The sequence below is a fragment of the Alosa alosa genome, chromosome 10 (assembly GCF_017589495.1).
Source record: "Alosa alosa isolate M-15738 ecotype Scorff River chromosome 10, AALO_Geno_1.1, whole genome shotgun sequence".
Taxonomy (NCBI): Eukaryota; Metazoa; Chordata; class Actinopteri; order Clupeiformes; family Clupeidae; genus Alosa; species Alosa alosa.
This window is the reverse complement of record NC_063198.1, coordinates 3,900,120-4,034,914: the sequence shown is the minus strand read 5'-3', so window position 1 is coordinate 4,034,914 and position 134,795 is coordinate 3,900,120. Positions and strand designations below refer to the sequence as shown.

The 134,795-nt window shown below is 40.9% G+C and overlaps 4 protein-coding genes across 8 annotated transcripts in view; 1 reads left to right on the top strand and 3 right to left on the bottom strand.

The window, feature by feature from the left end:
* The window catches only part of atp2b2 (ATPase plasma membrane Ca2+ transporting 2), a 102,324-nt gene extending 83,008 nt beyond the window's left edge, over positions 1-19,316 (bottom strand). For both annotated transcript variants that reach the window (XM_048254022.1, XM_048254023.1), the window contains exon 1: positions 19,042-19,316. The gene's annotated coding sequence lies outside the window, so the exon portion shown is untranslated. The remainder of the gene's footprint in view (positions 1-19,041) is intronic.
* Positions 19,317-21,738: 2,422 nt separating this feature from the next.
* Positions 21,739-82,456, bottom strand: iars1 (isoleucyl-tRNA synthetase 1). 3 transcript variants are annotated; one of them, XM_048254331.1, is made up of 34 exons: positions 82,380-82,455; positions 81,643-81,766; positions 81,232-81,388; positions 80,620-80,739; positions 80,201-80,283; positions 75,536-75,653; positions 74,260-74,407; positions 67,977-68,064; positions 66,940-67,000; positions 66,608-66,703; positions 64,922-65,044; positions 62,081-62,172; positions 61,049-61,147; positions 53,793-53,919; positions 50,582-50,655; positions 49,420-49,614; positions 49,055-49,141; positions 48,707-48,790; positions 46,909-47,053; positions 46,497-46,617; positions 46,022-46,113; positions 44,654-44,731; positions 43,405-43,526; positions 39,875-39,977; positions 39,352-39,435; positions 33,329-33,503; positions 32,210-32,322; positions 31,394-31,489; positions 29,824-30,000; positions 29,338-29,458; positions 28,905-29,030; positions 25,638-25,781; positions 25,302-25,454; positions 21,739-22,329 (listed from the first exon to the last, which is right to left on the bottom strand). In XM_048254331.1, the coding sequence occupies exons 2-34, from the start codon at positions 81,759-81,761 to the stop codon at positions 22,247-22,249; spliced, it is 3,804 nt and encodes a 1,267-aa protein (XP_048110288.1). In that variant the 5' UTR covers positions 81,762-81,766; positions 82,380-82,455; the 3' UTR covers positions 21,739-22,246. The 3 variants fall into 3 exon arrangements, with proteins under 3 accessions (XP_048110288.1, XP_048110289.1, XP_048110290.1); XM_048254332.1 differs by lacking the exon at positions 82,380-82,455 and adding an exon at positions 82,268-82,359; XM_048254333.1 differs by lacking the exons at positions 21,739-22,329; positions 25,302-25,454; positions 25,638-25,781; ... (1 more) ...; positions 29,338-29,458; positions 29,824-30,000 and adding an exon at positions 30,503-30,923 and having other exon boundaries at positions 82,380-82,456.
* A 1,282-nt stretch (positions 82,457-83,738) lies between these two features.
* LOC125301669 (troponin C, slow skeletal and cardiac muscles-like) lies at positions 83,739-86,644 on the top strand. Of its 2 annotated transcripts, XM_048254335.1 has the most exons (7): positions 83,763-83,838; positions 84,550-84,580; positions 85,261-85,407; positions 85,713-85,827; positions 85,931-86,067; positions 86,244-86,295; positions 86,437-86,644. In XM_048254335.1, exons 1-6 carry the CDS (start codon positions 83,815-83,817, stop codon positions 86,273-86,275), a joined length of 486 nt encoding a protein of 161 aa, XP_048110292.1. In that variant the 5' UTR covers positions 83,763-83,814; the 3' UTR covers positions 86,276-86,295; positions 86,437-86,644. The 2 variants fall into 2 exon arrangements, with proteins under 2 accessions (XP_048110291.1, XP_048110292.1); XM_048254334.1 differs by having other exon boundaries at positions 83,739-83,838; positions 86,244-86,644.
* A 2,041-nt stretch (positions 86,645-88,685) lies between these two features.
* rpl29 (ribosomal protein L29) lies at positions 88,686-90,678 on the bottom strand. Its single transcript, XM_048254874.1, has 4 exons — positions 90,597-90,678; positions 90,128-90,178; positions 89,863-89,927; positions 88,686-88,858 (listed from the first exon to the last, which is right to left on the bottom strand). The coding sequence occupies exons 2-4, from the start codon at positions 90,162-90,164 to the stop codon at positions 88,778-88,780; spliced, it is 183 nt and encodes a 60-aa protein (XP_048110831.1). The 5' UTR covers positions 90,165-90,178; positions 90,597-90,678; the 3' UTR covers positions 88,686-88,777.
* Positions 90,679-134,795: the final 44,117 nt, after the last annotated feature.

Here is a 134,795-nt window from a genome sequence, read left to right as displayed (position 1 = left end):
ATTCATTGTAGAAAAGGTTATTAAATGACACTAAATGTCAGAATGCAACATATTTCCCTACTTGATAACTGCCCACTAATACAGTTTTTTATATATATTTTTTTTAGAGAAGACAATATTGTAATTTGTAACCCATAATGAGATGATATGGAGGCGAAGGATTGGGTGGGAGGTACTTTTGGAGGGGGGTCAGCATATGAGGGTCTGATACTCTTTTCCTGTAACTAACACAATCGGTGGTTTTCAGTGAAGATTTTCTTTTTTCTTTTTTCTCTGTTACAGTCAGAGCTACACAGTGGTCAGGAGAGGATATGAGAAGCCAATTGTTGAATCGGACTTCCCATGCCCTTTGGATAGGAGTTGGACATCTCTCACAGGAAAACCACTCTTTAAATAGCCTGCACCCCCTCTCCCCAAAACACAGCTATTAATAGCAGCCTACATGGGCTTTTCAGTTTTTCAGTGGGCACTCAGAACCTCTTGATTTTCTCATAGCGGTAGCTTTTGGTACATTTTTAGTAAAAAAAAAAAAAAAATAGTCTACAAACTACTCCTTTAGGAGCCCTAAGGCCCTTTTCTGGTTTGTTTTGGATGAACTAGACTGGTGGACACCGAAATTTTGACGATTGGTCCGGTCTCGACTTTTCTGACTCGCTTTGAATCGCCTTTGACTGCTCAGGGTGGCTGCCAACAGGCATACTGTAGGCTACTCAAACATGCCCTAAAACAACCCTTAACATTCGTTTTCAAAACTGTGCAACTCACCAAGTGGTTAGTGGAGTTTGTTGACTATTAAAAGCAAATATATCGGCGCAATGTATGATTTCCAGCCGTCTTACTTGCTAGGCCTATTGTGGAACTATTTATTCAGACACCTCACAACCGTGTATAAACTTCCGCTCAATATTTGAACCTAAAGCATAGACGGTGGCACAGTAATATCAACGTGCAATGAGTCTTCCAACAGAAATCAATGGGATTTTACAAAATGCCAAATAAAACACAACAGAAACTGTACTTCGCTACACTACTTGTTTTGGAACATCAACGAACACCACTAACCACTCGGTGAGTTGCACAGTTTTGAAAACGAATGTTAAGGGTTGTTTTAGGACATGTTTGAGTAGCCTACTACAGTATGTAGTAGGTCCTCATGTTCAAAGGTCCTCGTAGTGGCAGTCAGTCTCAGTTCATCCTTCTCAAAGCATCTGAGATTTGTTGCCTTATTTTACAGTAAGTAGAAACTGGATGGCTTAACATGGTAAACACTTAGCACCAGGAACAGCCACTGTTTTATCAATAGAGATACAACACAGAAGGTTTAGCTGAAAAAGATGCATTTGGCTTTCAAATGCTGCCATCTACATATATCTGTGTGTCCTGTTTCAGTTTGCTTGTTTGCATATTTATTGAGGACCGCAATTTCCATCTGAAATGATGACAGGCCGAGTGAATACAAAACAGGGCCTGCAATATTGAGAAGAGTACTGCAAAGGCAAATGAAGGAAAGACAAAAAGACACAGCATGACGATTCAGACTCACTAGAGTGTGCAGACATCATCCAACTAAAATGACACATTTCAGAAAGAACAGTTACAACAAAGTTACAGACGAATTGCACAAACCATAGGCTGCTCATGTACCTAAGGTGATGTCAAAAGACATCAGAGGCCAGAGGCTCCATGCATGGTGGGCTACACAGTCCTCTTGACAGGGTAAAGCACACACCAGTGCCCCCCCAATAAATCATGAGGAGGGCCTCCATTAAAATTCCACACCATTGCTGAGAGCACTTCAAAACTGTAATGCTTTTAATGTCATGTAATCACTGCTAATAATGCTGTCAGCTGTTCATATGCAGAGAGAAAATGGAGACCTTCCCTGGAACCATTCCGAGAAGTTACAGATGCACTTTTCAAACCTCATGATCAGGCTTATCAGACAATATATTCTAGTGTAGTAGTTCTGCATTCCCTCCCGCTGCGTTGTGTTCCTGAAATCAGCCTTGTGATTTTAATGTAATAAATGAGATGCTTTACTTGAATTACTTAACGAAAACAAGACTTGAGCAACTACAAAACACCCATTAGTGACGATATAAACACTAATGAACTACCTCCATCCCTAAAGGTGACAATAAAGCAACAATACACTCACACTTGACCCAAGATCTACTTCAGCTGGTAATTCTTGATTTGCCCAACAAGCTGAACAAGCAAGTTATCAAAGATACTGAGTGTGCAGACACATACCACCGTTTTTGATGTGATAGGCCTACGTCAAACCTTGGTTGTATACAGGATCAACTATAGAAGCCATGTTTCACTCAGCGATTAGTCATGCAGCATGCCTCTTAAGAGAGCAGCATGCTTAGCTGTGTTTTAAGATATTGTTCTATAGTCATGTAATTGCTGCCCATGGCACTTTGAGATGGTACATCACAAGACAGGCACTGATTCGGAATGGCATTATGTGAACCTAATAGCAAATGGATTGTCTGTCACTTCAATTGGTTCCCCTGGAGCCAGCAAGAAGCAACTTTTTTTCTTTTTTTCCTCTATTCTCCCCCTCTCATTAATCCCCCTCTCAAAAAGATGAAATTGTACACTACAAGACAAAAATCAGGCCAACAGATAGAGGGCATTAATTTGTAATTTAATGGCAATTCTGGGTGCAACACAAATAAAGACTTGTTTTATTCAAAACAGATTCCTGATGAGCAAAGCTAGAATGCCTCAGAAAAATGTGCGTTCATGCATATGATAAGGTCTGCACTAGCCAAGTCTGATGGTTGATGGTGAGTAGAGCATGCAAGCATGCTAGATACAAGCACGCTAGCCCTGCAAGCATTGAGATTCCAATGCAAAGCTGAATTCTCGTTGTAAGAGAAATTTCACATGTGGCTTCGTACAGTGGTTAGCGTGGTGGCTTTACCAAGCATCACCAGCTCCATAAAAATCAAGCTCAGCCATGACCCGCTCCTCCCTCGGTCCTCGGTGGAGCTAGAGCTAGATGGAGTGAGGGGCCGGATGTGTATGGGCATTCATATCAACCCAAGGAATTATGTGCTTTCTGCAGCTAATGAAAGTCAGGGACTGAAGCATGTTCAATGGTCACTATTTTTAGCACTAAAATTGATTCAGTGTGTACATGACATTCTCACACTGTACATTAAAAAAACACACACACACTCATGCCTCGGAGGGCTCTAAGCACCAGAAGACCAACTGTAAAAAAATAACAATAAGACCAGTCACAATGACCCATCCTTTTGATTATTAATGGTCAAGCACATTTGACTCTAAGTGCATTTGATATTTAACAGAGCAGTTGTACTCAAAGCCCATTGAAACAACCCCCTATATACTCCTATATATTCACTGCTTGTGCACACACACTTGGACTTTTGAATGGGAAAAAGGCAATATATTCATTCTTTGCTGGTTAAACCTATTTGTGTCATGTGTACAGAAACAGCAAGCATAGCTGCATGTCAACTCCTTGGACACAGGGGCAGCCATAGAGACCTGGGCACTTGGGACGGAGCCAACAGAGCTTTGGTCTGGCTTAGCTGACATGCTCAAGGGATTCATAGTTAAAGGCAAACACTGCCCTCTACTGAAAAGCATCCGAGCAGTCTGCCCTTAAACCTTGACTTACCCATCCCTCAAGGTTAGCCCTTTCTGCAATGAGCACCAGTAGCCTGATTAATCGTGTGCTTTCTGTCCAAACAGTTGCAATACTCCTGTGACCTACATACTAGACCCCTGGCCTCAATTAACAGAAGTCACTTGAGAGTCATGACATGATTAATGTGTGCAATCAAACTGAATAACAGTGTACAAGCAGCAAGACCATTCAAAGTATCTCAGATGTTAAGTAATGCATCTGCGAAAATCATGCAAAATTCATGTGCTGTCGTGTCAGTTTCTCTGCTGTCTTGGAGAGGGATTACAATGTCTGATTGTGGCTAAAAAACAAATCCATGCGCCTGAAACGACATTATTCAAGTGAGAAATTTTTAAAGTTGAGAATGGGCTGATTGCAGACAGCGACACGACAAGCCTGCTTACCACCCACTGCTTAGCAGTACGGAGTTTGAGAGCAACCATCAGTCACTCTTCTTCTTGTGACAGCTCCGATGCCAAAGATGGTCATCATATGATGCAAGGGGACACAATGGCATAGAATGGTACCAACCGTTATCCAGGGTTAATGGGTGTTGAGGTCTACAACTGTTTAAAGGTGTGGAAGAAAATTTCAATTCATGTAGCAAACTCGCGGGTAGACCATAAAAGCCTTGCAATACCTCAGCATAACTGAACAGAATCGCTGATTTTTTTTTTCGGTGCCTTTAATCTTCCCATACTCTCAGCCCCCCTCTCTCCCCCACCAAAAAGAACAAAGTCAGAATTACATCAGGCTGTAATCTCTCATTTTCGCATTTTCGAAGGCTTGTAATGAAGCAAGTGTTCGCTCAATGCACTCTGTGTGCTGACCTCCTCCTGATACGGATGTGTGCCGAACGTGAGGGAAGGGCTGTGGTTACAGCCTCCTGCTTCTGACACAGGCAGCGCACGACAGCCACTTTCCCAGAGAGCCCACAGCACAGTGACCTTCAATGACACCGCGACAGGACAGGGAGGCCAGCCTGTACTGGACAAGAGGCGCGTGGGAGCCTCAGCATTGGGAGTGAGACTCCAGCCCTGCATGAGTGTCCTCTGTTCGATTGGCGTAATCTCCTTTTATTTTACACTTCAGTCAGCGTGAAATAAATGCTTCAGCCCCACCCCCACCACCAAGCCATCACTGTTGTTTTCTCACACCTGCTGAGGATCCCAGTGAGATTCCTGTCCACCTAATTTGTATCATGTCATTCATTCGACATTGAGATGCTAAGAATAGAATGTGGACGCAGGGAACAATCATTGCTCAAGTAGGATGAATTTAATTAAGTGATAGAAAGATTGGTTTCACTTGCTCTATTAAAAGATGTCAAATAGAGCATAACTCTGACGCTGCGTACGGATTTTATGCTTAGTAAACAACATTTTATTACATTCAATAGGACAGTTCAAACAGTGCAAAATAAGTTATTGGATGCAGAAGTTTGGAGCTGAAGAAGACAGACTTATGATTTAAAACACAGACACACACACTCACTCAAAGACACACACACACGCATGCACACACACACACACACACACACACATGCACACACACGCACACAGTAAAAGTAAGCAATTAATCTTTGTTCTTCTGTTTGTTTCCAGGGAGCTAATATGAAGAACAAAGAGACCAAATCCTATATGGCTACAGGCTAACCTTTGATGGATGCTGACAAAGAAAGGAAGGTTTCCTTTCCTGCTTTTCTACTTAGACTAAATTTACTTGTGCAGAGAGACCCTGCATATCTTTGGAAGCCTCGTCAACCTCTTGGCTATATATGAGAGCACCCCCAAAAATCTCTTTTTAGTATGAGCTTGTAAGAATCCAACCCCCATAAAAGGCCTGGGACCTAAAGAAGATGTTTTTAATTCTCACACCCATCATACTCAGTTGTTTTGGTTGGCAAGTGACCCAGCCTTCCATCACGAGAAAACACAAGCTGGTGTTCTATTCTAAAAGGTCTATATACAGAACAGAACTGGACCTGTCTTCAGAGAATGAAAGCCACCAAATGCTGAAGCTCAAGCTGAAGCACAGAGTAAACGTTTCTGCACTGACTCCAGTGGCTTCATAGCTTTACATGATGTACATTTACATGAAATGTACATGAGCATTTGTGTGAATTTAGAACATTTGGATTTCAGTCCAGTGGGCTCATAAATGTCAAATAACCGTATACATTCAAGCTATGTCTGCTAAATACCCTACAGTTATTGTATGTTGTTATATATGTATATGTACTGTATATATTTATATGTATATGTATATATTTCCTTTTTCTTGTATGAATGTATAGTCCTGTGTTAATTCTTAGTATTCTTAATTCTTAGTCTCCTTTGCATTTTAGCTGGAATGTCATTCCCCATTGGATCAAATTGTCTGCTAATTGAATAATGTAAATGTAATGAAATATTATTGGTGGTGTTTGTTAGAGCACTTGAGAGTAGTCTAAGATAAGTACGGTGGCCTGAAAGTGCAAAAAAAATAACAATGGTAAATTAATTTTTTACAAGATTAAAGTTTTTAAACAAATGTACAATGTTTTAAGCAAATTTACATTTTTTTAAACAAATTTACAAGTTTTAAACAAATTTACAATGAGTGAACAGATTTACAAGTTTTTAAACAAATGTATGTTTTTTACGGAAGTTTAGTTTAGATTCAACTTTGTCATTGAACATAAGTGCAAAGACGATGAAATACAGCATGTAACCAGAAGTTCAGAACGTAGCAATATTTACAAACAAAGTACAGGAATGATTGAATACTTCTGCCATAAGATGCTATCCTATCATCTGTCCAAAGAATTTATGCTATCCTATCATCTATCCAAGGAATGTTTATACTTGTCTAACTGAAGGGGTATCATACACGTTATTGTCATCTCATAAACACAAAGTGAAACACACTGTCTTACAATATTTGGCCTTCGCGCTCTTAACACACATCACACTCTCATGATCCTACTGCCATAAAACAAACCCATACAGAGGCTCATCTGTTTACATTGCATAAGCATTAAGTTCCACGAAAGCAAGAGAGTTAAATTATTGATCTGACCCAAGTAGCAATTGTTAATTAATGAAGTTGGGTAGACCTAATATAATACCTGAACATGATCGCTTGAAGGCACCTTGTTGAATAATGTTTCGGAGGAATTCCCTTTCTAAGAATCTTGATACACTGAATAATTAAGTATGCTTGCAAAGCAGCACACTTATTGGGGGCCAAGCAGCGAAGGCACCCATTGTGTTTCTACGTTTTCCTATTATTATTATTCCGTCATGGAAGTCTATGGCAGCCCATAGAACCGTCTGGTAAAAAGTTGTAAAATTTGGCACACAAATTAGGCACAGTCCCATGATTAATTTCACCAAGTCGGCACCTTGAGCACTCTAACGCCACCAACAGGCCAAAGTAACCAAAGTAACGTAACTTTTGACCTGTTGACCCGATTGTCAAAAATGCCAGGCCCATGCCAACACACCCTATGACGTCATTTTCCGCCATGATGGATTTTCCGCCATTTTGGATTTTATCGAAAGTGAAACTAAAGTTTCACGCCTCACATGTCCGATTTTCACGAAACTTAGTATATATGATCTTCAGACCAAGCCGCACAAAAGTTATCCCTTTTCGTCTTCGGAACTAAAACCGCTCTCCCGTAACAGCCAATCGAAATTTGTGGTGAAGCCGCCAAACAGGAAGTGAGCTCATATCTCTGCAACCATTTCATGTATCATAACCAAACCTTTGACCTCTAGGGGGCGCTGCAATTAGGAACAATGTGTTTTGGCCTGTAGCTGCTGTTGTGTTTGGAATTAAAATGTACTAGTGGGGTCTGTTAATACAGTCGGAGCAAAACTGTGATGTCATCCTAATTGATTCGGCCGCCATATTGGATTTAATAAAAAAACACCTAAAAGTTTTCACAGGTCACAAAGTTTGTCCGACCCTAACCCTAACCCTTGACACCAAACTTGACACACATAATCTTCAGTCCAAGCCTCAAAAAAGTTATCCCTTTTTGTCTTAAAACCTAAAACCGTTCGCCCGTAACAGCCATACAAAATTGGCGGCGAAGCCACCAAACAGGAAGTGAAGGGATATCTCAGTAATGCTTTCACATATCAACACCAAACTTGTTACCTGGGCTCAGTGATTTGGTAAATTTTGACCACTGTGTGGCGCTATAATCACAGGAAGTAGGCTCATATCTCAGCAATGCTTACACATATTGAAACCAAACTTGGTATATGGACTTGAGACCCCATTCTGAAGATACACAATACATTTGGCGACCTTCGACCACTAGGGGGGCGCTAGAGATACAGGAAATTAGCTCATATCTCAGCAACGCCTTTATCTATCAAAACCAAACTTGGTACATGGACTCGGGACCTAATCCGAGTCCTTGGTTGTGGGCAGCCGTGGCCCACTGGTTAGCACTCTCGACTTGTAACCGGAGGGTTGCCGGTTCGAGCCCCGACCAGTGGGCCGCGGCTGAAGTGCCCTTGAGCAAGGCACCTAACCCCTCACTGCTCCCCAAGCGCCGCCGTTGAAGCAGGCAGCTCACTGCGCCGGGATTAGTGTGTGCTTCACCTCACTGTGTTCACTGTGTGCTTCACTAATTCACCGATTGGGTTAAATGCAGAGACCAAATTTCCCGCACGGGATCAAAAAAGTATATATACTTATACTTATACTATCCTGAGGACACACAATACATTTGGTATACTTTGACCACTAGGGGCGCTATAATTAGGAAGACTTTTACGTATCGACACCAAACTTGATCCGTTGATTCGTAAACACATCCTAAGGACCCACAATACATTTGGTGACATTTGACCACTAGTGGCTCTATGATTAGCAACACTTTCACCTATCGCAACCAAACTTGGTGTGTGGACTTTGGACTACATCCTGAGGATGCACAATTCATTTGGTGTGCTTTCACCACTAGGGGTGCTATAATTATCAACACTTTCACGGATTTAAACCAAACTTGGTATGTGGACTTAGGAGTACATCTTGAGGACACACAATAAATTTGGTGACCTTCAAAACCAGTCCAGTCCAATCCAATCAAGTCCAATCCAATCTAACACAACACAGTCAAGTCCAGTCCAATCCAATTCAATCCAATCCCAACTCCTGCTTAACTGCTTGGCCCCTCATTGCTGCTTGCAGCTATATTTGTTCTTCTTAAGTTTTTTTATTATTATTAAGTGTGCTTGCAAAGCAGCACACTTATTGTTCTTCTTAAGTTTTATTATTATTCCCGTCTCCCTAATTTTTTTGTCAGCTCTAGCGCCTAGGCCCTTTGAGACAGAGACACCGTTCCAACTTTAAAACGTCCGGGCAGTACCGATGTAAGTTGCTCGCGAAGATGATGTCAGGTGGGCGTGTCGTTCGTCCGCCATATTGGATTGAACAGAAAGCGAAACAAAGGTCACAAATTTGGTCCGAACGCCACAAAACTTGACGTACATTATCCTTGGACCAAGCCTTACAAAAGTTACCAGAAGGATTTTTGATTTTCGAAAGCGTTTGCCCGTCACAGCCAAACGAAAACGGCGACGAAGCTCCGAAACAGGAAGTCGTCCATATCTCAGGAACACTGTCACATATCGATACCAAATTTTGTATTTAAACTCGGGACTCCAATGTAAGGGTGCATAAGCTAAAAAAAAAGAGAAAACATTCGAAAAGATTCCAGCATTTGGCAAACCACCCACCCGTATTTGGTAACTATCACCTTTCACATTCACAGTTGTACTTCTATCACAATGCCTTCCAAGTATACACAGTGTCTCTGGGCAGCCACAATGTGTCTAGGCAGCCTTGCCCAATCATGAAATCCTTGCTCAGCCATGGGATAGTATGGACTTACGAACTGAAATGGTAAGGAGAACACTAGCTATTTATTGCTGATGTAGTACAGTTATTTTCACATTGACGGTATTCAAAATAAATTTTTCATTATTGTTAAATATCATGATGGGAGAGTATTATTAAAAAAAGTATGCAAATTCATATGTTTACGGGCATTTAGGTTTTACTGTGTTGTTTTGTTGTAAAGACATGCAAGGCATTCTGGGCCATGTGATATATGAACAGTGGTTGGCAGCACTCCATACGTATTAATATGAATAGGTGTTTCTGTAAACCTAGGGACAATGAACAGCTATCTCTGTTAAACAAGCTGGTAATCGCTCATTGAAGAGGGAACTATGATAAAAAGATTGTTTTCCTAAAAGCATGGAGTTGACGAAAGAATAAGCAGGAAATGTCACGTTAATGTTAAATACATCTGAACACTAGGTGGCAACGTTGTATTACATTTCACTAAATACGGTGTGAGCTTCACAAGTAAGGAAGGTGCAAATATTATGTAATTTACCATGGGAAATTATTGGAAATGTTATTTTCTTGTTTATTCTAATTGCAAACCACACACATCCATTCGTAATCACACGTACACTTGTAATACCTTGAAAAGACTATCGTTTATTTGATGTTGCCTAGCAACGCAGCCTTCAGAGCAAAGATTCTAGAACAGGGCTTCAGAGAAACACTTCTGTTATTAGAATGCTAAGCGGAGAAGCATGCTAAGCAGAGATTTAGTATCATTAATTTCTTGTGTGGCTAGCTATAGGGAGGAGATGCATGTTGCTAATTGGGATTTATGTTGTTTAGCGTAATGCCATATGGTCATTTGATATGAGATGCTTGCACTCGTAACTTCGTCACTTGTAACATTAGGACTGCTATTTTTTTTACTAACAGTAATTTACGAAGCACTTTAGCCCTAAAAGTAGCACCTAAGTCTGTGACAGCTTAAAAGAAGTGGCGAGGACTCCTAACGGTCTACAGCAGCTTCCAATCGCGAGGGAACTTGCATTGTAGGCATAACTAAGGAATGCAATAACACCACCAACAACCAAAACCAGCCTACTCATTGTCAACATGTACATTAAATGTGACGTTTCATGTGAATCAAATTAAAATGTTTTTTTTTTTTTTTGCCAACGTAGGCATAGGCATATGGTGACAGATTAATTTAATAATGCTGCTGTGTGAATCACGGTAAGCGTGAATGAAGTGGCCACTTCTTAATGGGACCCACAGTATGGAAGTGGGCTAAGTAAAATAGAGATAAGATTAATCAGAATTCTATGATATGCCCGCTTGACAACAGCAGAGATAGAACTGGCCTTTGGCCATAGCAACCATCCATTTAGAACGATTGGCCTTCATAGCAACCAAAGATCTGAGCTGTGTTGCAATGTGAGGCAAAGTATAGAAAGGTGATGAAATATACAGAGACAGGTCAAGAAATATAGTGCAATGTAGACAGTAGTATACAGTTGATTTACAGACGGTGGTTTAGAGTAATATGAAGTAGGCTATTCCTTTATTCTGAGATACATCTGAGATGGGCTACATCAAAAGGCTCTCAAAACAACCCAAGGCTCACAAAACAACATACATAAGGTCTTTATAGAGCAAATCCATATAGATTATTTGTCAAATAAACAAGTAAAACATAATTTGTGGGATGGAATATATAACATTCACACTCATAGCTCATATTTTTTTAAATAAATCAGTGAAAAAGTATCCTGACAAACAAGCAGCTTTTTAATGCCTTGGTCATATTTCATCATTTCAATTCCTCTGTAGGTTACCTGATAGCCCAGTTTGAGAGGCGCAAGACGCCAAGACATTATTTATTTTTGCAGCCAATCACTGCTGTCATTTTATTTTATTGATTTGATCTCAGTCATAGAAGCTAAATTCGAAGGCAGGCCCAAAGGTAAAATCCAACTAACCGCATTCAACCCGCAAGCCAATAGTTGAATAGCCCTCTCCTAGAGCTTTTGAGATATTGCCACTGCTCCAACACTGAAAGGCACTGTTACAATGCCTGGATCAAGCCAGGTTCAGCATAGCGTATGCCACTGTCTGCTCACGTTGGTGACCGGACCAGGGCAAGCACACTTTCGCAGTTCCCGCCGGAAATGCAGTCTAGTTCTTAAGTATTATTTGACTTGCCGTACAGTAGGCTTTTGTCAAACATATTGGCTCATCAGTTTAATATCTACTGGCTTTCCCTTCCATGGTAAGAAAGATTGTACAAATAAATGCAGCAAAGAATAACAAGGTGATATTCTTCAAAATAATTATGTCAAAAAACAGACATGGGATCTTTCAGATCATTCCATCCCAGTTATATTCTGACAATTACAGCAGTAATTGCGGATACACTGTAATATAAATGTGTGGTTTAATAATTAAGTTAAACCCCATAACAACCTAATATGACCTGAGATAACACCCATGTCTTATGCATAAACAAACATAGGAAATGTAGTTACTGTATTGGTGAAATGTATCACTTTCGAAAGTCAAGGTCAAAAAACAAATACCTCTACATCAATGCCATTTTCAAATGATACCCATCCATATTAGAATATTACGTTAGAGAAGTCAAACCTGTCTGATCTGGTGACTGTAGGGTAAAACGGTAGCATCAGTTCGATCTCCAAGCTAGCTCTGGCTTGAATAATAGAGGTTGAGATGTCAGCACCAGATGGCACTGAATCTTTATTGTACAGGACTCAAGGTCAAAGGCAAAGATTAAATTACCAGTTGTATAACATCTATGGCGATGAGTGGAAGCATGTGGCCCTGTGCCACCTAACATGCATGCAGTTAATTCTCCTGGCTGTGTCAGCTGCACATTCGGCACGGTAACCAGAACCTGCTGCATCTACTGAGGAAAAGGCGGTGCACACTTCCCTCCCAATCTGCATCTCTGATCATATGTGTACTTATATTTCAAAATTGATGCCACAATTTATGTAGACCTCATTTCTATAGTGGCAGTAGCCTGGAAATCCAGACCCGGAAATCTAGAAAGATTAAGGGTCTGGCCACGAGTAATGAAAATGGCCGAACTCGAGGGGCGGCACCAAGCATGCATTTGAAAATATCACTGCATGCAATTGGATAACACTACAACCAATGTTTACTGACTGATTCCGTACTTCGACGCAATTGGATAACACTTGAATTTAGGGAAAGACAGTGACAAACTGGTATGTCACAGCATTTAAATTAAACAACTGATTGAACACCGTTTTTGCAACTGTGATAAACACACATCATTACGTAGATGCCAGAACAGTATGAGCTACCATCAACTATATTTCTGAGGTGGATGCACACTTTGATCAGATAAATCAGGGAAAGGTAATATATAAGAGAACAAGTCCTCTTTTGTGGCCGATTAAATCCATGCTGCTAATTGGTGTCTCGGTTTGCAAAAGCTCAAACATGAGCTCTTAACTACCATTCTGCAGTCAGACAAGCTACATTAACATTTTATGAGGATTATCATTTTTTAATGATCGTCTGCTCCTACCAAGGACCCAAGCGCAGTGCAACAGCAGACTTGTACATCTTTGCCATAACAACAAACTCCCACAGACTTGTACAGCTGCAGGCTCTACAGGAGTCTATATCCCTCCCAGGGGAACAGAATCCAACAAGAGGCCTTGCTTTAAGGTGACAGGCCCCTTTGTGTGGTCAAAACTACTGCAACACAACCATGTTTCACACACAACACCTACACTATGCTGTACGCAAAAGACTGCACTGTACAACATGTCAAGTATACACTCATGTGTACATCTAATAGATTATAGAAGATAGAATACATTACAAATAGTCACAAAGGGTGACAATGTCTCTTTTATCACCTGTGACAAAAGGAAAAGACTAACTGATTGTCTTAAATTACTATCCATGCTTTAGGTCCAACTAACCAGCAAACAGCAGATAATCATTCAAAGCAACTCTCCTGAAGTGATTAAGTCACTCTGGCCAAGCAGCATTTGTGTTTCACTCTGTGGTAAAAATAAACCTGTTTTTGTTTCTTCAGCTGTGAGGGGATTTTTTCCATGTCCATTATGCCATCCTAGCAACTATCCTAGCTGTGGCGGACAAGACGAGAAGATTACTCCTCAGAAAGAATTGGTTGTCAGCTTTCAAGCTTAGACACTCCACACAGATGAAAGTAAGAAGAGTGTGTGATTCAAAGACCAGTATACATCAAACTTAATTCAATACTACAATAATTTGAATGTCTCATGAAACATTGCTATCCTGCTAATCGCTCAGTTGTCTCGGGGTCTTGATTTCCAACAGAGGACCAAGGGTTACATACGTGTGACTTATCCACGGTCTATACAAATCCAATCCCTTTTGTTACATAACCATAATACACACCAAGTAAAAAAAAATATTCTTAATCCCTCTACAAAAGGAAAAGAAAAAAACATGTCACAACTAGGGCAAATTTATACTTTCCAAGAAGTCGTTCTAGAACAAAACCTCTTAACTAAAACTATTACTGAGCCAATACATCCAGCTTTTTTGTATAAGTCCTTATTAGTCAACCCATACTCAACCATACTAACACTATCACTAGACTAGACTAGACTGTTCAATAGTTCACTTGATAAAGGTTCATATATATTTATACAAAAGGATAATAATGCTATGGTTAGGACAATTTTCACAAACTTCAACTTAACAATTTTTTTTCTTAACAAGTTTCAACGTGGCATGTTTTTAAGGTCTGTTCAAATAAACAGTGACAGGGACAGTTTCATGAAGGCCAACACAGAGGACTGGAGCAAGAAGGGGTTCTTTGATAAAATAGCTCTACTCCCATGGGGAAGTACAGCAGCAAAGGGACAAACATAAAACTCTTAAGGCTACAATCAGTGGCTCAGCAGTCACAGCAGGAAGCACAAATTATGTTCTCCGTTAAGAGCAAAGCAGCAAAGGTTCAGCAAAGGCTATTGCTATACTCTTTTCATATCTGTTGTTAAATATAAATTAAGCACTCCCTGAAAACTGTATATTTTCTATTTATCACTTCATTGTCATGGGTTAAAATGTTAATTTTTTGTGTGATTTATTACTTCATTCTTTCCCTAACTGAGTCTGTGCAGCAAACAAGTTTTGTTGATATGAACTACAGAAATGAACGTGACTTCAGATATGTTATCAGTTAGTTCATGTGATGTTTGTGAGGTATTCCTATGGTCTAAAATGTTTAACTCCATCAAGTTAGCTGAGGTTACAATCAATTAATGTAAATGTAAATAATTTAAACTTTTTCTGGCATTTGGAAAGTATTCGGAATTACAGTTAATACCTGTCATTTACAGTTTGTTGTTAGCCATGTTGAGTTTCTGTAAGTGATTAGCATGGCTGAATTCTTGGCTGCCAGCCAGCTCATAAATGTTCTCATGTGTGTGGAGCTAATTTATTGTGTTTACATTTAGTAAGCATTTGGAAAAACCCATGCGTGTGGAGCCAATTTATTGAATTTACATATAAGCATTTGGGAAAAACTTAACAAGCTACTGATGTTTACTGCTACTATTAATAAAACATTTGTTATTTCCTAATAAAAATGCATTTATCATTATTACTATTATTATTGTGTATTAATGTTATTGTTCTAACTATATTCATGAACTGTTTTAACAGTGATAAGAGAGGTTCTGTGAAAGAATAATCCAATCAAAATTTGAAATTGAAATGTACACCACATTCAGTATGTGTTCAAGAGGGACACTGCATGCATTCCTGACTAGTTCTAGTCCTCCAGCTAGTCAACGTATGCTGTGACCATATGCTGACTCAGTTGGCCACAAGTTTGGCTAGCTGAGTCAGCATAATCCAACATTTTATCCACTATTTTTCCACTGGATACACTGCAAAAAATAAGATATTTATATTAAGATCAAAAAATCTATTTGGTATTGTTTTTAGTATGAAGAGACTTCATACAGCACTCTCTCGAAAGATCATTTTGACTTAATTTAAGAACACTTTGACTTATTTTAAGGAGTCTTATCACGCACTGGCAGACAAATTTGCTTAACACACCGGCAGACAAATTTGCTTGTTTTCAGGATGAGACGTCTTAAAAGAAATCAAACTCTTCTTAAATTAAGTCAAATGATTTTACGAGAAAGCGCTAGGTAAGACTCTATATACTGAAAACAATACCAACTAGATTTTTTGATCAATAAGACTTGGTTAGATTTTATTAGATAAGCAGTTTTTGCAGTGTATCACCGGATTTACGTTGTCCAAGGAGTAAACTAGGATTAGAATGTACAGCAGGTGGAAAAACAATACCTTCAAAGGTTGTTACAACACTGTATGATTAAAGTATAAGGTCATTCTGAATAAACCAACTTAAACCAGGTCTTTCATGAAATACCACACTTCTACCTTATTCATTCATCCGTATGATGTGAAACTAACATGAAACTCTTTCACTTTGTCAGTGAGTATACAGCAACATAGTGATTGACTAATGGCTTCATGCCTTATACAGTGCAAGACTGCAGTACATTTAGGGGCTTGACCTACATGTCAACAGTAAGAAAAAAAACTGCTTCTGTTCTAATATGCTTCAGAATTTTGTCATTTCCTTTGGATTAAATGGCCAGCCAAGGAGCCAACTAATGAAACAGTCAAAGCCGATTCCAAACCTATTCTGAGACCTAAATCTCAGTCATACTGTGTCCCCAAAAGGGCATTCGATATTACACACTCTATAACTGAACATATTAATGGCAGAAGTCACTTGTATTATAGCTTTCCAAGCCTACATTGTATTTGCAGTAGTATGTACAACTTCTCAGTGTATTTCACTTTCGGCTGCCATTGTAATTTTTCAAAGACTTGGAACTGGAGAAAGGTTGAGAAACTTCATTTTGAATCTACATGTATGCATTGATCAGAACCCCTGAGGAGGGAAATGGTCAGGAAACCCAGGAAGCAGTATAGGACGATAGTCAGATATCATTGGTGATGGTGGTGTGTGTGTGTTGGGGGGGGCACAATTAAAACAAAATAGCATCTCACTTCGTTAGTGAAGACAGATCTAGATCTTTTTAAATGAGGGGCTGCACACCACAGCTGTGCTGAAGAAGCAAATGTACAAAATGTGCAAATGTACAAAAGTGGCATCAGACAACATTTTTTATTCAATCTATTTAATCAATTAGTCCCTTCTTCGGACAGTCTAAACATGCCCCTTACCATGAATACCACATGGGTCCAACTGAAGAAATGTTCAGACAAACATATGCTTGTGAACAGTGCAAGCCAAGGCTGCTCTACTAATGTAGATCTCAAAACCATACATAATCAAAGCAAGCGCACATTTCTGGCCAGCAGGTACGAGTTCTTACTAAGTTGTTGTAATAAGTGCATTCACATTGCTCACGCCTCTATACTAGCCAACAAGGTTCTGGTCAACAGCACTGCATATACACTCATTAAATATTTCAGCCACTGTATGCCAATTCATCAATGGTGGCATCAAGTGGCATCACATTGAACAAAAATGTGCCTTCCTCAACCTATGGCCAAATCTTTCATATTTTATTTGCCACTTTTTCACAGAAGACAGTAAGTGAATCCTGAATTTCCCCTTGGGGATCAATAAAGTATCTATCTATCTATCTATCTATCTATCTATCTATCTATATCTATCTATCTATCTATTTATCTATCTAAGTAAACACAATTCAGATGTTTCGTGTCCTGAAAGTGAGAAAAAGTAATGCTAGTCAAGGGCAGGAGACATTCTGTGGCTTTTTCCAAACCAACATTGAAGATAATGAAATGTATCAGTTAAGAGGGAAAACATGTCAAACCCTTCAGAAGAGGGGATGAACAGAAAAGGAGAGGGAATAGGAGGGAGTGGTCAGAGATGGACACAAATAGAAAATCCTCATGGAGGTCTCTAGACCCCAATTAGATTATTCTTTGCTACTAGGGCACGTCCTTTGTAAAAAAAGATAACACAATTCTCCCTTGTTCTGTTGAACTCCTCTAAAGCTCCCAAACACCAAACTTGATACACAATTCATCCTAACATTGTTCAGTAACTGTTCAATTGGCAATGCAACATTACTGAACACATGGCATTACAATGAAATTGTTTTGCTGGTCTAAAACTTTGTTTCAGTATCAGCCTTCTAGTAGCTCTCTCTGTGACTGATTGAGTCTGAAAATACCCACACATACTGTTCTGAAAGTTTTAGCTGGACATTTTGACCTGAATGTCTTCATCAGACATCACTCCTGTAAGATGACACAAATAGACTTTTTATCACAATATGTTGTAGCACATACTTGTGCACAGTACAGCTGGTGTGCATGCACTCATATCCCATATTCTACCATATGACGATGAATCAATGTCCACAGCATCGACAATATATTGTTGTAGGCCACCAACAGAAAAGAGAAACATAATGGTGGGCAACAATAAAAACAAAAAAGACACATAAATCAATGACTTTGTCATCATTAAACCCAGGGGTACTAACCAGCTCACAGTTCTGCAGACTGTAGATTCCAAAGTGTTTCACAGAACATAATTTCTCTAAATAGCCTACTTAATCTGTAAAGCTGTCTGCAATATAGACTTGTAGTCTGGTCATAAACCAGTCTTTGTTTTGCCGGGGAATGTAAGGTTGTGAGGGCATGCATGCTCAGTGGCCTATTATTTACAGGAAAGATTGACATAGACTACTGCATTAAATCAATTTAAAGCAGCAGATGTTGGCTGACATTTTCCTGTCAGTAGGCCTTCAGTCAGAGCATATTCGACTACTTGTCAATTTCATCTATCCATGTTAAATATTTGTCACTTACAGAAAAGGAAAAGTCAGGTGTCTCAATTTTAGGGGCACTGACCGAGGGGGCACCAATGATAGGCTACAGCAGTTGCGTAGACTAAACTACTAGAAAGAAAATGCCTCATGCATGACCTATTCACGTCTGGATATCTAAGATATATTAGGCAGTAGCCTAGCCTATCACATCTCGGTACAATAAAATAAATTTCAATGTAGACTGGTCTGCATAGGCTACGAATAATTGTACAAATTGTAAAAATAACCACATTTAGTCTTGTGCCGTTCTGCATTGTTTAAAAAAAAATATCACAAGACTAGACTTCTGTTCGTTAGCCTATTAATTAGGACATTTGCATTAGCTTTAACCTTTTAACGACGCATCCTATCGGAGCAAAGCGATGCGTATGAGGTGAGCGACACATATCACGCCTTCAGACGTCGACATTAAGTCAAGACAGGACACGCTGCAGGCAATGAATGAGTCCCACCCTTAATCTCTCATTTTCGGACAACATGTGGGACAAAAACTGTTGCTGTTAAGCACATTTGGCTATAGAATTACACCAGTATACAGACGCTTATACAAGTGGTAAAAAGATAGATATAGCCTAAGCTTACCTCTGTTACAGTTACCTCTGTCGGAGACGCACTGACGAAGGGATGCTGTTGCTATGTGGCGCGTGCACACCTTCGCTGAGCCGCACACAGACAAGGAACATCCTTTTCTGGCGGGTTGGAGTTTAGGTTATTTCATCAAATATTAGCAGGCTTTAGTTTATGACCTACGTTCGACGCATTGTCTAAAGTTAGTAGGCTAGTCTACGGTGACAATAACCAAGAGAGTTTGTAAAATACCATTCACCTCCAGACCACCTCTAGCCACACAAGTTGGTATCTAACTCTACATAGGAAGGCAGTTGCTTGAAACAGAACATGAGAGACCGAAGGGCGGGTAGGGTCAGAAATCCAAGTTGCACATGATGCCGATTTTTTCAGTTCCCAACCCCTCCCCACTCCACCCCCAAATTCTACACTGAATAGCCTAGGAAATAGCAATAGTGTGAGTTTACGAGTAGGCCTACATATGGTAGGCTTCTCACAAACCAGACATTTGTCCAGCAGGATGTTTCTGTGATAGTGATGCATCCTAACGTGTAGCCTAACATGTTCGTGCGTGCATAATGTATGTTAACGGAAACTCTGTCAAACAAACAGCAACACAAGTGAATCAAGCTCCGTAAATCGCGGCAATGCCTGTGCCAAGTTGCATTCTTACCTATTTTTCTTTTCCTATTTGCATGTGGTGGTCCTAAGAGCAACGTCCAGTGGGTAAAGGATTCTGTCAGAAAGGGCAAGGGGGCCTGAAAGTAGATTTAAGTAACTTAGATTTTTCCATTACGTACCACACATGCAGGGCCTGGGGGAAGCTGAAAAGGGAGCGCACACTGTGAGGTTTTCATTGACAAAGGCATAATGGTGTATTTAAACGTTTAAAGATGCAGCGTCTCATTTTCAATGATAAATGTTTATTTTTCTGTTGCTCCAATCATCAAGAATTGTACAGTCCTTGTTGAACTTATCTTAGAATGAAAACTAATAGAAACCAGTATTCATTCAGTGTAGGCTACATGTTAAACAGGATTCCTAAAGCATAATGGCACAAAACCCTATGGGAATACTATGACAGGTCTACTAAACCAGTAATAGCCTACATCATGCACCAGAGGAAACCATTTGGACTGTTTTACTTAGCAATGACTGTGTTTTAGTTTTAGGAACACTGACAGTAGCCTACAGATTAAGAATTCTGTAGTAGATAACCTAACAGTATCAACTTGAAAACAAGAGGTTTCATTACACAGCTCTATGCTGAACATTAATTGAGGTAGGAACCTGAGCTATGTTCTGATGTTCCCATTGCACTCACCCTCAGTAGCCCCACTTGCTAGTCTTACTCACTGAAGACCTTCTTGTTAGACAGTTAATTAAATCTGTTGGAGTCCAGAGGTAGAATCTCATCCTCAGTGGAAGCTCTCTGTGAACTTTCACCCTAAAATACTCCATGAATTAAAATCATACTGATCTGCAGCAAACACTCAAAAATATTATTCAAAACTGCTTATTGCACCAGTTATGAATTTCAGGTTATGTTGGAGGTAACCCTGTGGACTAGTAAAGGTCTTAACTAGACTTTCAGTGATGACATTTGATCGATATCCAACATTCTTACAGAGACCAGGTGTGGCATTAGACTGAAACCACTTATTGGTCCACTCCACTTCACCCTTAATTACATGGACCTTATGTCTGTGAATGTGTGGAAGGCAACCCCTGAGTAGCCTATATAGCATGTTGGGACAACAGAGCTCAGGTTGCAGTTTGAATAATCGTACAGTATGTATCTGCATAGTGAAATTGTTTGAGTGCAATATGCTGACATTTAACTTTGAAAAGGGACTAGGATTTAACAGCAGCTCTAATATTCCTCCGAAAAATTGCTAAAGAACAGACATGGACATCATAAGCTGGGCACGTGTGTGTGTGTGTGTGTGAATCAGCAGATGGTTGGCTGGCTTAGGTTTTTCCCCGGCTGAGAATCTTCAGATGGAGAGGAGACACAGCGATAGTGTGAATGTATGAGTGTGTGTGTGTGTGCTAGTGCGGCACGAGCAGATGGAGTAAGGTGTGTTTAATATGCACAAGATGCAGTACAGGCCATCGTGGCATGGAAAGGCCAAGTCATTGCTATTCAAGGATGTTCCCTTCAAACAACGGACAGGCATCTTTGTTCAGTGTGACTGCAATGGCAGCAGGGAACAGAGCCTGACCTTTAGCAAGACTTTGGAGGTGAGGCAAAGCCAGACAGGCAGACAGCGAGCACCTTGAGTCTCAGCTGCAGGTATTAAATCATGTTTCTGGGACTATGATGAGGGACTGTCTGATATAGTGTGAGCTGATGGGTTTTTATTTATCTGCTAGACACCAAGGATGCACAAGTGCAAATATAGCAAGACTGGTGTCACCTCAGCAACAGCACCACCAACTGTAGAGTGGCACAAACTGCTGGGCAGAGCTTTCATGGAAACAGCAACTTACCAAAACAAAAACACAAGGGAATGGCAACAGATGCCCACTTACTAACTGGCTCACAGCAGGAGTAGATATTTTTCTTTCCAGGGGTTCTGGAGAGTCACTAGTCACATATAGGCTTCTTTATGCAAGCATGCTTGGCTGGTGCTTTCTTAACCAGAAACACAGGAAATGTATGCTATTTACAGAAACTAGTAAGGCAAATGCTGGTAAAAAAAGCAATAATGATGGTTCAAAGTACTTTATTTGTTTGTCTCTAAAGTTAAATTCATCATGTTTTTAGGTTCATAGAGAAAGACCAATTTGAGAGTGTGCTTTGAAAGCAAAGAGTTCAATGAGGAAGCCTTTTAAAGGGGAATACTTCTAGTCAATTCCTTTAAGTGGATCATGTACAGTAGACAACCTTCAACATTAGGCAACAAATAACACACATTATGTTGTAAAAGAGTATGTATGTTAATTTTTTACTTTTTCTGTTCTTAATTTTCCCCATGATTGACATTTCCCTTAAGTATATGGCACCTAAAAACAAAAAGTTCCACACCCACTAAGTATATTCTCCATAGTCCTTCTGATTATTCCCTAAAGAAAGCCCAGAGTGGTGAACAGAATGGTGAACAGCCCTTTCTGACCTGATAAGAAAAGTAGAGACTTTCCACAACAAGAGAAGTTGTACAGTATTCTTAATATTGAAGGTGGACATGTCACTTCTTTGATGTAGGTTCCCTGATATTCAGGCTTCAGCAGTTGTGGGTCGCACCCAAACGAACAAAGTTTTCGTGTTCAGGGTCTTCAGAGGACATTGATCTGTGAACTCTGAAAGAAAAGATAATATTGAAGTCAATTAACCACAGAAATGTGTTAAGGAATGAAACATTTTGGTTTACAAAGACAAGAGATGACAAGATGCTAAATGTCACATGAATCGAACTTTGGACAGACAGCAGCAATATCTGTAGGGTGTCAGGTTGCTGGGTAAAAAAAAAAAAAAGAGGGAAGTTGCACATCATTAGCTTTTTCTAGACAGGCGGGAAACGAAATAGGAGCGGATTTTATCAGTGAAAGTGTCCTTCACAGGTCTGACAGGATAAAGCGACACTGTGCCTTCACAGCCTACTTTTACTCCCACTCTGACCAGCCACAAACAAACATACATAATGTGCAGCCAGACAACCCCTTTGTCAATGCTTTTACAAGACCTAGGATACAATGGCTGGGACTCAGGTGACAGGATCTTAGCCATGTTTTTTTTTTTTTTTTTTTTTTTAAATGTACTCTAAAATGGTCTGAGGGTGTCATGAGTGACACTAAGCTGGATCAACCCTCACATGGAACAGACAGGAATATAATAAAATACAGCTCTGGAAAATGATATAATAAACATCTAAACAAGTTTTGCTAACTAGCAAACTGTGGATCTTTCGTATAACATAGCCAATTATTTGGCCTTAGTTGTAGAAAAACGTTCATATTTCAAGCGACAGAATTAAGCAGAGACTTAAGTTTAGTTGATGTTATGACATGTCAAGCTTGCCAAACTTAGCTATACTGTCACAGGCAGTTCGGCCATGACTTTGTTTGATACTCCTGTTAGTAAATTGGAAAGAGCAAAAAATAGGAATGTAATGGTCTCCTAAATCCCTAATATGTAATGGTCTCCTAAATTCCTAATATGTAAGCACTTTTCACCTCACCACGTCAATGCAGCACCATTGGTTTCCATTCAATCAAAGCGGTCTACTTTCCCCTAAAAGGGAGCGATTCCCGATTGTGTTGGTGCCTGATTGTGTCGGTCTAACATGGATGTTTAACATTCAACATCATTAAGGATGTTTATAGTCTTGTTTATGTCTTTTAATTTTATTCAACTTAATTCAAGATAACATCAAATTTGCAACAATAATGAAGGGTTAATGCCTTTGTTCGTATTTCTTCTTGACGAGATAAGGTAAACAAATTTCACTTTTAAACTAGAAAAGGTAATTCTGAGGAATTACCAGTGCATGAAAATGCAAAACATATGATGTAAAATATACAGTGTTAAAACAGATAATGTAGAGATAGTTACAATGATTTTGCTTAGGTAGACAAGGTTGTTGCGGTGTTAAATAAAGCTGTTTCTATGATGGTTGCTAGGGTAATCATGTTGGTTGCTATGGAAACTGACATAGATGCTTTATTTCAATGGTTGCTATGTTGGTTGTTGAGTAGGCGGTGGTTTAATATAGTTGGCTGGAGGCATAGTTGATGATAACTGCCAGTTGGAATGGCTGAATAGTTAAATAGTTGGATAGTTTAAATAGTTAAATTATTTAATAGTGATTTATTGTAGTGAGTACTTTATTTTGAAACAGTTGGAAGAAGAAGAAGAAGAAGAAGAAGAAGAAGAAGAAGAAGACGACTTCGGATAACAGAATTTCCATGCACTGTAATTATTAGGGGTGTGAATCTCTCATGTAAAAGACGATCCGATTCACATCTAGATACATGGGCACGATTCGATACAAGAAAAGATGCATGTTCATAAAAAACGATTCAGAAAGATTTGATGCGATGCGATTCGATGCAGTTCATGAGAGAATGGAAAGAATTAAGATTGGAAAGCGTTCTTAAAGATTTTTTATCATTTGCTCAAGGTGCACATTAATTTTATATTATCAGTTATCATGGTCATGGTTGTCAATTAGGCAAAAAATGAATATGATTATCTAAACTGACAGCAAACACAGCAGCCAAATACAACATATTTTTTTATAGACTTTATAGATTTTATAGAGTTATATCTGATTGTTTTCATGGAGCTGTAGCCTTGTTGAGGTAAGACAATACCGAAATAAAATAAAACAGTGCTTAAGACACTCTTGGCCTTTTCTCATATAGCCTGCAAGAATAAAATAGGCCTACATATCAATGAACTCTCTGGGTTTATTTTGTTCCAACGGTAGACCTAATGCAGAAACCTATAATGCCACAAGTCTGAGTGAATATGAACAAAATAATTGGCTAATAATTTGTGCATCGTTTTAGCAAAGGCCAAATTATTATTTAACATTAAGGAAATCCCTTCATCAAACGTAGGGCTATACGCTACAGACTATCGTTGCTGTTTAGTGTTTAATTTCGCGCTGGATTTTGAAAAACAAAAGAGTAAAAACTGTAAAACAAACGGCCGAGTGTGAGTTGTCACGTGCTTAAGTTGCAGTAGATGTATGGGTAATGAGGTCATTTGACTACTTTGGGCAATGAATGTAGCCAAAAACGAACTGCATTACCCACAATTCCGTGCCACGTATAGTTTCAAAACCGGACGTGGTTTGAACGCGTTGCTTGGAACGTAAATGAGAGTCTGAGCGAGCAGAAAAGGTTGTGAACCGATTCGTAACAAGTAAATCGATATAACGACCGGTTCATTTCAGTTTTATTCCGATACGGGGCTTCACGTATCGATGTAGCCGTATCTTACACGTTAAAAACGGATACCGATACATATCGGTTAATCTTTACACCCCTAGTAATTATACTTCAGAATAAGGTCATCAGTAGGTGTAGAAGCACCTGCTAGTTTGGGTTGTTGAGGAGGATTACAATCTTGGGCTACTTCTCATTGGTGAGCATGTCTAGTGTACGAGAAGTCACATAAAGAGGATAAAATGACCACAAAAATCATAGATGTGCCAAGATTAACGACTGGGGCAAAGATGCCTGCTGCATGATTAACTGTGATTAGCTAATTGCATTTGCAAATTGCAATTTCGGTTATAAATTAATTAATTGTGCAGCCTTAATACCTTGTGAGAGGTCTTCATCCAGGTAGAGCTTGAGTCTTCGACTGCGGAGGCCAAATACCTTGCCAGTCTCTGTGAGGAGGCTGTTATACGTCAGGCCATTCTGGCCCACTGGGTTGGACAGCAGTAGAGTTCCCATATTCCCACTTTGGCATTCTACAGCACAGGGAGGCGAGGGAAGTCAGACAACTAACCAAAACGGCACCTTCTTCTACATGGGTCACGCACTTCAATAAGCTCATGTTTATTGCTCATTACACACATACACACTCTCTAAACCAGGAAGTGAACGCTTAGTTAAATTGAGTGAAAGGTGAGAGAATGACCAGGAGGACTTACCTGCAGGCTGAGCATTGACAAGTTGGAGGTTGACATAGGGACAGAGTAGGGTGTTAGAGCTGGGAGCTTCACTGGAGACTCCATTTGTAGATATATACAGAGTCTTCCCACTCAGTGCAAATAGATCACTTTTTCCAGTTAACTCTGGAAAAGAACACAAAAATACATCAGAAAAGGAACATATGGGCCCCAGCTGTGGCGCAACTGGCTGGGGCACCTGCACTGTACGCCGGCAAGCCAGGTTCGATTCCCGTCCCGTGGTCCTTTCCGGATCCCACCCCTGCTCTTTCTCCCATTCGCTTCTTGTCACTCTCCACTGTCCTATCAATAAAGGCATAAAAAAAAGGCCAGAAAAGGAACATATGGTCACATATAAGACAATGATAGATAACGATGGTTCTGTTTAGATGATTTACAACATTTACTGAGCAATACATTGACAAATGTACACACATATCGCAGTGGTGAGTCTAGGGTGAAGTAAGGTGGGCCATTACCAGTGATGGGCAGTAACGCGTTAAAAGTAGCGCGTTACTGTAATCCCATTACTTTTTTCAAATAACTAGTAAAGTAAGGGATTACAATTGCAAAAACAGTAATGAGATTACTTTTACTTTCCTGCAAGCAGCCTGCGTTACTAAACCGTGATTTGGCCATAGACAGTAAAGGAATTTGGGATTTTGCTGTATGGATTTTGCTTTGTGAGACTAACTCGTGACAATGACGTAACCCCAAAGCTGCGCGACATAGATGTAAACAACAGACACACGTGTGCAAGACATGGAGTGCGGGAGAGAGCGCGAACATGGAGCATTTAATTCATTGCAGTTCAGACATTACGAAAAGCCCTTAGCAAGCCGGCACAGGAATGTGAAACTCATTGAGACACCCCCAGATCCCGACATGACTGCTGCAGCAACAGGTGAAAATAGATTTACGTCGCCGGTTCCCTGTAGCCTACTGGGCCGCCCCGTTATAAAAGGAGCCAGGGCATTATAATATTTTGGCTGCATTCACTGTGATTTGGAAAAAGGGCACACATATATTGGGGTCTTTGCCTTTTTGTAATGGGTCTGGTGAGTGTTGATGTCTTCAATAATTAGTTTCCCTTAAACTAAGCATTTACATGAAGCACAGTAGCCTATGCCGATTGAAACACATTCCACTCAGATAACGATCACTTTTAATTGAAATCAGAAAATGTCTAGCTAGCTGTTTATACCAACTTAATATCATCATCACTATTGCTAATATTGTGCTAAATGTGGAGTTTGTGGACTAGCCATAGGCTTATATTTGAATGGAGCTGATCATTATGAGAGTTGTGTAGACACTCTTAAAGTGACAGCGCACCATTTATAAATGAGTTAAAATGCATCAAATTAGTAGTATTTCTTAAGAAATATTTTAAACTAAAATGACTGTCATTATTATCATTTAAATAATATATATTACAATATAATTTTATTTGTGCTTTGGGCACCAAAACAGCCAGCAGCGGCACTGCACACACACAGTTCAAAAAAGCCTAAATGTGGCATGCAACAGCATTTTCTGTTTTGGTACATTACTCCTCTCTGCACTGCAACTGTTAAAAGATGTAAATGTTAATAGAGACTTTGGTTTTAATTATTTTATTGCTGTATTTTATTTACATCTATTCGAATGAAGGAGTATACACACCAAAAAGTTAAGATTGAAACTAATAAAACCAAGTTTTAAAAAAGCGTATTCAGGTTGTGTATAGCTAGTGTGTTTTTGAAAACTAACTACATGTAAGTAAAGTAATTAGTAAAGTAACTAATTACTTTTGAAAATAAGTAATCAGTAAAGTAACTGGATTACTTTCTTGGATAAGTAATCAGTAACTAATTACTTTTTCCAAGTAACTTGACCAACACTGGCCATTACATTAATGTGTCAAACAACCATAGCCTACGTGACAAGACTCCCCTTTTAAATTGCACAGTTACATCTAATACAAAACAAATGCTTCATACGTTAATTCAGAGGACCTACACCACTGCACATTTCTCAGATGTCATCCTACGGTTGAGTGACATTCGAATGAGTTGTCGTCGAATGGTCATATTCAAATTGGCAGTGGTCTCTCAATTTTGAATATGACCGTCCATTCATTCAAATGCCACTCAGCAACTGTAGAAGGACATCAGAAAATGTGCAGTGGTATCTTATTTTTTTCCAGAGCTGTTCATTTGCTTCCTACCACACGGAACTTGAGAAATTGGCACTGTATCACGAGTCGTCTTTACTGTGTATGCCTAGGCTATGTGTAGGAGGGAAGGAGAGAGCAAAAGCTAGGCCTGTCACCAGCAGCCTGCACATTTGAAATGTCTTGGGGCTATACAACCTCAACACTGACTGTATCTTTTATTGAAATAGGCTATTTTGAAGAGTAGTTTATAAAACATAATAATAATCTCTAGACCTACCTGTTGTTGTTTCATAACTCGTTCCCTGTCCTTCCTAAGCAACTGGGGTTATGACGCATCAATTTTTAGACACAAGAAGATGAACTGACTCGAGATGGGGAATCATTTGAGAGAAGCCGCTCTTCCACACTCGCTCTCTTCATTCACTCCCCCCCCCCTCCTCTCTCTTGGCAGGTCCAGAAGACCCACTGAAAAACTGACTGTTGGGGCCAAAGAGGCAGGGGGATGGAGGTGAAGGGAGGGAATTGTACAACACCTGCACCAACACACCTACGCTTTCACATGCACATGGCAAGGCCTAGGCAAGGGCATTTTGATTACACATATTCAACTCGGTAAATTCCTCAATTGACCTGTCCTGCAAAAAATATATCCTTCAAGCTACAAAACTGGACAGGCCAAATAGACAAAGTCGATTTACCCCAAATTCTACTGAACCTCTTTCAAGCTTCTCCCCTCACAAATACGAACACTCACGTTTTTCTAAAAGTGGCATGAACATCAAACAGATACCATCCTTTGGGCAAGTGAATAATTTCAGTGAAGCTAAAAATAACCTATCAAATGGTTCCACCGGGAATGCTACAAATACAAGCAGACTGTATTTCAGATCAGACCAGACTGTAACTGTAAACGGAGAGTGTGACTGAGTTCAAATACACACTATGATATGTTCAGTACACAACGTATACACACAACAAACTCAGGAAAGGATTCACCCAAGCTGACAGCCTAAATTTTCTGTTAGTCAGTGTTCGTGGCACTTTGTCAATATATAGTTCATGATTTTACATATTAAAACTGTCTGGCTTACCATTTTTCCCATTGAAAACTGCAAGTGAGGAGTTCTGCTGCCCAAAAATGCTCTGGCACACCACTTTAAGTTTTTCCACATTAAGCTTGTTGTCTCCTTTGGGATTCTCCAAAAGTGCAACACCCTCTAGATATGATAAGATCAAAGAAGTCTATTGGACTGGGATTTGTGTTTTGATGTTAAAAAAAACAGTTAAAAAATAGTTATTATGCCTATATGATAATGTTCACAGTAAAGATGGATTTTTTTAAATCAAATTCTGTACATCAGCAATACATTGTATGTTTAACAGACAATTTCTCCTGCCATTAACCTTATAGATAGCTGAAGCATCGGAAAGACATATTACTACAATAGCAACTCCAGACATAACCAATTAAACCAGTTGTTTGAGGTTAAACGTTTTGTTTCCAGCCTTAAGTATACACAGTACCCTGCTCCTTGTTGCCAAGATGAAGTCTGAGGTTGACATAGGCGCAGGCTGGGCCATTTAGAGGGGCTTTTGAAGCTGCAGCTCCCTTCACAATGGTCAGATCCAGGTCTGCACCCTTCAGCTAATATGATACAAACAAAACAATACAGTGAGCAAAGAAGTCATGTTTGTTTCCATATTAGTGAATTAGGTAGACTGTCCTGTTGACAATTCTGTATATTCATTGACTTATGTCATTCTTCCATTATATTTAACCAACACAAAGAGTTGACACCTAAAGGTTTGTTTATAAAATCACTCAAGCATAACAACATAATGTTATTTCTACTTCTTCTGCTTAGATGCATGGCATACCAAAACAAGAAACAGAAATTGAAGTGCATTGCCTTAGACAGTGTAATGTTACCCATTCTTAAAATGATTACTGATTACTATTAACATGTTATCCTCAATAAGAACATCTGTGCAGGTAGGACTGAGCATTACTTGAGTTTTCTCCTGAATGATGACACTGGCCGTGTTGGGCACAGGGTAGGGTTTGAGTGGAGCCTTAGTCGTGGCCAGGATGAAGTCTGTGTGTGCCTGGATAACTTTGTCCAGGTACTCCCCTGCAGGCTGGCAGCTGTAGTACACTGTGATTTCATCAGAGGGAACCAGGTGGCCCTAGGAAATTAATTACTCAAAATCAATATATTACATTACAACAAACTTGTGCATGAGTGTTACACATTCAATGGGGTTTAAAAAAAAATGGTACTGCACTGTCCCCAGATATTTTCTTGACATACCACTGTGCTGTGCTCTCATTCATAAAGCAAGCAGTGCTGCAGAGACTAACTGTTACAGAAACAGCATGTGGTGTAGCTGGCTCTGGACTGAGAGCAGATTAGACATTCAAGGCAGGTTGACAGGATGGCACTCATCTGATCATCAAGTTCTAATTTTCTCCTCCTGGCTCCTTCAACATTCTCAACCCCCAACTTCCCATCTCCCATATTTGAGGTGGATATAGCTCTGTCTCGATGTCCTTAATCCACCAAACCAGCAATTACGGTCCAGTTCAACGCAGAGACAGAGAATGTAGTCTCACTCATTTCACTCTCACTCTCTCTCTCACACACACACACACACACACACAAACACACGGACACGCAGAAGCATCCATACACACATCCACACATTTGTGCGCACATACATTCACAGACACAACACAACGCACAAACACACATATATAACTTGGCTTAATTAGTGTAGGACTCCTTGTATTGCTTTTCTGCACATTCCATGTAGCAACCCCCCACCCCAAGGCCAATCCTCATCCTCCAAGGGTTAACCTCATTCCTCACCTTTCCATATTTATCTGAGGCCCCTCAGGAGTCAATGCCCCCTGGTTACCTGTCCTGTACTCATCACAGGACATGTCTGAAAAAAATAAATAAACCTAATTCCCTGCTATGGAAAAATTCCGGCAGATTTTAGATTTTTCAATAACAACAGGAATTCAACCCTGGCAGGCAGCCAATGCTGCCGTATTCACTCCCTTATTCCCGAGCCCCTTTCTTCAGCAACACAGTCCCCAGCAACAGCTACGGGACAGAAAAATGTTTGTTTATTAAGAGGACGAAAGGAAGGAAATCTGTCATGCTTCACATTACTAAAACAACACTTCAAAGCTGTGTTCGTTCTTCAAGTGAGCTCTCAGTGGTAAGCCCAGAGCTGTTTACTCAAAGACCAAGATTTTGAAACTGTCCACACCAGCTAAATAGTACAGAAACTTTTTGCTTGGAACCATGGATCGGGAATTAGCTCTACACACCCATATTTATGATGACTCCATATACAAACCCCGAGTGAAACAATTTCAATCTATGGCAGAGATGGGACAATTGGAAGAAGGTGTATTTTAAACTATGTAAAGCTTGTGTGTTGTGCCAAATATTGCTCCAATGAAGATGTTGATCAATCTTTGTTTGAATTACAGCATTTAACCAATAGAGGTGTAACAGTCAACAACCGCTATTGATATTCTGTAGCACAGGCCAAAGCAGCTGCTCACCTTTTTGCGTAATTTTTGAATGCGGTTGATGACCTCACGGGCAACACCTTCATCCACCATGGACTGGTCTGGTGTAACATCGAGCAGAACCAGCACCTGAAGTGACACATATTCACACAAACACACAATCAGAAGAATACGCAACAAAAAAAACATGAAAAAGAATTTGATCTGACATATTTGTCAGTGGTAAGCATGTTTTACTATACAGTTAGTGTTACCATTCATTAGGATACTTATGCACTTTAACATTTGCCTCAATGGCACATTGAAGCTTATCATTAGATTCTGCCATCATGTAGTGGCTAGGCAGGATACCTTAATCAAGAGGTACTAGAATGTTATGAGAAATGCTGATTAGAGGAGATATGTAGAGATTTCAGACGTCTGTTTCAGTAAAGATTATTAAAACATCCTATCAACGTTCAAGTAGGGTAAATCTACAGAGTGATTGAGCTAGAGACACTTTCTGTGTGACTTATGAATTCCTAACTGGGCTCCATTATAGCTTTTCATTAAAGGCAGGCTCTGCTCCTGACAATATGGTTTCTTCTATGGAGCACGGACTAGGGCAAGGCAAGAGCAAGACGAGAGCAAGACAACATGATGAATCTCTCTACCATACCTGTAAACTGCAAAGAGGATTTTACAAGAGCTTTGTCCGACTTTAAGTACTGACTTGAGGACTTTAAACTTATCCTTTTTAGGAGTAAGAGCAATGGCTGGCTAGAGACTAGATACTGTATATCCAAAAGAAAGCGTCAAGTTCAGCCAACCGGCCCTTGTTGATATCGGAGTGGTTGTCAAGGCCAGTACCTGAGCATCGGAGTGGGCCTCATACTGAGTTGATGAACCAGACGTCTGATCAAAAGTGTACATCAAACGCAGATCCTCCTCATGGAGTTCATGTCCATCCACCACGATGGAACCTGACAAGGCACAAGCACTAAATATGAGCTGTTGAAAGCTACTACCATTAGAGATACTTGGATACAAAGTGTTATGATGCTGTTTATGTAGTTTGTTTCTTATCAAACAAAGCCGTATCTGATGTTCCAGATTTCCATGCTGATTGTGTGTAAAAAGCATGAAATACATCTAAAATGGCCATGTTGGGTGGAACATTGTTATCAGACTGATTGCGCCTTATGTGCCTGATTTCCACACTCCATTCCTCCTCTTCTTTCCTCTAGGGCAGGCAGTTTGTTCTCACGTGTAAAGCTACCACTCATTAAAACCTACCACCCACCTCATAAGACGGATTGGTTGCAGCTAACTGGCAAGACAGCCACCTACACACACTTGCTGAAGGAGGGGGGTGAATTGGGGGGGGGTCAAAAGTCAGGAAGCGGAGTTTCCAACATGTTTCAACCCTGTAGCTCTACCCTTTGGTCCACTAGGATTAAATATGAAGACAGAACTGAATTCAATACCAGCACCTCCAGCTATGTTGAAAAGGAACCAAATGTAAGCTCCATCAAAGGGTTGTGGCTGTCGGACATTCTTTAGATGTTTTTTTTTTTATCTACTCCAGACGCTGATGTGTCACACATGAAGCAGAATAATTTATGAATATGAGACGTCATGATGACTGACAGGCCCAATGCAGCAACCCTTATGTATTCAAGCATGAATCGCTGCGTTTTCCTGATTTATTCAAGAGATAATGAAAGGGCTCTTTCCTTTCTTGCCAAATGCCTACAATGTTATACATAATGAGTGCAGGAACACAGCCATTTACACTACATATTAGCAGACTAAAAGTATACAAAGACTGCTACTGTAGGATTGTAGTGGGTATCTGTATGTGTGCAGCTTTGTATGGAAGGATGCCTAGGTGTCTAATAAAGATCACAATTTCACCACAAGGCCTTGCTCTGCAGTCATGCTTGGCATAAAGTGCATAAGTGGCTTGTAGGTGTGCAGAATGCTCACCAGACTTCTGGAACGCCTCCAGCTGCTCACTCTTCAGCTCCTTGATGGAGGCAGTGACAGCCTTGAAGGCTCCCTTTAGACGCTTGCCCAGCACCATGTGATCAGGTTCCGCCCTCAGTCGGATGCCATATTTGTCTTTGTCAGTGGACAGAGTAAGCTGGCGCACATTCAGCTCCTGGAGAGGGTGAGGGAGAGACCGGTAAGGGATGAATATGGAAACAAAGACACAAGACAGTTGAGAGGAAAAGAGAGAAATAGTTGTGTTTAAATGAAAGTGTCCGTATACAAACTAACTGAAATGACAGCACGTGTATATTCTAACAGTACGTCTGCCTCATTAAGACCATGGCAGCACCCTGCTTTACCAGGGTGAACGTCTGGGACGCTAGAGAAGACCAGAGAGCTACAGAAATATGAAAGTCAGGGAGATAGGTCATTCACTAAGGAGCAGTAGCGCTCATAGGCAACCCTAAAAGCTCTTTCCATAACACAGCAAAATGAAAAAAAAAAAAGGCTGAAGGCAACCACAGCCGTGCCATGCCGTGGCCTACTGGTTAGCGCTTCGGACTTGTAACCGGAGGGTTGCCGGTTCGAACCCTGACCAGTAGGCACGGCTAAAGTGCCCTTGAGCAAGGCACCTAACCCCTCACTGCTCCCTGAGCGCCGCTGTTATTGAAGGCGCCAGGATTAGTGTGTGCTTCACCTCACTGTGTGTTCACTGTGTGCTGAGTGTGTTTCACTAATTCACGGATTGGGATAAATGCAGAGACCAAATTTCCCTCACGGGATCAAAAGAGTATATATACTTATACTTATGCTGCTAAATGGGAAAACGAGAAAACAACTGGAACAACACGCAAATATATAGATGTTAAGGTATAAAATAAGTAATGCAAAGAATACAAGATATGCTGATCTCAATATCTGATATATCAATGGAAGAGACAGCAGGTCCTACATATCTAGAGAAGTAAAAACTGCAGCCGGATACTATTGCTGCCGTCTGGTCAGGTCAAACGGAAATTAATCTCTCTGACAAGACCAGTGTCCACAGCTGTAACTCCATCTACTTTAGTTTTTTAATCTAGAACAAGTGTCAGGTGGCAATTTAATAACCCTTTACCATCCACTTCTCTGGCCTCCGTAAGAGAAATAAAAAATATAATAACACATGTCTAAGCGCACATTAAGGCTGGAGGAATCTCTGACAGTTGTCCTCAGGTTAACCTAGTTCTGCTATGATTGGCTGGCTACAGGTAACAGAATGTCTGTGCAGTGTGAAAAGCTATTCCTTTCTGTAACAGGATAGGTGCTTCTGGGTCTAAACTGCAAAGATAAGGTGATTTATTTTTCTTTTTTTAAATAATGCAAAACGGGGCTAGGTTAGAAATGTACAGGGTAAAGTCTGTGACTCAAACAAGTATGTGCAATACAATATTTAACTGTTTAAAATATGTTATATAAATGTAAATGTGGCTTAGATAATTAGTGAATATTACACTATAAAATATCATAGTATTGTCCAGCATTTGTGACATACTGTGTGAAAATGTATGTGCACTTGCATGGAGTTGTGTGCTTTTGTGCTTTTAAGGCTGAGCGGAATACATGTTTTGTGGTCGATCAATCCCTGGTGCAGCAGCATGATGTTGCAGACCTCTCTCACACAGCATTGCCACAAAATTGCCCGTGTCAGGCACAGCAAAGGGGGCGCTAAATTTAGGTCTGCACCACGGCCTTCCCATCAATCAGGCTACCCTGACAGAGAGGTGGGGGGTGAAGGACAGGCTGAATGACCAGATGCAGTGGTGCCTTCTACAAGTGGAATGTACATTTAAACACTTCCATGGCATCTTCCATGTGCCGTTTTAGCAGGTTCAGTCCTACAACAGAACTAAAATGTAACTTATTTAATTACTAGAATATTGTGTAAAATGGCATTCAAATACAACTGAGAAGGCTGACCTACACTGAACAATGTTTTTAATTATATTCTTCTTAAAAGTATGACGCAGACTATACCTGAAGACTACTTTCTACATACCATATGTACAACCCCAAATCAGAAAAAGTTGGGACGTTGTGTAAAATGCAAATAAAAACAGAATGTAATAATCTGCTGTAAAATAAAAACAGAATGTAATAATAAACTCCTAGTTGCAAAAAGGACACAGACAACATACTGTATCAAATGATGAAAATGACAAATTTGACTATTTCATGGAAAATATGTCAATTTTGAATTTGAATTGAGAAAAACCTATGATAAGAATTGTCTATGAGCACAGTTTGATACTCAATTCAGAAATACTAGTCTAAACTTTACCATGTAACAGCCAAAATTGTATTTAGACACGATACAGAAATAACGCCATCTTAAGTTTGAGCTAAGCTTGTTTAAAATGGACTGAGGTAATGAGGAAAAAGGTCCTGTGGTTAGATCAATCAAAGTTTGCAATTCATTTTGGAAATCATGGACTCATTTGGGCTAAAGAGGAGAGGGGCTATCGAACCTAACTTGTTTTAGTGCTCAGTTTGAAACCCAATATCTATGACAGTGTGGGGGTTGCATTAGTGCCTACAGCATAGGCATCTTGCACATCTGGCAAGGCACAATCAATTCCGAATGATGTATACACTGTACAGGTTTTTTGAGAAACATATACTGCCACACAGGCAATGTGTTTTCCAGGGAAGACCCTGGAATATTTCAAGAAAACAATGTCAAATTATGCTGGAATGAAAAACATGACTAAGAATACCCCATACTGTTGAGCAACTAAAATTCTATATCGGGCAGGAATGGGACGACATTTCAATCTAAAAACTCTTGCAACTGGTCTCCTTAGTTCCTAAACATTTACAAAATTTTGTTAAATGAAGAGGTGAAGCAGCACAGTGGTAAAAAAATCCCTGTCCCAACTTATTTTGAAACATGTTGCTGACATAAAATTCAAAGTCATCATATATTTTCCATGACATAGTCAAAATATTCATTTTCAACAATTAATATGTTGTCTATGTCCTTTTTGCTGCTTAATATGGGTTTACGAGATCACCACATTTTGGTTTTATTTGCATTTTACACAACAAGATCTGCACCTCTACAGTTCTCATGTACACATGGAACTGCCATGTTAAGATATTGATTTACAAAAACATATTGGCATTTTGTGGTAGGTTGTCTTTAACCTTATGAATTAAATATTCTGCCAAGATGAGGATTAGGCAAAGCAACATTATAGTTACCAAAGAAGAACCTAGAATGGTGTTGTTGCATTAAAGGCTTAAGACCACTCTCAAGTGTGGTGGCAAGTGCAGACATTTTGTCATTCGCAAAAGCATGTTAATGAACTCCATAAATCTAGTGAGATTCTGTCATCAACAATAAAGACAAGGAAAAATGTCTCCAGGTATCAAGAATCTAGCACGCAACCTGAGCTAACGTTACTTCCTTGCTGAAAACTTTTCAATGTTCTAGCTGGTCATACCAGCTAAAACCAAAGATTTTAGAGCAGAGTGTTCTCTGGCTAAAACTAACATTAAGCGGTTTTCTAGTTTTTCAGCAGCAGTTTTTAAGCAGAACATACAATGATGCTTGACACTGCAATGATGCTGCAAAACAGCAATACACATGCATTGTCACAGCAATGTTATGAGGTTATGTAGTTTGCATTAAAACTCTTTTGTATTGTAGTATTGTAGTTTGCTTTAATAAAAAAAAAAAAAAGACATTTGGGGGCACTGTGGCGCAGTAGGCTACAGCGCCCGTACCATATACAGGTCCGTACCATTATACAGGTCCGAGTGCCCACGGGAACCCAGGTTCGAATCTGACCTGCGGTCATTTCCCGATCCCACCCCATCTCTCTCTCTCCCACTTGCTTCCTGTCTCACTCTCCACTGTCCTGTCCAAATAAAAGCAAAAAAGCCCCCAAAAATATACTTTAAAAAAAACAAACAAAAAAAAGACATTTAGTGTTAAGGACCTACTGCAGTTTACGTTAACTATGGATGATGCACAAAAACTCCATTATCAATCAATATTTCAGCAATTTCCAAGCCAGTTGGGGAGAGAGATGGGGTGGGATCGGGAAATGATGGGAAATAGGTTGGACCCGAACCCCAGTCCTCGGTCCCCATGGGCACTTGGACCCGAAAATGGTATGGACACTCTAGCCACATATATCACATGTCCCCCTAAATCATCATTTCTAACTTAGAAGTGACCAAAATACAGATGAACAGGGGCACTGTGGCGCAACTGGCTACAGAGCCCGCACCACAGGGACCTGGGTTCTAGTCCAACCCTAGTCATCCCAATCCCACCCCATCTCTCTCTTCCACTCACTTCCTGTTAGTCTCTCTCTATCAAAATAAAAGGCAAAAAGCCCCAAAATATATATTTAAAAGAAAAATGCAGATGGACAACCTGAGAGCCTGAACTGAAATGAGATGGATAAGAAATAAGACTGTTTTGAAATTAATAGTCAAGAGGTCATATTGTTATAGTCTTCGAACTTGAGGACAGATTTTGCATTTGTACTCCTCTACCTACAAGTCCAGTTGATGGACTTGTGAACTGCACTAAATTATTTCAATACCCTGTAGAGATGAAAAAACAAAAACATTAGAGGATAAAAAATGTTTACGTATGGGAGGCATGGCCAAGGTTGAAAGTCGAGCTTGCAATTTCTCATGCAATAAAGAGGGGCTGATAAGGCTGAGTTACATTGACAGAGATAAAGTTGTTTATGTCCCAAGGTGTTTACTACAGCCAGATATATAATGGGGTGGAATTACTGTAATTTAAAATCATCAAGGCTGTCCTTGCTTTACTTTAACACAGTGGCTCAAAAGTCTCTAAAAGATCATCTTCCTGAATATAGTTATAGCTGTAACACAGCAACATTGGATCAGGCCAGATGTGTTCTGAAAAAAAACATGTAGATGATACATGGGCACACAATGATGTCAGATCCAAATGCAAGCCATCACTGTCCATCATCTCTTAAATCATGAAGTCTTAAGACCTTTTAAAATGTGGTTCTCCCTTTACAAATGAAGACCGTAGCATTTATACGAAGGCTGTCGTCTTAACTCATTGAATGCCAAGCTGTTTTCGTTTCGTTGTTGATGATTTTTGTACAGCCACAGCATATTCTGTGTTATAGCTATGAACACATACAATGGCTCGTTTAAAAGGTGAGACTTTAACCTCTCAGTGGGTGCAAACCGTGTATTTCTACACGCCTCTGTTCCTGAGAAATCCCACGCTAAACAGTGGCTAGTTTTCATCAAAATCCCTGTTTTTTTTCTAGAAATGGAGATATTGCATCTTTTATGAGTCACTATCACCGACATATTCAGCACTCTGGCAAGAGCGTGCCCTCTTGCAAGCGCGACTTGGCCTACTACCCACTCCGCTAGGACCGGCTCGTGGTGGAGATGGAACTCCCTCCTCAGCACGGTGTTCAGTCACTCCTTGTAATGTTTTTGACCTGTCGTGGTCAGAGTCATCTTGTCTTAGTAGAAAGGTGGACTCATCCAGCGTTGTCTGGCGAAAACAAGCCTGCTGCAATATCTTTTTCTTCGACTTTTTCATTTCTCCCTTCAGCACCTGAGAAGTGTTGCCTGCAAAGTTTCTGTGAAGAGATCTAAACGAGACCTGCCACCTAGTGATAAACCCTGATTTTGACCTGGCGTGCATGTCACTGATAGGCTAATCAGTGACTGATTCGAAACAAAGCGGCAACCATCAAAAGCCGAGTTAAGATCAAACGTCCAGATAAAATGTCCAGATCTTGCGTTTTCATGAGTTTTCGATCGTCATATATTTCATTTCCATTCATCACAGAGTTCCCAAAATCACATATAAGGTGTTTTAGAGTGTCTAGTTTCGTAGTTAAAAAAAAAAAGCTAAAAACGTAATATTACGTTTTTGGCACTCAATGAGTTAGTAGAGAGTCGAGTAAGACAGTAACTGGGAAGTTCCACACAGATGGGCAGAGCAGCAGGCTCACCTCTAGAATGTACTTCTGTAGGGACTGGATATCCTGCAGAGCTTCAGAGTCCTGGTGGATCACCACCACCTCCTTCAGGGGATACTAAAAATACAACCCAAAACATCAAGTCTCCTCACAAAACACAAACTCACACACACACCAACATTCAGAAGAGAGAGATGTATATGGGTAGTGTGTGCGTGTATGTGTGTGTGTGTGTGTGTGTGTGTTCATCTCTATTTGTATGCCACCTTATATAAATACCCTCTACCAAGAAGCTGGTTACAAAAGCAGTGAGACGCAACATGGCACTGTGACTCAGACCAATGTGGGATAAAAATGAAAGATTCATGGCCAAATAGAAGAAGCATAAATAAATAACTGAGTGCCAGATGTTTGGGAGAAATAAGAAGACATGGTGGGGCTGCCGCCTCCCTCTCTTGACAGCTCCGAGAAAGGATGCCATCTTCCTGCACATTTTTCAAAACAGGGATTTTTATGAAACTCCTCAAAGCAAAGACGACGGCGGCAGCAGCCGAACCTTCACAGGCATGGTCTTCCTGTCCCGGATGACTCGGCCCAGCTCAATGACAGACTGCATCTGGGACACGGCGCTCTCAATGCGCTTGTCAATCAATGACTCCCTGCATTAGAGGACAGTCAGAGAGAGAGGCGCAGAAAGTGGGCAAAGGGAGAATGTTAGTCAGACAGTGGAGGGAGAGTGCTTCACATATTAGGCAGTTAGACACTGAAGAGTTGAGTCGGTGGGTCCTCTTTGAACTTCCCACTGCAAAAAAGCTGCTGTTAACTCATGGCAACCAAGGGAACAGCACATGATATTTTTACATGACCCATTTACTATTAAGCAGAGTGTCTCCCCTCCCCTCTCTTTACATTTCATTTGTCCTCTATGACCAAATGTACAATGCATGAGCTCTTTCAACCTCCACAGTTGGATCATTTTAAAATAGTTAATGTATCAAAAATGTAGCAAAAATACATGTTATTTTAAATGAGCTGCATCTTTTTTAGAGACTTGACAGATGCATTACTGTTAATGAGACTCGATTGTCACTAAAGGTCATCAAGGTCGGCACCACACACACGACTGGCTACTCAATGTCCCGTGAGATGTAAGGTACTGCTGTCAGAATGCCCAGACAGGAGGGCACAGGATACATGAGGACATTTAGGGGCAATTGAGAGAATGTGCCTCTAGAACAGCATACTAACTAGGTGGTATTCACTTTAAACCATTTATTACACGACTCTTCAGAAGGCTGCAAAAAGTTCCATAGACTTAAATGGGCCTTCCCAACATTCAGAGGTCCGATTTAAAGTCCGATTTAAAAAGTCAGGCATCAAGTAATGCGTTGCTACGCTACTCCTGAACATTCAAGAACATCATTTGCGTGAAGAACTTTTTTTTTTCTCAGCGGAAACCACGAATGGTAACAACATCAAAAGGCATTGAGTTAAGTTCCTTGTTGCATTTTCATTCATATTTATTCATTTTCATTCAAAAAGAATGGCAAATAATTCAAAATTGCATCACATTATTTTCATGTTCAGCAAAGTTTAATCTTGAATTGTCATGCCTAAGTACCCTGGAAATCCAGAGTTTTCGCGCGAGCACAATTTAATATGCTCAGAGAGTCACTCTGGTGATGAGTAAAGATGCTCATTAACTATGCCCATGGAGCAGGGCTGCACCAATCACATCAGTGTATCTGATATAAGCGGGCCAGAGGTGAGCTAAACAGATGACGACTGCACTGCAACGTCGAAGTCCAGAATCAGTCAGTAAACATTGGTCTTAGTGTTATCCAATTGCATGCCATGATATTTTCAAATGCATGCTTGGTGCCGCCCCTCGAGTTGGGCCATCTTTCGGATTTGGGTCTGGATTTCCAAGCTAATGCCTAAGGGCTGTTCTGCACAAATGGGGTCCAGAGTGTTTGGTGTGAATCTGGTCAGGACTACCACAGTGAATGCACTAGTACCAACAGCGAAGCACGTACAGTGCCTATAAAAGGTATTCACGCCCCTTGCATATTTCCCCTTTTATTGCTTTAATATATGGATGTCAATTTAATTTGACCTTTTTTTACAATAATTTACAAAAATCCCATCTTTAATCTCATCTTAAATAAAAAAAATATATAATGCAAAATAAGTGATTGCAGATGAAAACTATTCCATCTCAGCATATTTCAGTAAGTAATGAAGACATAGAGTATGTCAACACCATTTTATGCTAAGCCAAAACTCGATAGCTGAAATGCCATTCTTTGCATGCACATTAGACTGCATCGTATTGCATGAACTCTCTCTGAGGTTAACCATACCCTATTACCTCAAATTTATTTTCTTAATAATCCTTCACTCTCCCTCAAGCTGCATTTCTTCAGTGAGACCCAGTCACATTTTTTTTTTTTTTTTTCCTACAGCTAGAAAGTGAGAGAGCTGTTTGACATGGGCTCTCATCGCCTGATTGACAGCTTCAGCACTGCCGCTTTCTGGCAGCTCACTGCTCTCTAATGAACTCTGTTCTAGATCGCCTGTTTTGCAGTTCCAGGTTCCAGGGGTGTCGCACAGAAATCCATCACAATACAATTATCAGCAGCGCTTCTCATTAGGCAGCCCAGCCGGACGGAGATGCGTCACTCACGCTAATGGCTGAGTCTGTTTACCTGGAGCTCAGCGAGCAAAACAATCAAATTCAAATGCCAGAGATAGGTGAGAAGGGGAAGGAACTCAGTGCATCCAGCCTGATTTGCCGGGCGAGCTCAGATTCATCTCTGCTTGGCTCTGGAATTGTACTGAGGGAGTTGATCTAAAGGGGGCCTTTTGGTAAACAGACAATGGTTAATTTAATTTGACAGGAAGCCATTGTGATTTCCTCACAACCATTGCTGGAGTGGAGAACAGGTGTAGAGACTGACAAAAGAGACAGCAGCATAGACTTTCCCTCAAATTATAATAACCACCACTGCTAAAGGTAAAACAAAATTGAAAAGGTAACAAAGTTGAGGATATGAAAGTTGCCATGACTACATTTATTCAGTGAAAGAGGCAATGCGTACATGATTATTTTTTTTTAGTTCAGACAGGTTAAAGGCAACCCATTACCATGACCTCAATGAGGATCTAGATTTTAGTAATTTCCTGTAAGATGTTTCAGCTGTTGTAGGGATTGATTCATTGTGCATTGCATATTTGTAGCTATATTTGAAATTTGACTGTCTTCACATTTGAAAGGTGTATTGCTAAGAACACAAGTGAAAGCAGTGTCAAGATTGACTTTGCTTGGATGAAAATAACAAAATCAACATCATCTCAACATTATGGCGGACACGGTGTGCCTACTGGCAGGCAAACATTTAGCGGATCTTGGCTTTAACAATATGCCACTCCAAGCACTGTTGGCATTCCGGAATTTAGTTTGAAATATAAATTCGTAATACTTTTGGAATTGTTGTTCGTTTATTCACTCTCTGAGCACTACTTTGGGCTCTCCAGTTAAAGCGATAGAGCATGACGTCAGTGTAGCTGCATAAAATGATAAGACGAGTTTCCGGAAAGTTATGCAGTTGCATATGAAAATTAATCACTCAATAAAAATGTACCCCAAAATGACAATTTAGTTGCATACAAGATAGTTATGAGGAGCAAAATTTACAACCCTTAGCTCTTTTGATGACTGCACTCAGGATTTACCAGACACTTGGAAATGTTTTGATTAAAATACTTCAACCTGACTAACTAGCTAACAACCAAGCTAATGGTAGATGGATGACATATTGGCATAATAGAAAGAAATGTGTTATGTTGTGACCACAGTTATCCTTCATGGTGTGCCAAAAGGAAGATAAAATACATAATTCTAACATAATTTCTTATCAAAACATATATCGATCACCATAAAATGATTGCAATTTCAACCTAAAATGCCCAAACTTAGCCAATAATGAGCTGTAGGGGAAGATGAACACAAATTGCCACACAGAGCTTTACAGCAGAGGACAGAGACGAATCAGAAGGTGGATGTCAGGGGATGACTTGACGTACCTGGCTTGAGGCAGCATAAGGTAGTGGATGCTGCTGGCGTCCTTCTCCTCCACGCTGGATGGGTCAATCAGATGCCGGAGGTTCTGGTACATTATCTCGGTGATGAAGGGAGTGAAGGGAGCCTGCGAGAGAGAAAAACACACACCTGGTCAACACACTTAAATCCAATACAAAGAAATGTGAAATGACTCCTTGTTAATGATAAGCAGTTTGTCCCATAACTGTGTGGGCTTCAGTTTGGCTAATTAGAGTTGATATTAGGAAAACAATCAGAGAGGAAACTGGGCTTTACTGAGGTAACTGCTTGAGGTGCCTGAACAAATTTGTCTATACTTAATTGAAATAATCTATATCTAACCTGAATAAATGTAGAATAAATAATTCTCCATTGGCTAAGCTGTAAGAGGCTCAAGCTGAAATTGTATATTGCTCGTGATGGTGCATTCTTCAGAAATCAAATGAACAATCTAAAACACTTTCCAACAGTCTCCTAACCAGATCTTAGTTCCCAAGAGTTACCCAAATTAATGTTCACAGCATCATCCACTACTCTGGCCTCTTCTGCACTGCAATCTGATTAATCAACACTTAGCGTGGCACTAGCGAATCATTCAGGTGGAAAATTAGATAGTTTGATGAATCTGAAAATGTATTTAATGTCATGAATTAGCGCTGAGATACTCAAGAGAGTGCTTCTACATCAGCTTTGCATTAGGTTAGGTTTGCTCTCATTCCGCTGGAAGATTTATTACTGAGAAATGATCACTTGTCAGAAAACTTTCATCCATATCCTAATAGACTCCTGATGACTCCTATAGTATGCGGTTCACCAGTCTGATTTACTCTCAATCATATATTCAATGAGATGCTGACATACTGTATATCTGAATATATATTTAAAACACTCACAAAAAAAGAAAAAATACTGACAGAGAAATCCCCACATAAGCATTACACAAACTGCTCTGATGTAACCAGGTCAAATACATAAATGCACACACATCCACACACTGTCACGCTCAGGAGTTTACAGGCAAACACGCAAACACACACACACAAAAACTCAGTAGAAGCCATACTCAGATAGACACACACGCAATCTCCCCTGCACTTCACCACACACACACACACACACACACCGTAGGTAGTCATGCATAAAATCACAGACATGCTCACACATAGGCCTAATCCCACACAAAGCACAAGCACATTCACACATGCGGAAACCCACACACATAGAATGACTCACCATCAGCCGGCACATGGAGAACAGCACACTGAAGAGGGTCTCCAGCGCCCACAGGCAATCCTCCGTTCCACTCTCACCCTACAGGGTCACACACACACACACACAGTCATGACATGACTGCAGGTCCTGGGTTTGCTACCCACAGATGAACCCACTGCAGTCACCACACTGTCAAAACATTGAATCTCTGTAAAACGCTGAGCCTTCAGGGACAGCTGTAGTACTGCAGCTATTCACAACACACACACACAGGCTACCACAACAGACACATACTTCTGTAAGTGACCATCCTGATGAACACATTACTCCCCACATATTTGAATAGCTGCAGTCTGTAGGCCCTTAATCTCCCATTAAGCCTGTTTAGATGTTCAAGATCATTCTTCAGGACAAAATTGTCACTTTCATGTGGTCAGACCCTATCTTTTTGACAATGTTGGATATCAAAGAGAGCAAAAAATACAGGAGACTTTATTAAACATTCAAATGAATTCATCCACTGCTTCATGGAGACATGTTTTCAGTTTTTTTCTCTCTATATAAATTGAAAGGAATATTTGGACATGTGAACACATATGAAGTAGAAGTGCAATGGATCACAAAACTCACAGCAGGATCATACCACAGTTCTGAATAACAGATTGGATAATTTGGTAAAACCTCTAGTACATCAAAGTAAATATCCTAATGTTATTTGAACTGTGGTAAAGTTTTAGTTCAGGGCTTGATTATGTTCAAGCCCTGAACGTTGAGGTGGCCCTTGAGGTGGTCTAGCCCTAGAACGCTGAGGTGGTGTAAAGGTGATTTTATTAATTAATAAAACATTCAAATGAATTAAATGTGTCATTTACAGATGATGCCTTGAGCAGAACGTAGTAGCTTAAGTCGTGAAACTGTTTTTGGATTAAAATAAATAACAAGTGTTGCCGTTTTCCTTTACATTACAGTGTACATTCCATGAACATTACGTAATTAAGTTGGGGTGCTTTGGCATGTCCGAACGTAGCCTACAAAAACAAAATTGAATAGCCTAGGGCTGCACTGAATATCAAACATGAATCCGATTTCACTGCAGTTCTTCCTTTTCTCTATATTTATGACAGTCACGGTCAACTGCTCTTCACACATGAACTGCTTCCTCTTTCTCTCCTCGTGGCAACTCTGTATGGAGATGTGGGGAATTATAACTCAGTACTCAGCAACAGTAACTGTGGCAGCAATGCTTGATCTGCTGTATTGTACTGATGTATTAGAATTTACTCTATTTAAACTTTCCAACCAATCTGCAGTTCACCTGCATGCCGAACCGCTGGGGGTGATCCATTGCACCCCTAGTCAATTTTGAGGTGAAACATGACCACACCATACCTTTAGACGCCTGCGGTTAGTCCTCACATACCAGTTGGTGAGCATATCCACAAACTTGACCAGTCTGGGAACCACAGTGTAGAGCCTGTACGCTGGACAGAGCAGAACACAGAGCATGTTGGAAGTAGAAGTAGCCTTTGAATTGGCAGCAATCTAGGAGTCCCTTTCCAACCTCTTTGTTGATAATGACAACCCTTTTAGTAGTGAGACGTGGAGCCATACATTTGATGAAAAGTGGACCCATATATTTTTGTCTGAACAGAACAGGACATGGCAAGATATGAATAGGATAACCAATAACTCATACTCCAGGCCAGAAGTCCTCATGTATGAGTTAATCTGGCATATATGAGTGAGCATATACATCTCCCTCATCACAGAGTGTATGCTCTAGAAACACTCTCCATAGCTGTCCCTGTGTGCTCACTAACGTTCATTTCATCAAACTGGAGGGAATGTGTGATGTGAGGCCCACCATCCATCTCAGCCTTGAAGAACTGGATGAGTGACTGAGTGAAAGACTGGATCCACTTGTCCATGATGTTGTTGCTAGGCTTGGCAGTGCCCTCATGGTACAGGAATGGGATACTTTCCTCCTGTAGGCACAAGTGAAAATGATTGAGGATTACTTAATGTTTTTATTTCTGTGAGTATCCCACTGTCTTTGACCGTGTAGGTGGTAAAGAGTCTACAACAGATACTTCAGATCCTCATTTAAGGGGTGTACGTGGGCATACTCTAAAACTGTATAGGAATGATCTAGGATCTTTCCATACTGGAATTTTCAGACACATGTTCATTTGAAGTGATGGATAATGCACAATGTTGTACTAGTGCCTACCACTGTCTAGTAGTGTCTTAGTACTAGTGTCTGAGGAATCAGTTACCTTTTGCAACCTGTGTATATTTTGCACCAGGAAGCGATAGGCATTGTACCAGGGCAGAAAGACATCCTTCAGCACATCTCTCACACCATCCTCCTTGAAGCGCAGGTTCTCGGCTCGCACCACTGGGGAGTTGATTAGGTAGAGCCTAGGAAACCGCACATCACCAGATTAGAACTGGTTCTCATCATGCATTTTAATTCTCCCTTCCAGCATCCTGCCTTAAGAGTCTCTCTCTCTCTCTCTCTCTCTCTCTCTCTCTCTCTCTCTCTCTCTCTCTCTCTCTCTCTCTCTCTCTCTCTCTCTCTCTCTCTCTCTCTCTCTCTCTCTCTCTCTCTCTCTCTCTCTCTCTCTCTCTCTCTCTCTCTCTCTCTCTCTCTCTCTCTCTCTCTATATCTCTCTCTCTCTCTCTCTCTCTCTCTCACCTCCCTAACTCTTGCCACTCCCAATCCCCCTTTTCTCGTCTCATCAACAGGCCATTCAATTGCACTCTTCCTAGAATGCAGATGATTTGCGAGAGCGGTTGGTCATTGCCGGCCATCAATTTGCAAGTCAGCGGGACGCAAATGTGTGGAGGGACGAGAGGTTCCTGGCTGTGGGGATCATGAATCACCCTGATGTAATGGTCATCAGGCCACACTGCCCAGAAATGAGCTCAAGCACTAAGCAGAAAGGGAAAGGGAAAGGGGGAGAGCGAGACACCAGTCAGGCAGATGCTGAGAAGAGAGAATAAGCAAGATGAGTTTTTCTTTTTCCTGGAATGCATTTGCTGAGTTTTCATGGGATTGTCTGGAAGACACATGAAGTCATTTCTCTGAGCATTGATCACAGGGTTCCCAACGAGGAGAGAGAGAGATATAATACACTGAGCCCAGCCAGTCTCGGTCATGTCTGATGATTGGGGAGAGGAGAGAGTAAATCAGGCCAGCCACGTGCCCATTGCAGCCCTAGCGCGGTCCAAGCTGACATATGGTGGTCTGAACAAATGGCAGTCCAACAGCAGATGAAAAAGACAGCCTCGCTAAAAACAAATGCTTTCAGAGGCCACATTAAAACATGGTGACAGTGTTCTGGCTAACAATGACACCACTCTCACATGTTCTTGCATGAGACATGTCACTGCAAAACGGCAAGTAAACACGGAGGAAAGTTCTGTAGTAATGCTGCTCCCTGACAGATTAGGAGCTTCACCTCTGTGGTGGAACACCTGCAGTCAACTATCCAAATGCTTTGTGATTTCCTGTGGGAATTTACAGGTCACAGGAGAGTCAAATAACTCAAGAGGTGCAACCACTGACTCAGCTACAAGGATCAGCATCCATGCAGATAATTGCCCCAAGTCTCATTAGAGAGAAAATATTTGGATAGTTTAGATGCCAATTTAGCTGGAGGGTCAATAATGGCTGCGTTTGTTCTTTTGTGGATACAGATCAATGTGAGACAAATGCAATTAACTCAAAAAAGCAAAAACAGACAGGAGAGCAAACTAAACAGCATTTGGAATTATAAGCTTCAGGGCAAACAATGGCTACTGTGGAACTGTCTTGAACATATGGATGTATTCAATAATGCTTCATTCACTAGCCATATGGCAATGTCACTTGATCGCCTAAAACCATTTGATTAAAATAGAGCAAAGAGGGGAAAAAAGAAAATAGAGAATTTAAACACATCAATTGCATGCTTCACTTCATATTAGCTAGCTCTGTCTGAGGCAAAACATGCACATGCATTTCAGGATTATTCCACAAAATAATGGCTTTTTGATTCGCTATTTGTCTAAATGATCGTAGTTCCTTACCTCAAGGCATCAGCACCATAGTTCTGCACAATAACATGTGGGTCAGGGTAGTTCTTCTTCCTTTTGCTCATCTTCTGGCCATCACTGCATACAGAAAAGCACATCAGCCAAGTGAATGCTGCTAGTAACTCGACAAAGCTTTCCAGGTCACTTAGTTATTAGCATGTATTGTAAGCATGGATGTCCTTGCATGAGTTTGTGTGTGTGTGTGTGTGTGTGTGTGTGTGTGTGTGTGTGTGTGTATTTATGCCTAAAGACCTGAAACCTGTCGGCAGCATATGATAAGCCCACTGGCTGAATGTCATACAGCATCACTGCATATGGTCGGAGACTAAAGAGAGCACAAACCTGGCCAGCACCAGTCCATTGACAATCACATTTTTGAAGGGAGGTCTACCAAAGAGGGCCGTAGACAGCACCAGCAGTGTGTAAAACCTATACAAGTGAACACAATTACACATCACAATGCATCTCTTGAGCAACAGAACATAACATATTTCCTCTTACTACTACAAACTGATAGAGTTGCTCCTACTAATGCCACATGCTGAATATGTATGCTGTTAATGTTAAATATGTATACTTAACAGCAACACAATAACAAAAAAATCAACAATGAAAGGCTACACAACAGGTCTAAATGACACGACACCTTGTGGTTTCTTCGTAGTCTGTAAATGAGGCATTAAGAGATGTCGGTCACGGCTTCTTACCATCCTCTGGTCTGGTCAATGCCCTCTGCAATAAAGTCAGCAGGGAAGGTGTCTTCAAACTCCCTGCGGTTCTCAAAGGGGTAGTGCGCCTGAGCGTAGGGCATACTGCCACTCTCAAACCAGCAGTCAAACACTTCGGAAATACGCTTCAGTTGGCCCTTGCCACAGCGAGAAGGAATGGTCAGGCCATCAATGCTGCAAACACACACACACACACACATGCAAGCATGTAAGGGTATATGTTATAGGTGAGATGAAATCAAAGGGCTTTTTGTTCAAATCAAATTAAATGTAATACTAAACACTGTTGCGATAGGTTAGGCATGAGGTAGGGAAAGCACTGACTTACAGGCGGGGCTTCAGTGATGCCACTACCTGTGGCTAATTGGTTAAATGAACACCTGTCCTCACCTTCGGGGCTCATAATAACTACAGGCCTTTGTGAGGAGACTGGCTATCCAGAAGGTACGTTGGGAGAGAGCTATTACCGGGCAGTGAGAGCCATAGGTAAGTGACCTCTCACTGGAGCTCTGCCAAGCTGACACACACATTTCAATGACACACCATAGGTCTTACTTTCAAGTATTTACACCACGTGGGGCCAGTGTGTAGGTTAGCGTTTGGGGCTTTCAGTTAGGTATGAGCTAATGTGTAGTCAGCCGGTAAGGAAGGGATGTGGATAGTTTCTCTAATACAATGAAAAAGTTATCTTCAAAAGATGTGACTTTGCCACTTTCTTGATTGTTTAAATAATTTGCAATTTCTTTTTGCATCTAATTATTTCCAATTTGTGCTAAAGCTGAACTACACGCACAGCTGCCATTTTCTAACTGTAGGCAAAACAGTATTTCCCACACAATGGGCTGACCAGTGTGAGTAGGCATGGCACCCATAAAAGAGGGACGAGCTGAGTGATCCTCCTCAGTCGTCAGACAAAGGGAGGAGTCCTTGTGCTGCACTTAATTAAGAGTAATTAAGAGTAATTAAGAGGTGAAAGTGATCCAGCCCTCTCCTCTAGGTACCACCACCCGTTCCGCCTCAGTGGGGGAGAGAGAGAGTGGAGGAGGAGAGAGAGGGGAGAGAGAGAGAGAGAGAGAGAGAGAGAGAGAGAGAGAGAGAGAGAGATCCGGTGTGATGGCGGACCAGGCGATCAGTGACTCACCTCTCCCGATGCAGATCGGTTACTTTCACTCCACTCAGCTCCTCGAGCTCAGCCATGGAGCCCACACAAACAACCTGAACAACAGACAGACACACAGACAGACACAGCAAGGGAAGACAGAAAACAAGTCTGTGAGGTTTGCTCTACTTTAAAAATGGTACCTGAGCTCAAGTGTCCTTCAGATGGCAGACAAAAAAGTTAACCTAAATAATAATGACACTTAGAGCCAACAGCCAAAACTGAGGGTAACCTATATATATCAAATAGTTCAAAATGTATGTCAAATATTCTAAAACTAGCATTCAAAATGATCTGTAAGCCTTTCTTTGGATCAGCGTGAAATTGTATCACAAAACTTACAAATGTAGTCACTGTTCATTTGAAATAATAATAATTCTAAAAGTGCAGTTGCACATGCACAGTACTGTTAAAATGTACAGTTTCTCATTCCCATTTTTCACCTCTAGTCCCTTCACATTCGCTGGCAACCATCCAACCTTTGAATCTATTCTTCCTGTAGAAGACTGCAGTATTTTGGGTTTGAAGCGTGTTGAAGGAGATGGTGAACATCTTCATTAAAAGGAGCTTAAATTTAGCTACAGTTCTCTTTCCAGAAACGGAACAAGTGCTGAAGCAGTTGCCATTCTTGTAAGGTCAAAGCATCATTTCAGACTTCAGACTGGTGGATGGATGTGACCTAATTGTCACTAAGTGAGGCGAACTGATTGCCTGCTGACATACTTTTTAGGGGCATCAAGACACACAAGAGACATTTCACTAGATGATGCCTAGAATAAACATGAGAAACGGACTTTATCCACAGAAAAGCTCTTCATCCAGTCCCTATTTAAGTCCAATAACCTGTTTTAGGCTTGTTTTCTACTTTTTATATTCACAAAGTATACAAACATAAGTAAGATTTCTTTCTCCTTCCAACCTATGTCCGTAAACTAAAAGCTGAAGCTAACAGGGTCAGACTGATCAGGTGGGTTGCTGAACTTGTCTAGGACTCGAGCCAAATTATAAATAAATAAAGAACGCACAGCATCCGTCTCTCTCCGCGAGCAGAGAAGCCAGCGGCCCCCTGTTCCACTTCCAGAGCAGGCTGCTGGAGCGCTGGCCCAGATTGAGGCCTCTGGCGGCATGAAGAGCATGAAGAGCAGGAGATCCACTTTTCCTGGACTGCCTTGAGCTTGGGGAGTTCAAGGAAGCACTCCAGAGACCGCCGCCTTGAAACAGTCATTAGGCTATTTTCAGGAAGCAGGACGCTGTCCCTCTTTCTCTTCACCACAGTGGATTCGTTTACCATGTGTGTAGAGAGCCCCAACAACCCACTTCTGTCACCCATAAGCCAACTGCAAATACTTTTTTGGGGTTTCATCTTTTTTACATTTTTTTCACTACTTCCCAGGTCTATGTATTGGATACATGACCATTCACTTGTATTTGACAAGTTATTGATTCAGTAAAAAACGATTCCCCTTTTGGCAATGGAGGCCAGGCATACTGCAAATGAGTCATTTTCCCTAAAGATTCACAATGTCACTAATTATGACATATGTCATATAGGGATTGTCAAAGTCCCCCCCCCTACTTCCTGAATTTTTGGTCAATGATACCCGGGACACCGAACCACCGGGGCACATGAAATTTGGTGGGTATGTAGCCCCACTAGACTTTTACGGAAAACATTTTTTTGGTTTTTACTGCATGTAGGCTATGTTAATCTTAAGTTATATCAATAGCCTAGGACGTAGGTAAAATAATGTTACAGTTAGCATTGGTTGAGTGATGGAGGCCAATTTGATTATTGATGTATTTGTAGAAAACCATAAGTGCGGTTATAGGCTACCAAGCAAATTGATAACAGCACTAATTGTATCTTTCGACTGTCATCTCATTTGCTTATGACCATAACCTAGGCTACTAACAGGAGCTAAGTGAGTTAGACACATTCGCTATGTGATGGTTTTCAAATGGAAAATATGGCCTAAAGGCTACCTGAAAGATACCTATGATGCATCCTAAACACCGGGCTGGGACATTTCTGCTCAAAGTCTCAAAAAGCGCAGGGGGGTGCCAGTGCGTGGATTTCTAAATCGCAAAATTAAACAATATTTCTATCAGGCGCCTACCATGGACTAGACTGGGTGAACTCAGCCTGATCTGCCGGCGATTCCTTTTCGATTTCTTAAAAGATTGAGCTTTTCGCCAGACTAACCATGGACCTCATAGTTGCAAAATGCAAGGGAACATGAGTCAGCATATTATTTGCACAAACAATAACGGACAGTAGCTCGTCAACTTGGCCCGTTAAAATGTGTATGAACAGTCTAGCAACGAATTTCATGAAGGCCCTTTTGGACATGTCAGTTATTTGCACCACTGGGTAAAACAGCATTTTGTTTTAGACTACTGGTATTTAATTTGTACATTGACAATAAAGCTGAATATCATATGAACTAGATGACTAAACTTATGCATATGTAGAAGAAGAAACATTCACAAAAATCCATGACATGACCTCTCTTCTTGATAGCTGTTGAAAACTGCATGGAACTGACAGGGATTGTTTTGTTTAATAATAAATAAATAAATAAATACATTATGCTGCTACCTTCTGCTTTTCCCAAATACAATGTAGCCTACAGGTGTACCTTTCATCAGTCCAGTTGCAATGGATGGACTGTGATGAACTGCCCTACTTGTGATTGTTTAGAGATTTTAAAGGTTTTATAACAATGCTACAAATTTTTTGGCAAGTGCTACAAATCTATTCACCTTTGCAGCGCCAGTAGGCTACTTTGTGTGCGGCCCGCAAACACACATTCCAAACAAGCATACACAAAAGTTTCAAGAGTGGGGGATGGAGTAGAAGATGGAGACAAATTCATTAATATGATTTACTTTCGTGGAATGGATGTACAGGACTGAGCGGCGGTGATATTGTGTACCGCTATGCGGTACATCTAGTTAAATAAGGAATCAAATGAGTTTACTTAATGTTCTTAGACTCTAACATTAGTTGCCCACCCAAGATTGACAGCCACTGTTCCACTCGTCATACATTTCAGACCCTGTTCTTTAACATATACTTCAGCATTAATCTATTCTTAGGACTCAACAACCCCATGTGTGGGAACTGCACAAAGTTGTCATGACGCTAGTACGAGCGACAGACAGAGCCCCTGGTCGCTGCTACATGACTGACCTCCTCATAGTCATCGCTGACCCACAGTGGGATAGGGGTGCCCCAGTAGCGGTTCCGTGAGATGGCCCAGTCGCGAGCATCACGCAGCCAGTTGCCAAAGCGCTTCTCCCGCACAAACTCTGGCACCCTAGAAGACAAATCAAATTCCTCAGGACAGCAAGAAATGAGTTCCCTGAAAGTGTGTGTGGGGTGGTGCTTTGGGGTATTGAAATAAAGAGGTTGTGGTTGGGGGAGGGGGTGTTGTGGTGAGAAGGCAAGCACAGAGATATGATGCATAAACTAGTGGGAACAGAAAAAATGTTATACAATGAAGATTATATAATTTTCCAGCACAACCAGCACATCTGTTTGAAAACCACGACGATCGGTAAATCACACAGTAGAATGAGTAGTGAAGTTCAGCAGGACTTTAAATACCCACAATGCACACTTTTTAGGTGTATATCACAGCTCTGTTGCAAGTAAAGAAGTTTGAGACACGGGTCAAACTGAGACCTATTTAATCCTTGACACTAAAAATCAAAAGTGACCGTAAAGTCTGTTTGATTTGAAATAGGTGCTCTTTTTTATGGGAGATAGTTTCATAAATATAATCAAACAGACCTTAAAGATGCCCTGCCACACGTATTTCATTACTTTGTGGTAATGTCTGAAGTTCTACCATGGACTCTAACATTTTTTGTGGAAAACATGCCTTGGTTACCTTGTTTCAAGCCATTTTAGCGTGGTATTGAAAGCCTGCATGAAGACTCAGCTCAATTTGCTCCAGTTCTCATTAATATTCAACGAGCTAAGCAACTTGACTCTGATTGGCTAACAGCTAGTAGGTTTCGTCCATAGGCGTTATCAACTAATTTTAGCTTCATGGCATGAACTTAGCCTTGGCTAGCGAGTGCTAGCTTTGTCCAAATGTGAATAAATAAAACCTGCTAAGTTAGCGAGTTCATTAAACCTGTATAACATAGCACTTCCTTGAGTTGACAATTACGTTTTACTTACAGGCACTGGTCGTAGACTGCGATGGTAGCCTGCTCCAGGCTTCAACAGCAACCTTTTCACAAAGCCTGTGGCATTGTTCCAAAAAAATAAACTGAAGCCTTAAGTCTGGGTTCTTGGGCAAAATGCATTGTTGAAGTTCTATTTGTGAATTGCGCACAAGTCCGTTGACATTCAGCCATCCTTGCATAGGCCTATGAAAACTGTCACAGAGCTAAACGAATTTTGTGGGCATGGTCTCAACTGGGCGAGCTCATGAATAGTAATGAGCTCATCAATTCCACGTCAATCTGAAGAGCGTTTGCAATTGGCCTGATTTCTCCGCTTATTTCTTTTCAGTGGCTAGAGCTTACAGAGGAGGTAGCTGTTCATTTTCACATTCACGACATAGCACAAACACATATGGACCTAACATGTTTAAAAAAAATACAAATAAAAACGGTTTTGTGTGGCAGGGCACCTTTAATGTCATTAATGTTATCCGCAGTGTTTTTTCATTTTTTTTACTGAAGGATATCACTTAATATTATTTTAAGAATTTTATTTTTACAATTGTTACTATTATTGAATTAAATCATCCATCCATGCTGTTGAATACATCCTTCATGACACAGGTATGCTATTACAGCATTAACTCGGTTTAGTCATACGCTTCACTAGCATAGGAGTCATTTGTGTAACTTACTCAAAATCAGTCTCATTTGTCATTTCTCTGAAGCAGTGTCATTTCTCGCAGCTTCTTGATTCTTTTATGCATCTAAAAATAAACTGTAGCCTTCTTTTACAAGTTGCAAAGGTTAAAGCTCTCTCCCAGGCATCCCCTTCATCTCAACAGTTTTACATTTTTATAATGTTTTTTTTCTTTTCTTTTTGTGGGACATGGTGCTACCCTTAGAGAACATCAGCGTATAAATGGGAAGGCATGTTCCACCAGCCGAGCAACGAGTTCATCAATTCCCATTTGTGGCAGGCATTACTATTTAGGCACCCAATATATCAACTGAATGATTTTCTCCACCTCACTCTCTTTTCCTCCCTCTCCTTAGGAGTGAATGTGGAATGTAAAGTGTGACTGTGTAGGATTAATTAAACAGCATCATGTTGGCGCCTGATGCCTTTGTTTTCTAGTTTACAGTCCATGATCCTAATCCAATCCACTGTTTTGATAAATTCAGCTGATCACTTCCCACAGTGCTCTAATTGTCCATTAAGGATGCACGGAAAAGAGGTACAAATGGGGAACGAATTCCAGCCAACGAACAGCCTGCTTCAGGAGCATAGGAGAGTTGTCATTTGATCAATAGGGGTGTAAAGATACACATATTTGTACTGAACGTAGAGGACGTTAGGTTAAATATGCGAACCGAATATACCAAATTCACTCTTTAACAGTAATCAACAGTACGCTTTTTTGCTTGCGGACCATGTTTCAAACTTGAGTTCCCACACAAACATATTAAGTAGCGGACCATATGTCAGTTTAGTCAATTAATGTCAAAACACATGACACCTTTTCAAAATACTATTCCCACTGTTGATCAAAAATATTGAATTTTAGGTTAGCAGTACCTATAGGCTTACTGTACCAAAAATTAACGTGACTTCAAAACAGTTTCATTACAGCCCTAATTACAGTATGTAGCGTCGAGGGGGAGGGGAGGAGGAACCTTATACTAGGTGAACAGGAAAATTATTAGCAACTCTACCCAAACAGTTACAATTATTTTCCTTCATTTCATAATTTCAGTGAACACGCATTACATGCCAGCTATGCAGTAGGCCCGACTTGAATTATATCGGACATTTAACAAAAAAAATAAAAGAGAATAATGAAGGCGAATGGGATATGAGAACATATTGATTTGGTTCCTGCAATTATGCTTTCAGAGTATTTCCAGCCATAAGGGTATGGCAAACACAGTGCCCTCTTTCCACTAGGTAATAGGTGGACTCTGAGATCCCAATCATAAAGGATGAGGAGGGGGATCCAATCAATAAGTGTTCAGAGGGCGCACAGAAGGAGCATGTGGGTTTGGCACAACTAATCATACCGCCTCCCTCCAGCAGCAACACACAGACCAAACTAAGCCTCTCCTTTGAGAATCTCCTTTAAAACACCTTCAACAAGACCTAAGCCACACAACTGAAAGTCCAACAACTGGAGTAAGTCAGAGAGTCCTCTGGTGAAAATCAAGTTAACATTTTAACATGTTTGTATGATGTCTATGTATTATGTTTTCCAAGATGTATCATAAGCGAAATAAGCAGTCAATGTCACGGCTGAGGATTTCTACTTTAGAACTATGTTTCAACCTATCACAGTCTATGTGGCCCAATTCAGGCATCAATCCATTAGTGCACCATAAGGGTACAGAACCAATCCTGAGTACCCTGGGGTGGGACAATTCTTCATTAAGACGCAAACAAGCTAGCTAGTGTGTCAGCTGCAGCAGCCAGTAGTAGCTGAACATTGTTTGGAGAGGGGGCAGGGCCAGATAGATCCTAATCCCACAAGAAAGTGTGAGGTTACATTTAAACCATATTAAGGCTAAAGGGAGATTTTTTCATGAAAACAATTTCTGAATGTATATTTGAGGAACTATTGAACTACATTATTCAATACATTCCATACAAAACCTGCTCATCAAAATACTTAGACTAAGAGAAAGGAGCATCAATTTAACCTGATAGCTTGTGCAGGGGCTGTCATTTTAGTCAGGGGCTCTCATTTTTCTGATAGCAATTCAGTGAATTGCTATAACAGAATTTTACTGATAACTAAAGCCACTAGTAATTATTTTAAGTTATCGTACCACATTGTTTTCAAAAAGCTTTGTCTGTATAGCATAAGACCTCAGTAGCAGACCGCACAGTAAACTATTCTACACAGGTTTTAAAAATGAATCACCTTAAAAGGAGATTTCCGGTGTGATATTGACCTAAAGTGTGTTGAAACATGATACCGAGTGTGAACGCATGTCTCATAACTCACCTCGGCTTGTCCCCTACACTCAGAAATCTGGCGCTATTTAGCCAATGCTACCAACACAGTGTTTCGTTGTGGTACCTCGGGCATCGGCCTAGCCATGCAAATAAATCACTGTTTTACACCATTTACGAGGCTCAAAGTAGCTCCATACTTCATTGGTAGACTTCCAAGGGCCTTGACATTTAAAACAAGACATGGAGAACTTTGAAAAAGCACTGGTAGTTTATTTACAAGACGATTTATACAGACAGTACCTTAAGGAATTTTACCGTTCGACGCCATCTTGAATTTAGTCTCGATAAGTCGAAATTAATGAAAGTCTGAAACGAACAGGAATGATAAAGGGATCAGATTCCAAAAATAATTCAGTGGAAATGCATGGATTCAGTTGCTTCCAGTAGCAGCAAATGGAATCCATGCATTTTCACGGAATTATTTTTGGAATCTGATATTAATACACACACGGATACTGATACTGACACACTGATATTAATGATACACACACACACACACCATTCATCAATATTAAAAAGTCTTTCTCTGACCTTTGAAATAAATGTGTGTGAACATCAATTTATGCATGCCAGGATATGCTAGCATGATAATGTACACCTATACAACAGAAGAGTCATGCCACTTCATTCCACTTCATGCATCTTCATTCCACATGACAAATGCCTACGCATGAAGGATTGTACCAATCAGGGAGAATATGTTCATTTAACCATACAACTGGAGATCAGTACATACAGTACCAGATGCCATAGCCAGTGTGTGTGCATTTTGCACATCAGTGTTGCTTATAAATGCATGGTTGACAATCTCTAATGACAGCATGGACATTTAAGGGCTTTCAACCTTCAACCAATGTATGAAATAATGAAAGGATTAAATGGCATTGAAGCGCAATGCTACACTGCAGTGTATTAACATATACAACATCTGGGCAGTTTGTCATAGGTGTGTGTGGAGAGGGACTAGCAGCATTGAGCTGGGGCCATTCTCTCAGCATACAAATGTCCAAACTGCATCTGGCTCTCTCCCAGGTGGGACCCTTTTGGGAGCGTTAAACAAGATAAGGTTTACCAATCAGTACCACTGCACTGTGTGGAGAAGAGAACTGAATGATGTGAGGTAACAGAGGTACCGAATTCGACCCCCGAGTGTGGTTTGTTTGTAAATGTATATCACAGACTCCTAGCGCAGGAAATACAGCACTTGTTGTCAAGAAGCAGGTTCATATTTCAACTCCACTCTCTTCTCTTCTTATAATCTTTTTCATCAGCTTTTTTATCTAGTCAATAATTCTCCATATGCTTCAAATTCTCTGCCCTGCTCCAATTCAACTGATAACTTTTAGACAAAGGAAAGGACAAGGCTATTCTCTTGCTCATGAAAAGCAGTTGGTGAAATTCTTCAATCCATTCATCATCATAGTAAACCATGTTAAGTAAAGACCAGTCAGTTCTGTGTGAGAGTAAGATAGATGTCTCCAGAAAGTGAGTTAAGGGTCATTCTGTGTCAAAACAGACAGAATCCATGAAAATGGTTGCTACACCATCTCAGATTTTGCTCAAAGTTTGTCTACATAATGTTTAGGTCCCAAAACTTCCATTCCAATGTTTTCATACATTCACCCTTGATTTTCCATCAATTTTACACTCTCAAAAATGTCTCGTCACGGCGGCCATGTTTGGACATTATTATCTTTAAAACCTTTATTCCTAGCCTGTCTAAACTTTGTAGCATGGAAGACAAACATATGAACACAAATATCACATCATGCACCACAAGAACAGGATGCCATTAACTGCTGTGGTAGATGTCAAAGTTGCACAAGATGGCTGCATTTCCAGGTCCCTAGATATCAAAATATCTTTCAGCAAGCAAAGAAAATTATGAAATACACTTGTGTGAAGACACTACAGTAAGATTCAAATGAGCAATTGCTATTTTCTAGTCATATTAGCAAAGCCTTACTGCTGCCTGAAAGCCAGCCAGTAGTTTTTTTGCAGTCCGGATGTGCTGATGGTTCAGGTCACCATCTTTCCTGGCCACATGACCTTCATCTTTTCTTTCCATCTGATCTTTAAATAATTCACCTCAAGCCGTTACTTAAGACCAGAGTCTGTGTGTCTGTTGGCAAACAGTAGCCTTCACAAGAGCACAACAATCAGGGCAGGTGTCACTGGAGCTGCCGTCACTTTCCCTGCAGGTCTGTGAACCGCAACGGAACGAAAACACACCTGGATGCATCTACAGTACATCAGTGATCAACCCTGACCCCATGTTACCAGGACAGAGGAGAGGGGGAGGGTTTGTGTCCCTAGACAGAGCTGTACAGTGACATCAGGTGGTGAACTAATGTGGTCTGGAACACACCTGATTCAAGGAGCCTTTCATGTACTGTACAGTAGCAGCTATTAAATAGATCACCAAAATATGTTTCACAAGCGGTGTTTTGTAAACACACTTGTGAAAGTTGTGAGCATACACAAAAATGAATGCGCCATTTTGTGGATCAAACCATGAGTAGATCTAATCAGTTTTAGTGGAGCTAAATCTTTTTCTGCCCACGACAAGATGATCAAACAGCACTGTCAACAAGCAGAATACATGCACATCATGGTACAAACACTTAAGAAAAGTTTAATGAAATGGTTTTGATTAATCCATTTTTAAAAGTCAAACATGTCTGCTCGAGGGGGGTAGACAACTCTGACTAGGATGTTACAACCTAGGCTATTTAGACAGTTAACAAATCTGGTTTATCTACAGTTTATGAAGTAGGCTTGCTTGCAGACAATGCAGCAGGCAGACTTGTTACAGCAGAAAGAATATTAGCTACCAATAAATAAACTTAAACCTCAACAACTACCCTCTAATGTAATGCATCTGTCAATTAACTGAAAATTCTTCAAGTAATACCTACAGTGCTTTTCGAGTAATTAAAAGTCCTAGAGATTCTCTCTTTTTTTCATTTCAATTCCATTTTGAGGAGAATCATTTTGAGACTCACTGGAGACTCATTTTGAGGAGACTCACTGTCTTTATATTCTTCATATGTAATGATAACATAAATTAAAACTGTGCAGGAAAGGTAGACGACAAATTGGTTTTACTTCAGTAGCTGTAACATCTTTCTTTTAATTACTTCCATATTGCACAAGAAAGTGTCCATTGTTACACACTGAGGTGTATTAAGGGGGAAAAGCATTATTGAGGTAGAGGTGTAAGTGCTGTTGTGTTATGTTAGGGGGTTCAGTCTCACCAGTAACATTTGCCGTTGTTTTCCAAAAGTTTCTCAACCATGTGCTCAACGCGAACAAACCAGCTTGGTACTGCCTTGTAGATCAGCGGTGTGTCTGACCTGTCAATTAGATCCAAAAACACATGCACACATTTGATGAATACCAGGTGGCCCAAAATGCAAATGTCTCCTTGCAATCCCCCTACTAGAGATTATTCACCATACAACTAATGGCTCTAAACAGGCCCCTAAACCGGCTACATACTGTATCCTATATAAAGTATCCGGGACGGTGAAACTGGGGTATCTGTGACGTATCCTGAGAATACAGGGGTAGTCCAGCCCTGGATAGATGAAAAATTTACCGTTTGAAACTGAAACTCCCTTGTCACTACAGTGATATTCAGCGAAATCCACAACTTGCAGATTTGTATTGCTTTTGTATTTCATTTAGACACTTATGTCAGAGCTTGTCCTCACCAACGGATACTAACTACCCATTACACTTGTCCTGTACAAGCACAGTGTGGATGTCATTCCTCACACCCGTCCATGATGCGTTCAATGCTTGACTTATTAATTAAATGAGGTGCACCAGAGGTGGCAGCAAAGGGGAAACCCGTTTAGCCAGCTGGGGAGCAGACGTTCCATGAAGACCGCAAAAGGCAAGACATCAGAGCTGCAGCATTTATGAGAGGTTAATGAGCATGTGTAACACTGGGTGGGAGAGGGTCGATGGGTGGGGATACGACACTTAACTGACCTTTCCCTCAATGGCAACAGATGCTGAGCCAGCAAAAGATAGTATCGACAGAAAATGCTAATGTTTTACTGACTTGCCCTGAAGGAAGCCTCCTGTCAAGCCTACTTAAACATGTTCAACACACACACACACACCATTCACTTTTTTTTACAACAAGCAGGTGCTTAAAACATAGATTGAACATTAAGGAGTTCCCTCTTTAATGGACATTAAGGAGTTCCCTCTTTAATGGACAAAGTCGACAAGATGACAACACAAAGTTCTGGATCGTCACTCACTCTACTACTCACCTCCAGCAAAAAGGGTAGCTATGTTTGAACGAACTGGCATTCACCAGGCGTCCACTTTCCTTCAACCATTTTATGATGTTTTTGTCAGCATCCTAAAGGGGACAGAGGATCAATAAATTACAAGGGACAGCCAAATAAACAGAGTACATCAACAATGCTTCATTGGTAGCATTAATACCTCATTGTCGCTTTTTCTTAAAGGGATACGCCACCATTTGAGGAAATATGCTCATTTTCCACCTCCCCTCGAGTTAAACAATTGGTTTTTACCTGTCTCCAGTTCATGCAGCCTTTCTATGAGTCTGGCGATACCACTTTTAGCTCCAGCCTAGCATAGATCATTGAATCGGATTAGCCCATTAGCATCTCGCCTGCTAGCATCACGCTTAAGTGACTTAAGATTTCCGGTAATTTTCCTATTTAAAACTTGTCTCTTCTCAAGTTAGAAAGTGTAATAAGACTAACGGAATATGAAACATGGAGATTTTTTAGGCTGATTTGACATGGAACTATACTCTCAATCTGGCGTAATAATAATCTGCTGCAGCTCAAACTTGTTGCTAGAAGTTATAGCCTACGGAGACTATTTTCAGGTGCTGCATGATATCATTGTACTGCTGCACCCATGGTACGTTTGCAACAGTCCTTGATTATTACGCTGGAAGTACGGCTGGTGATTGCGTGAGGGACGCTATTGTGCGTGAAGCGCATGGGCAAGCTTTCCAAAGGGGAGGGCAGTGTGGCGGCTGAGTATGCACTCGGACTGCCATACCAACGGGCCTGGCTCTTTGGTGTTGCGGTCAAGCTGCAGGTTTAGTGGCCCGGAGACCTGGGTTCAAGACCGGGTGGGGTCACTGCTCTCTCCGTTCGCTACATCCCTTTTTTGACACATTTCACTCCCGCTGTAATGATGCGCCAAACTGCCTACAAAAAGTCATATTAATTCAATGGAGACACATCCACTGTGTCCTTGTAGCAGGGGCGCTGCTAGAAAAAATGGGTTCTATCACAGACAACACTTCTGGGCCCACAGATATTATAAAGTGCTGTCAGTGCCCTTTTCTTGACCTCCAGCGTTACACCAGGCTTCTGTTGAATTTTACCATGCCAATTGTTCAACTCCCTAAAGCCTGGCAGTATTTGCACCTATCCGATATCCTTTCACTGAGATCTATAAGCATTGATCTATAAGCATTGAAGCATGGTATTCTCCACTGACATACAGTGACCTGCATATTTACTGGCACCCCTGGTAAAGATGAGTAAAACAGGTGGGGAAAATCTTCTTTTACTGTTTAATCTTGGTTTCACAAACCATGAAGGGAAGCAATTTTATTCTGAGAACAAAATCCTCAAAGAGATAAATGTGTTTCACAACCAAACCATAGGTGAGTGTTTTAGCCATAAGATGTGGAGGAGGGCTGAGTTTGCAGTTTGCCAAAAATACAATGATATAATTAACACTTGGACATCTTCTATGCTGACAATGTGAAAAAACATACTAGGGACATTTACATTGATAGGTTCTGTCCTGGTTTTGCAAAACCTTCATCAGCAATATCTCCAAACTGAACAGAATGGTGCTACAGACTGGAAAAGAAAGGAATAATCCAACATCCTGACAGCCATCTTGTCCTCTGCCAAAATAACCTTGAGGGCAGATATGTGGCTAACTGCCCTACAGCCAAAAGCAAGCAGGTTAAATGGCAAGCAAACCACCACAGTCTGATACTGACAGACAAACGTGAAGTGCTGGAGCCTACATTCAGACCAAAACACATCAACACAACACAACGGACAGCTAACTGACCTAGAAGTCACAGGTGGCAGCTGGAAGACTACTGACATTTTGGCAGCCTATTTCCATGTGTGTGATTCTGGGGGTGTCGTGAAAAAAGAAAGACAGGCACTGCCACTGTGGAAACTAGGGGCTCCTCTGCTCATCATTAGCATCCATCACCTCGAAGGACCTCCTCGGAGAAGCGCAGTGCTGTTGCATTGCAGGTCCTGCCCACTCCCCCACCCTCCTGGGCATAGTGCTGACAGCAGCTCCTCTGTTCTGGCCTGTAACTCACCAGCCTGCCCTTTATCGCCCTGTGTTTGTCCGAAGGAGGACGGTGAGCAGCAGGCTGAAACTACTATAAATGTAGAAGCTGCCAGCAGGACAGAGATCCTGACAAAGAGAAGTCAGGAGCTTTTCTTCTTTAATTACCTCAAGCCCAAGTCCATCGGAAAAAAGATAAATGGCAATACATTTGTCAAGGAAGACTAAGGAGGGGATATGTATACAGCAAGACACCTAAGACTACAGAGCAGGTAGAACCCACAATCATGTGGTATTATTTTCATTGATGTGTAAAGGCTGCCAAAAGCCGTGTTCGCACTGAGTTGCTTGGAGGTTTCACAATGTGACATCAAAATGAAATGGAATTTCCATTGAAATCAGGTCATTTGAAACAATGTTTGACACAATTTGTGATCATTTGTGAAACATTTCATGAAAAATCTACATTTCATTGTGAGCACAGCTCATTTAACTGATGTAGAACACAACTTCCAATGCCAACAGACTGGAAAATTCAAACATCCCATTTTTCTATAATACACCGTGTGCCAAATTCATACATAAAGTACGTATCAAAATCTGCAATTTCACAAATCTGTGGTTCCACAGACTCATGCAGGGATTGTGTGCTCATCATTGGTATATTGGCTAATAATGTTTGATTAACTGCGTTCATATGTTGGAAGCTTTCAAACCTGCAAGAAAAGTGTGAAAAACAAAATATTGCAGTGCCAGAACTCAGATGGGCTCTTTAATGTATTCAGAGGGCACCATACCTTCACATATTGCCCAACAAAGTGGGTGACTTCAGCCGTGAAGCAGCCGGATGAATCCACAGGACAGATTGGCGCGGAGTCTCTCTGAATAATGTCATAGTCCATACAGACACGATAATCATCCTGAGGGAAGAACACAACACCATCATGGATGAAACGATTTGGTTTAAAAAACTGAAACTTTAAAGGCTTGAGGACATGAAATAAATGAAAATGTTTCTGTCTAAAAAATACTCTGCCCATTATGATATGCATATTGGTACCAGTTATCCCTGCTCTATGTCATTCTCAGTTTTCCTCAAGGGTAATTCCTGTATTTTTCTATGACCAAGTTTCTGTCTCCCAATTTGTTCTACAACACATACTCAGGGCTCATCGGCCACCAAAATGGGCCCACACCCTGTCCAATGGCCCATCAGAAATGATCCCATCGGTGAAATTAAATCTTCTCTTTTGTGTGCCTTTTCTGCCCATTTAACCTGCTACTTGGAGGAAAAACTCCAAACAAAACAAACAAACAATCAGTCTGTTCATCTAGATGGTTTGTCTGCTAAGGATGTGAGCGTGTTTGGAAAGATAGCCTACTAGTCTGCTTGCCTTTGATGCTCTCTGTCACGCTAGCATTGAATTGTATTATTATTATTATGACCATATACCATATATGAGTATGTAAGGGATAATGTATACAACGCCGGTCATTATCGGAAAAATAAGTCCCAACAGGGCGAACCGGACCCCCAAGCACCAGCGGTTGGGGTCTTGTTTCGCCCTGAAGGGACTTATTTTCCCGATTGTTTAGCCAATGAAAGCATATCTTTGTGAAAGTTCTGTGGCCATTCCGTGTTCATCCCATACGGTTTGTGCATGATTGTTCAAGGACTGAAAAACAATTGCTTTTTGCTATATACCACCACCACTAAAAAATATTTTAGATTTTAGATTATTACCTTGTATTTCATTTCTTTTTGTTCTTGATCCGGTTTTCTTTTCATTGATTTGTTTTTTTTGTGACAACTGCTTTCATTTATTGCTATTTTGTTAATGTAGGATCTACTTTGTATTGTTATTACTATTATTTTATTTATTTATTTATTTATTTATTTTTACAGCACTTTCACTTTGGTCAACTGTTGGTGTTTTTTAAATGTGCTATATAAAATAAATTGACATTGACATTAATGCTATTCTGCTGAATTTCCATCATTTCCACCACACTTCAACATGTGATTGCGATAATACTGCCAACCACAATCATTTTGATCACTATAATCGTGATGTTCAATTTTCATACTGTTACATTACACACGCTGTCGTGCAAGCCTATACTGGGAGATCTGCATATTTATAACATATTTTGACTTGATTTTTTATGTCCTCTGTGCTGTAGCTGCTTTATATATTTTACCTTTGAACGGCCGTTGCACCAGCATGAAAAAAAATGTAAACACCCTACCATGGGCCAACGGCTTTACGTCGGTGATGACAGAGGCAGTCTGGTGACACACTAATCTCTAATTGCCATCTTTCCCATTGATTTGCACACATTTGTATCTCCACACACAGCACTAAGGTAATGCCGCTAGGGTTTGTATGCTACAACAGTTATGCGTGGGACTTAAATTAAATAAATGAAAATAAATGAGGTGAGAGGAAGTGTCTTTTTTTCAGCAGCCCAATAGTACTTACAGCGCCAAAGTATGGTGCCTGGTGGACCACCCCTGTACCCTCTTCTTCACGGACATAGTTATCCAACACCACCTGGAAGGCCCCATGTTCCTTACACTGCACCAGAGAGAGAGAGACCAACATGAAAAATAAACAGACAAAAGCTAGTTCCAACCAAGTTATGGAACTAAACAAAATGACTTACTGTATGCTAAAAATGACTTTGTAAAGCCACAGAATAGCCCCAAGTTAACTTATTTTACAGCTCAAGAGCACACTATACCATAAAGCTTAATATAACTCTCCCAAAGAGCCCACATATTGATTGTATCAGAGGTCAGACGAGCGCTTACCCTGCTGAAGTACTCAAAGAGTGGCTTATACTTCTTCCCTTTCAGTGCCTTGCCAGGGAACCTGGGGGAGGGAGATTAGAGCAGTGAAGACAGCGGTTCAATCTTTCCTGACACCGTAAGCTTATTGGCCTGTCAGCCTCCATAGGAGCCAGTAGTGTGCCTGGCGTAGGCAGCTCTATGGAGCAGGATCTGTTTTGTCTGACTGTCTCTCTGCCTGTCCTGTCTCACCCCATCCTCTGACGCTGCTTCCTGCAGCTCTGAGGACAGCCACTGAGCTGTGTAATGACTTCTGTCTCTCCTTTGTCCTCTGTTCTCTCTTTTAGTCATATCTCTCAAAGTCTGGCTCAGCCTATGGTTGACTGCGGCGTAAAAGAAAGAGTAAAAGAAAGTTCAACAGCTAAAGCTGCCCAAGGACAATGAGAGGACAATGAGAGGACAATGACAGGACAATGACAGGACAATGACAGGACAATGACAGGACAATGAGAGGACAATGACAGGACAATGACAGGACAATGACAGGACAATGAGAGGACAATGACAGGACAATGAGAGGACAATGAGAGGACAATGAGAGGACATAAAGGTCATGAATAGAGTTTCAAGGTGAAAGCAAGGAGGGGTAATTCTCATTCACCCAAAGCAACAATCTGCAGCACAAGTTACAATTATAATTTAGAAAAAACACAAGAGAAAAGAATCCAAGTTAGTCACGAAACAGCTTAGCTCATTATCATAGCTTTCTAACTGTTTGACAGCACAAAATTATATTTAAATGTGACACTGGAATTCTAACAGCTCCAACAAACCACTTGCAAAAATAACAAATAAAGGCTTAAGATGTTAAAACGGCCGAGGACCTTCTCCTCCCATCACCACTCAGGAAGCAGGCGGCCTCATCTCCCCACAGTGCAGTTCAGCGCTGAGCTCCAGTTAAGTTAAACAGGCCAGGGGAAGAGCTGAGCAAATACGTCTGAGAATTCAGACAGGTCCAGCAGAGAGTAGCTACAGATAGCAGGTCAAAGGTTGGCGCTTACTTGTCCAGCAGGGTGTACTCTGCCTCCGACTTAAACAGAGCTCCCAGGCGTGCCTCCATCATGATGTAGACCTTCTCCGTGGAATTATCTGAGGGGAAAGGAAACACAGAGCAATAGGCAGTCAGCTGCTTGCTGCATCAAGTTGGCAAGGTGAGCAATGGCACAGGCAAAACTGTACCAAATTTAACATGCAAGTGTAAAGCCTTTTCTGCCTGAACAGGAAAATAGAACAGCTATGATCATTCATTAAAGGAAAAGTTTGGTCTACCGAGGGCCTATTTTTAGATCATACCTGTAACTAGTATAAAATGTCCTTGTGGATGGTAACGACATTAATCGGGGTAGTTTTGACCAGAATATGTATTTTCAACAAAACAGTATATAGCTAGCTATAGCCTTGTTGGCAAACTTGCTACTCATAGTAAATCACTACTTTAAGATACTGACAAGGCTCAAATCATCATTACACTTCTATGATACTGTGGAGAGGACCGCCGCCCAGTCCTGCACATTCTTCACGTAAAATTAAATCACGCTTGTCAATTTGTCTCCAACTCCTACTCTTGCAATTTTTGTGTATGTACATGTAAATGAGTGTGTGCATGTGTGTGCTTGCTTCTGTGTATATGTGTGCTTCTCTGTGCGTGTGTGTTCACTTGTGAGTGTGTGTGTGTGTGTGTGTGTGTGTGTGGGGGGGGGGGGTTAATGGTGTGTGTATGTCTGTTTATGTGTGTGTGTGTGTGTGTGTGTGTGTGTGTGTGTGTGTGTGTTTATGCGAGTGTGCATGTGCATCCCATGAACAGAATTCCACGAAACTCAGCATGCCTTCAGAGGGTGTAAAAGTGATCCTACAGGTCAAATTTCATGCAATTCACATCAGCCAAAGATACCTGCAATTACAGATCCTATGCAGTAGCTTATGTTGCATTCTGTAATGATCTTGTATGGACTTCCCCTAGCATTTTCGTTGCAAATGTATATTCCGTTCTTACTCAAAATTACTCCAATTAATTAGCCTGACGTAGCCAGAACTCAATTCTAGTCAGAATAGGAATCTGGAATTGGAGCATTGAGACGTGAATATGGGGCGTTTCAACTGACACAGGAGGAAAAATGCCTCTGCACACAATTGGATAGACCCAACCAATCAGCACAACAAAAACCTCACAAACTTTGTTGACTGCCCAACTAGGAAAAACAGGACAATAGATCTCTTTTATGCAAACGTGAGGGATGCTTACGGTGACACCCCCCTTCCCCCACTGGGGAAGTCGGACCATAACCTCATTCATTTGCAGCCAATGTACAAGCCAAAAGTTCAGAGGCTACCAGTTGCCACACGCACCTTCAGGAAGTGGACACCGGAAGCAGATGAGGCTTTGAGAGACTGCTTTGAGTCCACTGACTGGAGTGTGCTACTGAATGGAGAGGACTTAGAGGAGGTCACACATTGCACTACTGACTATCTGAACTTCTGTTTGGACATTGTTGTTCCCACAAGGACTGTACGCTGCTATCCAAATAATAAGCCTTGGATAACAAAGTAATGTCAAGACCCTTCTCAATAGGAAAAAGATGGCGTTTAAGGAGGGGGACATAGAAGAGCTGAGGCGAGTACAGGGGGAACTCAAGATTAAGCTGAGAGGCTAAGGAGGACTACAGAAGGAAGATGGAACAGAAGCTGCAAGATAACAACATGAAGGAGGTGTGGGACTGTATGAAATCTATCACTGGCCTTCAGAAGAGCAGCAGCTCTGTGGAGGGATACGTGGACAGCGCAAACCAGCTGAACCACTTTTACAACAGGTTCGATTGCCCATCCCCCAGCCCCCACCTCACCTCATTACCAGTGCAACACTCACCCCCACCATCACTGGATATTGCACCCCTCCCCCACATGGCTACCACAAACAAAGAGGTGACAACGACCTCAGTCTACAGCCATCAGACACACAGACCTCAGATGCTGCCCCCCTCCCCTCCCCCCCCCCCCTCCATCATCACTGCTGATCAGGCTATCGCACCTCTCCCCCACATGGTGACCACGAGCAGTGCGACAACAATGGCTTCAGCCAACGGCCATCAGTCTCTAGCCACACGACAACCCTCACAGAAGCACCCCTCCTCCTCCTCACCCTCCACTCCCCTCATCTCCCCCATCATTTCAGCGGACCAAGTAAAAAACTCCATCCTCGTAAGGCAGCCGGGCCTGACAGACTGTGTCCAAGGCTACTCAAGGCCTGTGCTGCTGAACTGGGGGAGCCACTGAAGCACATCTTCAACTGGAGTCTACGTCTCGGACAATTTCCAACACTGTGGAAGACATCATGTCTCACCCCCGTTCCCAAGAAACCACACCCCAGTGAGCTTGATGACTACAGGCCTGTCGCTCCAACATCACATGTGATGAAAACAATGGAGCGGCTGGTCTTAGGTATGCTCAGACCCCAGGTACGCCATGCACTAGGCCAGTAGTCCCCAAACTTTTTCTTCCGAGGGCCAGCTTACTATGCCTGGCTCTCAGAGAGGGCCAGAGACTCGGAGTATATCAATAACCATAAATAGCTTAGTGCTGTGAACAACAGCAGTCTACCTTAGTTGAATATTCCATTACATTTAATCTATAGGCTATTGCAATTTAATTTTAAATAATACTCATAAAAAGACTTTTGCATTCCCAAAAGTATATTTTATTAAAAATGTGTGAACTCTGAAAATTTAAAGTTCTCAAACTATGAGAATTTTATGAAGCGCTGAAGTGGTCTGAAATGACCACCATTCTAACTTTCACTCACCTGAACTTGTGACCTCTTTGTGAGATATGAACATTTGAACGAGTGAATACAAAATAGAAATAATTATCCCAGAAAGTCCCAGAAATATGACTTGAATAGAAGTTAGTTAGTTATTAACAATTAATTGATAAACTTTTACAATACTTTGAGCACTGATGCAGTCAGCATAGGCCTCTTACATTGTTTGCAGGTAGGCCTATTTCATTCCGTTTTTGATGCGAAACACGCAAAACAGCGCCAAAATAACCACCAGTGGACAAAAAGAGTATTACATGTGTACTGTTAAGACTCGCCATAGAGAATGAATGGGGAAATTATGGAGGTTTAGTTTGACGATGTCATGACTCCCCGTCGGGGCCGGGTTGCTATATGCCACGGACATGTTTTGGGGGGCCACCCAAAATGAGGTGGCGGGCCGTAGTTTGGGGACCACTGCTCTAGACCCTTTACAGTTTGCATACCAGGAGAAAGTGGGCGTGGACGATGCCATCACTTATCTTCTACACAGGACACATTCTCACCTAGACAAGGGGGAAAGTGCTGTGAGAATCATGTTCTTTGATTTCTCAAGTGCTTTTAACACCATCCAACCCCTCAGACTGGGAGACAAGTTGTGTTGTATAAATTGTTATAATTTTACTCAAGTACAAGTAAAAGTACAACAGTCAGATGTCTACTTAAGTAAAAGTACTGAAGTACTTGTTTTTAAAAGTACTTGAGTATCAAGAGTAGCCTACATTTTCTAAATATTGCATTACTACTGCCACAGTGCTTACATTTACAGAAACAACCTACATGGAGTTATGAAAAATGTTAATGTTAATACTTTGGAGAATGTAAAAGGAATTGAAAGTCAAATCAAGTCATTTTCATCTTTTTACCATGTTGCCAGGGATGGGCAGTATTTCTAATACATGTATTTATAATACGTATTTCAAATACAAAATACTATTTTGTAATTGATCCACTTGAAGCTAAAACTATCATTAACTTGTTCAGAAAATTGAAATAGTCTGGCGAGGTGTGGCCACAGGTTGGCACATTCCCGGGATGGACCTGCTGCGTCTTCATCCATGGTTTCATCTCTTATCTAAATCTGACCATGGAGTTGACTTTGGCGGAAAGCTGAAGGTGATTGCTGATAGGCTATCCCAATCAGTGGCGCCTGCACAATCCAATCACGTTTGAGAGGGAAACAACAAATTGAGGGTTTCCGAGATTTTTCTTTTTTCCTTTTTTTTTTAGAAGAAGTAACGGGTACTCACGGTTATGGATAGAAATGTAGTGGAGTAAAGAGTACAATATTTGCATCTCAAATGTACTTGAGTAAAGTCATGAGTACTCCCCAAAAATGATACTCGAGTAAAGTACAGATCCCTCAAAATTGTACTCAAGTACTGTACTCAAGTAAATGTACTCCGTTACTGTCCGGCTCTGCCAGGCACACATAACTAAGGACTATGGTTGGACTACTGTTTGCACCTTCACCATGACACTCACTCCCTTTAGCACCTCACCAGTCCTGGCCCTGTCAATACAAGCGCCTTACACTTGATCACCCTCAAGCACATTGGACTTTCTTTCTTAATTTAACTTATATAGTGCATTTAGTTTTGTTAGTTTTCTTATCCGTCTTATCTTCTACTGTCTTTATTGTACAGTGGAGTTTAGTTATATGTTTATACTTATGTTTACCATTTCTGCTGTAAGTGCATGTTGTGTGTTATGTCTGTATGCTACTGAGACCCTTGAATTTCCCCTTGAGGATCAATAAAGTATCTATCTATCTATCTATCTATCTATCTATCTATCTATCTATCTATCTAAATAGCCTACCGTGAATCATGCAAACAGTCAAAAGATCCTTCTTCTCAACAAATGCCTTTATCACCGTTTTTTGTTTGTTTTTTAAAAGTTATTCCACTGTCGGACAGATGCGATAGCGACATCTGAACGTCTAGCTTCTCTAGCAACAAGCTTTCCGCTGGTAACGTTATCAACCAAAGCGTGCTCAGGTCATGAGAATTAATAGGCACTGTCTGTTGCTCATCTGTCCATCAAGCCCACCTGGACAATCTGATTGGTCAGCTGATTCTCATACGGGCATAAAGGCTTGTCAATGGAGCAACGCCTGACCAAATTTCCCGACCTCAAATTTTGGGCTGGTTTCCAGGCTACCAATTAATGTTGTTAACATCCCCAACAACCATTTACTCTTGTTATCATCTAAAAATAGACCCTAGGTTGTTATTAGACCAACCTTTTTCTTAAATGATTGAGATTCTCCAAATGGAAGAGCTGGTTGTTGCACTAAAAAGATTAAAACACCATTTTCATATATTAGAAACTAAAGTGAAGTCATACAAAACATTGGTACTACATCCAATCTAACATTGAGAAAACAAGCTAATCAAATCTCAGCGCATTTATATTCCAGTTGTATCTGCAGAGGTCCTGTGTGTGGTCAGTGGGTTTCAGACACACTCATGGAACCGCAGGAGATGGGTGTAAGCACTTAGGAACAGTGAGAGGAGGTGAGCAAGGCTCCAAACCAGACTTGACTAATGGGACCAAAAACAGGGTCTGGTGAAGGGGGAGAGGAAGACCGAAAAAAAAGAGGTGAAGAATGGGAAACAATGGGAGAGAGGGAAGGGGGGAAGCACATCAATAAAAGATGGCACATCGTCCCTCTGGAGCGGGCCAATAAATGATTGCGCAGGCAATGCCGGCTGCTGCTGCTGGCAGTTTGCGTGGGCCCAAGCCATCGACGCAAAGCAGATTGGTATTCTGTGCAGTTCTCCCATGCAGCAATCAGGCAACAGCAGGCTGTGCTGAGGGGCAACAGTGCCCCCTGCTTGCTTTAGCTGGTTACTGCACCAGTCTACACAGAAAGTAGGTCAACCATTTACCACCAGCACTCTCTAAAAGGGAACCACAGCAATACACACTCATGCCTACACAAACACACACAGACACACACACACACAAAAGAGCCAAGAACTATTTTTATATTAAAAAAACTAGGCTTTTTGAGTGACCTGATTTGAAGACTTGTAGACCTTTAGAGCTTCAAAGCATTACAGTTCTAACTGGAGAATATATTCAAAAATGTCAGCTGAAGGACACCTTATTATGCCCTTTTTGCAAAAAGAATAACATTTAAGAACAGTCCAATGGTTTCAGCATCAGCATCAAATTAACTGACCCATGGCGGCCCTTTGTTAGAAAAGACAAATGTAAGGCTTATCATTAATGTAGTTATCATTATGATTTTTCATGTCCGATTTATGTCTGATGTACTGTATGCTCCCATTTCATACAAACATGGATCTGTCTGATGCAAACATTGTTCTGTTCCATCCACAAGCTTTCAGAACATTTGCAAAAGACAGACGAAATGAACACACGAGGATGAACAGAAGGCTCCAACTGCATCCATATCTGTATTTAATGTTGAGCGTAATTGAGCCTTTAAAACACAGACTGACCTTTGACCTTGACATACTGGAACTCTGGATTGACACAGAGGGCCAGGTTACTGGGCAGGGTCCAGGGGGTAGTGGTCCAGGCAATCAGACTCACAGCCTCGTCCTCCAACAAAGGGAAGTTGACAATGACAGATGGGTCCTGGACATCCTGGAGAGGGAGATCACATGATGGATCAAGAGGAAAAAAAAGAATCCACATATTACCTGATAAAACTCATTATGAACATGATTAGCCTGCGATCCAGTGCAAGGATGTTTTAGCTATAACAATATTAGGCAGGTTTATAAGGTTTTAAGGTATGTTTTGGTAGTTAACAAGTTTGCCATCCTCAAACACTTTCTGATGGTATATGGTCATATGATTAAGAGCTAAACATGCCTGTCGATACTGGCACCATTTTTCTAGGTTTTTCACTACACACCAATTATGACCCAAACACATCAGCTACTAACTTCATCAGTGCCAACTTTATTGTTGATAATATTTACAAGGCTTGTTGGCTAGTTATGCTATTCATTTTAGCATATAGCTAGCACGTATTAGATGTTTAACAGTCATCTGCAAGCCAAACAAAAAATGACTTTGGGACATAAGGTGTGATGACTGAAGAGTCCCCACATCTTCAGCAGTGTCCAAGACTTGTATCTGTCACATACATAGAGATACTAGAACACGGAGTGAAATGTGATTGGTTATTCAACTTCTTTCTGCGCAGTGGTGCTCTTGGGGGAATCACCAACTATTTATAAAGATCAAGAGAGATTTAATAAATCACGAGGGGTATTTTGACTCTTGCCTGATTTGAACGGTACTGCATGTTTTGCTGTTTGTGCATACTTAACATGTAGATACGAATGAGCTTAGGCTATATGCCGTATCCCAGCTTTTCTTCTCTCTCTCTCTGTCTTTATCTTTCTTACTCACTTGTAGTGGTGTAACTCACAGCCCTGAGTCATGTCAATGAAATATTTCCTGTTTGTAATTCTCATATTTCAGTACATCTGTGCTGACAGTGCTAGCCCATTTGCACACTCGCAAACACTGACATGAGTGAGCACACAAAACACCCATCACAACTGACATGCGCCAAAGCCTTCACTTGTCCAGCAAAAACAAACAAATATCAAAAACAATCTGGTCGTTGTGAGGGTATAACAGAAGAAATGTACAAGTTGTTCCTTGTTTAATCTATTGCACTACAACAGCGAACTGCCAATTCCTTTGGTGTGAGTGTGAATGTGTGTGGGCAGTACAGCAAGCAGGCCAGCAGCATACCTTGTAGTTCTGGTGAGACTCAAAGTTAGAAAGAGGAGTATTGCAGGCAGTGGAGAATGGCATGACTTTCACTCCCCTGTAGACCAAGCCTTTGTCATACAGCTGCTTAAACACCCACCTGAGGTAAGAGAGGAAACAACACATTAAGAAGGGAGAGCACACAGGCATGGTTGAGAATTTAGTAGTAGTTTGATTATTAACTAGATGTACCGCATAGCGGTACAAAATATGACCGCCGCTCAGTCCTGTTGATCCTTTCCGCAAAAATAAATCACACTAATCAATTTGTCTCCATCTTTTACTCCATCCCCCACTCTTGAAACTTTTGTGTATGCTTGTTTGCCATGGCTGTGTGTGTGTGTGTGTGTGTGTGCGGCTGCACAGAAAGTAGCCTACTGGTGCTGAGAAGGTGAATAGATTGTAGAATAGCCAAAGAAGTTGTAGCATTGTTATAAAACATTTAAAATCTCTAAACAATCACAAGTAGGGCAGTTCATCACAGTTTATCCATTGCAACTAGATTGATGAAAGGTCACTTACACCTGTAGGCTACATTGTATTTGGGAAAAGCAAAAGGTATCAGCATAATGTGAATTTTGTGAATGTTTCTTCTTCTGCATAAGATTTGTCATCTTTAGTTCATGTGATAATTTGTACATTGACAATAAAGTAAGTAACAGTAGTCTAAAACGAAATGCTGTTTTACATCTAACCAGTGGTGCAAATAACTGACATGTCCAAATGGGCCTTGATGAAATGCGTCGCTAGACTGTTCATACACATTTTAACGGGCCAAAGTTGAAGAGCTGTTGTCCGTTGTTGTTAGGTGCAAATATAGGCTGATTCATGTTCCCTTGCATTGTGTAACTGAGGTCCATGGCTTGTCTGGCTTTCACCAGACCAAGCTCAATCTTTTAAGAAATCAAAAAAATAAATAGCGGGCAGATCAAGCTGGGTTCACCCAGCCTAGTCCATAGGCGCCCGATATTGTTTAATTTTCCGATTGAGATATCCACGCTCTGGTTATTCTAAATGCAAAAATGCATCAGGGAGTTATGACAAAACTGTAACTAACAAACTAGATCCTAATAGAAAGCTGTTAGCTTCCCTAAGCTACAGGTAGGCCTATAAGGTAGACCTATTTACAACATAAATTGTCAATAGGCTATGCTGGCGACACAAATAAAATCTCCTTTGGAAACCAATGGCTTACGCCTTACAGTATCAAGCGGACTTAAACTGCCATATAGTGCGAAAAGTTGTAATAAAATTCACGCAGCTCCATGAGTCAAGGAAAGAGCGAATGAAGTAGCCACTTCTAAATGGGACCCACTACACCGTAGCTTAAGGTGTGTTGCTAAAGCAGCCATAATGAAATGAAGGTGTCATTGTTTGGATACTTCACACACACGTGCTTTTTAATCTCACAGACTACAACTACCAAGCTGGAATCAAAGCACATCGATTTCCCTCTCACACCCTGCATGAACTTAAAACAAATAAACGGGCGTCTCAGTCTCACGCATGTACTGTATAGGCAAAACTGTATCAGACCGGTGTAACGTTGGTAAATCTTCCATTGCACAGAATGATTTTTGTAGCACTTGCAACAAATCGAAAGATACAATTACAGTGCTGCTATCAATTTGCTTGGTATAACCGCATTTATAGTTTTCTACAAATGCAATCAAATTGGCCTCCATCACTCAACCAACGCTAACGGTAACATTATTGTACCTGGGTCCTTATTGATATTATAAGATTAACGTACCTGCAGTAAAAACCAAGCATGTCCGATAAACATTCTCAGATTTATTTCGGCTTCAAGAAGAAATGGGAATTACATTTCATGTGAACATCGTCCTATCCTTATTAGACGTTCTCTGCGGTAAACTACAGTCCTTGTAGGAAGTGCCCATTGTTTTTCCAACCCACTTTTACCGGGGGGTGTGCAAATCACAAATGAGTGATTATGGGCCAGGTTGATGTGGGCCCTTGAGACCAACATACCATAAAATATTCTTCATCCTCAGTGCCACGGTTCAGGTAGTTATTTAGGAAAAACTGCTTTTTTTGCGGTTCGGGGGGCCCAGCACGAGGGGGGAATGGCCACCAGGGACGAAACAAAATGTTTCCGTAAAAGTCTAGTGGGGCTACATACCCACCAAATTTCATGTGCACCGGTGTTTCGGTGTCCCGGGTATCGTTGACCAAAAATTCAGGAAGTAGATGACGGAAAAAAAAAAAAAAAAAAAAAAAAAAACAATCATTATATAACCGCTTCGCTTAGCGCCGGTCATAATAAGGCATTAGATTCATTGGGCCATAAACCAAAATAATGGGAATTTAAAAACACTAAAATGAGCATAAGCGCCATTTAAATTCAACAAGAACAGATGTGAACAGTGTGAAAACAGCATTTGGAAGTAGGGTACAAAGGGTACAACAAAACTAAAACAAACCCTTCCTTCCATTTTATTTTGCAAATGTGTAGCCCTTGAATGCAATAACATGTATTGAAATAGTCTATTTAGAAGTAACCCATTTTTCAAAAAATTTAGGGTGGAGAAGAATTCCACTACATTACATTCTACTAATGGCCCTATACTACTAGGTATCTTTGACTGACGTGTTTAGAACTCCACAAATTTGACCTGTAGGATCACTTTGACACCCTCTGAATGCATACTGAGTTTTGTGGAATTCTGTTCATGGGGGGGCAGTGTTTCCCATACATTGACTAATCTGTGGCGGGGCGCCATGAAATCAAAACCGGCCGCCACACATTAATATTCTATGTTTAATTTAATTTAATTTAAATTAAATATAAGATCAAATCCTTGCATTGAGCTGCACTTTTTACGCACGCAGCCTTTCCTTGCCCCGCCCCCGCTCTCTCTCGTAGCCCGCTGCCACTCCTCTGCATGTGCATTTAACAAATTATTCACGATTGTTGAAGGATTAATGCCACATACAAGCATTGCATAGAAGACGTCTGGCTAAATTGCTATTAAATCCGCTTCGCATCGTGACCATACTGCGCAAATTTGTTCAAAACTGCTGCATTAAAGTTAACTCTGCTAAGGTCTTATCACAACATAGTAGGCTACATTGAGGAGATTAAACTAAGTTAAGTTATGCAATCAAGCAGTATCTCAAATCTAACGTTAGAATACTGTTTGGATGTCGAATTTAGCATGCTTAGCCTACTTAGAGCTGCTTGTCAATTTCGTTGATTTTTTCGTTGAAGGGTTGATTTTATTTACTCTGACACTGAATGTTTGCAAAATCCCGATATAAATGGAAAAGTGTTTTCCAAAATTCAAAAGTGCTTGTCCCAAGGAGAAGTACGAACCTTTATTTTACGTAGAAAACGTAATGAATTGCATCCACACATCAGCAGCCTTTTAACTGTGTTACAATTGCAAGGGTTCCCTCACGAACGTCTTAAAGTGACAGGCACACAATTAGACCCAGAGCCATATAAAGGTACCTTTATATGGCTCTGATTAGACCTATACACTACCAAGACGCGCGCGCCCCGTCCAAGTCAGCTACCGCCACAAATTTAAACCAATTCTGTGGGAAACACTGGGGGGCTATACAATAAATGAATTTATGTACATTTAGTGAATGTAGACAAATCGGCCTGCAGATGGTGGTGATGAGACTCATATACATGCACGCACGCACACACACTCACATACGCACGCACGCACGCACACACACTCACATACACACACACATACTGTATTATTATGTCAACTCCACAACTGACTACCTCTCGTTCATTATGGAATTTGACTCCCACTCAGTCAATTTCCTGGACCTCAGCATCTATAGGGATGAGAATGATACATTACAAACTACCATCTCTCGCAAACCCTTAAGCAGAAATACCCTTCTTAGAGCTGACAATAACCATCTAACGAGTGAGGAAGAACTGCAGTTCCATCTCAGATTTTGCATCCAATGCCGTTCAAGTTATCAAATGGCTTTTAGCAAAGGGGCTACGCAAAATCAGACGTCAACTTGTTACTCTCCAGCAGCCGGGAAAATAAAAAACATAATCCGCAAACACTGGCATATTCTCCAATGCAACCTGACCCTCAGGGAGTCTACTACTATTCACTTTCAGACACTCTCGAAATATTAGAGACCATCTTGTCCATTCAGACATGAAAATCCCTTGTCCCATAACCTGGCTTTCCAATCCACCTCAAGATTTTCACAAGTGCAGCAACTGCACACAGTGCTCAAACTCCACCAAAACGAAGCACTTGTCACACCCCCGCACCGGGAAGAAATATTCTAAACAAATGATAAGATGTAATACCCATCGAAACGTCTCTTTTTTGCTGCTCCAAAAGAAAAATAAAAAGCATCCACATCTGTGTGCTCCGGTGATTCCTCCCGCTCTCCACATGATCAGTCCTCTCCCGTGAAGCACCAGATTGGCAATCAGAAGTGCGGTGGAACTACTTTTTTTTATAGTTACAGCTAGTAATATCAATATCAATTGTTCTTAACCATTTCAGTTAAAATCTGTTCTGTCTAATGTCTGAATAATGACTGTCAGCTGACAACATGGTGTCTTGTTATGTTGTGGTTTTGCTTGTTTATTTTACTGATGACATTGTCTATAATGAGGCCGACTGAACTTACCAAACAGTCTCCATGAACCAAGGATAAAGAGTCTTGTAGTCATTCTTAAAGTCAATCCATCGTCCCATACGGGTAACAGATACCTGATAAAAAAAATAATAATAAGGAGTTTGAGGTCAATCGTATCTCAAATCAGGATTTTGGATATGAACATCCATTTCAATATCTCCTTCTCAGGCCAAATCTCAGTCTTTCCTTTTATCACATATGTTTTGATTCAGTGAAATATCCAGACAAGGACCAAAGTGTGACTATCCCCACCCTACCCCTATATGTGTTAGCCTTGTGTGTGATCAAGCAAGACAGAGATGCTCACAACAATGTGGTCCAACAAATAAATAGTCTCTACTACTGGAAACACATTGAAAAGTTTCAACACCAAGTACTGAACAAGTACCAAGTATTGAACATAAACATACCTCCCATTCATTTGAGTATCTCATAACAATGTTCCTGCACTGCTTGTTGTATTCCGCAATTCCCATCTTGGCCACATCCTCTGGCCCTTTAATGCCAAGGGTTTTATCAATTTCATATTCCTAAGAGGGACAGAGGGGGAAGAAACATTAGACATTATAGTACAAAAATGCAAATCTATAATATCTCTGTCTCAATTGCTATTACTTGAGACACACGGGACTAGAGATGTAACGGTATGAAAATTTAACATGACTATTATAGTGACCAAAATTGTCACGGTTGTCGGTACTATCACAGTATTTTTCAAATGTGCTGAAAATGTTTGAGTCAACAGAATAGCATAGTGTCTTGTCATGAAATAGCTCCTTTAAGAGAAAAAGGCTACTTGGTGCGTGTGATTGCAGAGGGAGAGAGAAAACATGAAAAACTAATAGAATATGGGCAGTTGACTAAGGTAAAGTTAGTCAATTGTTAGTCACTAAAAAAAGCTGCAACTCATTTGATTGAAGCTGTATCTTGTGCATGTCTGTTGCTCATAACTAGCCAACCATAAGGGAGCCATTCAACAAGCCACACACAGAATTGAAAAGTGCAACATAAATGGTTCATACCACAGGCAATCCATGGCAATCCCAGCCAAATCTCCTGTCTACATGAAAGCCACTCTGATGGGCAAACCTGGTGACAATGTCCTTGATGGTACCAGCCAGGATGTGACCATAATGAGGCAAGCCAGTGGCAAATGGAGGCCCATCATAGAATGTGTACCTACGAGTGACATCAAGACAGAATTATTTAGAAAATGACATCATTAACCGCAATGACAATATATCCAGGAAGCAATCTTGGACAATGGTAAGGAGGTATTTGAGGAATGTTGCTTTGTGTAGTAAATTGTGAGTTTACTACATTTTCAGTTATTGCTTAATATAAAGTATGGCTGCAATAATGTTTATTTCTGATACATAAGAATAATAAAAATCACAATAGTCTTACAAACCATTAAACTCTGTCTGTCATACCTTGGTCGGTTCTTGGACTGTTTGAGACATTCTTGGAAGCAGTCCTTGTCCTTCCAGAACTGGAGCACCCGTTCCTCCTCAGAGGGAAAGTGGATGGATTCAGGCACTGGTTCCACCATGGTGTCTACCGATCAAACAAGTCAATATAAAACAACAAACCAATAGGAACCAGAGGATATGGCATTGTCATGTGTGTGAGCCTTGGATTGCAACAGCTGTAGTTTTTAATGCATTACGAGCAAAGTTGCAGACAAAACCCCTTGGGGATCAATAAAGTAAGTATCTATCTATCTATCTATCTATCTATCTATCTATCTAAAACCAACACCACATTTCCACTCAAGTCCACAAGTTCATCTTACTCACAAGTGTTTTGACTCAGTTACTCTAAAACGCAGAAAAAGTAACTTTTCTGGATTGCTTTTGAGCAACGAATTATATTGATCTTATTCCTGAACTAAAACCAAAACAAAAAGATACCGGTGTTGCAGGTTGTACAACAACTAGACAATGCACAACCTGTCAAAGAAATGACGTAGCCTACATTTTGTTAGCTAACGTTAGTATGCTTTCTAACTTCAGCTAACATGAACTGATTAGCAGTGTCAAAGCAGCTGTTGCTTACTTGAAGTGGAATGCGACTTTACACAGACGCTCTAAATAATCATGATTTCTAACATGTTACCGAAAGTCGCAGGAAGATCTGTGTAATATTTTCAATACTACAATCTACTCACATGCTGGCTTCGCCGGTGAGCTGAAAGGGGAGGTGACAGGGAAATGATGCAACTGAAAGCTGAAAGGAAAGCGTTAGCGGAACCGGAAATGTTACCCCTGTATTTAACCATAGATACCAAAGTGCACGGCGGAGAATGTCGACTGCATCTATTTTTTACAGTCTATAATCTAGATAGATACTTTATTGATCCCCAAGGGGAAATTCAAGGTCCCAGTAGCTTAGGACATCACACACAACAACATAAACAGGATGATTTAAAAAAAAAAAAAATCCACATGACTAAAATGAACAGTAAAAAATACTAAAGATAGCCTACTAAAACAAGGATCCACTTTCTGTACTAAGGATGTATGAGGCGCTTGCAGTGACAGGACAGGGATTGACCCTGTGATTCAGTATGCAGTGGTAAGGTGCTCAATGAGGTGTATGTCATGGTGGTAGTGCAAATAAGTCCAACAGTGCTACAGTGCATGGTTTAAAGTCTAGCATAGTCCAGCATTAAATGGACAATATAAGAGAAAAATGTAAGCATAACCTAATATAAGAATTATAGCTGCAGTGTAAGGAAGTTTAAAGTAGCCTACTAGGGTATCTAGCCATTGGTATGATGTTAGCGTTCATTCAAACAGCTCAAATGACCAATGAAATGTGTCAAAATGCAAAACTTTCCTGTTGACCAGCAGAGGTCATACGTTCACTCCATTTCTGTACATTTGCACTTTCTGTCCAAGCAAATGTTTCAGATCATCTAACCAATTTCCTATAAAAGGTGGGACTGCCTAATAGATTAAACCATAGCAATCTTACAGCCTATCTTTTGGGACAACCTACTATAGAAGTTAGCTATGCCTCAGATACTGCAGTAGGCCCATGGGAACACTAAGAAGGATATTGCAGCGGTATTACAGAATGTCATAGAAATATTATACAAGTTTACTATAAACATCTGGCTACAGGCCCCTATAAAAAAGGAATGGCTGATTAATGAGAAACATAAATAATCAGCTTTAACTGATGCACAGGCTACATGTGTAGGCCTATGATCCAGATTTGGATGATCTTTATTATTCCTTAATGTGATCAATGCTCAACTTGTGCATTCATGTCACATTGGGGTCTTATTGACGTGTGGATTATCCTCAGTGTCCAATTTCCCTTTTTATTTTTTCCCCCTGAATGATCTATATATATTTACAGACAAACATTGACAGGATCTGTCACTACCTTCTTAATATAAAGTCCCACCAAGATTATGAAAAAGGAGTGAAGGGAATCTCAGACAATTTAGGGGTCCATATTTGGAGGTAGGACCCACCCCCAGTTGTTAGGCTAGATTATAAAACCCACTTTTGCCAGTCCTTTTCTTTATAAAGTCTTTCCACCTGTGGAAAAAAGTAAGGGTTGAACTTTAAACAAGCCATCTCTGAAACACCATGGACAACATCTACAAGGCAGCGGTAGGTAAGCCTTTCTTTCCACTACAACAGATCAGCATTCACAGTAATAACTTTAAATGTAAATTATGTTAAATTAAAAAATCCGCCATGGGCTCCAGTATTTTTTATCATCACAACAGCAATATGTAAATGAAATCATTTTTAAGAGGAGAAGTACATTTCATACAAAATATTTTCTCTAATAACAACCAAGAAAAAAAGTCAGATAGCTTAATCCTTAATATAATATAATGAATTTTGATCAAATGTTGCCTGCAGATTTAAGCATAGATTTCCCCTTCTTTAAACCACATTTAAGGCCATTTAATTTAGCAATGTTATAATCCTCCAGAAGGTATAATACAAGTAGATGACATCAAGAAGGGGAATAGAGTTGATCCATAGCATTTTTAGATTAACTAGTGCTGGTCCAGTGATTGTCCAAGAGTGGGGGGTTTCAATTGAACTCTATAGCAGCCAGTGAGAGGTGAGTAGCAGAGGAGTTAGATGTGCCCTCTTTGACTGATCAAAACCTAAATGTGAGACTAAATGGGTAATGACTGACTCCATTTTTCTGTATTTATTGAAACACAGCTGGAAGCAATTTGGGTTACTATAATGTGCTAAACTAAAAGCATATCATAGCTCAAACTGATAATTTTTTGCTTCATGTCCTCAGGAAAGCTTTACAGATGAATGAGATGATAAAATGAATTAATCTCTTCTGTACAGGTTGAACAACTTACAGAGGAGCAAAAAAATGGTACATGTCTATGTTCTTCTATTCGATCTTTGTTTGTGTATAAGATATTGTAAAACACTTTAAGCTGAGTTGCTTTCACCATTACATGTTAAAAATGAACAATGAATGGTACATGTCTATATGCTATGTAATTCTATTAAGTCTTTGTGTAAAGAGATATTGGAAAACACTCTGTTAGTGCACATACCTCCAGTAATGTGTAACCACAGAAAATAATCTTGTTGCTCCTGTGAGAAACAACTTGTGCATTTAACCCCAAATACCCAGGGCCCTGGGCATACATCAGTCATGTAAATGAAAACTGGACCATTGAGAGACAGTGTGCCCCACCTCACATGGTGCATGTGCTATTTCTGTTCAATAAACAACAAATCATCATGGGATAGCGCGTGTCTATTCAGCTGCTACTAACAATAATGAGGCAATGATTTTTACTTTGCATAGATGTTACCACATTCTGGGACTACACCCCACACTATGCATGTAAAACACTGTTCAAATATTCAACATAGGAACAAATAAATAAGGCAAATCAAATTTATAGATGTCTATATGTATTATACAAGAAGTAACTGGTACATACGTACTTGAGTAACGACTTGGAACCAGTTGCCTTCCTTGTTTCCTCGAAAGCAAAAGATGTATTCTTTCATCTGACTGCCATCTGTATGACAATACAGAGTTCAAGGCTGCCTTTGACATATTTGTGCAAGATGCTGAAGATGGCTGCATTAGCACAAAGGAGCTTGGTAAAGTGATGAGGATGCTGGGTCAGAACCCCACACCAGAGGAACTCCAAGAGATTATTGACGAGGTGGATGAGGATGGTAATGTTGGCATCTACTGTATACTGCTGTCTCACTTACATGTCAACAATTCTTGTGATGCAGTTCTACATGTGCAATTACTCAAACAGCATGTACACATGACATGTATGAGGAATGTGCTTTTCAGATAATATGAATGGCATTACTTTAAATGGAACTAGCTCTGGGTTGGAAACTTAGTTTGTTCACCCAAGATCATTATTTTGCTGTACATGTATATTAGCCTGCTCTGTATAATCCAGATCAACCACAGGCATTTGCCTATTAAGTCACTAGTTTTTCCTGTGTTGGGTGACACTTCTCAGGAAGTGGCACAGTGGACTTTGATGAGTTCCTGGTTATGATGGTGAGGTGCATGAAGGACGACAGCAAAAACAGGTCTGAAGAGGAGCTTGCAGACATTTTCAGAATGTTTGACAAGTGAGTTACATTTGTTACTCCATCCACCTGTTTAGAGCTTCCCTTAATAAAGTAATAACCTAACTAACTAATCAAATTATTTTAAACTAATGCTGTCCAACAGAAATGCAGATGGATATATTGACTTGGAGGAGTTGAAGATGATGCTGGAAGCCACTGGGGAGGCCGTCACAGAGGACGACATAGCAGAATTGATGAAAGATGGAGACAGGAACAATGATGGGAAAATTGATTATGATGGTAAGATACTGATTGGAATAGACGGCCCAATAGCAGCCCATTGATTGTATATTTGAATATATTTGATAAACTGGTTAAAAACAAGCATAATTGACTGTTGTGATTGTATTTCTGAATGATGTTTGTTAGAGCATTTCTACGACCATCATTTAAGAACAATATATTTTCTCCCTCAGAATTCCTGGAATTCATGAAAGGAGTGGAGTAAACCCAGTAGATCAAGACTGTGTAAATTGAATTGCTTTGAGTATTTGATTACGTCTCACAACAGCAATGACTGTAATGCAAATTCCATGTTCACCCAAACAAGCAAATGGTAATGTGCTCTGGTTTGTAATGTTGTATGCTAGAATATATTTTCTGTTTTAGATGCAGCCTTGTCCCAGCCTCACATGCATGGGGAAATACTGAAGTTGCCAGATGTCTTTGCAAACCATCAGATGCGTGTTGTACAAGTTAAGGCAATAGACATTTTAGCTTTTAGAATAGCAACACACATCACTAGACTTAATTTCACCGCAAGACCATACCAATGTCAATGTTATGGAACACAATAAAATACTGAAATGTTTCACAAGCTACACTATTCCTTTTTGCAACCACACCATGGGATGTTTTAAACAGCTACATTTCAAAACAAGATTTAAATTCACCAAAGAGGATTTCTAAGGGGTAGCAACAGGCTTGAGACTCTGACCTCCCAATGCACTGCAGAGGAACCTCATCTGTCTGTCACTACCTCATCTGTGCTTAGTACAGCTGTCAAACAGTTGTTTAGGAAAAAAGGCCAACGACAAGACTTGGAGTCATGCATGGGTCATGACAGAAATTAAAATGACCCACACATACCAAAGGCAGTGTCTCTAGTGAGATTGTGTAAGACAATTGGCTTATCATGACCTGTATTTAAACTTTCTACAAATGTTCCAAGGAAGTCTGCTTAAAATAGTTCCACTGTAAAGTTAATGGCATATTGTGCAGGTTTTTACTTCATTATTTTAACAATATGCTTAACTGATGTGCCTCACTCTGATGGTACATAGGTAAATGAGGGAATGATGAAACATGGCTTTTGACCAGACTTTTACCTACACGAAAAACAAGGACAATTTCATTTTGAGGTGGAGAATTTTGAACTTGAACTAGCTTACTGGTGTGTTTTGACAATATTTTTATATTGTCAGAACACACCAATAAGCTACCTCTATTAATGTCCATCTGTTGCATTTTAGCTAATTGGCCCTTAAACGTTCAAAGAATGTCTTACTGCTGTTTTAACATGTGCACGTGTCATGCATCATCACTCTCCATCAAATGCAGTTGCATGTCTGAATGTTACAAGACACTTGGCCTTGGCTCAGTTGCTTTCATACTCCTCATACATGTTAAAAATGAACAATGAATGGTACATGTCTATGCTATGTTCTTCTATTAAGTCTTTGTGTAGAGATATTGTAAAACACTCAAGTGTTGCTAGTGCACATACCTCTAGTAATCACAGGAAATAGCCTTGTTGCTCCTGTGAGGAATAACTAGTGCATATAACCCCAAATACCCAGGCCCATGGGCATACATCAGTCATGAAAATGAAAACTGGACCATTGAGAGATAGTGTGCCCCACTGTGCTATTTCTGCTCAATGAACAAATCGTGAGAGTGTGTCTATTAAGCCGATACTAACAATGAGGTAATAAATTCACTTTGCATTAGATGTTGCACATTTTCAAAAGTTCTGCAGTCCTGACAACAGGAATGCTATTAGTAGACCAACGATTCAAGGTGATTCAGTGCCACTTGCAGCAGCTATATTGTGAAGGTTGTTAATGCCTCTGAAGGAAAGTTTAGTAATACTCGAGAAAGTGTTGATATTTGAATTCAATAGCCGAACTAAAATACCCCCCTTCAGTGCTCCACGGGTGAGTATCAGTCAGTAAAAGGAGCCTGCAATATTTTTTTCAGTGTGCATACATACTTCTATTAGCTTGACATTTACCGAGTGTGGCAAAGTATATTGGCTTATAATTACTTACCATTACTTTAAGATCACCACAGTAAAGCAATAGCCATAGAGCTCTACAACTTTTTAACTCAAGACCTCGCTACTGGGAAAGTACGAGAAGGAGCTCAGGTCCGCGCTAGTGAATAGCGCTTCAACATTTAACTCTGTTGAACTCCACTATTCATGGGTTTCATCAGGTCCCTTTCCACAGGTGTATAAAATCAAGCACCTTAATTATCAATGCAGACTGCATGGTGCTTGATTAATACACCTGTGGAAAGGGACCTGATGAAACCCATGAATATTCAACTGACCATGTCAACCAAAATAAATGCAGTGGCAAAAAGGACTTCTCCAGGATGTCAAGAATCCGTAAAGAATTGATTACCACATCAAGGTAAACTAACAAGAGGCCAATAGATTCCCATTGCACAATATTTGAGAACAGACACCAGAATTAGTTTGAGGATTACAGGCACACCCAAGACTTTAATGTAAAATGAAAGTAGCAGTGAACCTTTTCAAAATGCAGTTCAGCTGGTCGCAATGCTTCACAGAAACTACATGAATCTGCATGTGAAAAAAAACCATTCACAGTAAAAATGAGTTGTTGACAGTGTCCTTAACAAACCATGGCTTTATTGTTGTGGTAGTACACAGTTCATTAGGAAAGATGGTATATGTGGTGCCTCTAGAATATCTCTTGCTGTTTTATTTCTTGGCAATGGCCTGCGCCCCCTTCTTGTTGTGTTTCTTGGCAAAACGCATGTTCCTCAAGAACTTAGGGCAAACCTGCAGGAAAAGACAAAGGCAGTGAAAACCAGACCCTGCAGTACCAGGCAATATCAAAGACTACAAGCCATGGAGGACTCCATGTCGAAAGGACTTCATGTCCTGACAAATAAAATCCTTTAAGTAGATCTTATAGAATCTGCTGAGGTTGGCACTGCATTAATGCAATAATTAATCATCAAGACTGATTAGCTGTCCATGTCAGATCGATGTCAGAGTTAGGCAAGGATCACATCGACCATGTCTGAAAACACATCTGACTGTTCATCTACGCTTTAGTCATTGACAGTATGGTCATCCAAACTCAGGGGAAACCGAACCAGAGATAAGATGACCACATGCATCAGAAGCAGCAATCAACAGACAATATCAACTGCCATGTCAGTGCTTAATCCACAAGCAAACTCAACAATAATACAAGAGCTATGAAGCCTTAGCTGCAGAGAAATGACTAAAAAGACAGCACTACTAAACCTCAGGACTATGTGTCAACTGATTATGTCTGGTCATTAGGCCAGGGTCAGTATTTGCAAATGTATCAATCTTCAGTATATTTTTATGTTTACACATACTTCCACAAAATTCCCTTTTGAGAACCATTTTCTCATACCTGCTGCAGGAAACAAGACTCACTTTTTGCATTGACCCAAATGTAGGTGCACCCAAATAGTCACATCGACCAAGGACATATGGATGCAATTCATTTTGTTAGAAATATCTGATTGAAAACTGTTTAAGTACTATGGGTGTGAGTGCGGTTGGTAAAGGACACACACATGAGCACAGAAGTCAAAAAGTTGGGAGTCAGTAATAGATACACATGAAGATAGAAGTTAAAAGTTGAAATCACAGTAAGACATTGCACAAAACAGTAACAAGCATGGTCGACTTGAACACGCCTACCAAAACAGGTAAGTTTAAACCAACATGAAGAAAGTGTAGCTTAACACTTCCAATAACCAGCATGCTTACATCTTCAGCAAAAACTATTAATTTCAACTTACCCCCTTCAAAGACTCGTAACGGTTGGACTTGGGCTTCTTGATGCCATTTCTGTGCCATTTGCGAGCTGAAGATTAAGAATATTACAAGACTTCAAAACACAGGGGAAGCTGAATTGATGTTCACAACATGAGCTTGCACCAAGCTACACTAATGTTAGGCTAGCTGTCTAGCGTCAACGTTAGTTGTCCAACACCGACCTCAGTTTTACCACATTAATTACGGTGGTTTATAAGGTATTACAATGAACACAGTGGAACTACTTACACTGGTTGTGGGTGGTATGATTCTTTGACTTTGCCATTTCGGTAGCTGATTCTGTTAGAAAGAAAGGGAGGGAGAAGATGCAAATAGCCAGCGAACGTTAGCCAACCATACCAACATCCACAAATGCCCTTATATTTAACATTAACCACTTACTCCGAGACACCAGAAAGCTACGAATAGAATGCATTGTGGTGTTAATTGTGATAATATTGTGCGATAAATTGGTTTCAAGAAAATTCGTAGTTAGGTAGCACAAAAGGAACACTAACGTTACAGAACTGAAATCTGTGATGAGTAGAAGTTAGCTTATAATTTTGAAGTGATACTACAATAGAGTTGTAACATAAAGACACATCTAAATAGCACACTAATGGTTATTAATTTCTTTAGAACAACAGCTTGAAATAAAGCTTGAAAGATGTAAGATTGCTTTAGATTCAGAAAACATGTTGTGAGAAAAATCTAATACCTGCCACACGTAGGGGTTCTACACCGGAAGAGGACACACGATGGAATTGTGGGAAATATGAAAGAACCGAAGTAGCAGGCCTGGAACTCCACAATAAAACCAATGCTGCCCCCTATGTGGGCAAAAAAACAAAACATCTAAAGCATCAGATTGGCTCTAAATTGAGTGAAAATCTACGAAATCTAATTTCATACAGCCAAGAGTTGGCTACTGACTTGAACTGACTGCCCTGTGCCCACCTTTTATATGATTAACAAAAGATTTTGGGCTCAACAGCCAATCAAATATTGTACTGAGTTGTTGGAACAGTTTATGGCTGGGCTATTGCCAGACATGGGCAGTATTTCAATTATATGTATTTAAAATACGTATTTAATTACTTTAGCGTATTTTGTCATTTGTATTTTGCAGGATTGGAAAAACTCAAATGTATATAAGTATATACACTCTTTTGATCCCGTGAGGGAAATTTGGTCTCACAGTGAGGTGAAGCACACACTAATCCCGGCGCAGTGAGCCTGCATCAACAGCGGCGCTCGGGGAGCAGTGAGGGGTTAGGTGCCTCGCTCAAGGGCACTTCAGCCGTGCCTACTGATCGGGGTTCGAACCGGCAACCCTCCGGTTACAGGTCCGAAGTGCTAACCAGTAGGCCACGGCTGCCCCAAATGTAGTTTGTAACAAAATACTTGAGGGATTGTATTTGAGTATTTCAACTACTTAAATACTTCTTAAATAAGGCAAAATGTCATCACTCAATTAAATATACTACCCGCTATAACCATGGCAATAGGCAATGCTTATCATAAAGCCAAAGGCCAGAATCTTGGTGAATCTGGTTTTAATAATAGGCTGGGTGCCTGGAGATATCCTTTGGGCAATTCCCTATATTCAACTGTAAAGTTGACCTAAACATTTCATTATCTTTTTGGAAGAAAAGCATGAAATGTTTACCCATTATCCATTTTCCTTGCTGTGGTATGCCACATTTTGACCTTAAAGGTGTTAGATCCAACTTTCGTCTATTACGATCCCCTCTGAACATGTGTAAAGTTGGAAAAAAAATCAACTTTATCACCCTTCTGTAAGGACAACATTGGGTGTAAACCCAATTTGTTTGTTTATGTCAATTTTTGTCACCCTGTAGACAACTTAAAGCCCCTTAGAACCCCTTAGAACATATCAGGAAGTTGAAAGAAATTAAAAAAGTAACTAGGAGCTTGAATTGTCAGCTGTGTTAAGTGCTACAAGACTAAAATTTGAAAACGACAGATAAGATACTGAGGGAGAATATTAGGACCACAGCCTTTGACCCCATGACCTTGAGTACCTAATAGCTGATGTACATTCCTACTACAGGACAGTATTAAAACTTGGATTTGACATGAGAATTTATGTAAGGAGTAACATCCTCTATTCTGTTTATCCCCCATGTTGCCAGCAGTCATGCATTTATAGCACAACAAGGGAAATGTAGTTCAGTTTAAAAAGAGGCCGACCTGTTCAATTTGTTGTACTACTTTCATTGGTTACGGAAAATGATGGTGGGTAGTTTGCTTTGTTACAGTTGATTCCACTGTTGCGAAGCCTGCTTGTCATATATCAGTTCAATCATTGTTTACATTGATAAGGGATGGTGATTACATTTTTGACCAGATCTACTTCATAGGAGCCCCAATGTACAGAATTAATAGCCCCTTGCCAGCCAATCAAAAATAGTATTTCTTATCTCTTGGGGATACATTTTCAATAATATGCCTTGTTAGTATACCATGATTATTTTGTGGGTATTTTTGTATTTCCAAATTACTACTTACTTGTATTTTAATTAAATACATTTTTCACATCAGTATTTTGTATTTTATTTTGTTACATTTCATGAGCCAGTATTTGTAATTTGTAACAAAATAGTTTTTGATGTATTTGTGCCCACTTCTGGCTATAGCCAGTATGTTTAGCTTATTTCCCATTTACAGAGTCAAGACTAGAGCTTTATTTTGAGTGCACACATGAAGGAGCACGTAAGGACACAGTAAAGGACACTGATTCTTTCCAAACAAAGGTGTATTGCATTAAGAGACAGTGCCTTCACACACTTCATTTATTGTATGATATACAAAAGCAATCTAGGCACTCCAAGGAAGGTAAGGATGAGGGAAGAGGAGATGACAAAGCCTGTATAATGGTTTATGATAAAAAAAAACCCTCCATGGAGTGCCTAGATTGCATGTTTATCTGATCATGGAATGACTCTTTTCTCCTTTGTATCTCACAGAGTTACCAGTCATCTGTTTTAATCTTAATTTATTGCATTGGCAAATTTATAAAATTAAATGCTTCAATATATAGCCTACTAAGTAGTAGGCACAATATTGTGTATCTCAATTTCTCATGACCTGTAGGCCTAGGCTCTATGTGGTGAGCTGGATAAATCCTCATAAACATAAACACACAATATTAAGCAGAATGAAAAAAAATAAATGAGGCTTCAGGACCAGGGGGTAGCATGTCATCACTGACAGAAATTATTTCTATGTCAAAATCATTGGTCATAACAAGTAACATACCCATTTCTGTAAATAAGTCTATCAATATTGAACCAGCTTCTATTTAACATTTTTTATGATATGGAAGATCACATTAAGTCATTCACAAACTTTCAAACACCACAAAAAAAATGGAAAAGGGACCAGTTACATTTGCTTCTATAATTCTGTCCACAGGGTGTCAGTATTGCTCAATGTTTTAGCATCCAGGAGACATCTTCTGGCTTCTGGCATCTTCTAGCTGAGGCAAAGAACCCATGTTACACACCTCCTTACCAACTGGGAGCCAGCTGAACAAAAAATATCTATTTCATCTGCAAACCACATTTGTAATCACGTGAGCGCAATCTGCACCACTAGTTTAAGTAAGATATTTTAGGTCAAAAACACATTTTGATTTGTGTTTTAAAACATCCGCCAGCTTCCAAAGGAGAATATTTACGAATTGATAAAATATGTCATTTTATTTGATTTATGTATGCACAAAACTGCATGGAAACATTTCTTGCTGATGGGACAACATTGCTTCTGTATTGGTCATGTAACAAATTTTTCATACACAGTACAGAAAATGAACAGAATAATTAGTGGTGGTATAGTGTTTTTCAGCACTCTCCTCTGACCATTCAGATGGAAGTGGATCCTTCAACCAGGAGGTGCCGTTCTCTCTGCTGTACAGATTTGAGATGAGTTGATGTGGGTATGATGTGGAGAGCACCAGGAAACCCCTCCTCTTGCCTCCTCTCTGTGTTGTGGTATCATCAAAGGCCATGTGATGTGGAGTAGATCTCGTGCACAAATCACACAACTTGGAATATCTTTAAGCCTCACAGTGCATGGCTCTCTCTCTCCCTCTCTCTTTCTCTCTCTCTCTCTCTCTCCCTCTCACTCTCTCCCTCTCTCTCTCTCTCTCCCTCTCACTCTCTCTCTCTCTCTCCCTCACTCACTCGCTCGTCTCCTCTCCTCTGTGAGCACTCGCTTCTTAAGCGAGGCAAAGCTCCACTGAAGCTGAAGTAATCACGCAGCATCCTATATTTAGACCCTTCCTTCATCGCTGATGCTGCCACGACTCCCCTCTCACAGGCATTGCATTCAGGGCCTTTAGTACTCTTCATTTACACACTGGCATTGCTTAACAGTAGACTGTAAATCTAGACAGTTTTTATTCAAATGAAACTTCTCAGACATCTGAATTGGAAGAACATTTCTATAACAATGTAGTTGTGTTGGATACTGTGTGTAATGCTCGCTGAACTTATGAGCACACAGTCATCTTTAATATTTTGTTCATCTTTTCTCATCATGATCGCCTCAAATCTCAATTAGTAAATAAAATATTAGATACATAGAAACACTAATCAAATAGGATTTAAGGCTGTAGAATAGGATGTCTATTCTAATAGTCTTGTCATGGTTAGAAAAAGCTGTGAGATGAGAAGAGTATTTGCACCTTTTCATTTTAGACATGTTCCCCACTCCCCTAATCAGAAATGCAGACAGGAAGGACCACCAGGACAGGGAAAGCCATTTGCCTCCAGCTACCAGTTCCTTACATAGCATGAAGGTTACCCATGATGCTTACGTAACAGCAGCCTGAGGAGCCACAGCAGGAATCACATGGTCCATCCCAGCGCTAGGCTGGCTTCATCTCTAAGCCTCGCTCCTTCCCTTCCCGGTCCTGCTCTTTTATCTGCAAGAACTAGAGAGATCTCTTTGCAAAATCCCCCTTTGTTGTCTGTGTGATTTGAGCAAATCCCTCCAGGGAGCACACCTAACTGTTTGGGCAGTATGGTGTGGATTGCCAGAGGGGGTGAGGAGGTCTTTATCTGAAAGGGAAAGTGCTTATTCTTCCAAAGCAGCAGAGAGAGACTGAGATGAAAGAAGGAGGGAAATAAATCGTTATTTCACCCACCTATCTTCCACAAGTGAATGGTCTTGAAAATAAAAATGCTAAAGCTTTCGAACGCTCATGGAATAGAAGTCATCAGAGGGCAGTATTGGTTATTGTGTGAAACAGGATATTACTTGGGGCCAAATAAGAGAAATGTAGATGTATATATTTCTCAATCTGAGAGAAATACTGCAAACCTTTTGCAACTATGGAAGCCATTTCATTGGAATTCAAATGGCTTAATGTTGCTGAATTATGCATGCTTGTGTGATTACATCAGAGGAGAGTAAAGGTATTCTGCACCTCCTTTAAATCAGCTCTCAGATGAACCACTGGTCATGTCCAACTGTGCCATCCTCACTTGTACATAATGCAATCAAGATACAATTGACTGTTATGCAAAGACATTCATACCTGGGCTTTGGATTCTAAAGAGAATAGCAGTATTTCTGTGTCACTCTTGTGTACTGTACATCAACACAGACATCCCTGTGGACAAATAGAGCCTAAAACTAAATTAACTACACTTGAAAAACAGACTGCAGCTTCTCACAAGAGCCATACACATGTAAAAATAAAACATTCACAGTCTAGGCAACGGGCATAATGAGGACCCACAAGGATATGGCTGATTAATTATGTGAATAATTAATTGCCAGTAGTTGAGCAATCATGCTTCAGGCTGAAAGCCACATGAGTGTCTGCATTGTTGCTGAGTTAGACTTTGTTAAAGAAAAATATATCACTAGGGTTATTACAAAGGAGTTTGATTTGCGAACGCACACAGGAAAACAGGCAGGTGCTGAGACAACTCTGACTGAAAATGTGCAACGTTGCAAATCTAGGAAATCCTTAATGCCATGTTCAACATACGTGACTGAGAAACTTTCATGTTGCTCCAGCACAACTACCCCTCTGCAGAGATTCTAAAATGTATCAGTGCTGCAGAACTAATATCATTATCTCAAGCACTATCTCCAACTTCTAATACAAATGGCAGGCAAAGTCTGTCAACAAGCTAGTTCTACATGAATTATAACTATCCTGTGGTATGTGGGAGCATTGAGCTGACTCATCAATCTTTGTGCTTACGGTCTTGCCCAAATTAGCAAATCGATTTTGCCAAGTTATCAAAATAGTTGTAATTTTTTAAGACTTTGCTCTTTGCCTAGCATTCAAAATAGGGCCCTTGAGCTCTTAATAAATGCCATGATTTCCATGGTTTTAGCTCATGGGTTGCCTTCTGTGAGCGGTCAGTCCCACAGGAACTACAGACTCATGCCTTTTCAGAAGGGACATATGGGGTGACACTGATGCACTGAGGTCTACATGTAAATAATAAATGAGTTAAATTATGTGATGTGCTGAATTTGAATACCTGTGCAGTTTGTTCAAAAACCTCCAACCACAGCTGCACTTGCCAGTGAAACTTGAACTTTGCACACTTCCAATGGCCCTAAACTACAGAAATGCATCATGTCTAATATACAACATAATATCAAAGTTGCCTTTTTACACATTCATTCTTTTAGGTTCCATTTCTTCTGTGCAGCACTTCCTTTGCCAGGTTATGTGTACTGTATGTGAAGGGAGCCAGTGGTCCTCTTCTCTGCCTGTCTACTTGTGGCCTTCTTTGTTGTCATTCTGTATATTCCCTGCACGGCCTGCTAGTTGCCTGACCACAGGCAGCAGAGAGCCATCCTAGAGGGCCAAGACCACAGGTTGTTGGTAAGGGAAATGAGGTACAGATACTCCACTCAAGGCAGGGATCACCAGAGCGACAGTGAAAAATAAACCTAGTAAAAAAATAAAACTTTCTCCACCACCCAAGCCATATAATTACTGCAATTAAAGTACACCCACTCAAAACAGGAGAGCTTCCTTGGAGCAGACAGGCAGGGAGAGAGAGAAAGAAGGACAGGGTGCAGAGGAGAGAGGGTGATCGCAAAGAGAGAGAGAGAGGGCGAAAGAGGAAAGAGGGGGATAAAATATCCCACCCACATCCTGGAACCTGTCACGGAACTTTCAATTGGAGAGTGAGCACTGAGGAAAGCCGCAGACACGCCTAGACGTGCATGTGGCTCGCATTAGAGACAACTGTCTTCTGCTGGGTGTCGTCTCATATTACAACGAGAGTTAGACCAGGCCAAGTCCAAGCTCCAGGAAAAGGGACAGGTGCCCATTAGAGAAATATGGAGGGCGAGAGTAAGAGGGAGAGTCAAGGAATTTGAGAGATAAAAAAGATGGAGAGAGGCCATTTGGAAAGCATTACACTGCAGTGTGCTGTAATAAGTCCCTGAGGTTGGTTGTTTCTCCTCTCTCTCATCAGCACCATTGATGTGTTGCCATGTCCATGTTAAAGCCATCTTCCTGTGCCCTGGCATGTGCCGGGGGATGGATGTGGGAGAGCACGAAGGAAGCACAGAAGCGCATGCCAGTGACACCTTGTGCTGCGCCTGGCTTTGCAGACAGTCTGTTATCACATGGAATAGACCTGTCATCTCTGTGTTGTAAAAAGAGGCGGGGGGGTGTTTCTGGTCTCTTGTGAATGTAAAGTCTTCCTCCTCTGCTTCTCTTTTTCTTTCTCCTCTCTCTCTCTCTCTCCCTCTCTCTCTCTTTCAGTGCGGGAGCTGTGCACGAGGGACCCTAGAGCATTTGACATTTCGCCTCCTCCATGTGGGAATAGCTGCCAGCCCACTCCAATGAAGTCATGTGGTTAGCTAAGGAGCGGAAGAGTTGGAGGGGTCGGGGGGGGGGTTGTTGAATGGTGTTCTGTCCTGAAAGCCTTTGGAAAGAAAAGATGTGAGAGGAAGGGACTGAGTAAGGGGAGGGAGGGTGGTATGTGTGTGTGTGTGTCTGTGTGTGTGTGTGTGTGTGTGTGTGTGTGTGTGTGTGTGTGTGTGCTATGTCCTCTTCTGTCCCTGAGCCGTGAGCACCACCCCACAGCTGCTACCACCACCACCACTGCAGTACACACAGACACAGACACACACACTCCCCTCTCCTCGATTGGTTGAGTGTCTGCTCACACTGCACGGAGGGGCGGGACTTTGGCATACTAGAATGAAGAGAGGACTGGAGGGAACAAAGCAGGGGGGGGAGGAAGCACCCGCGCGCCTGGATGAGATCAGCCTCTGTGATTGGCTGGCAGAGAGAGTGAATGAGGGGCAGCTGATTTGAATGGGAGCCAGCTGTTGCGGCTCATCTGGGGCTGGCACTGCCCGGAGTCCTCGCCGTGTGTATGTTTGTGTGAGAAACCCACGTACACACACACACACACACACACACACACATACACACACACATACACACAAACACAGAGAGAGAGAGAGAGAGAGAGAGAGAGAGAGAAAGAGAGAGACAGAGAGAGCAATGCAGTACAGACACATGCACAATGAATCAGTGCAGGCATGGGGCAGATGGAGGCAGCTCACACTAATCCTGTGTGTCTAATGTGCTATCAGGTCCAGGAGCACACACACACTTGCACACATGTACATTCCGACCTGTCTCTACACTTAGCACTTCCTCAATTAAGATTCTAGTGCCTCTATACAGTAGAATGTGGCAGATAAAAAGGCAGAGCTATAAATAACAGGTGTTAATGTGACCAAGTGCATTTAAGGGATAAATTAGGAGGAAAATGGGGGTGTCTGACTGTCCAAGAACACAGCCATCTATGCTATCAATCAGCTGTGGAGTGGGAGAAGATAGGGTGTGGTGTATGAGAGAAGTGATTAAGTTACGTAAGGCATGTCTGATGACTCATTCTGCTCGTCTCACACACAGACACACACATAGACACAGACACACATTCAGACACACACATACTGTATACCATTCAGTAAGATTTTTAACATGGCCATATTGACTAATCTGTGTCTCAGGACAACTTGACATTTGTGACCTGTTTTTTTTTTTTTTTTTTTTGTGGCTGAAAATGCATCTTTTCCTATCATTTAATGACCCTGTTTAATGCTGAACACCATGAGAGCAGCAAGGCTTGTCTTATAACAGTTTCTTGCCTTCATATTCATATATTTTAATATAGCGACCAGTAGGCAGGGGTGGGGATGGATAATTCATTATTATTACTATACCCTGTTGCCAAAGGGGCTATATTACTGAAACACACTCATTTATCCCTCACTCATTAGAGCAGACGTCTTGCATATGATGCTGAATACTATTGTGAGTTCATTTCACTGCAGTGGATGAAAGTGCACATTCTGCTGTAAAGAAACATTAAATAACTAAATGAATGGCTGCTTCGCAAATGACACTGTGGGAACTGAACTGTTGCTGAAGGTGCCTGAAATGTTGCCAGAAGAGAGGACTGAAAGAAGGAAAGAAAGAAAGGTGGTGACTTAAAACAAACAACAATTGTAGGCTCTAAAACTGTGTTTTGTGTGTGTGTGTGTGTGTGTGTGTGTGTGTGTGTGTGTGTGTGTGTGCCTCCAATGCTTGATGGTGTTTTGGGCCCCCACCATTGACTTCAAAGCAGCACTGCCACCGCTGACTTCAAGGCACCTAACCCTAACCCTAACCCTGCCTTGAAGTCATGTGGGGACCCAAAAGACTATATACCGCTTCCAATATGAAAGTGTAACAGCTTTCATAGCAGAGCATATATTTCCCAGGTGTTTCTCTGCATAGTTAGCTCGGTCAGGTGGTTGCCTGAGGCTTCTCTCTGTTGTTGTCTGTCTCCTCCCTTCATGTTAACCTCAGGGAACTATACAGTGCTTTGCAAAATAGCCATATTAGCTGTTTTCTGATGAGTGGTACATTTGAATGAGGTCAATGAGTACACATGAGTCATGTTCATGTTCAGTGAGTTGAATGAGTTCAGGCCTGTGGTGTCAGTGTCAGTGCCAGGTGCCACTAAACCTCACAGTGACCATATACGGTAAGAAGGGGACAGAAATCTGCCATGTGGACTGCCACAGCAATCTAGTAACCTACACAAACAAATCTCAAAAGCGGTAAAACCCTGCATACTGCTGCTGTAGTATGGTATCTGTTGTATGTTCCTCGAGTTCATTTATACCAAAATACTTAATGGGCAAAAAAATAAAGCACGCAACTATGTGCACACACACACACACACACACACCAGCTCAAAGTGCTAAAGGAAGTTTTAAGTTCCAAGCTAGCCATGGGAAAGGTGGGAATAATAATGCCTAAACAGAACTCCTTAAATCTTCCATATTATTGGAAATGCGCAATACAACCAGTCAAGGGCCCCCTCCTTCCACCAGTTTTAATAAAAGCTCAATACAAATAACCCAATTCATCAGCCACAAAAATCTTGGATTATCTCAAGGAATGCAATTACTGCGTTAATGCCTGAAAGGCTGCTTTAGTTCCTGTTGTATTGCTCAACAATTTGTTTTGGTTTATAATGGAATTGAGTCCTCTCTTCCAAGACTTGTATGAAAACTGAGCCCAGGACTTGTACGAAAACTGACCCGGCTTATCAGAACAGAGCAGTACAGTTGAGATGACACGTGTACAGTAGAGCACTGTACGTTGCCATGAGTTGCCAGAGTTGATGTTGTACTTTGGATCTCAGGAGTGGACAATGACAAAAGTGCCTTTGTGATTGAGCGTATTTACTGTATGATCACTGTAAATATGGATAATTACTCACGGCAGCTCCATGAAAGGAATACTGTGCTCCACCAAGCCTGTGGGGTTAAGGTCATCAAGAATCACATACATTTGACCTCACTGAGCTTAGCAATGACAAAGTTGATGGGAAAATAGTCCTTGTTCCACATTATAATGCTCCAATGGACAAAACCAGCAACACAAAGCATGGCTAAATGAGGATCCGATATTACAGATGAATTATGACACTAAAGGCTAGTGGTGTCTCTATGAGACCCTTCTTTAAGACCAAAGGCAAAGTGGTGAGCAGGGTCCTGGTGCTGGTGCTGGCGACGCGATGGGGCAGGAGAGAGCTGGAAAGAGAGGCCTCAGAGAGGAAGTGGAAAGCAGGCTCTGCTCTGGCGTCCCTCAGTTCCTCAGCTCCTCATCTGTCAGCAGGAAGGATGAGTCAGAGGCAGGCTGCTGACGGCCACTCCAGATTACAGAGCTCAGGCCACCACTTCCCTTCCCATGAGCCTCCTGCCTCGCCTCGCCTCGCCTCGCCTCGCCTCACCTCGCCTCACCCACATGGGGGTGTGTGGGCCCTGGCAGCACTAAAATTGGCCTCTGTTTCCGGTTCAGTGAGACAAAAAGAATACATCTCTGGAGCCCAAGTGTAATAGTGACAGGCCAGCCCAAGGTAGAGATGCCACATGATTTACACCTTCTCCTCCATCTGTCCGCGTTTCCACAGTGGTGCGCCACACTTTGCATACGGGATGTCATTTAAATGTGAGGTAATGTTTGCTTAGACTTTGTTCCCTGCCCAGTGGTTAAAATGGCTTACGGTATATAAATGAGGTAGTCCTTTATTACTTGCTGTCTGACATGCCAGGGTTTCACCAGTCTCACTTGGCTTCATCCAGGTAAAATGTCATATTACCTCAAATCTGGCCTCTGCTCTGGTCATTTGGATTTGGTCAGTTCTAATTACGTCCATTATGTCAATGTTAACAGTATTTGTTTAATCCATTAAGTGTATTTATTCCACAATAAATACTGTATTAGTCCACTTTTCACATTTCTTTAATTTCTAATCATAGAGGGAGGTATTGTCACACTAAGGTCATTGTAGGTTCCTTTACAAATAAGCCAAGTTGGTCATGTCCTCTGTCTCTTGGTATTAAGAGCAAGCGTACAGCAAGCAAGTCAGTGACACTATGTGAATGGAGCAACTGACTGACTGTGTCCTCACTCATCCATTCATTCAGTGTGACTAGTCCCTGGCTCATCTCCTGTAAGCCTCGCCTCATTCATGGATGTGTAGGAGAGGGATTATATAAACAACAAGCTAACAGTTTCTTTCAAAAATCCCCAGTAAAACAAGTCAAGACAGAGTCACCATGCTCCAAATGCAAGCTGGTTCAGGCATCAATACATGCCCATCAAAGGTCACTAACATAATGCTTCCTTTCCCAACTCTTTCACTTCTGCACAAGCATGACCCATAGATCTTCACCAGGCTCCATTTACATCCTAGTCTGCCTCCGCACCACGGCTTAGGAGTGAGTCACCAGCTCTCCATTATTGACTAAGCCCCTGCTCACTCCGAGTGCTTACAGCAATAGTCAATGACTTTTAAATAACATATCTTGCCAGTCCTTGATGAACGAAAGTTGGAATGGGGGGAGTGGGCTGGAGAATGTTGGAAGCCAAACATAGAGAGTATCTTTGAAACACCCACACTGATGCATTTATAAACCGTGTTCTCCGTTTGAGAATCCAGTAAATTCACCACCTGTCAGAGATTTGCTCAAAAACTGCAGCTGAAAAGAAGAGACATCCAAGGCAAAAACAACTAAGCTGAGGTTTAGACCTGACCCAGTTACTGGAAGCTTCCCTACATTCTTTTTCATACAGGAAATGATCTTCTGTCATCCAAAGCAAATGTGTGCAATTACCAAGTGAGAATACTGGCAGAGAGGAGAATGGTGCAAGACTGTAGCTCCTACACAGGAAGCAGAGAAACACACTCTACTAGGTTAGCATCAAAAGTAATTTCACATTCATAAGTCTGCCCATAACTAAATGCATCATGCACAGTGAACAATTGCACTTAATTTCACCTGTATGCTCTGGGGCCTGAGTGGCAGGTAACATTACATTGTCTGGTGTTATATGCCAACAGGAAGTCAGTTAGCATGTGAAATAGAGATGTCCACTGGTAATGCTCAAAGAACCACGCAGACCTCCTAATATGCATCCACACAGCCAGCAGCCAGACCATGGTGGTAACACTGAGCATTACTAGTATATACGACAGAACATGAATCAGCGTTACCCACAGTATTTGTGTTCCAGGTAATTACTGGAGGAAATATGATGTGTTTCTCTGATAAATCATACCTGTTCTCCCGTGTGTAAACACAATATATAAATGTATATATCAATGAATGTCTTCTGAATGATTGTCCAGGAAAGGGTGTCTGGGGAGCTGGGCAGGAAGGGAAGCTTTTCGAATGCAGCTCCTGATCTGTGCTGCGGCACAGCCGAGTTATTCATCAGAGTACAGCAGAGTGGCGCGCTGCATCAGAGGGGAGGGGCTGCCTGTTCCCATTCAGCTGGACACACCGCCGCTCATCATTCAGCTGAAAAGAAGAGGTCTGGGGAGAGATAAAGAGAGAGAGAGAGAGAGAGAGAGAACGAATCTGAGAAAAGAAGACATAGAGTGAAAAGCTATGAAAGAGAGGAGGAGGAAAGGAAAGGTACAAGCTAAATAATTAGAGCTGAGAGACGGAGAGAGAAAGAGTCAGAGAGAGAGAGAGAGAGAGAGAGAGAGAGAGAGAGAGAGAGAGAGAGAGAGAGAGAGAGAGAGATACCGCCACAGGGAGCATGCGAGTCAGTTGTAGTCAAACACACGCATTCACACACACACACACACACAAATTTCCACCCCATTGATCGAGCTGCTATGAATGGAGCTGTGCAGCGTGTCGCAGTGGCACTAGGTCACATGACTGGGCTACGCCACAGCAGCGCCAACGCAGGCTTGGAGCCCAGCCCAGTGTCATTATGGAGCAATCAAGCCGCTGGATTTCTGACAGGAAGCCTGCTCGACTAGAGATAAGATGGCTTAACAGGAACTAGATCTAACTGGTTTGTGCCTGTGAGGCATTCCGCAGTGTTGGTAGTGGTGGTGAGAAGGAAGGATGTGCTTAGCTAGAAAAGCACTCAGTACTTAGAGCAAAGGGACAGAGAGGTGGTGAAAGCATGTAAAGCACTGTTCAGCTCTTCAGCAGTGAGTAAGGCAGCCAGAAATCATGTTGCTGAATGATGCGTCATCATCGCATGAATATGTCTGTAACATAAATATGATATTGTTTGTTTTCTACTCCAGTGTATTCAACATTTACAGACACTCTTGGACATAGTAACTTTAGGCTTATTTGGGACTAACACTAATGTATTTGCGGTCGCAGAAAAAAGAAATGGACCCTCAGCATCAGCAGATAACCTGCATGCTGAAATGCATAAAAGGAAGAAGAGTCAGTAGACTGAAATGTGATTATCATGAGGGACTGGGCACAAGACTCAAATCAGGGGCACAGGGAGACCTTCCGCCATCTCACTAATGGAACCTCGAGATGTGGGTGGTCCCGTGGCCTTGCTCTGATTGAAGGCATTAGGAAGGGAGGGAAGGAGAAAAGCACCTGTTCCTTTCAGCACTCCTCTGAGACAGCTCAGGCCCCAGCAGCCCATTCCAGTGCACAATGAGGGGCTAATTGGGTGTGTGTGTGTGTGTGTGTGCACGCGTGCATCTAGCAGAGTTGATACTTAATTATCTGTGTATTATGTGTGTGTACAATTGTCTAGGGATGTGTGTGTGTGTGTGTGTGTGTGTGTGTGTGTGTGTGTGTGTGTGTGTGTGTGTGTGTGTGTGTGTGTGTGTGTGTGTGTGTGTGTGTGTGTGTGTGTGTGTGTGTGTGTGTGTGTAAAACACATGCACAGTTCCTTGTCTTTCATTTATGATTGGTGTCTTTAATCCTTTGATCTTGGCAAACACAGGATGTAGGCTGGTAAGAGGCGGCTGGAAGGACTCCTTCTGCTGCCAAGACCTCTGTTTTCTGACCTCCCAAATGCCTCCGCATTCACACCGAGGCGGGAAATGCCTCTAAAAGGGTTAAACTCACTTCTATCCAAACCATTACAATATGAATATTTCATGGGTGTTTCACTGTCAGAGAGAGAGAGTGAGAGAGAGAACATACCATTCCACACCTGTTTTGCTAGAAGGTAGAGTAGCAATGGGAAAGAGTCTAATGTGCGTGTGTGTGTGTGTGTGTGTGTGTGTGTGTGTGTGTGTGTGTGTGTGTGTGTGTGTGTGTGTGTGTGTGTGTGTGTGTGTGTGTGTGTGCGTGTGTGTGTGCATGTGTAGGGGGGTATAAAAATCCACTGACTGACTATCCAACAAAGAATATTCAAAACAGAACGTTGCTAAGGATCACTGTGTATGTTATGCATATGACATAATTTTGTCACTCGTCAAAACGCCAAAACTGAAAAATACAGCACTCACTGTGGCTTTAACTAGAGGTATACAACTACATAGCCAATAACGGCATAGTTAACTGCATAGTTAGCTTTTTGGTGATTGAGGCTGGATTTCAAGAGATATTTCCACTACTGTGTAGCTCTCTATCCTAATCCTTTGCTGAAACTGTTTTACAAGGGGAGAGGTTGATCAAATGGAATGAACATTCCTTTCATCAAAAGTTCACTAAATATTACTGGCTACTGGTTGCAAGGAGGTGTGGAATGAACCACAGGAAGGAAATAGAATTATTAGCCACAATGAAACAAAAATGAGAAAAAGGGAAAGAAAGAATGAATGAATAAATGAATGAATGAATGGCAAAGAAGAATATAGAAGATTGAATGGCTCTTTTCTTTACTGGGCGGATGTGAAACCAGCTTGCAATAAACTAATAAGAACTTTTTCTCATGAATGAGGTCCATAATCAGCCTAATCTGGCATTTCTGACCAGCTAACAAGTGTTAAATCTCAAATGCAGACTTCCTCCGTTGTGCTGTGTGCAGATAATCAGCGAATCCACCTTGAGCTTCCTGGGAACCGGGAGCTGGAGGACTCGCCACAGTGGGAGCTCATGTGTGGCCCTGCTTGTCTGAACCACTCGACATGCTGCAGGAGCCACACAAGCAAATCTCATTAGCCTACGCTTTCCCTTTCTCTCTCTCTCTCTCTCTCTCTCTCTCTCTCTCTCACACACACACACACACCCACACACATGCGCGCACAGACACACACACACACACACACACACACATATTTATGTCTCTCAATAATCCCTCTCTTGTGATATTTTGCTCTCTCTTTCCTGTGCCCTTACTCCCTTTGTCTCACTCTTTTTCCCTCAGACTGAGTCTGCCTGTTACTGTAGATCAATTCATAAGATTCTGCTCTCAAAATTGGCAGGAAGAAAGGAATCAGTTGAGTTGAGCAGCACTAGCTAGGTTGTACAGCAATTTCTGTAACTAGTAGGAGGAGAGTCTGTTAAATCAAACCAATTTTTCATTTAGTTCTTTGAGGAAATGTGGAAAGCTTTTTTGTGGAAAGACTGTGGTAAGTTCATTAGTGTTTGCTTGAGAAAGAGGAAAGAAGGATGAATGGTCATACCAGACATACTTTCCACTTCCTGAAATAATGTAACCTTTGACCCCATGGCCACCTAATTCTGTCTGACAGGAAAAGTAATCAATGGGCCAGATACAAGAAGAGTAAAAATAGAGAGTAGGCCTAAGTTGTTGCAGTGTTCACAATGTTAGCGGTGAAGCCCCATTCAGATTAAAAGAGACTAACAACGAGAGCCAATGGAAAGTTAATGTAATTAAATTATTATTATTAATATACTATTACAGGCTAAATAACCTTGGCCTTCGGCAAAGTGAAAAGTTGTGCGACAAAGTTAAAATGATTTTAAAATAAAATATTTTTTCAGGTGATTTGCGAATCACCAGCAATGTGTACACAGCTTTATTCAGAATGAAATAATTTTTCTCCCTTCAAATTCAGTTATCTTGTAGGCTTAGCTCATGTGGAAAACACAAGTTATATTTTTTTCCACCTGCTTACTGTACAGGGCCCATGGTGGGATGTCATGGAGCGGTTCAGAAACATTGTCTCACTCTTATGTTATTCATTGGCTTAGGGGGGTCGAGTTCCCGTCTGGAGCCTGCTGTTCTCTCCAGCACTGTGTGGGCGAGGAGGACATTCCAGAGGGAGGCTCTGGCCTCTGAATGAAACCCCCCCCCCCATCCCTATCCCCAGAAAACAATCAAGAACAAACCCATTTGGCTAGAAAGAGCTGTTCTGTGAGTGTGCTTTTCTCTCCTGAGAGATTGCAGGGAAGGGACACAGAGGATGGGGACGATGTTTACAGGGCTTTGTTTACTTCACTCTTTCACACCGTCTTTCTTCTCTAGTGTGACAAATCGTCGTGATTGGGATATCAGGATATAGTTTTAATAGCTTGAATTGAGTGGGATTCCTGGATTTGAACCTGCGAACAGCTGCACCTCGGAGCGGAAGTCGAGCGTGTTGACAATTGAGCTAAAATCCCCCGGGTTGCTGGCGAAAAAAAACAAACAAGACGACAGTTCAGGGTTTGTGCCCTTATATTTTGTAAAACGTAGCGAGATATAGGCACTATTAATCCAAAACTTTGGTTTGGTAACCAAAGAATACTGCTGAGCTTGTGTAAGCTACAATTTAGTTTGACCAGACCTAACTGTAGTAAACAACGTCTAAACGTCTCTCTTTAGCACCCCCGCTGGCTAGTTTGCACCTCAGAAACGTGCCTGGTAGTACGTTTGGCTGGGTTTGCGAAAATGTTCCCAGGGGATGAGACCAGGTTGTTTTACGCACATGTTGCGAAAAAAATACGCCTCAAGCGTTAGTACATCTGGCCCATAGTGTCAACAACAACCCAAAACCTGCTTTACAATGAGGATTGATTGAAATATAAACCTATGTGCTATGAAACACTTAATATCTAAAAAAAGGACTTACGCGCAAATGGGAGAACTAGGCCTCATGTAACCTACCACTCTTTCTCAGCCTATGTCTTATTATGACCACTGCACAGTGAAGCGGCGGTCATACAGGTTTAGTCCGATTTTTTTCTTTCTTTTTTTTTCTTTTTCTTTTTTTTCTTTTTTCGCATGTCCAAATTTCCGTCAAGGATTCCCGGGACACTGTAAGACCGGGGTACACGAAACTTGGTGGGCATGTAACCCCACATGGATAGCATGGAACCATCGTTTTTCGTTTTGATCTGTAGCCCCCCCGCTGGACTGGACCCCCCGAAAGGAGGGTAGGGCAGACACAGTTTTCTGTGAATATATCGAGAACCGTAGGGTTTAGGAGGACCATTTTTTTTTGTATGTTGATCTCAAAGGGCCATGTCAACCCATTCCATAACCACTCATTTCATGTATAGCGCCACCTAGTTAAACACAAAAAAGTAAAAATGAGGTGTTGTAATCGCAGGTATCTGTGACCTAACATAGTCAAAACTGCACGAAATTGGAAGTGTAGGATCATTATGACACCCTCTGAATGCACGCCAAGTTTTGTGGAATTCCGTTCATGGGGGGCCACACAATAAATTAATTTATGTTACTATACACCAACTGGCCTGTAGGTGGCAGGAGACAGTTTTCTGTGAATATCTCGAGAACCGTAGGGCCTAGGAGGTCCACTTTTTTTGTATGTTGGTCTAAAGGGGGCATGTCAACCTATCCCATTACCACTTATTTCATGTATAGCGCCACCTAGTTAAAAATTAAAAAGCAAAACATTAGGTGTTTTCATCACAATATCTCTGGCTGACATGGTCAAAACTGCACGAAATTGAAAGTGTAGGATCATTATGACACCCTCCAAATGCATGCCATTTGCCAACTTTCGTTCATGGGGGGCCTTACAATAAAATAATTTATGTGTACATTTAGTGACCGTACACCAACAAGGATTCCAGGGACACTGAAAGACCGGGGTACACGAAACTTGGTGGGCATGTAACCCCACATGGATAGCATGGAACCATCGTTTTTCGTTTTGATCTGTAGCCCCCCCGCTGGACTGGACTGGAAAGGAGGGTAGGGCAGACACCGTTTTCTGTGAATATCTTGAGAACCGTAGGGCCTAGGATGACCAATTTTTTGCGTATGTTTGCCTCCAGGGGTCATGTAAACCCATTCCATATGCACACATGTGCATAAACAGATACACACGCACACACATACATTCACAGTAATCCTACGTATGACACATACTCACACAGTAGACATATATACGCATGCATGCACATGCACACACACAGGCACATAAACAGGCAAACACACAAGCGCATGCACATGCACGCACACACACCCATCTACCCACCCACACACACATAAACATAAACATGTACACGCACACATGCACACAATTCAAGAATTTCTCAGAATTATGAACAGGCAAGATGGGGGTGGGGTTGTATAAAATGAATTTTACATGTAAAATCTATGAACTAATCATGTTTTGGTACTTGTTGTCTAGCAGATACCAGTGAGAATTGAGTGTGCATAATGCAATTCAGTGAGACAGTTAGAATCATATATGCCTTTCAGTGTGACTTATTTTTGTGGAAAACATGTGCTGGACTGGGCGGCGGTCATATTTTGTACCGCTCTGCGGTACATCTAGTTAGCTAATTTTTTACTGTACAACAGTCTGTAAACCTTTGAGCCATGATAGCCGTGAGTTTCAGTGTGTTATCTACCCTCCTTGCTTGATCCACTAAATGCTTCATTTACTACAGCAAGCTTCAGTATTTGTTTTAAATTATGAGTTAGTCCACCATTACCTGACCCATTAGCAGTGCACCGTACCAAATCGGATCCCCATCATGGGTTTCACCCTCTCAAGTTCTCTGTCTGCTGACCTGAGTTTTTAGGCTGAGATGAACCAAACTCAGGGGACTCAGCCTTGATGCGATGCCAGCACCTTAAGCACCCTTTGTATTGATTTCAATATGCACTTTAGTGGCAAACACACTCCCTAGGCTTCCCTGTCAGGCCTTAATGCCTTTTAGCAACCCAGAGCACCCCAGATAGATCGATTTCTTTGGATATTATCTAGTTATGATGTAGTTTATTGCACCCACTTATTAGCAAAATTGTTTTTAAAGGCAGCTTGTCTTTCTTTGTCGCCCATGAGCTGGATAAAAATGTGATTGTGTAGCTTGCTCTCTTGTTGCAACGGGGATTACATCATCACTTTGTTGCTGTAATTCAATGTGATGCCTGGCTTTCTGACAGTAAGTGTTAGAAACCAGAGACCGCTTAAATCATTGATGTCTGCTACTCTGGTTACAAGGGACAACTCCCAGGCATGCAGAAGCGTATGCGATTGAAATCAGCTCCCTGTATTTATGTGATAAAGGAACATTTAAAGCTTATTGAATAAATGCAGTCATCTCAAAATCCTTTTTAAAAGATTCTTGAAAATACAGCAATTATGAGAGCCATGCTGTCAAACATATGTCCTGGGGTCGTAAGGGAAGCGCCATCCATATCTTTATAACTTTAAGGCTATTTATGATTCAATATTCAGTTTGCTCTGGCAGTGGTTAGGCCTAACATGATTTCTGGATTTCTGCTAAAAGTGAGGTTATTGTAATACTATTGTTTAATTCATTCTTACCCTTTTTTGTCTCCTGCATTTTGTTGCGGACATTAGTGTTTTTAATAGTGATATACAGGCATAAAATTACATTACCTTCTGTTGCCAAGAAGCTTTTAAACAAGGTTGATACATAATACATGCTAATGTTGAACTTCTCAAGATGGTGGTACTGGAAAGCAAAACACCATCACCACAGGAAATCACCACTACACAAACCACACATATACATACATACATACATACATACATATGTACTTTGTATCCATGCATACATAGGCCTATTGCACACACTTGTAGCTGTCTCATTTTTGAAAAGAAAAATATATATATTATTGTGACACTGATTCATTGGCAGAATAACTCAAATATATTAGCTATTTCTGATCCAGGAAGTATTCAGAAAATCCACATTCCTTAATGTATAACTAATGTAAGCCCTTTCCTTAGTTGTGCTACAATGACAAACAGCTACTGTATGCCAGTGATTACTTCAGAGACATGCAGACATTTACACAAAGACATGCATGCACACGCACACACGCACGCATGTACGCACGCACACACACACACACAAACAATTTATTGCGGAAGAAGATCTAACTCTTACATCCACTCTATGGCTGGAGACAGCTGGTGAGAGGGATATTTATACCACACACTGTCTACCTTGCACAAGTTCACAGAAAGTGGAGAGGGAAAAGACAAGGAGATTAAGCAGAAGCACAGAGAGAGAGAGACACTGAAAATGTCCTATGGTCTACGGTAATTCAGAAAAAAGGTGCATATGCCACCTGCCACTGGGAGGAAGCATTATAGTCCCAGAGAACATGTGCTTAATTTAGAGGCCGTGTATTTGAAATACATGCTGTAGACGTCCTCGTTGTGTTGTATACTGAAAGATGTGAACAAAAGAGTGAATCAACTATCCAATCACGAGAGAAAGAAAAACTAGTAAAGCTGGAATCTACCTGTAGGTCTATAGATGAGCTGAACACAAACACAGTGATCTGCAGCAGCAGTTTAATTATTGATATGAAGGGTAAGTGGACTCTCGTTAAGGGCAGACTCACCTGGGTCATGTAAAACAACTCTCCTCAGACATGAAACCGCAGGCAAAGAGGCATGCAGTGGATATACAGTAGCAGCAGACAGGGGCGTTGGGGGGAGCTTCACAGGCACGTGACATGGAAGTGCAGCAGTAGCACAAATGTGTTTCCGCACAGCACACAGCACCTCACAGGGCAGCTCCAACCAAAGACCCTCAGCTCAGACAGAAGCAAAGGGCTCCCAGAGACATTCACAAACTACTGTTCCCACTGATCAAACTGCACTGCTAGTTCAAAATGAATGGACTGAGCTGGACCGGCCCTGTCCTTTATTCATGTGCCGAGGAGAGCCCAGTGAAAACCGGACACCCTGGCCTGTATTAACTTTAATGGCGTGTAGAATTCCTGCCACCGTATTTCCTGCCTAGTAACCTCACCCTATGTGGAGAATGTGCCCTTGTACCTCCTGTTATGCCAGACATGCCAATGCATCCTTACTGAGTTTTTGGGGCTAAACACCAACCTGGCTTCCTGTATATTGGCTGTGTGGTTAATGGCTAAGATACAGATACGACACAGGACATCCTGCTTGGGTTAAACTTATCTAGGTTACTGATCTGTAAAAATGAGACAGCAAAAGCTTGTTGAGAATGCTTATTCAGGATTGTGTGGCCCTAAATAACTTACCATGAAGCCTCTCCTGGAGGTAATTTCAACCTCAGCAAAAATGTTTCCCTGCTGGATGACAAAGTGTTTCCTCTCTGGACAGGATTACAGCATACCGACTTTAAGGTGTGAGGACCAACTGTTCTGGCCATCACCAAATATATGCATGTTCTTTATGTGTGTAAATGTGTCAGTCTGGCAGCCAGCACTCTTTATTTTCTTTACTCTTTACTTTTACTGGTCATCATTTATGTGATGTGGACATTAACCGACACATTCATATTCTATACTATCCATAACCTTTCATCTCACAATGACCAACAACACCAACGTATACTTCAGAAGGGGACATCCCAGCGCAGTGTGATCATGGCATGGTGGTCTCTGTGATCCTCTTTGATGTTGCATTATCACATTTTTCACACCCATTGAAAATGTCGCTCTCTCACTCATGTTCTTTTTTTCTCACGAATTTGATAATAAATTATGATGACTGGGTTTGTGAATTTCTGCTGGTATCATGAAAAAATGAACATTTGCTCTGTTTGACCTCCTGTCTGTTGCCCCTCACCGTCCAGCTAACAGACTGTGACAGAGAATGTGATACTTTGGCTCTAATTGGTTCCAGCTATCCTATGGCTTACGCCAAGGCCTTGGTGTCCTTGGTGTCAAGGAATCTGAGACATGTGACCCAGACCCGACTCCCTGGGCCCCGAGAGGTTGCTTCCGCTCTGTGACATCACCACAGTTCCAAAGTTTGGGCTCCCACGGTCTTTAGTTTAGATCATCAGTGGCATCCTCAGTGTCCACTTATAGTCTGTGACCCCTGTTAGTTCAAGCCATGGGCTCGTGTTTCATCTCACCGTAAAAACACTCATAACTATACCCACAGTAAACACCATCATGGGCAATATGGGGAAATAATATCTAAATGTTAACATAAGATTTAACCTTATTTGTTATGTGACACACCACAACACAAATCACACACTTAATTCATTTGATTTGTAATATTTTAATAGAGTACCAAGAATACTATACCATTACATTGCCTTGAAAAAGACACTCTCAAGTCTTTTTGTTTTAAAAAAAACATAGGCCTACTACAATAAAACATGAGAAAATAGAGAGGCGTGGATTTTTGGAGGCAGCTCAACAGCCAGATTTAGAACACAACCCTTACCCCCTACTTGTCTGTGGGAATCTGTGGTGGACAGACAATTCTCCACAGACAGCAACATGCACACTCAACTCCTGGCTATCCACCTCTGTGTAGAGCATGTGGCATTCATCAGAGTTAACAGCATAATGATGCTGTCTGGGCAGGCCATTTATGAGCAATAGCTGAACACAAATAAGCAAGTGAAAAAAGCATGGCTTTCCTCAGAGAGGAGAAGAGACTTGGCCTCCTCTGTGAAGGAGCTTGTTACATGCATGACAGCCAGCCAGTCGCCAACCTGCTGCACAGTGTCACAGTCTCCCACACGTGACAGCACACTGACATGCAGTCCTCATTAGACGTTTCCACTACAAAAGGAAAGGAAACACAGCAGGGGGAAAAAATGGAAAAACAGGATGTCAGAGAGGGTGCCAGGCAGGAGAAGGAAGATTCAGCTTACAGAGATAGATTCCGGATAGGAATCGGGAACATGCATATCAGGTGGTGTCCAATTTCCTCTACAGTGCGGGTCAATTAAATCCAGGAAGCAGAAAATAAACAAAAACACATAGATGTTTCTGTCGTTTCAAACCCCCTCCCCGCCCCCCATCTCTCTCTCTCTCTCTCTCTCTCTCTCTCTATCTGATATTCTCTTACAGAGACACACTCAAGAAGAGGTTACTGGTTTGTTTACTTCTAGGTTAGCCCATGCTGTACATTTTCAGTGAGCCCTTGTTTTGCTTCCACAGTATAAACTGATTGGATTTGAAGGCTTTGCAACAAAGGCTCCATGGCAACAGATTTTTTTTGTCTTCCATCACGTGAAATTCCACCAGACAACTGACAGAGATTACCTGTAAGTGTGATGATGAATGTGCTGTGTGTGTGTGTGTGTGTGTGTGTGTGTGTGTGTGTGTGTGTGTGTGTGTGTGTGTGTGTGTGTGTGTGTGACAGACGGTGCCTCAGAGACATGTGATAGATCCCGTCGCTCTGATGCACAGCACAACAATAAATAAACAATCAACAGCTCCCTTTTAAAACACTTTTGAGTGCGCCTCACAACATTTATCCATCAAATTATCAAATAGTGAAAAAATGAATCAGCTATTTTTAGTCACAATGTGATTCAGGCTGAATATGTTCAGCAGATGTTCAACAAATAGAACTCGGGAATAGTATTTTGAAAGGGTGTCAATTCAAATCTGCAGTAAAATATGCTACTGGTAACATTATGTTTGCGTAATGTTTTAAGAAGGGTTCACTAAATTAATCGTAGCAACAAAACCAACAGCCCACTACTGGATTCAACACTGCTCAATCTAATCACAAACCTAAAAAATTGTAAAATAGTTGATTTAAATTCCATGGTTCTTGGCAATGTTTTTACCTTTAGACTACATTGTTTGAAATGGCTATAATCTAACCAACAAGTAAGACTGAACAAAACTGAAAGAGTAATGGAATATATCTGTCAAATGTTCTTTTCCTTCCTGAAAGAGACACTGAAAAGACACTCATGTGACAAGTCGAGACAAGGAAGAGGCAGATGTGAGCAGAGGGGAAGTCAGGTCTCAAGTTTCAGCTTGCCGACAGTAGCCATCCACTCAGCACTGACTAACACTCCAGATTTAACCCAAAGGGAACAGCACACCACATTCTCACCTTCAGGATCACCCCTCCACACACACACACACACACACACACACACACACACACACACAGATTGCATGTCCCTGTCTCTCCTGGTGTGTGTGTCTGTCTGTCTCTTGCGAGCTCACCACGCACTCACTTACACACAAACACACACATCCCAACTCATATCCTCTGTGCTCCCACGAAGCATTACTAATATGATATGCTCCACAGGAACCCATCCCACCAGCTCAGTATGGAGCTCATTTGGAAGAAAAGAAATCCTACCCACAGACCTTTCCCCCCATTTTGTAATGCCAGCCTTGACTCATTCCTGGTTGGTTTCATGAAATGTGCACACAATGTATGAACCACTCACCATATTATAGGTGTGTTAGCTTTTGTAGAAATCTAATCTATATATGCATAGCCATATATTAACACATTGACTGTATCTCAGTGTCAGTATGGCTTTGAGAAGCATAACATTTTGTATATAACCATAAAGTCACATGAAAGAAGCTGCAGTCAGTACGAAGGAATGCATCATAAATTGATGATTCAGTGTTTCCCAAATCAATTAAACATCCTGTCCTACTACAGATGTGGTAACATCTGCTTCATGGGCTCTGTTCTTAGTCATCACCGTTCAGAAGTAGTGAACATGAAGCACGACTGCCTTAGTGGACAAATTAACAAGGAGGCTAAAACTCAGGGGTGTAAGCATCATAAATACCTTTAATTTGAGGTCCATACTCTCTATCTGACATTGCTGTCAAAAGTGAGTGGAGTTTTTGTTATCCTTTGCTGTTTTAATGGTGTTATGTGCTTGGCTCTCAATGGGGATATTCTTTTAATGCTCTGGTGCTTTCACCATTTCTTTCCCACGGTACCCTGTTTTAAAAAAAGCCCAGAACATTATAAAGGACACCCACCATCCTGGTCACTCCCTGTTTGAACTGTTGCCTTCAGGCAGACTGTACAGATCAATTAAAGCAAGGACAAATAGACACAAACACAGTTTCTATCCAACTGCAATAACCACCCTCAATGCTGCAAAAATATATGTGATTATAAAATAATGTGCAACATGGAATCTGATGTGGAATGGATTAATGCAATGACAGAAAGTATGCATGTCTATAGATGTATGTCCATACTGTTTTTATGCAATGACTGTGTGTTCATAGTTCATACTATTTTTAATGCAATGACTGGATGTGTATGACTGTGTGTGTGTATGCTGCTAATGATGGTCTATGTTCTATTTATTCTTTGTTTGGTAACTACTATTTTATTTTATTTTGTATAGACTCAATGAATGGCGCACTGACTGGAGAGCACTTTCGTTGTACCTGTGACAATAACAATAAAGACCTATTCTATTCTATTTTCAGCAATGGAATATCTCCTCCAAGGCTAACAGTGTGGTGGCAGCATCAGCATCCCACTCCACATCTGGCTCTCTTGCCCCTGAGGTTCTAGCCCGGCACACTGGAATCCTACACTGTGAAAAATGTTGGCATGAGAAATCTGTTGAGGGTATTGCATGCATTAGCTAAAAAATATGTATGTGTTGACTGATTTTTTAAGAACAGCAAGCTAGGTAAATAGATATGTATTAGTTTACTGATAATATCCACAATGTTTCAAATGAGTAATTGTACCTATGAGGAGCATAGAGCTGACACCATAATATACAGTAATCTCAGATATGGTGAATAATGTTTGTTGATCGGTGGCATATGGCCAAAGAATGTTGGCTGTGTGGGTATTATATATTATATGCGTGTGAGCATTATGATTAATATGTTTCCTTTGTGCAATAAACCTGATATATATATATATATATATATATATATATATCTATGAGTCAGTTGTAATGGAGCATGTCCAGGCCATATTCAAGTGAAGGTGTTTGACCAGGATCAGATAATGGTTGCTTGAGATTGCTGTTGATCAGTCCGCCTAGTCTATGTAGAGCATCACTGGTTTGCAGACAGACTGGTGGTGAGGATGAGTCATCCCTCTCAGCTACTGTGAGCCCAAAGCTTCAAGGTGCTGTTCTCACACACTCACACTCTTAGCACACACTCATCCTGAAACTGATAATTAAGTTCAGCTCCTCTCTCTCTCTCTCTCTCTCTCTCTCTCTCTCTCTCTCTCTCTCTCTCTCTCTCTCTCACACACACACACACACACAATCACAATTTCACCAGTGAGCCGGCCCTCTCAGACTGTGGTATATTAAAACTAATAACAACTGTCAGCTAGCTGGCTAAATTACATTTAGTTTGGTATTGGTAACATGGAACTACTTGTATAAAATCAGAGATAATCATATAGGAACATTCTCTATCCTTGAATTTTCTTGAGCATAAGTAACAGTATTATAGGCAGGAGTCCTATGTAAGGTTCACTGTCAATAGCCTATACAGTATGTAAACCTCAAGAATACACGCCAATCTCTATATTTACACAGTATTTTACAAAAGCAAACCAGTCCTATGTTTGAGCCTCCCTGACGCTTGTACTTGTATTAAAATATCCATTAGGTTATATGCGCTATTAATCATATTGATGTTCTGTTACATTAACATGGAGAATATTTTAGGCTGAAAAAAGCTACTCTGGCTTTTGTGTTGATAGCCTTGAGAAAAGACTTGTGTGAAAGCAGAACAGGTGAATGGTGAAAACTTTACAAAACAGGATATTAACACAAAATCCTACCAGTTTTCTTGCTGTCCAAAAGGTAGCATTTTTCTTATTCTAAAGGCGGCTTCACGTACAGTATTCTCATTTCCCATTCATTTGTATCTTTTTATCTTTATATAGAATTTATAATCCACTGAATCAGTACGCCCCTAACAAACCTATGCTTAAACATATGTCAGCAGCAGCACTATTTATCTTGTAAGAATTACTGTAATGGAACACATGTCAAAGAAACATATGTCACATTTATGTGACAGGGTCAAGGTGTCAGTGAGATGGTCAGATCTCACTTTCAAATCCCACTGATTATCAGAGCCCGTAAACGCATTCTGTATATATTTGAAGTAAGGTCTTATGGAACACCCACACATCTTGCAGCTAAAAGCCTTTCAGCATCTGAAGTGTTGAGACATTATTACTCCACTTCCTCTTTGGTGATGTTTTCTTGGTGATGGAACCACCCACACACACTCATCTGTTAGGTAATGGATCCATGCTAGGATTTCATAATGCTAAAATAGGATGAAAAAGGTACATTCAAAGGTATTGGCATCTGATACACTCACATATGCTCTGAAAGGGGTTTTGTGACTTGTGTGTGTGCGTGTGTTTGTGTGTCTGTGTATGTGTGTGTGTGTGTGTGTGTGTGTGTGTGTGTGTGTGTGTGCGTGTGCATATCTATATTATATTTGTGAATTGACTGTTGTAATACCACTGGGCAGAGGTAGAAATATACACACATTTGAAAGTGAGATCTGACCATAAAATAAGTATCCTCACCCTAACTAATCATTAGTGCATGTGTATGTAACAACTGTTAAATAATGGAAATATTACTTCATCAAAAACATATTATTGCATTATTAAGTATTAACAATAATGTATAAACATATTTTAGATATAGGCTTATTTACTATGAACAAACCATTTATAACTGTGTGGACAAATGCTTTACTAAGGATAAATTATGTATGAACAATAAATTACTGATGATGAACAAACCATTAACTAATAAGTAAAAAAGGCTTAATAAATTATGAATTTTGTGTAGTTTTATAAAGTGTTACCGTTGATTGTTCCTGTTTTTTACTGGAACATTTACCATAATTTCCCAACTATTAGCCACGGTTTATACATTGATCTTTGCAAAATTCCTTCAGTTATGAGGTTAATACACGGGGGCAGTTAATATGGTATTAATATGGTTTTGTTTTTTTAACTTGCATAAAACACTGTCCTGCGGTTTATACACAATGGGAAATTACTGTAGAATTATTTTCTGATTTTGTTAGAAAGGGTCTTTTACACACCATCTGCTGGAACCAAATGGATGAATAAAATACCAGTTGTATTTTTGTAAGATATTTAAGTCATGCTTACCATTTTGATAGGGTAAAACTCTTACTTACTTTCTCAGACTGATACATGTGTGTACCAAGACCTCAACAAATATTTTTGAACTAGGATACCTACAAACCTTCAGAATAGACAGCCAGTTGTTTGGGATTGTTGGGTGGGGCGTCTCACCTCACCAAAGACAGTTAGACAACAATAGCATCCCAAATGGATAGAGGCTTAATGTGGCTTGTCTTGAACTGGCATTTTGTGTCAGTAACCCTAGCCTCAGAGTTTCACAGGCAGGAAGTGGCTCATTGACATGCTGAATTGTAATGCAAGCGGATAGCTATTTTGGGCTACGGCGTTGCAACACGACCCCTCGGCAGCTCCGCACTCAGGAAGCACGGGCGCTAATCCGATCCCTCCGATATCTGAAGAATCTGTCACCGCGGCGACTCACACGCCAGGCCTGGCCAAAGACACTTCCCGCCTGATCATGCCACCGTTGGCACCAGGGTTAGAATGTATGTGTGTGTGTGTGTGTGAGTGTGTGTGTGTGTGTGTGTGTGTTGGGGTGGGGGTGTTGTAGCCACACAGGTTCTAAAAATACTGCTGTCCTCTTCACTAAGGAGACCTTGCTTTGTCTCCACTTAGGTGCCTGCTATTAAGATGCAGGCCTCTGGATGAAGTAGTAGCAAATAATTGGCACAGACAAGGCCACACATATCTTTTTGAACTGTTGTCGGATATACCACTGAAAGAAAATAAATTATTAGATGTAAAAATATCTGTTGAGGAGTGTTCAAGGATGCTGCTTTTAGTCAGTGGGGTAGCAGCTCTGCATAAAATGGATAGACCCACATCTGTAGTAGCTGGATTGTTTATTTGTCATCAGGAGCATGCGGTCCATATGGGCAGGTGGGGCAGCGAACTACCTGAAGCATCCTCCACAAAAACTAGTTCCTCAGTAAATCATTGCTTCAAGTCTACTTTTAATAATGTGATTGTCACAGTAATTATCTATAGTTTCTGTAGTCATTCCAACTATTTTTGGTCTATTGACATCAACTTTTGGATGATGGTGGCGATTCTCGTTGAGTTTAATGTGTCATGCAATGTTGGGGCAGGGCACCTCGACGATCGCATTCCTCAATATACTTATTGCATAACCCTGGCGGCTTCAATAAGGATTGCAATCTGCGCTAAAAGACGCCTGTATGGTCGTAAAGTAGTCTGCCCCATGGTCATATTCTAGAATTGCTCAAATTATTCCGCCAGTAGGCCTATCGTTTCATTTCAAGATGCAGAAATGGCGAGTAGTGTTGCACCTGTTAACCATGTTGAGTTTCTGTTATTAAAAAAACAATTTGAGAGGTTGAAATTAGAAGATACGTTAGCTAACCCTGGTGTCTTCCTCGGTTTAGTAGCTAGTGGATTTAATAGCATCTTTTGACAGCGCAAAAACGAGAAGGCAACGGTGTTTAAAGGTATGGCATAGGCTACTGCATTTAGAATGAGCTATATATCCTATAATATAGCCTAGTTCTACAGCGAGTGGTCACTGGTCAGACAATTATCCATAACACCCAACTGTGTTGAGTTGCAGTTATAAAACCCAATTACTTAAAAATATTAGATAGTTAACAGGCCAGACAGAACACAAAAAAATTGTTTTGTTTACCCATAGCAACAATGGTCCTATGCTTCGCTGGTTTAACGTGATGAGAACGGTGCAAACTTAACTGATGGGTTAGATCTACAATTGTCATCCACTTACATTTCTGACTGTGACATGATTTAAGCATACAGCAAAGTCCTGTAAAATATGTCATTTTAATGTAGCCCAAAATGATATTAAAAAAAAGTCAGACAAGGCTTTCTGCCCTACTAAAATGTATGGTCACCGCACGCTACTGTATGTCATATTACAGTTGTTTCCTTTCTATAGCATTATAGCCTACAAATTTGAGACATTGATTAGACAATAATTACATGATGTGTGAGCAATGGGTTGAGCCTACACAATTTTCCAAAATATCTGCTGCAAAAAATCTATTGAAATACAAAGCCCTTCAACCTTCTGGCAGTGGCACACAAATCAATACGGAAAATATAGACAGGAGTTTTTAGAACACTCACAGAAGACAAACACACACATAGGTGTGTACATATACTATATAATATAGACAAGGAACCACTTACACAGGAAGTTAGTGAAAAGTGTAGGGTGGTGAAGGGCAGTATGGTCATTACCTGCTAGTATCCAATTTAACACACAAGAGTTTATGACCCTCAATTAGAAACAGTGGAAAGGCTCACTGGCTGGCTGGCACAGCATCATGCCCTTGCCCTCGTTTCTACTCTGCTACCTCTAATCATGGGGGCAAAACAACACAGTGCTGAGCACTGAGACCACAGGGTCACCTCCGTCATTACAGCCCAACTTGTCCATTCTCTTTGTGGGGAACTGGGGCCTGGCTGGTATCATTGAGCACATTAGAAACTAGCCAAACACTGAAATCAATGAGCTCGGTCCTCCAGCCAGATGAAATCAAGAATAGTGCTGCAAGTGGACTTTGTAGCTCATTAACACAGTGGGAGCAAGACCTCTTGCACTCGTCATGTTGCCTGTTGTAACTCAAGAACGGAAGGTCGGAAATGGGCGAGGAGAAGTGATGGCAGAAAATAACCTGTTGACGTCTTGATTCTGAATGATATAGTTATGTGCCCAGTCTCATCCTGAGCAAGTAAATGATACCGGGCAAGGCACACAGAGAGAGGCATAATGATGGAGGGTGCCAGAGAGTCTACTTGGGAAGCATGAAAGATACAACATTGTTCGAAGGGTAAAGATGTACTTGCCATATCTTTAGTGCTGGGCAAATCAAGGAAATCATACTCAGTGATAACAAAAATGAGAACATTTTACAATTAAAAAGGCATTGTGCTATTCTTTACTGTTTTGGTTCATTTCAGTGACTGCTATTATCATAACAATTCTGCACAGTTGTGCTGTGTAAAAAGTGATTGCAGGTATATTTTGTTCTAGACATTTTGGACAGTGTTTCAACAAAAAGAGAAAAGTTACATTATACTAACAAAGTTAGTGAAATATAAACAAGTTCAAACCTCAATGCAGCCCAACCACTTTTGATAGGAGATAGAAGGCTAGTGGGAGAGGAAGAGATGCTTGTCCATGCTTCTATCCCTCTCTTTAGGGTCTTACTGGCTTCCTTGTCAGGGTGGCCTGTTTCAGCACAATTCGTTTCCTTAAGTGGATGGTATATGACTGAATTTAGTTCTCTTTACAACAGTGTATATTACAGTACTACCATGATTATTTTGATGATAGGATTTTTGTTTTGAAAAAGTGTGCGTACATATAATTACTAGTGTGTGTGTGTGTGTGTGTGTGTGTGTGTGTGTGTGTGTGTGTGTGTGTGTGTGTGTGTGTGTGTGTGTGTGTGTGTGTCATGCTGTAGTCCACCCTGCGTCATGACTTCCCCAGGCCACGAGATGCATGTAGGTATTAGCTGACTACCCTCACCTGTTCATGAGATTCTATCAATTATTCACCTCAGCTGGCCAGTACCTGTGAATGAGCCACAGCCAACATTCATAAATCATTCCAGACACCGTTCCTGAGAGAACAGAGGAGAGAGAGGCCCGGAGAGCACGGCAGAGCCAGAGAAGTTGGAAAGGCTGAGGCTAAGAAAGCATTAATCAGAGGGGGGGGTGAAAACACTAGGAGACAGACACAGTCAAAGACAGGGCTTTAGGGAGGGTGAGCAAGGCATAAGGAAAGAGTGAGGAGAGAGGACAGGAAATTAATTCATAAAAAAAAACAATGCAGTGGGGAAAAACACGTAAAATGTGTTTCAAACAGGATTACCTTATGGCAAGAGCATGTCTTTTATGCAGATACATCTCTAACTTATTTTTAGATACTGAGGCAAATGTAATAATGCACCAGAATCACACTGAATTAATACTCAACAGCCACAAGGTCATGGAAGTAGAGCATATCAACATATACAACATGATGTGCCTACATCATAGTATGAAGATCCAAGCCATACTAGGACTGCAAAATGAATGATATGAGTCTCCATTTGTTGCTTTCATTTCCATATGTAATGATCTCTCAAGAGACCAGGAAGCAGGGGATATTACATAATAATCTTATTATATAACCCTCTGTCTGTCAATAGAGCAAAGATAGCATAAACAAGCACTAGCAAGGTAATGCAAGGCTGTCATTATCACGTGCGGTCTCAATGGTACCACCAAAATAGTAATGAGACTATTGAGTTATTTTTTGTTTCTTTAATGTAATCATCAAACATTTCTGCTTGCAACTTGGACAGTTCCATTGTCAGTTCACGTTTTGCATACTAACTTGATTTTTGATCGCAGTACAAGAAATGTCTTCAAAATGGTAAGTTACACTTGCATAACAGTGTGGAACAGTGTGCCTTCCACGGCATACCATACCTCCCCCACCTCCCCCCAACATTCTAAATCAATTGTATGCAATATATTTACAAAGTAAAGATAAATCAAACAACAATACCCAATTACAGTTCTACTGAAATTACTTGGAAAACGAAAAAACGTTTTGGAACCAAACTCTTCATTTAATATTCTTGAATCAGCCTGTGATGTAAGCAGCCAGATGTGAATATAAATAATTGCCTAGACACAGCAGGCCTTGTTTATTTGTGCTGTTGCTCTCTCTGAAATTGGCTTACAGTAATTGACTTCTTTCAAAAAGGTAACTCTCCAACACAAAAGTTTTTTGTGTTGAGCTGAACCTTCCATGATTCAGATTTGACATCGCTGTGCTGTGTGAGGACAGATCTGTGGATCCTTCTCCCCTGCAGGAGCCTGGCAGTCGTCCTCTCCCAGTGGGGATTAATTCTAATCCGGCATTATCATCCACAGCCCCACCATTACTAAGATGGGTGGTAGCTCTAATGGCAGCAGATCTGATTTAGAGCGCCAGGCCATAATCCCAACACACAAACACAGAGAGAGAGAGAGAGAGAGAGAGAGAGAGAGACTACACACACACACAGAAAGAGAGAGAGAGAGAGACTGCACACACACACACACACACACACACAACACACAACACACACACACACAGGAAATGAAGTAGAAGAGCAAAAATTCAAAAAGGTTTTATGCTTAAATTTGAATGTGCACATGCACTGACCATAAAAGCCTCTTCATCAATGGGTTGTATTCTACTGCCAAGTGTAGGGTCATGCATTGTTTTTCAGGCCACAAATAGGATATATTAAATGCTGCTTTTCATGTGTGGCATTAGTACACAATCTACGACGGAGTATTAGGGCCACACATGAAGGAAAAAATATTTTGCCATGCCAAACTGAATGTCGAAAAAACTTCGACATGTATTTCGCCATGTCGACATTAAACTCAACATTTCGAGAATAAAGTTGAAATATCATGTCGACTTTAATCTCGATGTATCAACTTTAATGTCGCCATGTCGACATTAAACTCAACATTTCGAGAATAAAGTTGAAATATCATGTCGACTTTAAGAGGAAAAATATTAAAGTCACCATGTCAACATTAAACTTCGACATTTCAAAATAAAGTTGAAATGTAATATCGACTTTAATCTCGATGTATCATCCTTTAATGTCGCATGTCGCATTAAACTCAACATTTCGAAAGAATAAAGCTGAAATATCATGTCGACTTTTAATCTCGACGCAGTTTTAAAGTCACCATGTCAACATTAAACTCGACATTTCGAAAATAAAGTTGAAATGTAATATCGACTTTAATCTCGATGTATCAACTTTAATGTCGCCATGTCGACATTAAACTCAACATTTCGAGAATAAAGTTGAAATATCATGTCGACTTTAATCTCGACGTGTCGACATTAAACTCAACATTTTGAGAATAAAGTTAGTTTGGAGAGAGAACGACCTCCGGGGCGATTGAAAGGGAGGACGAATGAAACAATGCAACAAGTGCAACAATGATTCAGAGTGTTCGAGTGCAACAATGATTAGACATAGGCCTATATCATGTGGACAAAACAGAACATATTAACCTAGCCTACGTTGCTCAGCCAAATACTTTGCTGTTAGGTCCTTATCACGGAGTTAGGCGATAAATGCGATGGTCAAAAGAAGCCTAAACGTCATAGCGGTTTATTTATTGTAGGCCTATTATTAAAGTGTTGTTTTTCATCTAAAGGTTCAACTTCATGCTTATGCACTAGAGGCATACTAGGCGCTCTCCCCAATCCTAGACTTTCACGTTGCTTGTTTGTAATGAATGCAAAACAGCCTATTGCTGAATGTCTATGGAGGGACGAATGAAGCTATCCTCCCGACCACCCCATGTAGGCTAGTAGCCTACATGCACACATATGCACACAAAGTGGATATAGTGCATGGTATTTCCATAACCGCGAGACAGCACTTCACGATGACGGCAATGAGTAGTTAACAGACAAGACGCAATCTATCTGAATATCTGCAATCTAGCAATCTATCTGAAATAACACCTATTTGAAGCCCTTTTTTTATAGCCTGGCGGGCCATCCTATATCATTGAAATGTATAGTCTGGAATCAAATCATTCACCTGCTTAATCCAAGGGGCGGGCAGAGAATTGTCTTTCAAACTGCCTAGGCATGCAATAGGCCAGCGCTTCGACCATATCCGTTATCCGGGTCGGCAAAGCGGCAAATACATCCTTCTTCGAAAGGAATGACTTAAGTGCATTGTGTTGCTCTACTTTCAAAGAAAAGCACAAGTCCAACTCCTCCAAAGTTGGCGCCAACGCCGATTCAAACAACCGCTCTTAGTTAGCCATAGCCACCTTCCTTGTTGTTCACCGTCGCGGGATGTCGTTATCCTGTTAAGCCCGCCTTTAAGACTCTCTAACGAAATAGAGCGCTGTGATTGGAGAACATCCACGGTGTTAAGCCAATAGAAATTGGTTATGGCTATGGTTCGATACTAGACGTACAGGCTGAGCAAATTAATTTGCCGCCGCTAGGGTGCGTCTAGATTTCTAGGCTACTTTTTTTATGTAACATATTGTATATTAGTGTAGGCTACATAGCTTAAACTGTGTAGGCTATGTTTAAACAGTAGGGCCAATTGCGAGTTTAATGTCAGCATGTCGACTTTAAAGTCGACACGTCGAGATAGATATGATATTTCAACTTTATTCTCGAAATGTCGAGTTTAATGTCGACGTGGCGACTTTAAAGTCAACATGTCGAGTTTAATCTCGCCATGGCAAATTTTTTTTTTTTCATGTGTGGCCCTAATACTCCGTCGTACACAATCCCATCTTTGTGTTTTCACGATTGAAGATAAATTCACTCCACAGAAAAAAAGAAAATAATTTTTGTTTGTTGAGTCGTGACACTTTCACAAAAAGATCAGGATTACTGTAGAGCTGTGAATGCTAAATCAGCAATGCACATAATAATTCCCTGTACTGCTATGCACACAAACAGTTGATATGAAATTTAATTCTGTCAGTAACATGCTAGGAACTTTCACAGCAAGAGTGTACAATTGGGGACCAAGCAGCGAAGCTGTGTAGCACCCATTGTGTTTCTATGTTTTCTTATTACAGTGCATGCACTATACTGTTATCCATCGATTTGGATTTAGATTTTTTTGTCTGTTCGTCATGAAACTTGGCACAAATGATCTTCAGACTAAGCGTTACAAATTGCTTTTTTAAATCCATATTCAAAAGTGTTTACCCGTGATAGCCAATCGAATTCGGCAGTGAAGCCGCCAAACAGGAAGTGATCTTATATCTCAGCAAATCTTTGGTTGCTTGACATGAAACTTTGTATGTGACTGTTTACAGCCATGTGTCTGATGTTGCCATGGCAAGTCCAGCCTGTTTGGCCCCTCATTGCTGCTTGCAGCTATATTTTTAAATGAATTTGTAGGCAACCATTTGAAATCATTGTAATTTCATTTATTTTGTTCTTCTGAACAGTATTTCACCAGATATAGTTCCAAGCTATTTCCACTGAGGGAATTCAGTTGTTAAGTCTGCCGTCACAGGCCCAACAGCTTTTTCTGTTTACTAGTGCAGCCAGCCAGTTTTCACAACTTGTAAACCTTGTCACCATCACCTCCATTTTAGTGAGGGTAAAACAAAATCGCTTAACTTTAACAGAGTAATTACTGTTGCTGCGTAGCCAGATGATATAATCAAGAGTAATGTCCAGGCTTATGATTTTATTAAGTTGAGGCGGTGAGTTAGCCTGACGAGCCAGACCCACATTTAAATGTAGGGTCTGGGCACTCACCGTTCGCAGTGCTCAGTCCGAGGGGCGGGATAATCAGTTGTCTTTCAAATTCCCTCTGCACGCAATAGGACAGCGGCAGCGCTATGAGTCCCATGCGTTTCCCACCAGCGGAGCTAGTTGGCTAGTTCAAACAACACGTGTCACACTGTTCGCCAGCAGCAACATCCATCTTATTTGTTTTCAAGTAGCAGGGAATTCAAGCCAAACCGTTGCAACTCTGCCATGAATCATTATGTTAAGCCCACCTAACGACTCTATACACGATTTCATTGGCCTGATTAAGTTTCAATTTCTGGAGCTCACAAGCCAATGGAGAGTTGCTAGTTGATATCGTTAACTACATGCTAGCTTGTTGTGTCTTCAAATGTTTATTTGCCACTCATACATACTTTTTACCATTTAATTCCTATTCAGGGGCCTTCTTGATTCCTTACTTTTTGACCCTCATATTTGCTGGAGTACCGTTGTTTTAATTTAAATTTAATTTGCTGCCGCTAGAGGCGTGTCTAGATTTCTAGGCTAGCGGTGAGTAATAGTAGTGAGTAGTAGGATGACAGTTTTCTTAAAGGTTACTCTGAATAGCAGATTTTTTATTTTATTTTATTGTCTATGTAGAAAAACGAGTGACTCTAAAGTCGTTGGACCTGGAAAGAGAATTATCAGCCTATTATTGCATCATAATTTAAAAACACTTTGTCACAGTTGTGGTCATGACAACATGTGACCTGAGCAGACAAGAGCGGAAGGAGGGATGGGGCGGTCAAGAACCACTGAGTCCCCCTCCACCCCCCTCCGCCCCTCGCCATGACAAATGCTGTGGTCAGCTTTTTTGCTGAGGCAGGAAGAAGCTTGTCTCTACTTCCTTCCCTGTGATTACCCAAGGCTAGATAAACATGCAGACTCGGGCTTAGAAGTTGTGCACTTACAGTGCTTTGTTTCTCACCCAAAAAGAAGTAGTCAAAGAAAGCCAATGTGTCCTCTTAAGGTCTTGACTGCATGCTTGATCAATACCAGTCTATACTATGGTAGTTTGTATAATTTCACCACTTTTTATTGCAGTATCCATTATAGTTCATTAACTTGTTTTAACATTTATCTCACAATGGAAAAATGCATGTAATTTCAAATACACACAGGATAAGATGTGTTTATGTGCATATGTTTAACTTTTCAACATCATATCAACCTTATACCTAAACAAAGCAAACAACACACCATGGTAGTCTATCTACACCACAACCACCACACAATGTATAGCTAAACAACAACAGCCTCAAAGAGCTGCCCTCATGAGCTCTTCACAGATGTCAAGTGGGTGCCTTACATCATCAGTGTTTCACCGAATAAACCCCAAATCAGGAAGGCCCAACAGTGTGTGGTGTCCCAGATCCACTTCCATACCCATGATAGGTTAAGGCACATGCCTTCAAGAAACCACCATCACTGACTACCGGTAACTCTTTTAGCTGCCTCTGACAACTCCCATAATGTTACCTTAATGTCTGTCTTGGAAAATCAAAATTCATGAAAGGTGAATACAGTGAGTACAAAACATAATCACTGTAATGTCAGGCGTAACAGATCAAAACGTCTAACGTCTTCACAACCCCTAACACCTGTCCCTGTTCATGCACTAGGTTCACACAGAACATCATTTTCATTTATGTTACAGCACGGGTAATTGAGATTAGTTTAATTTCTTTGGTGTTTGCTGATGACACTTGTTGTGTCCTTCTACCTGCTGATCTTAGCTGTCTGACTGTGAAGCAGTTTATTTCCCTGCTGCCCCAACCCTCCTGTGTTTCCGTGTGAATGTGAGTGTGAATGTGTACAGCTGTGTGTTCATGCTCTGTGTGTGTGCGTGTGTGTACGCGTGTGAGCATGTGCGCGTGTGTGTCATTGCTCCCCTGCTTTGACCCATGGCGTAATCTGCCTTCTCCCTCCAGCTTAGAGCGACAGGCCGGATGCAGTGCCATGCACACGTTATGAAAATAGCCTCATAAATGAGGATTACAGCACAGCAGCCAGGGGAAATGAATTGATTCAATGAGAGGCCTCCGGAAGTAGACCCATGACATCATACATCTGCCGTGCTGGTGCTTATCCCCTTTAGAGCTGTGATTTTTCTGGCACTTTTTCAAATAATGGTCATTAACCTGAAGATTAGCCAATTTGATGTGATTGGATATTAGATATTAGATATTGATGATCATTTGAAAAAATTGAGTGATTTAATAAATGTCAGGCTAATTCTAGGTTTCTCAGCAACCATGGATGTGTATGTTCTTTTTTACCTTGGATGGCTATTTATTATTGAATAATAATTTGAACATATTTATGTGATGACTATGCATGCAATGGATGATAACCATGAGCTCTCTGTCAGTAACGACTGGGCTTATTGTTGTACTGGTATTAGTAGGAAGATAGCAACGATAGTGGCACAAACTGTGTCAACAGACTTCACCAGCGTGATATTTACCCAGTCGTATCAGCTCTGCACGTAGGCACTGCAGCTCTGTCTGGGGTCTAAAAGTCAGCCATAAAATCTGATAAGACACAGCTATCTCTTTTTCAACCATCACCATCACTGTGTATGTGTGTGGGACTGTTCTTTCTGTGTCTATACAGCTGTGGGCATTCATCTATATATGCAAGAAATAGATTAATATTTTATATGAGAGCTTTAGCGTGCGTATGGATGTTGGATGGATGATTATTTTGCATTTGTGTGTGTGTGTGTGTGTGTGTGTGTATTTGTACACTAGTGTACACTGGAACCAGACCAAAGCATAATAGCTCCTGTTTTGTCAAGGGAAAGACTGAGAGGGTTCAAACACCAGACTGTTAGCCAATGCAGAGTGCACTTGCATCAGCTTTGAGTGAGCATGTGTGAATTCAGTATCTGTTGTTAATTCTGAGACCTCCCTGTGGTACACTTCTCTAATCATCTGTTATTCTTTAACTGTTCACTAGGTGCACCAAGTGTCTTATCAACTTGGCAGCTGCACAGCAAACTCTTTTTCCATGTAATAGAGGGCAGTGTGTTCAACTTCCAAACTTGGGGTCAGAGATTAAGACAGTGGCACACAATAAAGGTTAGACCAGCTACGTTTCATGTGTGGACTATTCCAAACAAAATCATTACGGTTTGCTGTTCACATGGGTTCTGATCTCATCAAGTGTGCACCCCCAAAGCTTAATTCTCACAAAAATATTGGACACTGACATGCTTAGTAGGATACTGTATTTTAATCAAGTGGTGCCGAAGTACAAACTACAAATGGGATGCAATGTTACTAATGTTACCAAAACTTAGTTCCACCACATATTTTAACCAGAGGTGTAAAAGTCCGGCTTCAGAAAGTAAAAGTTCTACCATGTCTTGGTTCTACTGTACCTGTGCACTTAACACAGGTGATTTCACTAATTAGCTCATCTACCTGGTTGAGGAATTGTGCCAATTAGAATCAGCCGGTTTAGTGAATAGTTGGAGCAAATATGTGGCAGGACTTTTACTTTCTGAAGCCAGACTTTTACACCGCTGATTCATAAATTCATAATTAACACATACATAAGTAGTATTTCCTATCAAGATGCTGAACTATTTTTAGTTCCTTCAAAATGTCTTATAAACAGGCTTTGTTTGTTTACTGATGTCTCACATTAATGCCTTTAGGTTTCTGAAAGGGTACAAATAACATTCGCCACAAGCTACAGTTTTTGTGCAATATTGCGTTCCTTTAAGGGTTATTATCTGATATGACAAAAAGTTTAAATGAATAGTGTAATGAGGTGACTTTGTATTCACTTTTAGGATTAATAAAGTCTTTCTTTGTCCTACTGCATGTCAGAGTTTCCGCTTGAAGAAAATGGTGCTGGTCAAAGTGACTGCCAGAGGTCTCGTTTTCCGGACATTTTGATGATATGCCAGTCAAATATCCTATTATCGCTTCTTAATTAGTCAAGTTGAGGAAAACTGGAGACAGGCTATGTAGCTTAAAGAATGACATAATCAGGCCCTATAGAATGCAACCGAGCGACCACAGTTCGTTACACTGTCTCTCTGACACTGTGATCAGCAGCACCGGAGCGCCACAGGGAACTGTGCTCTCTCCAGTGCTGTTCACCTTCAACACCTAAGTTTTCTGATGATACTGCAATTGTGGGGTGTATCAGGGACGAGCAAGAGGAGGAGTACAGGAGCCTGGTGGAGGACTTTGTGCAGTGGTGCAAACTCAATCACCTTCGACTAAACACTTCAAAGATCAAGGAGATGGTGGTGGATTTCCGAAGGTCTAAGCCCGCTCTGCTACCAGTCTCCATTGATGGGGTCAATATGGAGGTGGTAAGCACCTACAAGTATCTGGGTCTCCACCTGGACAATAAACTGGACTGGTCAGCCAACACTGACGCACTCCATAAGAAAGGGCAGAGTAGGCTGTACTTCCTGAGGAGGCTGCGGTCCTTCAATGTGTGCAGCACCTCAGGATGTTCTACCAGTCTGTTGTGGCCAGCGCCCTCTTCTATGCAGTGGTATGCTGGGGAGGAAGCACAAAGAAGAAGGATGCTGGGCGACTTGACAGCCTGGTAAGGAAGGCTGGCTCTGTAGTGGGAGTTGAACTGGAGTGCATCACTTCAATATCTGACAAAAGGACCCTGAACAAACTGATCAACATCTTGGACAATGAATGCCATCCACTCTACAGCACTATTAAAAAGCAAAAGAGCTTGATCAGCTGGAGACTTCGCTCACTACCATGCACAACTGAAAGGCTGAGGAAGTCATTTGTCCCCAGGGCCATTGAACTGTTCAATGCTTCACTAAAGGGAAGAGGAGAGATAGACCAATTTCAATCAGAAAATTTGACCGGAGAGATTGAATTTTGCCGGACATTTAATTTTTTTCTGGCCAATGTCCGGCAATTACCGGACAACGGAAACCCTGCTGCATGTATATTTGAATGTGTGCGTGTGTGTGTGTGTGTGCCTGTGTGTGTGTGTGTGTGTGTGTGTGTGTGTGTGTGTGTGTGTGTGTGTGTGTGATGATAACCTAACAAGTGTTACTGATTTTCTTTTCCATAGTATGTGCCAACTCACACTTCAGAAAGGGCAAAGAGTAAGTGATAAGCAAATTCTGTTGTGTATACAAGCATGGGGAGAAACAAAGTCCAAAGTAATACAATATAGCCGCAAGCGGCAATGGCAGGCTCGAGCACCTGCAGTCCGCGACCCAACGGAATCCAACAATGCACTCACATGTGGTGCATGGGTCAAATGCACGCATCTGATGTGTGTGCTGTTTGTTTTTGTTTTATAAATTGGAAACACTTACTCACTTCCTATTGGATGTGATGTTTTACACAGATGATATTCACTATGATGTGCTTCCAAGTAACCAATTTATGCATTTTGTGATATGCAGTGCATTAATTTATAAGTTATCCTATCCTATAAACTCCTTTCAGTCATGACCCTTCCCTTATATTCGTCTTATCGAGGTCCATATCCCTACTAAGACTCAATGACATAGGCCTAAGGGGACACTATGGAGCCTCTGGGCCACACTCGGGGCCAAATCTGTGTCCCAGGAGACTGTGAGGGATGATATGGTTGCCATATTTCATGATTTATCACCTGTGGGAATCATTGATTTCAGCCTGACCACAATTTAAAATCAGATTAATCTGATGGTAGTAGACCAGTGAAATAGTCATTCTATCTGTTGCCAGATGGTGGCGCTATGCCAAATATGCATTGTGGCCATGCGAATATCATCATTACCATAACAATTAATAACCTGTGAGTTTGAGTCATGTCAAGCAATGCATGGCAAAATTATCATTCCTGTTTATGTAGCGAGATATGCAAATTCATCATATCACCATATCCGCATATTAAAAGCAAAGCACGGCAGGATACCGCCAACTATAATAATAATAATAATAATAATAATAATAATAATAACAATCCTTACAAAAACAATAGGGCTTTCACACCATCCGGTGCTCAGGCCCTAAATACAGTTCTACTTATGCTAGTTCTTAGGGGTGTCACGATTTCGATATTAAGTCGAAATCGATCGAAATTACATGTCAATCTCGAACTTCGAACTCAAAGGTAAAATCGACGATGTAGCCACACCCCCAATGTTACGTCCAGCATATATGCCAAGATGCAAACACACACACACACACACACACACATGCACACGCACAAAACACACACACACACACACACACACACAGAAACACACACACACACACGTGTTAAACTGCGGCGCCAACACTGTAACTTTAGGCTGCAGCCAGTTAAAAAAAAAAAAAACATCAACTGACCGAAATCGAAGCCCTCTTGCTACTCTGAAATCACCAGTGTGGAAGTATTTTGACGTTCATTTATGTCAATTAACACTAACTTACTCAATTTAGCAAGTGAAAAGATGATCTAGTTACAGTCCAAAATTACTTTAAGGCATAAAATGCACATTGATAAGTGCATATTCCATGAACACTAACCTTGGGTCTCTTTGGAGTGTGCTGAAACAATCAAATTATCATTCTGTGTTGTTTCATTTCACTATGTTCACGTCTATGTTTAATGTTTGTTCTGTTTACAACCTCGCGGTTGGAAAAAAGCGGTTTCAAAATAACAGCCCCCTGAAACAGAATAGCTTTAAAAAAAGTTAACAACATAAGGAATGCATTACTACTAATATTAAAAAAGATCAAAAATTTAATCGAATCGTAACTTTTAAATAGAAAATTAAATCGAATCGAGGATTTGGACTTATAACAAAACAGGCATGTTTCATCACACAGATATATTCACTAATACTAGATATTCCTGTCAATCTGCACACTGTGAATCAGTTATGGTTCCTTCTTCAGTCTGAAGTCTAGGGAGACATCTCGGTTACAAAAAACAACATAGTCGAAGGGACACTCAAACAAGAATAATTATGCAGAAATGGCTCCAGCCCTATATTATAACCACTTTCAGATTCTGTTCTATTATAGTTCAGGATCACATCTGCTAGATGTTGCTCCTTGGCACTGAAAGCATCTGGTGATGGGGAAGAATGAAGCATGGTATTCAGATTTGATGTAAGTACGAACACATCCTTAACTAAACAAAGATGACTAAGCTTCTCTCATTTGCAAAGGCTTATTGATTTGATTAGGTCGGCTTAGTTGGCTCAAATATGGCACGTGTCAAACTACTCTGAGGGAGCTGAGTAGTTTGCTGAGGGAGGAAGTTTCACCCAATTGCAGATAATTAGGCGGCAAGACTCCACAACGATGTCATTGGTTACACTTCCTAACGGTATGAGGGGGCAGGGGATAAAATTTCCCTTTCCTCAATCACAGGCCGCTTGGAGGCAAACTGGAAGGAAACACTAAAGCTGGTGAGATTTTCTATAAAAACCTGCAGCAAAATCAGAGAGTTTTCTTAGTTGTTCGATGTAAGACCTTTATTGATATCCATTCTGCAATTTCCTCAGAATTTAAGTGTTTAATCCCCGGCTTGTCTA

Coding starts and splice junctions, on each gene's coding strand:
- iars1 (XM_048254331.1), bottom strand. CDS start 81,761: ATGGTGGAACCAGTGCCTGAATCCATCCACTTTCCCTCTGAGGAGGAA. Junction 53,920..61,048: donor AACAACGGCAAATGTTACTG/GTGAGACTGAAC, acceptor TTTGTCTTCTAG/GGTGCCAGAGTTTGTGCGGG. Junction 29,031..29,337: donor TCTTGGCAACAAGGAGCAGG/GTACTGTGTATA, acceptor TATCATATCTAG/AGGGTGTTGCACTTTTGGAG.
- LOC125301669 (XM_048254334.1), top strand. CDS start 83,815: ATGGACAACATCTACAAGGCAGCG. Junction 84,581..85,260: donor TACAGAGGAGCAAAAAAATG/GTACATGTCTAT, acceptor ATGACAATACAG/AGTTCAAGGCTGCCTTTGAC. Junction 85,828..85,930: donor ATTTTCAGAATGTTTGACAA/GTGAGTTACATT, acceptor GCTGTCCAACAG/AAATGCAGATGGATATATTG.
- rpl29 (XM_048254874.1), bottom strand. CDS start 90,164: ATGGCAAAGTCAAAGAATCATACCACCCACAACCAGT. Junction 89,928..90,127: donor TCATACCACCCACAACCAGT/GTAAGTAGTTCC, acceptor CTTAATCTTCAG/CTCGCAAATGGCACAGAAAT. Junction 88,859..89,862: donor GTTACGAGTCTTTGAAGGGG/GTAAGTTGAAAT, acceptor CTTTTCCTGCAG/GTTTGCCCTAAGTTCTTGAG.